The 144,179-nt window shown below is 41.6% G+C and overlaps 1 protein-coding gene, 1 long non-coding RNA gene and 1 pseudogene across 2 annotated transcripts; 2 read left to right on the top strand and 1 right to left on the bottom strand.

Moving 5' to 3' along the window:
• Positions 1 to 41,595: 41,595 nt before the first annotated feature.
• Positions 41,596 to 114,155, bottom strand: RALA (RAS like proto-oncogene A). Its single transcript, XM_070615461.1, has 5 exons — positions 113,106 to 114,155; positions 59,443 to 59,594; positions 57,086 to 57,294; positions 51,380 to 51,554; positions 41,596 to 43,559 (listed from the first exon to the last, which is right to left on the bottom strand). Exons 2-5 carry the CDS (start codon positions 59,554 to 59,556, stop codon positions 43,437 to 43,439), a joined length of 621 nt encoding a protein of 206 aa, XP_070471562.1. The 5' UTR covers positions 59,557 to 59,594; positions 113,106 to 114,155; the 3' UTR covers positions 41,596 to 43,436.
• Positions 78,988 to 81,422, top strand: LOC103563478 (cell division control protein 42 homolog; annotated as a pseudogene).
• Positions 113,666 to 127,441, top strand: LOC139082759 (uncharacterized). Its single transcript, XR_011538966.1, has 3 exons — positions 113,666 to 113,806; positions 116,868 to 118,771; positions 126,079 to 127,441. It is a non-coding gene; the product is annotated as an uncharacterized lncRNA (long non-coding RNA).
• The last annotated feature ends 16,738 nt before the right edge of the window (positions 127,442 to 144,179 follow it).

Here is a 144,179-nt window from a genome sequence, read left to right as displayed (position 1 = left end):
GCAGGAACCAAGGAGATTGCTTAGGTACCATATGACTTCCACCGACCTACTTGTCTATTGCACAGCATCCTTGTACTCACGTAGTTGTAATTTTGACCTTGTCATCACCAGCAAGGGATGTGGTCCACCTGAATAATCACTAAGTCAAGCACCCAGCAACAATTCTTCAAACTCATCTACCAGGAAACCTCAATTTTTCTTCCAGTTCATCAGCCTTCACTTCTTGATTTTTTTTTCTTAATCAGTTTAGATCCCATGCTTTTTCATTTCAATAGTTTTTTGCAAAAATGTTAAGTTCCTCGAATCTGTGATTCTTTTTCATTGCATCCACATCCTGGGAGGACAGGTCTGTCCACATTCTCCATACTTGCCTCCAAACTTTCAAGCATTTTGCAGAAGGAGATCCAACAAAGAAAATTCAACGTATTATAGATTTGTGATCACCAACCCCAAACAGAGCATTTATACTGCTCAGCAACCTTTCAACGAAACTTTGGTCAACCACTTCTTCCATTTTGAAACCATTGTCACTATAGTCAAATCTTCTAACTTATTCTCAGCTCATATGATTGACAACTATGTTGCTGAGAGTAAAACCCTTCAGTGAGACATCTTCAACTTCTCACTACCAAACACAAAAATATATGTCCACAAATACATCCACTAGTACGCGAGTGGAACCATTTCTCTTACTTTGAGGCCAATCCTCCCCCCAGTGCTTTGGATCTCACCTTATCCAGTCTTCTTAGGCACCTTATACTTTCCATTATCTCTTCCCTTCTTTGATCTTATTAACTGGATCCTTCACATCATCACTTAAACAACCCCTTCAGCTCCTACACGTCACTCTCCTTGAGAACCACATTTCTTAAAAAATTACATACACTTCTCACCATTTCCTGACTTCTCACTTTCTTCTTAGTTCATTTCAATTGGGCAACCAACCTCAATAGTTCTATGGAAGCCCTTTTCAATAAGATCCTTAATGACAAGCATGCTACACAATTCAGTGCTTATTTTTCAGACCTCATCTTACTTGGATTCTCAATGGTATCCAAGGTTGTTGCCCACTTCTATCTTTTCTTATGTGATTTATTTTTATTCCCAGAGCCAACACACTGTTGTTTCTTTCCCCTCCTTCTCTGGTTGTTTCCTTTTCATCTTGTTTGAAGATCCTTTTTCCTCCCTCTGGCCGTGAAAGTTAGGAGATCCTCAAGTCTCAACCAGAGTCATTCCTCTCTTTTCACACTATACTCTCTCTGCATGATTAAACCCACATTTTGCTTGGGCTTCAATTACTCTTATAAAATAACGTCTCAACCATTTATATAGTCAACTTTTATTCAACTGCCCATTTGATATTTTCACTTGAATATTTTAACAGCATCTCAGACTCAACAGAATCAAACCCAGGCTCATAATATTAACCACAAACATGGTTGTCTTCATTATTTCTCATCTCAGTTCATGGCAAATATATAATTAAAAATGCCAAAAATAACAAACAAAAACCAAACAAACAACGTTTCAACTTCTATATTACTATGTATTTCCTTTTCCCATAGCCAAATCCACCCATATAGCCTATTTTATTCTACATTTTGTGCCTATTTCTCTGTCTTCATTGACATCACTATATACTATACACCTACTATACCAACTCTCTAACTCTCATCACCACAGCCCTCCCAGCTCCCTCCCACCCTAAATCATTTGTAACATAACACACAGTGACAACACAATTCTGTTCATGCCATTTTCTGTTAAAGACCATTCCAACTGCTTCTCCTTTGACACAGGAGAAAGACCAAAATCTTAAAGGTAGCTTACAAGTTCTGACATGATTTCGTTTCTGCCATTATTCTCATTAAATAAATATACATTTGTGGATTGAATCAATGAGAGAAAATAACAGAACCGGAAAGAGAGCCGGTGGTGAAAAACTAGGAAAGAAGGCATAGCAAAATGTCCCAAGGTTATAGATGTCAACAAAGGCACTGAAAAATGAAGGGCATGACCGACATGTTATAGATTAGTCTAGGGCAAAGGATGCTAATTAGGACAGTCAATTTGGTCATTGAGGAATCTTGGTATTAGGAAATAGTTTAGTTAATTTGTGGGAATGAAAGCCAAATTAGAATGTTTTAATTAAGACACAGAAAACAGGAATACAAAAGCTGAAAATAGAGCCTTCTGGTCTGAGAGGTTTTGGGATGAAGTAAAAGAAAAAGAAAAGAGTAGAGTTAAAAGAAGTCACAGATCGCAAAAAGGAAATACGATCCTATTTTTAAACAGGAAAAATAAGTAAATGCAGGGGAAAGGATATGAAGACATAAAACACAGTGATGAAGGTTATTGATCAAAGACTCTTATTGACAAGGAAAATGTACAACTTTTCTTCTGACAAGAGGAAGAAAGGAAACTATAAGAGGAAAGCTACAAAAAGATGCATAAACAGAAAAGTTTAGTGATGAATTCGCTTCAAAAAGCACAGGGAATAATTTGGATGCCTGTGATATTCTTGGCCATCTGTGATATTCTTGGTCAGTCAAAGGTAAGGGTACCTGCTTGATGAGTGGCAGGTCAGGGGCGTAAATGGTATTCAACTGTTGGAACTGATGTGATGGAGACATCTGATAAAATCAACCAGAGATGAGATGTGGTAATATTCCAAGAATGTGCAGCAAAATTAAACTTAATTGATCTTAATCATCATTTTATTCATAACTTGAAGTCATTATTTACTTGTGTTGCTTTACCTTTTTCCAGAAAGAGAAGACAGAGAGTGAAGATAGTGGATAGACGAGAAGCACTGTGGTCAAGAATTGATGTAGCGAGGATTGTGGGCTCTCTGGATGGGCACTGTTGAAATGCTCTAGGAAAGCTCTGAATCGGTCTCACAAGACAGTGGAAGAGTCACAGGGTATAACGAAAGGGTGTATGTTCCAAATGCAAAGCAGGCTCATAAAACATTCTCTGAGAACCAATGAATTGCTATTTGACAGGTGGATAAAAGGTGGTGGATAGCGTCTCAGAAATAAAACTGAATAATTAATGAGCGTGCCACCCTAAGCGGGCTCACTTTCAAACTGGCTTCAAATATATGAAACATGCCATATGTTAGTACTAACACGGCGTGCTAGCATAAGTACTATTGCTGGTCATTACAAAACACAGTTAGTGATGAATAAGGAGAATTCTCTCAAAATACAACTTTCTGCATCGTGAGGTCACTTATACTAGGGAATCTTTTATCTAAACTAAAGAAAATAAATATTACATGTTTGATAAAACTGTGCATTCTGTATTTACATTATTATCTATATACTATACATATATAAAAACAGCGTTATGGGGAAACCCTTTGACTACCAAGGAAAACAGTAAAACTTAAACTTCATAACCCTTTCCATACTTAAATTGGCTCTTAACATGTTCACATATTATTTAAAGAGATTAATTGATGAAAATGCTTCTCCTTTGAAACATATCTTTCGAACTGAGACTAAAGTAGTTGATATTTAGTAATGTGATTCAAATTTATTCCACGCTGGTTTTCCAGAGGAGATTATTTTTGGACCAACTTTCCAATTAAGCCTTGAAGTACATGGTGGGCAATTTGTACATGGGGAAATCATGCCATGTGAAATCCGTGCTCTGAAAATGGCTATGCTAGTGTTGGCCTGTATAGTGACGGCACGGCCTTCAGCAGAGTGTCTGACAGACGTCGATGCAGTAGTTTATTTAATCAGTTGATCACAGGCATGTGGTTCTAACGACAAGCTCAACGTAGCCAACTGCACTCTACCATGGAGCACAGCTTCACTTTCTGTAAGAATTTTAATATTTCATATCATCTTGAACGACTTGGAAATGCCTCAATTTGGAGTCAAATTATAACTACTCAGTTATTTTTAAATGACTTTTTATTCACCAAAAGATAGCTATGTGTAAATTACGTGTCTGAAAAAAATTAATAATAAAAGAATATGGAGAGAATCACTGTTCAATTATATTGGTTCTAAAGTGGACTAATCCTTGTAAAAGAAAAATAAAATTACTAAGATATATCAGGAGCAATATTTAATCTTTTTTACAATTCTAATCTCTAAAGTTGAATTAAGACATTATTTAAGAATTGGACTTTCCAAACCCCAAAGAATCCATTGGAAAACACTTAGAAGTAATCAACAACTACAGCAAAGTTGCAGGGTATAAAATCAATTTGCATAAATCAGTAGCATTTCTATATTCTAATAACGAACTAACAGAAAAAGAACTCAAGAACACAATACCATTCACAATCGCAACAAAAAGAATAAAATACCTCGGGGTGAATTTAACTAAGGAAGTGAAGGACCTATACCATGAAAATTACAAGGCCTTTCTGAGAGAATTGGATGATGACATAAGGAGATGGACATTCCATGCACATGAATTGGAAGAATAAACATAGTTAAAATGTCCATTCTACCTAAAGCAATCTACAGATTCAATGCCATTCCAATCAGAATCCCAATGACATTCTTTACAGAAATAGAACAAAGAATCCTAAAATTCATATGGGGCAACAAAAGACCCCGAATTGCTAAAGCAATCCTGAGAAAAAAGAACAAAACAGGAGGCATCACAATCCCTGACTTCAAAACATACTACAAAGCTACAGTAATCAAAACAGCATGGCACTGGTACAAAAACAGGTGCATAGATCAATGGAACAGAATTGAAAGCCCAGAAATAAAACCACACATCTATGGACAGCTTATCTTCAACAAAGGAGCTGAGGGCATACAATGGAGAAAAGAAAGTCTCTTCAACAAATGGTGCTGGGAAAACTGGGAAGTCATATGTAAAAGAGTGAAAATTGACCATTCTTTTTCACCATTCACCAAAATAAACTCAAAATGGATCAAAGACCTAAAGGTGAGACCTGAAACCATAAGGCTTCTAGAAGAAAACATAGGCAGTACACTCTTTGACATCAGTATTAAAAGGATCTTTTCAGACACCATGTCTTCTCAAACAAAGGAAAACAATAGAAAGAATAAACAAATGGGACTTCATCATACTAAAGAGCTTCTTCAAGGCAAATGAAAACAGGATTGAAACAAAAAAACAACCCACTAACTGGGAAAAAATATTTGCAAGTCATATATCTGACAAAGGCTTAATATCCATAATATATAAAGAACTCTCACAACTCAACAACAAAAAATCAAACAACCCGATCAAAAAATGGGCTGGAGACATGAACAGACATTTCTCCAAAGAAGATATATGGATGGCCAATAGGCACATGAAAAGATATTCATCATCGCTGATCATCAGGGAAATGCAAATCAAAACTACACTAAGATATCACCTTACACCCATTAGAATGACAAAAATATCTAAAACTAATAGTAACAAATGTTGGAGAGGTTGTGGAGAAAAAGGAACCTTCATACACTGCTGGTGGGAATGCAAACTGGTGCAGCCACTATGGAAAACAGTATGGAGTATGCACAAAAAATTAAAAATAGAATTACCATACAATCCAGCCATTCCACTACTGGGTATCTATCCAAAGAGCTTGAAGCCAGCAATTCCAAAAGTCCTATGCACCCCCATGTTCATTGCAGCATTATTTACAATAGCCAAGACATGGAAGCAACCTAAGTGCCCATCAACAGATGAATGGATAAAGAAGATGTGGTATATATATACAATGGAATACTACTCAGCTGTAAAACAGAACAAAATCATTCCATTTGCAATAACATGGATGGACCTTGAGGGAATTATGTTAAGTGAAATAAGCCAGTTAGAGAAGGATAATCTCTGTATGACTCCACTCATATGAGGAATTTAAAAATGTGGACAAAGAGAACAGATTAGTGGCTACCAGGGGAAAGGTGGGGTCGGGGGTGGGCACAAAGGGTGAAATGGTGCACCTACAACACGAATGACAAACATTAATGTACAACTGAAATTTCACAAGATTGTAACCTATCATTAACTCAATAAAAAAAAAAAGAATTAGACTTTCTAGATTTAAGTTGCATAATGAAACCAAAGCAAGACAATTTGAAAGAATTCGGTTTTTAAAATACTTATTTAAGTAAAACAACGTTTGACTAAAAGAATGAGGAAAAGCTCTTTTGGTCTAATGCATAGCTTCCTTAGTCAATAATTGTGAACTGGGATAAACACAGTCTTAAATATCATACAGGTGACTCACAGCCTTATATTTAACTGTATGTTCACTATACATTTAGTCTTTAGCAAATGCTTTTGTTCACAGAACCCCAAATCATTTTAACCAATGTAGGAATAAGGCCAGAACAACCTAGTGTAGACTGATGTTGGTCTAAAATGAAACTGTGATTTATTAATTACATAAAATTCTTTTCAGCAAAGGCACTTGGCATCCTGCTTCATACATCTCCTATGGGATGTATCTCATAAAAGTTTACCAAATTTGAAAGATTAATAAGAGATTACTTAAAATAGATTTGAGAAAGTGAGTTTATACTGCAATATTTCTATAATTTGGAGCAAATATTATGAATATCTTACATTCCAAGTAATTATGAAATTACATCATTTTTCTTTCCCTTATATTTTGCAACTTTTCCATTCAGAAATATATACATATATTGAGTTGAAGGCAAAAGTCTATACATTAAGTAACTTGGCAGGAAGGAATCAAGTGTAAATATTTTGTGTTTAAAAGTCTTAAAACTTTTTTATGGCTGTTGATGATATTTCCAAGTTTTTACTCTAAAATACAGTTTTAAGAAATCTTTGACACTGACATCAAAACTAAGAATGGAAAATTGTTAGACTTACCTCTGTTATCCTCCCTCTGTTCAAATAAGTACAGACGGAGCTGAGGCGCCACTCCCACAAACATGCAAATGGGTGTGGCTGGAAGTGTGAATCACCTGGCCCAAGGGCCCACAGCGGCGCTAGAAGAAGATGCGAATGAGCAGTCAGTAACCCAACGGCTTTCTTCCTCTTTCTAAGTATTACCGTGATGCTCTGCTCCACATTTTCCTTTCTGCTCGAATGTTTTTATTCTTGTTAGGAGATAATATGAAAACAACATAGTGAGGCTGGCCCCGTGGCAAGTGGTTAAGTTCTCACGCACCGCTGCAGGCAGCCCAGTGTTTCGTTGGTTCGAATCCTGGGCGCGGAGCTGGGACTGCTCCTCAAACCACGCTGAGGCAGCGTCCCACATGCCACAACTAGAAGGACCCACAACGAAGAATATACGACTATGTACCGGGGGGCTTTGGGGAGAAAAAGGGAAAAAAAATCTTAAAAAAAAAGAAAACAGGGGCTGGCCCCGTGGCCGAGTGGTTAAGTTCACGCGCTCTGCTGCAAGCGGCCCAGTGTTTCGTTGGTTCGAATCCTGGGCGTGGACATGGCACTGCTCGTCAGACCATGCTGAGGCAGCGTCCCACATGCCACAACTAGAAGGACCCACAACGAAGAATATACAACTATGTACTGGGGGGCTTTGGGGAGAAAAAGGAAAAAATAAAATCTTTAAAAAAAAAAAAGAAAACAACATGGTTTATTCCATTGGTTTGTTTCAGGAGAAAGGTAGTCCAATTTAGATAATGAGTAAAATGATATGTCTCCCTCATTTCAATATTTTATATACTGTGTAAGTTTTTATGTTCTGAAAATTTATGAACTTACTCTTTACCTGAGGAAGTTTAGAAATTGAAAAGTATACCAAATTGTTTCCTCGAAACATTATACACATACACGTTCTATAAACACGCTTTGGATGAAATTGTGCTTGGACAGAGTCCATATTGTCATCAGAACACAATGGGAAACACGACCGACCTTTACAGTTGGTGAATAAAACAAATCTGAAACAAAATGCCAGCATTGTGCTTTCTATGAAAAATCATGCAATCATTATCTCTCTGCCCTTGGTTCCCTAAAATACTTTTCTCTCCCCTAAAATCTCCTTTCTCACCTGCTCCCAGTCCAACCAATGGAAAGGGTGTCAAATATTCACTCAATGAAATGCAAAATAATTATTGTAATTCTAAGTTGACTATGACCTTGCAGAAGTCCATAAACACGGTCAGCACCAAACACAGATGTCTGTGACTGAATTAATCACTGCATGTTCTACATCTGCTGGGCTCGCTGTCCTTTGCTGACCACAAATTAATTAAGCCTGAGATGGACTGTTGTTTCCTTAACAAACTCGTTTTTCTCACAAAGAACGTTAAAAATAATGTTATAAATTAGAGACATATTTTTTTTATAAAGGAAGATATCAAAAGGTAGCAATTGTTTCCCCATGGGTGATCAGACAGCACGTATACACATACATATATATATATTTTTTCTTTTTCATGAGGAAGATTTTGCCCAGAGTTAACATCCATTGCCAATCCTCCTCTTTTTTTGCTTGAGGAAGATTAGGCCTGAGCTAACATCTGTGTCAATCTTCCTCTATTTTGTATGCAGGATGCCTCCACAGCACGGCTGATGAGTGGAGCAGGTCCACACCCAGGATCCGAACCCACAGACCCCGGGCCACCAAAGCAGAGTGCACAGAACTTTAACCACTTGTCCATGGGGCTGGCCCCCAGCATATTTTTTTTTCTCTTCAAGCACCATATATTTTACTATATTTTTATAGTGCACATTTATTATTTACAGGATTAGAAAAGTAAAAAAACCACTCTGTTAAAATAGAAGTTAAATTTAAAGTCAATATTATTTTATATTTTCTCATCATTTTCTCCTCTTATATTCATTGTTACTTGCCAGCAAATATACACTTTTTTCCTATGTAGTAATTTTATACATATGTTTCTATTATGGAGTTTTATAATCAAATAATCAATCATTAACACTGTTGTCAAAGAAATTAATCCTTATAGACCAGACTATACACTTTATTTTTATTTTAAGACATTAAGGAGTTTTGTTAACTATATAGTGTCCCTGTATCATGGCCCTGCTTATAGAAGTACCTGAAAATTGACTACATAAACGGAGATGATAACGTGTTTCTCTGGACGAAAAGCACAGATGAAGTATGGTGTATATGCCATATGTCTATGTTAAGGGTATCTGTGAGCAATGAGACTTGTGTTTATTTTTTTCACATTCAAGTTTAGTCATTCTGAGATTCTGTATACAATATTTTCCCACAAGACATGAATTCAGTCCAGTTCTGTTAATGATAGGTTATGCCCGTCTTAAGTTTTGTAGATATTGATATTGGTAAAAAGAAAAGAAGTCACTAATAGCTCTTTTATATTTCAAATACAATTCATGTCCATCCAGAAGCCACGAATGTGACCTTATTTGAAAATAGGGTTTTTGCAGATGTAATCAGGTTAAGACAAAGTCATATTGGATTAGGGTGGGCCCTAGATTCAACTATTGGCGTCCTTATAAGGAGAGGGAAATTTGGAGACAGAGATACGAGACACTGACACAGAGACAAGAAGGGCATGTGACCTTGGAGGGGAGGTGGCAGTGGTGTAGCTGCAAGTGAGGAAGGCCAGGGATTGCCAGCAACCAGCAGAAGCCAGAAGAAGGAAGTGTTCTCCCGGACAGGTTTCAGAGGGAGCTGGCCCTGCCGACGTCTTGATTCCAGACTTGTGCCTCCAGAACTGGAAGAGAATAAACCGTTGTTCTAAGCACTAAGTTTATGGCACTTTGTTACTGTAGCCCTAGAAAACTAACACAGCATCTTGAAAAAGCTTCCATTGGAGAAAAGCCAGTGACACTAATTCTGAATAGCTCTTAGATATCTCTAGGCCTGAGGGTGTGTGTTGGCTGGAAACACGGCCCTGTGGCAGTGACCATTAATTAAAGGTGTCCGTTTTAAAAAGATAACAGCGAAAACCCATGCCACTTAAGTCAGGGAGGGCTCATAGGTATAAGCTGTGTTTTCTGACCCAGGCCATGGGCTGCCACCCCCTGGAGAGAGCCATTCTCCCCACACAATATCAGGAGGCCCCAGAGTGCGCCCTGACTGGGATGAGGTGACGGGGGCAGCGTGAGTGCTTCCCTGAATGCTGTGCCCAGGGCTTGGCCTGAGTGCACACCTGCCCCAGGGTGCTCACAAGTGTGCCCAAACAAAAAGACGTATTTGGAAACCATGCCAAAGATGCCCCAGATGAGGCTTCCCTGGTGGGCACACAGAATCTGCGTTTCATGACACTCCAGCTGACGCTGAGGAGGAACCAGGTGAGGGGGGAAGGAAGTCTGTCACAGCCAGGTCCAGAAATGTGACTCAAAATGTTTCTCTTTTGCCTTATACCTGCTTCATTCCTGTGGGTTTAACAAGCAAACACTCCAAGGAAAGTTAACACAGCGTCATACTTTGTAGCAGGAGAGTGTTGAGGATCTAGGGGCGAGGAGAAGTTGAAAAGGAGGAACAAATGCATTGAAGACTGAAGGATAAGAAGGTAAAAGAATGAATAAGATTCCATTTATATTAAATGTCCAGAGTAGGCAAATCCGTACAGACCAAAAGTAGATTAGTATTTGTCAGGGGTTGGGGAGAGAAGAGAATGGGGAGTGAGCACTTAATGGGTACAAGGTTTCCTTTTGAGGAGATGATAAAGTTCTGGAATCTTCAGTAGGTGAATGGATAAATAAACTGTGGTCCATCCAGACAATGGAATATTATTCAGCACTGAAGAGAAATGAGCTATCAAGCCATGAAAGGACATGAAGGAAGCTTAAATGCATATTACTGAGTGAAAGAAGCCAATCTGAAAAGGCGACATACTCGATAAGTCCAACAATATGACATTCTGCAAAAGGCAAAACTATGGAGACATTATAAAGATCAGAGGTTGCCAGGGGTTAGGGAGGAGAGAGAGATGAATGGGTGAAGCACAAAGGATTTTTAGGGCTATGAGGCTGCTCTGTATGATGATGGAATGGTGGATACACATCATTATAAATTTGCCCAAACTCATAGAATGTGCAACACCAAGAGCGAACCCTACTGTAAGTATGGACTAGGTGGGTCAAACGCCCTGGTAACCTATTAAACTAACCGAAACCAGAGTCAATGCACTGGAACCCCAGAAATGAAATTGAAGAACAAACAGCCAATCAGGCCATGCCAAATAAGGCAACCGCTCAAGCTGAAGCCAATCAAATAATTGCTTTGCTTTGCTTCTGCTTCATCTCTAGGAAAACTTTCTCCCAGCTCCTGTTGGTGGAGGCTGCGAAGTACTTTTGCTTTGGTACTGCCCAATGCAAACTGATGTTTGCTCAAATAAACCCTTCAAAATTTTAACATGCCTTTCTTTGGCTTTTAACAATCACCCTGTGCTGGGTGCGCACATCACAGTTGGGAGGTACAGCTCTAAGACATCCTCCAGTTCCAGGATGCCGTGAGGAAAGTGACCAGACAATCAACAGAAGGCTCAGAAGAAGTCCCAGGTTGTTAATTAGGTATCCTGAGCCCACAAACACTTTCTCAGCCAGCCCACTGAGAGGTGGCACTTTTTTTTTTTTTGCACTTGGTCGTCTTTTTTTCACTTTACAATTTATTTTAGAGAGATTTCCATATCAGCACATTCTTAATGACTGCATTACAGTCTTATAGCGGTACAGTTAGTTTGCTATAAATAATGTGAATTTGTTCCAGTGCAATTGACACATTAAAGACCGCTCTGAGCATAATGGGAGTTTCACATTTGCTCATGAGTGATTTCTTTGGCAGGAAATGCTGAGTGAACTCAGAAAACGGCACCCTGCTAAACTGAGCCATGGAAGGGATCCACAAACCTCACACAGGTACGCACCTCAAACCTCCTCCAGGGACCACGGCTGATTGCCGTGTCAGGAGCCACATCCCTGCAGGAGATGCGACACTTTTAAAGAAACGATTCCACTCCAGGAAGAAGAGCTCCACCCAATCTGCATCTCACTTTTGCAAACTAAATGCCTGAGCCGCTTTTTTGGGTGGCTCGTGCCAAAACACTGGAAGAGCAAAGTCACAGATAGTTAAGACATTTACAAAGACATTAAAGCTTCTCAAATTCAAGAGAATCGCATTTCCTCCTGCCATTGCAAAGATTCAGAACACTTACGTGGGAGGATCTGATTAACACAACGGGAGAAAAAGAGTGACGAAACTGTGTTGCCAGGAGGTGGCGCCTGGCGCGCAGCTGGGAACCTAGCAACCCAGAAGTAGTCTTCTGGAAAAGCGAGGCTGGTGAGACGTGGCCTTCCGGAGAAGTGAGGTTTCCCCCACGATGCTGGCAGCGGAGACCGAGGGCCAAGGGGAAGGGGGGAGGTCTTAGTGGCCCAACAGCAAACCAGAAAACTGAAGAATGACTTTTTTCCATCTCCCCATTCACTCCTCGACATAATTTAGTGGTTCTCAAACTCCTTGGGGTACACCAGAGTCACCCCAGAGGTGTTGAAAATGTAAATGCGACGACGGGCTCCAACCCAAAATTCAGATGTACAGTCTGCTTTATAAGAAGCATTCCAGGGGATCCTGAAGTGATGTGGTTCTGTCACAGCCATGATTATTCTAGGCGATGCAAGCACATTTTGCAACTCTAGGTTTGAGCACAATAATAACTGACGTTGACTCTCACCTCTCAGTTTACAAAGGGCTTTCGCATCTAAGGTCTTATTTGAGACTCGGAATTACCCCTTTGTAGAGTTGGAAACTGAGGAGTCAGGCCAGCCTGCAACCAGAGCATCCTGCTTCCAATCCCACGCCCTTTGCTCAGCCCTTGCATCCTCTCCAGGGCCCCAGGGCAAAGCGAGACCCGGCACGGGTTCCTTAGTGGTTCTCAGAACGTGAGAATCAGATCACCGGGGAAGCGTTACAAGTGCAATTTGGAAGCCCCACCACACACCTCTGGACTCAGAGATTCTGGAGTGGGGCCCAAGAATCTGTGTTTAGCAGGCCTCCCCAGGCGATGCTGAAGCTTGAGAACCACTGGGTTTCCTCAGCCAGACCCTAAAAGCTACTGGCGTCCTCAGTGTCCAGATCTCCACCCCGCTGAGCAGCCAGCAGTTGGAGAAATCCTGGAGGCTGGAGTTGGGTGGGGGGCGGGCAAGGGCAGGCCTGTTTCCAAACCTTTTCCTCTAGTCAAACATAAACCAGTGCCTCGGGGCCTGCCTGTTTTTTCCGCTTCTCCTCGTGGCCACCCTCTGTCCATATTTCCACCCTTCTTCCCAGGAAGTTTATCTGATAAAGCTCATCAGAGGCTGCCTGTTCTCAGCCCCACCCCATCCCTCCCGCAGGCCATCTGGATGCCGCTGACCTTCAGCCCCAGCTTCAGCTCAGGTCCTGGCACAAGCCAGGCCTCACCCAGAAGGCTGGAAGGAGCACCAGCCCCCACTCCAGCAACTACATCCTCTTTGTCTTGCCTGGGTCCTGCTGCTGGCTCCTGCAGACTTCTAATCTTGGCTCTTGAAAGCTGAGAACTCCCTGCCCACCCCATCCCCTCCAAACACGGAGATATCTGACACCTTGTCTTGCCTGCTGAGCCAGGCTCAAATAGCTCCTTTGTGACTGCTCTCCCAGTACCCACCCCACCCCCTTTCCAGGGAAAGTGAGCCAGCTCTTGCTCCGGGCACCTTGAACTTCCCTCAAGGGCTTTTCCTCACTGTATTACAGATCTGTTTACTGTCTTGAAATCTTTTCTGGATTCCCAGTGTCTGTCTGTTTCTGGCCCAAAGGAGGGCATCAGTAAACGTTCTGTAGATGGAGCGAGTTGTTTGATTTCCTCCTCACCACAGGCTGCCACCAGTGTTCCGTGCTTCAGGCATCTGGGCACCTCCGAGGTGGAACAGCAATGTGGGCGCTCAAAGAACGAGGGTGGCGGAGACATGGGGGTGAACAGAGCACAGATGCTCACCTCCTGGGTCCCTCCTGTATTAGGCTGAACAGTTTAGACCCTTCGCTCTCTACTCCTTTTCCCTTTGGGGACCATCACAGCATCCCTGGACCCTTGCTCTCCAACTCTAGGCTTGCAAGCCTTGCCCACTTGTTGAGGTAGCTGACCCCAGGCAGGTTCTCAATAAGGAGAACACATCATTTATTCTCCACATTGTGGCACGCTGCAGAGTGAAAGGGGCAGTATTAGCAATGACACCTTGATACTGGGCATAAATGGGGAGTGTAGTCACCCGTCTCTGAGCCCCATACTTGGCTGGGCCACTCAAGCTCAGGTGCTGGGTTGGCCAGGCTGGGCCCAGGTGGAAGCTGGACTGGGGGTGGGGAAAGGGGCCTCATGCGGAGGCAGACAGTATTTTCCCACGGAAACTAGTGCCGAATTTTGAACTGTGGGCAGCTCGGCTCTGAAAAAATTAAATTTCAAAGGTCTTGTTTGACCTCCAGCGGCCTCTACTTTCTCAATGGGCCACTCCTCAGCGCCCCTTATCTCCTGTTTCCCCAGATGCTCGGGGACCCCAGGATGTCCCCTGACCTAATTATAACCCCCACCCTGACTAACTCTTCAGTTGAAAAACATTTTCACACGCTTATCTCTTTTGGGCCACACAATGGCCTTCTGGGAGGGGAGCTCTTGGAATGACCGGGTGTCTGTCACAGGAACACAGGACACAGCAGAGTGTGAATAAAGGAATTCTGTGTGTATAAACATACCCTCTCCCCCACTGGGCGGTCTTGCACGTGATCAGCAGAATGCTCATCATTTACTATCCAACTGCATCAAACTAAAGGGTCAAGTTATTCCCACGACAAAAGGATTCCCCATATTTCAAAAGGGTTCTTTTAAGAAGCAGGTTCCCATGTGTATACTTACAGACAGTGAAATGCTTAACAGAGGCAGAAACCAAAAGCTGAAGTGTTCCAACTTGCTGCTTATTAGATCTAATTAAAAATTAAGATAAAGTTAATCTGCAGTTATGATGCTAAAAAAAAGTATTTTCATGTGTTGCATTTCATATGTTTATCTTTAAAAGGCCATTTCACCGGTAATGTGTTTGACTTTACTAGGTAGGAAGCTAAAACGCCAGATGCCCAGCTTAATATTGGACCCAGGGAGAGTCAGGGGACTGGCCCTCGTTCACACAGCTAGAAGGAGGCAGACCTGGGGTCCCACTCAGTCTCCCCAGGCCCACGGGGTCTTTCAGCTAGGGCTGCCCGACCACCCACCTCCAGCCTCCAGCCCATCATAGCCACGGCCACTGCAGCCAGAGCGGGAAGAGCACTCTCTCAGCAGGTGATCCTGCAGGCACTTCCCCACGCACGACTGGAGGCTCATCTCAGGGCACGCCCCTCACTCACTACATCGGGCCCGCTCATCTTTCCCTTCTCTGAATGCGCTAAGCGCCTTCCCACCGCAGAGCCTTTCCCCAAGTGGTTCCGCAGCCCCAGAAGTTCTTGCTCTTGCTGGATTATCTGCTCACTCTCTCTGTGTGTATATATATATATATATATATATATATACACACACATGCTTTTTAAGATTATCTGCCTGGCTTACGACTCTCCTCAGCGCTTAGTGGTACCTATGAAATGAGCCAGCCTTGAGGTGCTCTTCCCTGTCAGCCCGCAGAGAAACTTCTGCAGCGACTCCTGGACTGGGAAAGCTTCCAACACCACCATGCAATCTGGGATTTCTCCAGAATTCTGTCATCTTTGTACCACCATGAAATCAAAAGCCAAGGGTACACGTTACTAAGCAACGAAGAACATTCCAAACAATTGTTTACAAACAAAAGAGACAAGTATAATTTCTGCAAGATACTGACTTTCCAAACAGCTCATTTATTTCTTTTGCACAGTGTCATTTAAAGACTTCCTGGGAGAAGATCCTATTCACAAAAGGAACTGAAGATCTAAACTACCGAGGAAGAAACTTAAAAATAAATGTGCAAAAATGATATGAAGAAAACTATAAAACTTTGCCAAGAAACATAAAGATTGTAATAAATACTGAATGAGAATTCTCAAAATTAAGATATTAAATTAACCTACATGTTTTGCACTATCCTAATCAAAACACTAACATTAACTTTTCTGAGATTTTTACCAAATGATACTGAAGTACATCTATACATAAGAATAACATGTAAAGATAGCCCAAAGATTCTGAAAAGGAGAAATAATAAAGGGGGGACATGCCCCCTCCAAACATTAAAAGACATGCACAAGAATGGTCATTGTAGGATTGTTGATTATAGCCAAAAATTAGGTAAAATCTAAATGCCCATCAACTATAGAATGGATAAATAAATTGTTGTATATTCATAAAATGATCTATACAGCAATAAAGAATGAACTCCAATAGATAAAACAATGAGTGAAATAAGCCAGTCATCAAAGAGTGCATACTATATGACCTATTTACATACAAAATTCAAAAACAGGCAAAAAAAATCAAGGAAGATGGAAACCGGAAGAGAGGCTACCTTTGGGTGAAGTAATGACCGGTGGGCACACACAAGAGGCTTCTGGTGTGTTGGTTACATGTGAATGTTCACTTTTTAAAAATTCAATACCTATTAGAATTGCCTAAAAATGCACCAATGAAAATGAATGAGCTATCGCTATACTCAGCAGCATGATACGTTCACAAAGATAGTACTGAGTGAAAGAAATCAAACACAAATGAGTGCCCGCTGTATGATTGATTCCTTTTATGTAATGCTAAGAGACAGTCAAAATCAACCTATGAGGTCAAATGTCAGAAGAGTGGCCATGTCAGGAAACGTGACAGCAGTGAGGTTGGGAGGAGGCATGAGAGCGGTTCTGGGTGTTCCTATTTTTCTATTTTGTGATCCTCATGGTATTTACACAAGTGGGCTCCCTTTGTGATAGTTGGTCAAACTGTCCACTCATAATTTGCGCGCTTTCTGTGTATAAGATATACTTTAATCTAAAAGTCTGTTCTTTAAAAAAATACATGCATTCCCTTTAACTTTGTAGTTTCACTTTTAGGATTTTTTTTTTTCTAAGGAAACAATAATAAAAGCACCCAACGACGTACTGAAGCGCTGTTTATAATAAATAAAAATTAGAAATAACCTAAGTGTCTATGGAGAGGTTGCGGAGAAAAAGGAACCCTCATACACTGCTGGTGGGAATGCAAACTGGTGCAGCCACTATGGAAAACAGTATGGAGATTCCTCAAAAGATTAAAAATAGAACTACCATACGATCCAGCCATCCCACTACTGGGTATTTATCCAAAGAGCTTGAAGTCAGCAATCCCAAAAGTCCTATGCACCCCAATGTTTATTGCAGCACTGTTTACAATAGCCAAGACGTGGAAGCAACCTAAGTGTCCAGCAACAGACGAATGGATAAAGAAGATGTGGTACATATATACAATGGAATACTACTCAGCTGCAAAACAAAACAAAATCATTTCATTTGCAATAACATGGATGGACCTTGAGAGAATTATGTTAAGTGAAATAAGCCAGCAAGAGAAAGATAATCTGTGTATGACTCCACTCATATGAGGAATTTAAAACTATGGACCAAGAGCAGTTTAGTGGATACCAGGGGAAAGGTGGGGTGGGGGGTGGGCACAAAGGGTGAAGTGGTGCACCCACAACATGACTGACAAACATTAATGTACAATTGAAATTTCACAAGATTGTAACCTATCAATAACTCAATAAAAAAAAAAGAAATAACCTAAGTGTCTAATGATAGGGGAACAGATGAATAACTTAGGAGACGAACATACACTGAGACACCATCCAGCCAACTGTGGATGATCTCGATCATAAATCCATCTAGATTTACGGACCTGGAAGGCTCAGAGGACAAAAGAAGGTTAAATACATTGATGTTTTCAAATATAACACCAACATGTTTTCTATAGTAACTTTGGATGGGAGATTCCATATGATTGTTTTTCTCTTTGCTTCTATATATTTTCCAACTTGTCTATAAAACCCATATCTTTCCATACATTTAGTCATTTTATTCCCATTAAGACAGCCCAGCTATTGGGAAACAGAAGAATTGCCTCTCCTAAGAACTTATACTCTGTGGACAGACCCAGAATGCTGTTCCAGCCCCCATGACACAGCAGCCATGTTACTCTGGAGGTGTTACCTCAATTTAAGAGCTTCCTTTTCCAGACCAAAAAAATGAAGATAATTAACATTTAGAGGATTTAAATGATTCAACATATGTAAAGCATTGATCATTGACTAACACACAAAAAACACCAATAAATGTCACTGCTCAGCTTTTGATATGTTCAGGGAACTTAATTTCAGAATTTGGATTTCAGATATAACAAATCCTTGCAAAAGATGCCCAGTGTTCCAGAGGATTAGAAAATAGCCTACAGTCTCTCTTGTTCTCATGAAATATTTGTTTTTCCTTGTGTCAGTTGCTTTTGACCAAAATTCTTGACAGTTCCTAGGCCTTTTTCCTTCCGGGGGACAAAAGAAATGGCATTGCTGGGGGAGAGCAGAAGATTCTCGTCTAACCCTGTCAGCAGGTGGAGCAGGTGCATTTGTGCTCCGAGTTTGACGTCTGAAGGGTCCACACGCCAAGGGGCTCAGGAGACGCTCTGGTGATACAGCAGCCCTGACTCCAGAATCCCTGGAGAGCAGCAGGAGGGCGTCTTTGCTGTCTTCTATTCAGGATAGATAACCTCACACAGACAGGGCAGGCCACGCCCAACTGCCCCTGTCCTAAGTTTCAGCCTCCGAAGTGTCCTTTTTCCAATGAGCTAAACCAGGAGGATGGGCCATAAGTATAAGCACAGCATTTGGTTGGTACAGAGAGACCTGGGGTCCCCCTAAACGTCACTCTATGCCCCAACATGTTAAGACGTGCCTTCCCCAACATGACAAGTGCTAGTTCAAACCGCCATGTCTTGCTGACGTTCCAAAGGAGGAAAATGCAATGATCAGAAGTTTGACAGAACGTGAGCACGTTAGCACATGAGAACTACATAACTTACGAAACAGAAGTTCACTTGTCCTGTGACAGTGTAAACGCTGCAATTTTTTAAATTAAGATAGGAACTAAAAACAAAGTAAACTGTGAACACCTTCATATGAAGAGACCACACTGGCGGGAGAAGATGTGTGTGAAAACTCTTGCTATTTTATCCACTGAAACAGCCACCCCACTTCCTCTCCTCTCCAAGCAACAGCAGTAACTGCTAAGACACAGCACTTAGTCACCCTTCGCACACAGTAACTCCCATCACTCCTTATGGGGCTGGTAGCATTTTTATCACCAATTTTCAGATGAGGAAACTGAGGTTGCCAACCAATCAGACTGGGCAGCGCAAGCATTGCTGGTCCTCTTCGTCATCATCCGGCTCTTTCAGTGGCTTTTGTGGTCTGCCGAAGGACCAGTCTCCCCTGTGCAGGCCTCTTGGTGATGAGATCAGGGCTGCCAGACTTTGATCCACCCCAGAGACGGCTTCCTGCCACCAGTCGAGATTGGTGGTGTTGGGGTATCTGTAGTTGTCTAGGGCTGCTGTCACTGAGATTGCTGTCAACACTGCCAGTCAGATTGCCAATCCAGGTGATGTGCGACCCAGGTGGAGACTCACTTCATTGTGCCCTGAGGCTACTCCCGCCAGCCTGCTAGGAGGCGACACTGATGATGCTCGACTTCAGATCTAACAATGATTCTCAACTTTGGCTGCAGTTGGCATCCTTGGGGAACTTTATTTTATGTTATTTATTTTATTGATGTCGTATCAGTTTATAACATTGTGTAATTTCAGGTGTACATTAATATAAGTGTCTTATGGATTTCCTCATGCTCACCACCAATAGTCTAGTTTTTATCTCTCACCATATATATGTGCCCCTTTACCCCTTTGGCGCACTCTCCCCTTCCCCTCTGGTAACCACTAGTCTCTTCTCTTCATCTGTGTGTTTATTTATCTTCCACATATGAGTGAAATCATACAGCATTTGTCTTTCTCTCTCTGGCTTATTTTGCTTAACTCAATACCCTCAAGGTCCATCCATGTTGCAAATGGGACGATTTTATCTTTTTTATGGCTGAGTAGTATTCCGTTGTGTGTATATATCACATCTTCTTTGTCCATTCCTCTGTTGATGGGCACTTGGGTTGCTTCCATGTCTTGGCTATTGTGAATAATGCTGCAGTGAACATACGGGTATGTAGATCTCTTTGTATTATTGATTTCATGTTCTTTGGATAAATATCTAGTAGTGGAATAGCTGGAGTATATGGTATTTCTATTTTTAACTTTTTGAGAAATCTCCATGCTGCTCTCCATAGTGGCTGCACCAGTCAGCATTCTCATCAACAGTGTATGAACATTCCCTTTTCTCCACATCTTCTCCAACACTTATTATCTCTCATCTTGTTAATTAAAGCCATTCTGAGGAGTGTGAGGTGACACCTCATTGTAGTCTTGATGTGCATTTCACTGTTATTAGTGACGCTGAACATTTTTTCTTATGCCTGTTGGCCATCTGTATATCTTCTTTGGAAAAAAATCTGTTCATATCCTCTGCCCATGTTTTGATCGGGCTGTTTGTCATTTTGTTGTTGAGTTGTATAAGTTCTCTATATATTTTGGAGATTAATCCATTGTCGGATATATGATATGTAAATGTTTTCTCCCAGTTGGTGAGTTGTCTTTTTGTTTTGTTTATGATTTACTTTGCCTTGCAACCTCAGTTTCCTTACCTGAAAATCGGTGATAAAAATACTACCAGCCTCATAAGGAGTGATGGGAGTTACTGTATATGAAGGGTTACTAAGTGGTATATGTTAGCAGTTACTGTTGTTGCTTGGAGAGGAGAGGAAATGGGGTGGCTGTTTCAGTGGATAAAATAGCAAGAGTTTGCATACACATCTTCTCCTGCCAGTGTGGTGTGGCCTCTTCATATGAAAGTGTTCACAGTTTACTTTTAGTTCCTATCTTAATTTAAAAAATTGCAATGTTTACACTGTCACAAGACAAATGAACTTCTGTTTCGTAAGTTATGTAGTTCTCATGTACTAACGTGCTCACTTTCTGGCAAACTTCTGGCATTTTCCTCCTTTGGAACGTCGGCAAGACGTGGCAGTTTAAACTAGCACTTGTCATGTTGAATACTGTGAGAAGGATAGGTATTAAATCTTCATTGAATGTTTGGTAGAATTCTCCAGAGAAGTCATCTGGTCCCAGACTTTTGATTTTTAGGAGGTTTTGATTACTGTTTCAATCTCTTTACTTGTAATTGGTCTATTCAGATTCTCTGCTGCTTCTTGATTCAGTTTTGGGAGGTTATATGAGTCTAAGGATTTATCCGTTCCTTCCAGGTTATCCAATTTGTTGGCGTATGGTTTTTCATAGTATTCTCTTATAATTCTTTGTATTTCTGTGGTATTCATTGTAATCGCTCCTCTTTCATTTTTAATTTTATTTATTTGAGGCTCCTCTCTCTTTTTTTGTAGTGAGTTTGGCTAAGGATTTGTCAATTTGTTTATCTTCTCAAAGAACCGGCTCTTAGTTTCATTGATCATTTCTACTGTTTTTTGGTTTGTTTGTTTTCTATTTCATTTATTTCTGCTCTAATTTTTATTATCTCCCTCCTTCTGCTGACTTTGGGCTTTGTTTGTTCTTCTTTTTCTAGTCCTGTTAGGTGTAGTTTAAGATTGCTCTTTGAGATTTTTCTTGTTTGTTAAGGTGGTCCTGTATTGCTATGAATTTCCCTCTTAGGATAGCTTTTGCTGCATCCCATGGGAGTTGGTACAATGTATTTTCATTTTCATTTGTCTCCAGATATTTATTGCTTTCTCCTTTAATTTCTTCATTGATTCAATGGTTGTTCAGTAGCATATTGTTTAGTCTTCCAGCTATTTTCCTGGAGTTGGTTTCTAGTTTCATGGTGTTATGGTCAGAAAAGATGCTTAATACGATTTCAATCTTCCTAAACTTATCCAGGCTTGCATTGTTTCCCAACATATGCTCTGTCTTTGAGAATGTTCCACGTGTACTTGAGAAGAATGCGTATTCTGCTGTTTTGGGATGGAGTGTTCTATATATATCTATTAAGTTCATCTGGCCTAGTTTTTCACTTAATTCCACTATTTCCTTTTGACTTTCTCTCTGGATGATCTATCCATTGATATGAGTGGGGTGTTGAGGTCATCTACTATTATTGTGTTGCTGTCAGTTTCTCCGTTTAGGTCTGTTAATAGTTGCTTTATGTACTTTGGTGCTCCTGTGTTAGGTGCATATATATTTATAAGTGTTATATCCTCTTGGTGGAATATCCTTTTTATCATTATATACTGACCCTATTTGTCTCTCATTGCTTTTTTTATCTTGAAGTCTACTTTGTCTGATATAAGTAAGGCAACTCCTGCTTTATTTTGCTTGCCATTTGTGTGGAGTATTGTATTCCATCCCTTCACTCCCAGCCTGTGTTTGTCTTTAGAGCTGAGATGTGTTTCCTGGAGGCAGCATATTGTGGGGTCTCGTTTTTAAACCCTGCCAGACACTGTGTGTCTTTTGATTGGAGAATTCAATCCATTTACATTTAGAGTGATTATTGATATATGAGGGCTTAATGCTGCCATTTTATCTCTTGTTTTAATCATCTGCTCTGATTTTTTGTTTAGTGGTTACCATAAGGTTTGTATAAAAGGTCTCATAGATAATATAGTCCATTTTCTGATAGCCTCTTATTTCCATTAGCATAAGTAGGTTCTATGTCTTTCCTTTTCCCCTTCTGAGTTATTGTTGTCACAAATTGTTCTTTTCTGTGTTGTGACTAAATTGAAGTGTTTATAGTTATTTTTGATGCTTTTCTTTCCTTTGTCTTTTATCTTATAATTAAGCATTTACTGACCTATTCTGATAAAGAGCTGCAATTTTCTGATTCTGTCTGTCTGTTTATGTCCTTGCTCAAGGTTTTGTGAACCTTTGCATTTTCATTTCAGATGGGAGGGCTCCTTTCAATGTTTCTTGTAGGGCCAGTCTAGTGGTGACAAACTCCCTCAGCTTTTGTTTATCTGGGAAAGCTTTTATTTCTCCATTGTATCTGAAGGATAGCTTTGCCGGTTAGAGTATTCTTGGCTGGAATTTTTTGTCTTTCAGTATTTTGAGTATATCATTCTATTCTCTCCTAGTCTGTAAGGTTTGTGCTGAGAAATCCACTGAAAGCTTTGTAGGACCTCCTTTGTAGATTATTTTCTTCTGCCTTGCTCAGTGGATACTATTTAATTTTCTTTGTCATTGACTTTTGCCAGTTTTAGTAGTATATGCCTTGGAGAGGGTCTTTTTGTGTTGATATAATTAGTTCTATTGGCTTCATGTACTTGTAAGTCCAGTTCTTGCCTGAGGTTTAGGAAGTTGTCAGCTATTATTTCTTTGAACAAGCTCTCTACTCCTTTCTCCTTCTCTTCTCCCTCTTGAGTACCTATAATCCTTCTGTTGCTTTTCCTAATTGAGTCAGATATTTCTTGAAGAATTTCTTCATTTTTAAAAAAATCTTAGTTCTCTATCCTCCTCCATCTTAAGCATGTCTATATGTCTATCCTCTAAATCACTAATTCTGTCCTCTATAATGTCAGCTCTATTTTTTATGGATTCTACATTATCCTTTTATCTCATTAATTGTGTTCTTCATATCCAGATTTCTGTTTGGTTTTTCTTTTCAGAATTTCAATCTCTTTGGTGAAGTATTCCTTCTGTCCATTCTCTTTATTCCTGAGCTCATTGAACTGTCTTTCTGAGTTTCCTTGTAATTTGTTGAGTTTCTTTATGACAACTATTTTGAATTCTCTGTCATTTAGATTGCAAATTTCTGTGACTTCAGGATTGGTTTCGGAGACTTGTCATTCTCCTTCTTCTCTGAAGTGTTAATGTAGTTCTTCATGGTGATTGATGAATCCATCCTTTGCTGGCACATTTGTGGGAGTATCAGGTCACAGAGCCCACCTGCTAGCACTGGGGGATGGGCAGGAGCTGTGTTTTCTGATCCCACCCCATCTGCTGGAAGTTGCGCAGGTGGGGCTGCTCTGAATTTGCCCAGGCTAGCCACAGCCACTCTGCACTCTGCACTCACATGTGCAGGGCCTCTGTGCTGAGTGGGCAGGTGGCTTGGGCACCAGAGGTTGAGTCTCTGTGTTCAGCAGGGGACCTGCTTAGCTGCTGTGTGCTAGGTGGGAGGGGTGCCTATGCAAAGGCTGACCCAACTGCTACTTGGTGGGTCCCGTGGGCTGCTGTGCTCTGTGGCGGGGGCACCTTCTAAGTGGGTAGGGTCCCTTCTCAACTGTGCTGTGCTAAGGTGGGGGTGCCCACACAGGGGCTGAGCCACTGTCATTTGGTGTAGTGCATTTCCATAGGTGGGGCCTTGGTGGCAATTTGAGTGCTTCTGTAGGCCAGACTGCAACTCCGAAAGCATTCACGCAGGCCGGGCTGTCCCCACCTCCTCTTACAGTCATGCATGGCTGCTGTGTGAGGATCCCTGAACTGGCTCACTACTGCCAGGGAGAGAGAAGGGTGTGCTTGCTTAGTTCCACTGCCTCCTGGGGATCCAGTCCACCCGCCTTTTGATGTATAGCTGTGTGGATCTCTCAGAAGTCCTGTTACACTGTGCAGGGAATCCTCTGCTGGTTAATGTATGTCCATTTAGTTATAACTTAAAGGGGAGAGACAGAGGGAATGATTCAGTCCACCACGATACTGATGTCACTTTCACCTCGGGAACTTATAAGACTCCATTGCCAAGGCCACACCCTGGACCAATTGCATCAGAATCTCTGGGGGTGGGGCCCAGGCATCAGTATTTTTAAAACTCCCAGCTGAGGTAAGGTTGAGAACCACTCTTAGCTGTCTGTCATTGGAAATGGGGTCTTCATGGAAACAGTCTTTAAACTGAACAGTTAGCAAACCCAACACCGGGCTATGATCTGGCCTTACTTCCTTTCAGTTTGTTAATTAAAAGTCTAAAACTTCTAAATGGACTGGATTCTATTTTCTTGTTACAGAGATCAGAAAGACAAGCATTCTGTAATAAACATATGGTTTGCGTTACTCCTTCAAACTAGGAGGGCCTGAATAAAAGATAATGCTGTCTGCTAGGTAGTCATTACCAGAAAGAGCAGTCACAGATTGACTACTTTTTATTTAACAAATATTTATTGAGCATCTATTCTATACTTGATCCTGGGGAAGACAGACAGACAGACAGTTATAGTTCAGCATGATTTCTATGATGGAGAGGAATTCTGTGGAAACCATAGAAGCAATTCTTGCCAAAGACAAAATCTGGACAAGTAAGGAGACTAATTTTATTCAGTCTATTGCACTAGGGAAAGCCTCTCGGATCTGAAGATTGGACTGTCTGGGCATGGCGGTTTTGCTTTAGGCATTTATAGGGAGGAGTAGATAGGCTACAGGTGTGGGAGATCTACATTTGGGATTGTTTTTCAACCAGAGAAGTCTCAGTCAGTCAGCTGAACAGGAAATGTTTATCTCTGTGTCTAGGTAGTTTCAAGGGTATGAACAGTCCTAATCTTAGCTAATCACTCACGAGACAAAGAACAGGGCTTTAGCCAGAGTGGAAGGGTCTGTGTCTGGCTTGTCACTCCTCAGCAAGATTTTGTGTATATGTACAAGTGCTTTCCCTTTCTATTTTAAATTTCTAAAATTTGGAGGCCCACCATGTTGATTAAGTTCACACACTCTAATTCAGCAGCCTGGGGTTCGAAGGTTTAGATCCTGGGTGTGGACCTACACACTACTCACCATAAAGCCATGCTATGTTGGCATCCCACATACAAAATAGAGGAAGATTGGCACAAATGTTAGCTCAGGGACAATCTTCCTCGAGCAAAAAGAGAAAGATTGACAACAGATGTTAGCTCAGGGCCAATCTTTTTCACCAAAAATATAATAATAATAAAATGAAATAAAAAATAAATGGGTAAAATTTCAAATATATGCAAAAGTAGAGAGAATAGTATAATGAATCCTCATACAACAATCCTCCAATTTAAATAGTATCAAAATTTGGCCAGTTGACAATTTACCCTTCTTTTCTTTTTTTTTTTTTAAAGATTTTATTTTTTCCTTTTTCTCCCCAAACCCCCCTGGTACATAGTTGTATATTCTTCGTTGTGGGTTCTTCTAGTTGTGGCATGTGGGATGCTGCCTCAGTGTGGTTTGATGAGCAGTGCCATGTCTGCACCCAGGAACTGAACCAACGAAACACTGCGCTGCCTGCCGCAGAGCGCGCGAACTTAACCGCTCGGACACGGGGCCAGCCCCTATCCTTCTTTTCTTTTTTTCTTTCAAGTATTTTGTTTTATTTTTTTATTTTTATTTTATTTTTTTGAGGAAGATTAGCCCTGAGCTAACGTCTGCTGCCAATCCTCCTCTTTTTGCTGAGGAAGACTGGCCCTGAGCTAACATCTGTGCCCATCCTCCTCTACTTTATTTGTGGGACGCCTACCACAGCATGGTTTGCCAATCAGTGCCATGTCCACACCGAGGATCTGAACCAGTGAACCCTGGGCCACCAAAGCAGAATGTGCGCACTGAACTGCTGCGTCACGGGGCTGGTCCCTCTTTCAAGTATTTTAAAACAAATCTTAGACATTGTGTTGCTTCACTCCTACATCCTTTGATATGCATCTGTAAATAACACTTAGCCAGTTCTTGAGGTTCAGGAAGATTTCCTAGAGGAAGCGATGTCTAAGCTGAGATCAGAAGGACGGACAGCAAATAACCTGGTGAAAACATCAGCAGCAGGGTTGGAACAGGAGCAGGGCATGTTCTAGACAGAGGGAAGAGCATGTGCAAAGGCTTCAAGGTACATTTTGAGGAGAAAGCTATCCATGAGAGAGGAGTGGGAAGACACAACCTGCGGCCCTTTCATAAAAGCTTTTGTGAGCCTGGGGTTCCAGAAGACCTAAATTAACTAGAGAAGTGAGAAAGGAGAAAACAGCATATCAAAAACTTTCTCTAGCCCACCCATGTGGACTCCTCTTGGACCAAGCCTTCACTGCTCTGGGGTTCACTTTCAGTTCTTCCCTGAGGTGGAACATAGAGTCTAGTGGGTCTCAAGGTCTCATCAGAACAAGCAAAATGTATATTTCAGGGGCTGGGTTCTCTCACAGAGCAACCTCCATTCCTGCTGGCAGGGGTAGGCTGGTTCCTGCCTGGTCCAGCCCCTCCACCCCCAGGCTGTTAGATCAGAAGCAGGAGCTTGTCTTTCACTGGTTTATTCCTTCTGAGACCTACTCAGAGAAGTGGAGAGATCCACATTCTTGAATGAAAGATGAAGACATTACACAATACACAGCTGAATGCACAGGTCAGGAGAGATCTGAGCTGGCAACAAAGATTTGGGAACGATCTGCAGAGATGGCACTTGAGGTGAGAAGTGAGCCAGTACCCAAAGGGATGCCAAGATTTAAGTGCCTGGCAGAGGAGTCATGTTGCATCTTGATATTATTTCCCTAAGCTCCATAATTGCCCCTGGGTCCTTATTAGTTTTTTTTTGCACTAAACTGTGTTCCTATAGTAAAAACTACTAAACTCTTAATTCTGGCAAAGTTTTGTGCCCTTGTCTTGGCGGATAGTGAGGACAGGAGGAAACTAGGAGAGAAGGTCCCATTCTAGAGCAGGTTGGGGTACAGAGCTCAAGGAGGGGATAGTGAAGTAACAATGATGAGAGAGAAGCTAGGTGAGTCCCTGGGAATTACAGAAAGGGGGAAGGGAAGGGGAGAAGTGCAGAGGAAGCCAGACAGGCCAAAGGGGGAAACAGAACAAGCATGGGGACCCAACACAGAACACACATTTAATAAGAATTCATTTTCTTTATCAAAAATTAATTAAAGACATTATAATGATCTTTTATTAAGTGCTAGGCAGTTGGAACCCTTGCTGTTTTTTCACCTAGGGACACCCCACTGAAGAGGGGTCCAGAGTGTTCCGTCTACAAATGAGGAAATTGAGGCTCTGAAAGAGCACTTGATGTCTTGCTGGTTAGACGCGCTGGAAGTGATCTATGTTCTGACTTGGCCACTTCCTAACTGTGGGACCTGGGGCAGCTCCCTTCATCTTGAGTCCCTCAAAGACACCTGGCAGTTGAGAGACCCTAGGCTTGGAACCACAGGCCCAAAGGGGCTCTAATGCCCCTGGAATCCTGCTCCCGCGTTCCAAGTCTCAACATCCATATTTTACAGTTCAGGAAACTGAGGCCAGAGGCAAGGCCAGATCTAGAATCCAGGCTCCTGGTTAAGAACCTGTTACCGAACCCTAGGTTCATTTTTGCCCACTGAACAGAAAGACGGCGAAAGCCAAACAGCAAGACGGCGAGACTGCAGCAGAGAGAGGGTTTAATCACAAGGCAGCCAAGCGAGGAAGTGAGAGAGTGTCTCAAATCCACTTCCCCGAAAACAGGGACTCAGGGATATTTATGGGGTAGAGGGGCAAGACGGTCTGAAATGCGGAGATAGATGATTGGAGGTGAGGTAACTGATCTGCCCAAGCCTAGTCAGAGTCCACGCCTCTTCAAAGGATGCACGTTCACAAGATGGCGTGTTAGCATGATCTGAGGGTGGAGTTTTTAGCTTCTTGACATCAAAAGGTCACTTATCCGACATCTGCGTGGGCCCAGTGGATGGGCCGGTGGTCTCCACCGGCCTAAAGTGCACAAGGGGTTCTAACTCCTGAAGAACAGCTCACACACCCGTTACCATGATGACCCAGGCTCCAGGGAGAAGTTATCTACAGGAGCCTAGTGGGCTAAACAGCACAGTTAACAATGGGTGGGTAAACAGCTAAAAGCTATAATCAGTAACTGCAAAAAGGAAAAACCTTTAGTTCCTAATTACTTAATCATCACCGGCTAACTGCCAGTTTCAAACGTCTCATTCTGAAGCTAAGCTGCTTGCGGAGTATCGCGGACAGCGCTTTCTCTCCAGTTCTACATTAAAAACAAAAGGAAAAAAACAAAAAGACCCGCAGAGGAGAGACTAATCCAAGTCCATGATGCAAAAAACAAAGCTAGATGCCACCAGATTCGCAGTTCTGATGGAGGCTGAGCGCCGGCCTCCCCTCTGGCCGCTGCTGTGGGGCGAGTCGGGAGCAGAGACAACCCGGTTTCCGGTTTCCAGGCACAACGGATGCAGCCGCCTGTGCCCTGGGGGATCCCCTCTCCTAGAGCAGGCCGGAGGAGGCCCACGGGCGCCCCCACTTCAGCTAGCTTGCAGTCGCCAAGGAAACCGCCTCCCTGGTCTCCAGGGACCGCAGCTCTCCCTTCTTCCTACGCAAGGGCGGGAGCAAATGCCCACCAATGAGATAGCGGGAATCCCGTGACGTCGACAGTATCTGGGCGGGGCTCGAGGACGTGGCAGAGAGCGGGGAGCCACGCCAGGAGCCTCCGGGCCTGGGCTGGGAAGCAGGGTGCCGGGAGGGGAGCAAGCTGGGGACCGGAGACACAGCTTCCTCCCCTCCTGGGTACCCCACAGGCACTCCGTCTCATGTTCTCCCCAAATTCACCTCTCCCCCGACCCCCACCTGCTTCTCCTGAATTCGGATTCAACGCCAGCAGCAGCGTCTGCCCCGGGAGTGGGCCCGTTGGGTGGGGGAGGGCGGAAAGGGAGCGGGCTGTCAGGGAGGCCTCGCCAGGAGCCTGGCGCTGACTTTTGATTCTGCTTGGAGAGGCTGAGGGGTTCGGGCAGCGATGGGAGGTAAGGGCGAGAGGACTTTTCCTGATGGAGCGGGGAGGGGGAGAGAAATGACACCCTGGAGTGTACTCCACTGAGGTGTGCGTCGGGGAGGGCAGGCTGGTTAGAGCCCAGGCGTAGGGAGCCTGACTCCAGCCCGACTCCACTTCCTCCTGCTGGAGATGGCCAGCAACAGAGGCCAGGCTGGACGTTCCTACCTGGCAGGCATCTGCTCGCTGGCGTTTGTGGATGGGGAGTGTCTTTGTCAAGGATTCTTTGGGCCCAGATGGCCCAAGTGTTTTTGCTCGGACAGCGATAGAACCTGGCTCAGGCTCTCAGCTCCGCTTGGGGAGGCTCCCTGGGAGGAAGTCATTCCTCCTTCCTTTCCTTCCCTTTCCTTTCCTTTCCTTTCCTTTCCCAGTACGTATTAAGGGCTGACTCTGAGCCAGGCCCTGTTCGGAGCGCTGGGGATACGGTACAGAATAAGACAAGGTTCCAGCCCTCAAGGCGATTGTGGTCTAGGAAGGAGTCGAACCCGAATTCTAGACTCTGCACCCCAGCCTCTGCTTTGCATGTGCTGAGTTCTGCTGATCGCACTGAACAGATCACGACCAGACATGGCCCTAAAAGAAGGTTATCCTTTTCTTAAAAAAAAATTCAGCTTTATTGAGGCGTAATCGACATATAAAATTGTATTATATTTAAAGCGTCTATCGTGATGATTTGATATATGTATACATGTGAAAGGATTCCCCCTATCGGGGTAACACATCCATCACCTCACCTATTTATTTATTTTTTTTTGGTAAGGACATTTAAGTTCTACTCTCTCAGCAAATTTCACTTATACGATACAGTATGATCAGCTCTAGTCACCATGTTTTACATTAGAAACTCAGACATTATTCATCTTATAGCTGAACGTTTGTACCCTTTTACCAACCTCTCCCTATTCCTCCACTCCCCAGGCCCTGGCAACCACTTTTCTACTCTCTGCTTCTATGAGTTTGACTTTTTTTTTTTTTAAAGCTTCTACATATAAGTGATATAATACAGTAGTTTTCTTTCTCCGTCTGGCTTATTTCACTAAGAGGGTATCCTTTCTTGATGCCACCTGACCGTATCCTGAACACTGCCCTTCCTCAGTGTGAGGGCTGAGCCCCAGGGCTGCCTCGCCAGGTCCCCGGTGGTGCCTGTCCCACCCCTTCTCTCAGTGTGTTCTCTCTCCTTCGCTCTCCATCAGAGGTTTCGCCCAGGAACAGCAGGGCTGGGTTCAAAGGGGTTCCTCAGCTTGGGCCCCAGGCAGGAGTAAGTGGGGCGTGGGACAGGGACGTGGTATCCAGGTTCCCAGGATCTGAGGGCTGGTCAAGGAAAAAGATATGACCACAAGAGCTGGTAGCACACAAACCTAGCAAGGTTGTGCTTGAACAAGATTGCACGGGAGGGGAAGTCCCTTATAGCAGAAGACCATCAGAGAGTTGGCCACCCTCTAGAAGGGGAGGAGGGCAAGGGAAATCCTGGGGGATGTGGGACTCTGAGAGGTGGCTCCCACACTCTAGGTGGTGGTGCTCAGCAGAGCGGGGCGGCGGGGGGTGTCTGGGTTAAAGGGCAGCTTGGGGTCTTGTAACTACCAGGTTCTGTCTCACTGGTGGCCGGCAGATGGGAGGTGAGCCGCTTCTCACAGGGTCTGGAGAGCAGGCAGGCTCTAAATGGCCAAACATCTGCTCATTTGGGCTATCTTTAAAATAATTGGAAGTGTAAAAATTTGAGTTTCTTGCTGGTGGGCTTTTGCACTAATGGGTCTCAGCCCACAGTGAAGAAAGAAATAACTGAGGGACCAATACAGAGAGGCTATTTTGGCTCATTTATGTAACATGTGAACTGAAGGAGGATAGAAAGTTCTGCTGCTGGCCTTCTCTCCAGGCGTGAACTCGACCCAGGGTCCTCTCCGAGGGCATCTCATTACGGGTCATTTCCACCCTCAGAGGACCCCTAAGCCTGCCATTCAGTGTCCTTCAGGATCTGGCCCCTGCTGGCTCCTGTCCCCGTGCTCAGTGTTGTAATGGCGTAATGGGTGGACAGTCTCCTTAGAGGACAACTTTCCTTATGTCGTTATCCCACTTGAAAACCTTAATGGCTCCCTATGGTTCACTTTGTCCCACAAACTGGGGAGCTGAATACAACAGGAATTTGTTGTCTTGCAGTTCTGGAGGTTAGAAGTCTGAGATCAAGGGGTCTCAGGACTATTCTCTCTTAAGGCTCGAGGGGAGGAATCCTGTCTTGCATCTTCTGGCTTCTGATGTTTGCAGACAATCCTTGAGTCCCTTGGCTTGGAGGGGTGTCGCTCCAGTCTCTGCCTCCCCTGCCACATGGCTGTCTTCTCCCTCTCAGTGCCTGTGTCTCTTCTCTTCTTACAAGGGCACTTGTCATATTGGATTGGGGCCCACCCTTAATGACCTCACCTTAACCTGATTACATCTGCAAAGATCTTATTTCCCAATCAGGTCACATTCACATGGATGGGGATTAGGACTCCAACATGTCTTACTGAGAGACACAATGGAACCCCTGATACCAGATGACCAACTTCTGGGTAAACGAATGTGATGGAAATATGCGGGGGCTTCCATAGACCTTTCTCAGGGAACCACATGTGGGTTTGCTTTGCTCTTTCTCTGTCCTTTCCTCCATCCTGCTGCCCAGAACTGGAACTCTGAGGTTGAGGCCACACGAGGTAACAAAACCATATAGAGGAGCCTGGGTTTTTCACAGTGTGGAGACCATTTCCAGCCCTGGACAGCCAAGCTGGACTTTTACTTTAAAGAGAAATGCATTTCTAAGTGTATCAATTGCTTATTGTAGAGTTTCTATCACTTGCAGTTGTAACCAGTGCATTTTGTGCCGTCCTCGACTTGAGGCTTCTCCACGAGGTTCCGTTTCTCCTTGGAGTCGTCAAGGGGAAGCGAGCAGGTGTCCTCGTGCTTTTAGATCTTCACACTAATTTGGGGATTCTGTCATTGACTCTCCTTCTCAGGGACACTCACCAGGGCCTAATCTCTCTCTTCTCCTCTGACTTTTTTCTCCCTTCCTCAATTCAGAAGGTCTCAATCTCTCCTAAGGCATGAAAAAAATTATTCTCTTACCTTCATCCAAATCTGTGATTTCTGCCATAAACCACCTGCCCTGAGTTCCTTGGGGCTTTGAGTTTTGAAACTCAAAACCTTGATCTCTCATTCTGTTGTCTCAGAGATGGAGTTTGAGAGTCAGAAATCCAGAATGGACACTTTCGTCTTTCTGTGCTCCCTGTTCTCTGGGGCTGTGAGCCCAGAATGCCATGGCCGATGCCTGAATAAGGGAAAGGTCACAAGGGACCAGGAATGATCAGGAATGAAGACATGTTGGCTAATTTGTCAGGTACGACCCTGCCACATGAGCATTCACCTAGATGTAGTATCAGAAAATGCCGCTATTAGAAGAAGTCTTTAAGAATCTCCCCCAAAAGAAGTATTCTCTGTTCAAGCAAGTTTGAGCAGCATTCAGGGCTTTGACTATGCTAATGTGCACTGTGAGTAGATAGAGTGCAGTATATCCTAAATTAATTTTTCTCCCAAGAACCATTTACAAACCAAAGCACATGAGGGTTCTGTGTTCTAAAATGCCTCTGCATGAGTATACACGTATGTGTTGTTGCAGAGATGGCGTCCAGGAGGAAGCATGAACTGGCACAAATGGTGGCGTCTGGGGAGGTGGGTGGGACGTAGATTTCCTTTACACTGTACAACTTTTGGTATTTTGGGCTTTTGTTTACTATGTGCATGTCTTAAAATAGATGCAATAAATTGGTGGAAGCCTGAGTGAGCCCAAAGCTGGATATCCGGTTGACATCACTTTTAACTGAAGCCTATTTAGGAATGATAGCTGCCACCCTCTACTGAGGGTTATCATAGGAAATATCCCTCAGAAACTCATCATTGCGCCTGATGTAAGAATGACATTGAGGATGCCATAAATAGGGAAGCAACGAAGACAAAAACAAAAAACTGATTTGACTGCTTTGGTGTGGAACTGGATCGACCAAATTTTTTAAAGCTCTGATGTGCAACCAGAGTTGAAACCCACTGGGATTGAGAGGGATCTCCAGGAGGTCCTCCTTCAAGAGCCCTTTCCCTTATGTTGGGCAAGGTGCTAGGCGGGAAATTCAAAAGTGAGTAAGACTCAGTCTCTCTCTTCAGATGGCTCCTGCAGCTGGAAGTTGCTCTATTTCTTATCAAAGATTTGTCCCGAAAGAACCTCTTTCTTCCCCGGCTCCCACCCCAGCTTCATTGTGTACCTGCGGGGGCTGGGGCTAGGTTTGCCCAGAGAGAGGTGAACTGAGTTTATCGAGTCAGCCTTAGAAGATAAAGAGCTTTGAGTCACCTGGAGCCCTGAGGGCAGGCTGGCCCTTCCAGGCACTTCTGGGAGACCCCACATTCCAGACCACACTCTCAGGTCTAGGAGATACAGGAGGGGTCCTCCGGCTTGTACAGCAGCAAGTCCAGATTTTGCCCCAGAAAAGCCTTCCAGGGACCAGCCCTCTAACCACATTTGTTTTTCAGCATCCCAGATATAGTCACCCAGCCTTTATTTTAAACTCCAACAGTGGAGAAACCATCATTTCATGGGAGAGGGCGTTCTAATTTTGGGCAATTCCAATCTTATTTTACCCGAAAAGTTTTCTTTTGAAATAATCACAGGCTCACAGGAAACTACAAAACTAATGCAAGAAGTCGCGTATAACCTTTGCCTACCTTCCTGCAATAGTGACATCTCATATGGGTGCAGTACAATATCCAAACCAGGGAACTGACCTTGGCACGTTCATGTTCCAGACATACAGGCCTCATTCAGTTTTCACCCCTTTTAAAAAAAACCTGCCTTCATTTGTGTGTCTGTATATTCTGTGAAACGTGATCCCGTGTAGAAATTCCTGTAACCACCACTTCAATTAAGACACAGGACTGCTTCATCACTGAAAAAGAGCTCTTCTGTTCTCTCTTTGTATTCACACCCACCTCTTCGTACCCCTCCCCTCTCTGGAAACCACTAATCTGTTCTTCATCTCTACTTAGAGAATGTTGTATAAATGGAATTATATAGTAGGGAATCTTCATTTTAAATATAATAGCTTGATTCATATATAATTCATTTACCATACAACCCAGCCATTTAAAGTGTACGGTTCACTGGTTTTTAATATATTAAAAGAGTTGTGCAGCTATTACCGTAGTCAATTTTAGAACCATTTCATCACTCTGAAAAGAAACCTCATGGGGCCGGCCCGGTGTCATAGTGATTAAGTTCGCACACTCCGCTTTGGTGGCCTGGGGTTCACAGGTTCGGATCCCAGGCATGGACATATACACTGCTCATCAAGCCATGCTGTGGCGGTGTCCTGCATACAAAATAGAGGAAGATTGGCACAGATGTTAGCTCAAGGACAATCTTCCTCAAGCAAAAAGAGGAAGATTGGCAACAGATTTTAGCTCAGGGCTAGTCTTCCTCACCAAAAAAAAAAAAATAAATAAACCAGGAAGAAACCTTATACCTGTTAGCAGCCAGTCACTCCCTATTTCTCCCAAACCCTAGCCCTAGGCAACCACTAATCTACATTCCACTTCTTTCTTCTCACAGGACTTTTTCACACCTTGATAGCACTTCCTAGCTTATTTGACACTGCTCGCAGAACTTTTCTCTCTTCTTTCTGGTCTGAAGGCTCCTTGCGGCTGTTTTATCTCTGTATCAACCCTATTCACTCCAACAAATATTTGTTGAGCAACAATTTGTATCAGGCCCTGTGCTGCTGGGGGGACATGATGATGAGTAAAAGCAGACATGGTTGCTAACTCATTGAACTTATAGTCCAGGGGGCCAAAAATATTAAGTAACTGTGGCAGTAAGCATACAGGTGCTACTCAGTGTTATGTAGGAGAGATACACGCAGATAATAGACAGGGATTTGATCTGTGGGGAAGCTCAGGCAGGCCTCCCCAAGAAAGTAGCATTTAAGCTTCAGTCTGAAGGATGAGAGGGAATTAACCATGTGTATCAGTTAGGATGCTTTTGGCTACAAATAACGGAAACCCGAATTCAAGGGACTCAATATAAGGAAAATGTATCATGCCATGTAAGATGCCCAGAAATAAGGAAACTTCCATATTGATCGACTCAGCATCTCAACAATGCCGTCAAGAGCCCAGGTTCCCTTCGTTTTCCTCCTTGCTGTCATCGGTGTGTCAGCTTGTCTCCCCTCATTGTGAGATGGCTGTCACAGTTCCAGATGTTATGTGCAGATACAAACACGGCCAACAGAAAGGAGCCATTACTCCCTGTGCATCTATTTTTGGCAGAAAACTTTTCCCTGAAGTCTTGAAGTGGGCATCTCTTCAAGCCTCAGTGGCTAGAATCGCACGGTGCCTAATCCAGTCAATGACAAGGGGAATGGAACCACACATACTGTTTGCTAGGGCCAATCAAAAGATTCACTCCCTGGAGCTAGGATTGAGACAAGAGAGTGGATTCCTGAACCAAACTGGGCTCTGCCAGAAAGAAAGAGGGGTGGTGGAGGGTTGGACTGGGATAGGAAACCAATGGTGTTTGCTGTGTAGCCAAAGAGCAAAGAGGAGGAGCTCTCATGGCAGCGGGACAAGCACGTGCAAAGGCCCTGAAGTAGGAAAGGCTAAAAGACACCAGTGTGGCTGAAACGTGGAGTGCCAGGGGGAAGGAGCACGGCGTACGATGGGGAGACTTGTCGGGACTGGACCCCGTGGGACTTAGTAAGCTTGGTGCATTCGTTCCCTTTTGCTGCTCTAACACATTACCACAGATTTAGTCTCTTAATACAAATTTATTATATTACAGTTCTGGAGGTCAGAGTCCAAATGGGTTTTTTGGGGCTAAAATCAAGGTGTCAGCAGAGCTGGGTTCCTTTGGGCCCTAGGAGAGAATCCGCTCTTTGTGTTTTCCCACGTCTAGAGGCTGCCTGCATTCCTGGGGGCGTGGCACTGCGTCACTTAGCCCTCTGTTTCTGTTGTCCTGTCTCCTCCTCTGGCTCTAATCTCACCTTTCTGCTTCCCTTTTTCAGGGCTGTTGTGATTACATTGGGTCCACTAAGATAAGCTGGGATGATCCCCAATTTTATCACATCTGCAAAGTCTCTTTTGCCATGTCAGGTAATAATGCATTCACAGGTTCTGGGGTTAGGACATAGACATCTTTGAAGGGGCATTTTCCAGCCTACCACAGCATTTTTGGAGTCCTGTGTTTATCCTAAAAAGCATGGGAAGTTATTGAGATGGTTTAAGCAAAAGGAGGACATGGTCAGGTCTGCAGTTCGCTCTGGCTGCTGTATCAGGATGGATTGGGTGTGGAGAACAGGTGCAAGCGTGGGTGTGGTGTGAGAAACCAGGAGGCCACGGGAGCCGCTCAGGTGAGGTCAGTCAGCTTGGATCAGAACGGAGGTAGTAAAGATGGAGAAAAATTAAGAATTAAGTTTGATGAATGAATGAATGAGTGAAGGAACTTGCTCCCCAGCTTAGCCATTTCCACTCTAGAAGCATGTGCGCCACCGCCCTGCTGAGGAGCTCAGACCCTGACCATCACAGGCTGGGCTCCCAGGGCCCACTTGGTATGGTGACCTCTCAGAAGGTCCCTGCCTTCTCTCCTAGGACATGGTTGTCTTGGACATCAGGACAGTGCCACAGCTGAAGCCTTTCCCAGCAGAGGAGCAAACTCACAAAGCAATTGCTGATTGTCTTGAACTGAATGTTTCCGTCTCCACCTGGCAGGTACACGGTGGGGCAGGGGGTCAGGGAGAGAACCTGAATGTGCTGCTGGCTGGGGCAGGCCTTTCCACAAAGGCCAGCGCATCATTTTCCTGTTTTGCTTTCTTTTTTTTTTTTAATCCTGTGTTGATACAAGCTCATGAATGTTACTCTGTCTCAGAATAAATACAACTGCCATTGAGGTCTCACAATTAGATGATTTCATCATGTATCATTTTCATTTACTATCCCTTTTCTGAGACTTATCATATTTTCCTGGTGGGATTTCAGGAGCATTATATGCTGGATGCAGGATAAGAGACAGGCAAGATATGATGCGTGTACGTAGGTGTACGTGCCATTCCACCCCCACACTGCACTCGTCCTATTGGCCACTCAAGAAGGTTGCCTTTTTGATGCAAGTCACCCCCAAAAAGAAGAAGGCAGGCTGGTCTACTTTTGTGGTTTCAGTCAGCAAAATACCCCATAGCTCCCCAAATGCGACTTCACTCACGTCCTGTGTGATGAGGTAGGTTAGTCAAGCCCCACAAGCTCTTAGACCTGGTACCTTGGGTTGCTCTAAAAATATTGTTTGGGAATGAAATTCTTCGGCACTTCTCAACCATGTGCTCCCTGCAAACCACGAGTCAAAGCACTGAGTGACTGGATCACTCCTGTCTCCCAGTCAATGAGGACAGTGTATGGAAGGCCTCCTAGAGGATGAAGCATTCCTATCAGGAACCAGAGAGTCTTCATGCCCACATTAAGGATCCCCGGGTTGGCCCCTCCCTGTGTGCTGCAGGCCTCCAGGGAGGCTGGGAGGACCCTGTAGCTGTGCCTCTGACCTCGCCTTCCCTCCAGGGTCCTCCACCTTTGAAGGGTCCCCCTTTCCTCACTGGCAGGAATTCCTGATTTTCATGAGCTGCTACAGTAGGATAGAAAGAACATGAAGCGGGACTCAGCCAGCAGTGCTGGATTAAGTCCTGATGCTGCCCCTCCAGCTGTGACCTTGCACAGGCCACCTGATCTCTGCAGACGTCACTTCCTGTCCCTGTGACTTGTCATCTGAGGGTCCTTTCAGTGCTAAGCTTCAGTGCGTACAGAGGTGAGGGGACCTGTATCTCGAGCTCCTTTAACCAGAGTCTCCTGGTTCCTTTTCCTCACATGCCGACATAAAATATATGGACTCAGGAGGTATCTGCATGGTTTGCTCAATGCCAAACAGAATGTCACACAGAAACTTTTTATTGAGAACAGGGGGCTAGGCGTGGTTAAAACTTTTCTCTGCATTTAGAAAATATACGCCCTGTAATAAACTAGCTTAATCTCTGTGCGATCCTCACAATAATCCTGGGAGGTAGACAGGAATGCGTGCTTTTCAGTCAAGCACCTGAGGTTTGGGGAAGTTCCCCAAGGCCAGTGAGAAGGGATGGAGGCCGAATTTGATTCAGGCTCTGGGAATCCTGTCTCTATTGTGCTGTCTCCATTCAAAGCCCCGCCCCCCAGCCCCCAGCCCCCAGCCCCCAGCCCCGCCTCGGAACTCGGAAGGGTGAATGGGAAGAGCTGGAATTAGAAGACGGAAGACCTGCATTCTAATTCTGGTTCGTTCATTACTCGTGTGTCTCGTGCAAGCTATTTCTCTCTTCTGGCCTGAAAACGAAGGGAACAGCTTCTAAGGTCCCTTCTAAGGCAACATCCAGGATTATAGGAAAGCCATCTAATATCTTTCTACCAAATCTGTCATCCCTTACAAAGACCAGTCCATAAACAGGCAAACAGTTGGCAAGTAATGAAGCAATTCCAGGGGCTGCAGCCTGGAATTCCTTGCACTTTCTCCACGTGAGTCCCGTTCCGCTGAGGCCCAGGAGAAGCTGGCTCTCAGACCTGCTCCTTTCTCTCCTGATTCAACCAGGCTTGACTCCGATTTTTTGGCTGTTTGAAACACTCTGCCCTGAGGAGCATCTTCTCACTGCTAGGCGCCTGCAGGCACCTCCACACTCTGGCTGTTTTCCTCAGGCTTTTGATGAAAGCAATCTTGTCCTTTCAGATTAGCCCTGCGGGTTTTCACAGCTCTCAGAGCCCTTGGGAACAGATGTTAAATGGCCCCACCCCCCCCCCCTCCATCCCCAGAAATGGTGCTTCTGTAAGGACTGAGAACACAGAAGGCCAAACCTTCTGCCTTGCCCTCTCCAGGCCTCTCTAGGCAGTCGTTCCGCAGGGCTGCTAGAGCAAAGGGCTGGGGAATCAGTCCAGTTAAAAAAATAGGGAAGAGGGCTTCTGGCCTGCCAGAGGAATGCTGCCTCTTCACCGGTGTGATGGAGAAAGCACTGAGGCCGGAGCCCACAGCTGAGCTCTGCAGTTTTCCCTCTCTGCACTTGCACTTCCTCTTGGCAACCACGCTGTAAGCACAAGGCCTCATCTCCATCCACAGCACCCCTGGGAGCCATCTCAGGACAAACATCGACTAGGTGGTGCAACTGTGGGGAAGCTCCCCACCTTAGTCCAGGCTACTGCATGATTAATTCGAGTCTCCACTCCGCTTCTCCTTCACTGCGCAATGACCAACAGCGTGGCCTTGGGAGCCAGACTACAGTGCTTCCAATCCAAGTAAATAATTAATAGCCTGGTGGCCCTGGGCAAGTTATTCAACTGCTCTGTGCCTGTTTCTCCATCTGCAAAACAGGGGTTAATGAGTGCACCTACCTCATAGGGTTAATATTAATTGAAATACATATATGGATAGAGTATCTTGCATACAGGATACACTATGTGTTTGCTGCTATTATTATTATAAGGATTGTTATAAAAATTGACAAGCATAAGAAATAGGGGGGCCTGGGCCGGCCTGGTGGCGCAGCGGTTAAGTGCACATGTTCTGCTTTGGCAGCCTGGGCTCTGCCAGTTTGGATCCCGGGTGCAGACATGGCACTGCTTGACGAGCCATGCTGTGGTAGGCATCCCACGTATAAAGTAGAGGAAGATGGGCACGGATGTCAGCTCAGGGCCAGTCTTCCTCAGCAAAAAGAGGAGGATTGGCAGCAGTTAGCTCAGGGCTAATCTTCCTCAAAAAAGAAAAGAAAAGAAAAAGAAATAGGGGCCCTACCCAGAGTAAGGAGACCTGGACTTAATCTCGACTCTTTTTAAAACCACCTTTCCTCCTTTCGCGTGGAACACAGACATCCTTGCCTCAGGGCGCATCTCCGAACCGCCCTCACTCACACAGGTCCTTCCCCTGGGGCATTCCCAGCAGGGCCCACGGTGGGCAGTCCGGAAACATCTGAAGCCAAAAGCGTGAATGAAGACCTCTATGGACCTGCCACTCTCGACTTCCAAAGTAATTTGCTGAAGGGAGACTTCTAACACTGGATTAAATAAAATGTACTCCTTTGAAAACTTGACGGGAACTTTTGGTAAATGCTTGTAGTTTTACTCTGAAGGTAGGAATATAAGGTTGCCAAATTTTAAGTTCTACATACTTGTCACAAAGTTTTGAGACATGACATTCTGCTCCACTGGAAAACTAGAACTTCACCTAACTTCCACTTGGTACATAATTTTTCACATCATACTCCATTGGTGTTAAAAATGGTCCATACATTGAGGTTAAAATTTTGCCAATTATAACCTAAACGTGTGAATTTGGGCACCGCTGAGTAAAAAATTAAAATACACTCGATTTTGAAAGGTTATGCTCAATGTTGGGACAGACTGTTCCTGCCCCCCAGGCTGTCTGCCAGTTTAATAGGCCATTCTTTCCCACCAGACACCAAAGGTGAAAGAGAATGGCCTGCAGCTTGGTGAAATGCTATCTGGGTGGTTACTCCTGCCACAATTTGGAAATTAAATCGTCTCTGGGGATCATTCTGGTTAGATGAATATAAAGCTGTCACCTATTCATTCTAGAGTTTAGTAGTATTCTAAAAGTAGAGTACACATTTGTGACTGTCATGACAGCTTAAGAGTATCTTTTATGTAACCGTGCATACAGCACTCTTCCATTTCTGAGCCTTGATTAAACCTGGGCCTGACAATACTGTTACTTAGGAAATCTGGCATTACGCAAAAGAAGTCCCCAAGTGTCAGCTGTTTTTAAATCTCTGGTTAAGATGCCAGGTTGATAAATCTGAATTTTACATGTTCTATTGTAAACATCAAGTAACACCACAAACATTTTAAAAAAGGAAGTTTATTGGTCTTTAAATGGCTCAAATTGCAAATAAACCAATCGGGTAGTGGCATCAGCCAAAGACATGTGATGCATCGTTGTCAGCTGGCTTCATAGCACCTCAGTACCCAGGAGAGGAAAGGTCTACAGCAAAGTCACAATGTCAGTGGTTAGGCCCCCTGGTTCAGTAAGACTGCAGCGAGCACACACGGAGGGCGCGGGCCCGCGGGACATCGGGAACTTTAATTCCGCACATGGCGTAGCCTATGAAAATACAGAATGAAAGATGTACACCTCAAACCCTTTAAGGACAAATATTTAACGTGACAAGCCAGATGTAATATCTAAAGAGTTGAGTTCCTAAAAAGCCTATTTTTGTCAACTTTACATACACATCTGTTACCTGGAAAGCCTGAACACATCTTTGACTTGTTGAAATTAGGACTGGGTGAAAAGAAAGGAAAACTTTGTTGAATCAACTGCCCCAGCCCCATTCCAAAGGAGAAAAGAAAAATCTGACAGTGGTATATTTCCCATCGAAATTATGTTCCAAATAGCGTGCACACCACACAGCGGCGCCACAGGCCTAATCTTCGGTCTGTGCACGCCAAACACGCTTCCTGACTCTACTTGGGTTTGATTGCTTGATGCTGACTTTAGGAAAATGTAGCTGCAGTGTTCTTTACTGTGAACACAGACAGACTACAGATACTCCTAAGACCTCCCATAGAGCCGACTCATGAATACAGATTTAGAAATGAACAGGTGGAAAGCATGGATATTTTCCTGAAGTGTTCTAGTGCAAAATGCATTAGCACTGTTGACATCTTTCCTGGGCCCTGCTCCGAAGAGATCAAAAACTTAACACAGGCTCACCACTTGCAGAAAGGATTTCCAGGGACCAGCATCTTAAAGAAACAGAGGGTTCCTGAAACATAACTGGTGCTGAATGCTCACAGTCAAGAATTAGCTTACAGAGAGATGCTGGCCCCTCGCTTTAAACTACCGTACAGTTAACTAGAAGCAATCACGGAGCTCTGGAACCTTACTTGCAAGAACCAGAGTATGGCACACATTTTAAATTTGATACACTCCCAGCAGACAGTTATTTCTCAAGAACCTTCTATACAAAAGTTGTACTCCATACTAGGCATATATTGTCTCACCAGGACACATGGGACAAGGGGCCCACAGCGCCAGTGAGGACACACCCAGAACGATGTAACCAGGTATTTTTCAGTTTCTAAATTAAGGCATAGTCAAAAGTTTCCATGTACAAGTTACACCACTTTTCTAATTGATCACCAGGTAATTAATGCAGGTTCACAGATGAATCACTCTCAATTTAACTATATGCAACAATCATGCCAATAACTTTTTCTTCTACATTTTGCATAACAATGGTTAAAAAAAGTGGTACAGTTTAACTATCATGTTCACAATTGTCATTTTCCAAGGCAAGAGAAGACCCCGACATTTTAAAATGATAGAAATTTAAGCTTTATAATCAACTGGAGGAAGCAGCCTCCCCCCCTCCCCCCCACCATCTCGCCTCTTCATCAGTTCAAGAAGGACCGCCCACGACACACGAGCTCACACACGACATCCAGGACCGGAATAAATGTAGGCAATTATGAAATAAGGTGAACTTTGCTTCTCGATGAAGCCACATTAATTTCTTTTTTAAGTGAATTTGACTTTCAGCGCAGTTCCAATTCATGCTTTTAGAGATACATAACAATTTCCAAAATGTTAAAGTAATTTCAGTCAATTGAGCCTTCAGTGGCGATGCTTATAAATTATATTTATTAGTATGGTCAAGATAAGAAAGGAGTTTGGGCTTTGATTATAAAATGCAACATCTTTCTCTGATTCTCTTGGCTAAACTTTTCCTCTTCTTTTTTCCATTCTTTTCTTTGCTGTCTTCCATCTTTCTGGCTCGAATTTCCCTCATTAAATCAAAAAATACCTAGAAAAAAGAAAATAGGGTAAATAAAACAAATACATAATATGAGCTTGGTACTTCTCTGAATCACAGCATAAATCTTGGGAATCATGTAGTAATAAACATTTAAGAGCTCTTATTTGGGGGGCTGGCCCCGTGGCCGAGTGGTTAAGTTCGCACGCTCTGCTGCAGGCGGCCCAGTGTTTCGTTGGTTCGAATCCTGGGCGCGGACATGGCACTGCTCATCAAACCACGCTGAGGCAGCACCCCACATGCCACAACTAGAAGGACCCACAATGAAGAATATACAACTATGTACTGGGGGGCTTTGGGGAGAAAAAGGAAAAAAATAAAATCTTTAAAAAAAGAAAGAGCTCTTATTTGGGGATTATAAGGGGAGGAAAGCTCAAAACTAAAGTCTGCTTCTCCAAGTATACTGAGAAAGTGGGAAAATGGGGAAATTTTCTGATTTGACTTTTTGGTAAAGATGTTCACATAATAAACCTGATCTTTCTGTCCCAATTTTCAAGATAAAAATGAAAAAAGCACAAGTGATGACAGCTCCAAAGATAAAACAATGGATTACATTTGAGTAATTTATTATTAGTAAATGTATTTTGTCAATTCATACTTTAAAGTAGTTAATGTTTAATAAAATTTATATTTAATAACTCATTTTTCTTCAGCTCCATTTCAGAAAGAGAGCTGAGGAAAATGAGTACTTCCTTTACCGTTTTCATACCAGGCATTAAAAAACAATTTTGTTTCTTGCACCATATTTGAGAATTTATCAATTTTTGTCTGATGTCTAGAAAGTGGCAAGTAATGAGAAATATTAGCACAATAATTTAAAAACTACTTGCGTAACAATTCCAAAGTTAAATATCAGTAATAAATGCGTGGGTGCACGCAGAGAAGGGCGTGAAGGAGGGGACCCGCCCTGTACACAAACAGTTATGGGTGAGTATATGATAAAGAGAGGAATCACTGTTATGGCTCACACTCTTGCATTTGGGATTAAAGAAAATTTCAGTTATTATTTTTGTAATAAAAAAACTCACTAAGATTAAAAACAAATATAAAGGAGCTAAAGAAGGCTGTAAGTAAATAAACGTATGCCATGTAATGACATGACATGCATGACGCAGGCAGAGCCCCTGCGTGTGCGCAGGACGGGAGTTACAGGTATTTGCTTGCATTTGAAACAGAAACAATGCAATGATAAACCAAACACTAATAAACAATTTTCTTTTCAGGAGGAAGGGAAAAGGGTAGAGGGAATAGTGAGGCATCTCTGAATATACCTTACTATATAATTTCTACTTTGGAAATGTAAATGTTTTACATATTCAAAAAGGAAATTAAAAAATTACACAAAAGCAGTTGCTAAAAACTGAAAAGCAAATTAAAACAAGTATGACTAACTATATGTCAAGTTGATAACATAATCATACAGAGAAAAGAATTATTTCAAGAGACTTTAAAACACAGATATGGTATATCTTACAATAGACGCTAAGAATAAAAATAAAAACAAAACCTCAACAAATTAAAAACAAAACACAACAAATCTTAAACTTCACTCTGTAGTTTAGGTGTTAGTGGTAACAGTGGTATGCGCTTTTGGAATGATTTATATATATATATAAATCTATATATATAGCAGGGTATATATATATATATATATATATATAGCAGGGTAATGCAAGTAAGTAATTATGTTCAAGTAGGTTAGGAACCAAGACTTTCAGTGTAAGAGAGAAGATATAAATACAGAACCAAAGAGATAAAAGTTCTGAATGCTAAAACTAAACTGGAAAGAACAGTATAATCTCATGATTTTTTTTCTTTTAATAATACATATTTCCTGGCACTATTCACTGAAAGGCCATGAAACAATGACAACTCACTAGCAACAAGCAAATTAGTCCCCAGGTTGTGGCTGCTAAATACCATTGCTCCCAGTGGAACCAGGGATCCCTAGAAGAATGGCTGATTCCTGGTCTGGAGCAAGAAATAGTAAGGCAGAAAGCAAGGAAGTGATCAGAGCTTAAAGGGCTGAGTCAAGTGGACAGAGGGCCAACACAAAGGGGAATGAACGGTTAAAGAAGGAAAAAACTGAGCAGAGAAACCCCGCAGAGAATTCAACAGACGGGAACACACGGCTCATAAAGCCCCGAGTTCCTGCCCTCCTGCTGCAGTCTGACTCCCCAGAGAGTGGAGATCCCGGAACGCCTCTGCCTCAAGTCCACAGCTGACCAGCCGGGCAGGAAGCTTCGAGCTGCCCACGTGGGATTATTAGGGTACCCCTAGCACTGCCTTCTGACGCAGATGCACCACTACAGAATGGACACCAGAAGGCTTAATGTCTAATTTTAGATGAGTACCTGCAATAAACTTCAAATAAATCCCTATTAGAAACCGCCAAGGTCATCTTAACTAGCAAACGCAGTGGCAAACTTGTAAAGTCTGCATCAGCTAATGCAATGAATTAACGCTGAAGGAAGCCCTGTTTCAAGTGCCAAGTGGAAGGAAATGAGCAAGGAGGGATACAAATAAAGAACCGGTTTTGATGAACTCAGATAAATGAGAATGCCCAAAGCACAGGGCTTCTTCAAACCTCTTTTAATACAGACACTTTCAAAATTACTTTTCTCCCTCATTTCCTCCCACCTTCTTCTTCTCCTCCTGTCTCCCTCTTTCTTTTTTCCCATTTGAGGACAACCCGGTATGTACAAAATTTGGCTCTTCTAATTTTAGACTAGAGATCACGGTAAATCCCTCTTCTTCTCACAAAAATCGAGGTAAGACAAAACTAAACAAACACACACACAGCCTCAGAATGCTTAGCTTAGAACATTTACAGTTAAAAACATATAACAATTCTTAGACATGACCAACATCTCTCTTAAAAGCATCACGGGGCCACTGGCTTAAATCTAAACCTTTGCCTTCACCAGTTTCTTCATTTTAAGTACTTAGCAGCCCCTAGCTCACATCACAGACAATATCAAAATTTCAAATGGATTAGGGATCTACTATGAAAGCCAACACAAAAAGAAAGCACAAAATTATAGAAAAGTTTTTTTAAGTTCAGGATGGGAGAGAGCTTTTCAAAGGAAGCCACAAAACCCAGAAGCCCCAAAGGAAAACACTGACAAATCTGGCAGCATCATCTCGAATGTCTTTCCACAGCAAAAGACAAAAAGAAGCAAAATTAAAGACATGGTACAGATTAGGAGACAACACTCAGAACAGCTGTCAATGGACAAAGGGCGAGTGTCCTTAATATAAAGTGGGCTGACGAATCACACAGAGAAACAACCCATTAGATCAATGAGCAGAAGAAAAATAATCTCAGAGTTCACAGAAGATAGACAACTGGCCCATGAGTCACCTGCAAGATGCCCGGCCTCATTAGTGTCAGGAAACACAGATTAGAACAGTGATGTACCCATCTTGCTGGCGACTTCCAAAGGCTGCTTTAAGCAGCGCTGGCAGGCAGTGGAGAGGGTCCTCATGCTGCTGGAGAGACCAAGGACAGCCCTCCGCAGGACACTTGTCACCACAATGTAAACACGCCCCTGCTTTACCCTTGCACGGGCGCACAGACAGAAAGTTCTCCGCAGTGCTGTGCGTAATAGACAAAACTGCAGACAATCTAAATGCCAATACTAGGAAAGTGGCTGAATTATGAAAAAGCCTGACTATGGAACACTTTGCAGATTTTAAAAAGAACGTGGTACATCTCTATGCAATGACATGGAAAGAACTACAAGATCTATTTGTTATAAAATTTAAAAAGCAAACCACAGAAATTGTCTATCTATCTATCTACACAGAAACACTACATATATAGGACATGCATATACACTATAAAGTCCTATTTGCACGGGAACAGCAAGCAGACACAAGCTTCCCCCGCCCGTAAATGCAGGTGAACGTCTGGAAAGACCCCTCGAGTCAGCACGCTACCTACAGCAGGGGAGTGGGATTTGGGTGAGGGGACTCAATCTTTCCTCCTTATAGTTTTTCCTTTGTATCATGAAATTTTTTTTACACAACATGCAAGTGTTCATGGATTAGCTATACAAAAAAAAAAAAAAAAAACCCCAAATAATAAGTAAATGCAGTACGTTTCTACTAAAATTCTTTCCCCAACAAAACAGTGGCTCTCTTGACATAAGAAATCAAACTCCCCTTTTTGATATCTACTCGTTCAACTGCTTCCCATTCCTCCAAGACGTTCCTTAAAATTAAGAGGAAGCTTGGAGCTAACGATTTAAAGGGCCAGAGCACTCAGCTAGAAGGGTCCTAACAGGGCAGATGCACCGGGCCCCCAGTGAGCACACGCGCAGGCGTGCCTGATGGTCCTCCAGCCTCTGGGCGATGCCTGTGCGGCAGGCCTGGCCTCCTGAGACAGGCTAGGCCCCAGTTCCACATTCTGACGGCCAGGAAGCTTCTTCACGGGTAGACTTAAAGTCTGCCTCTTTGGAACTTCTACCCAATGATCTATTTGGAATCCAGAGAAGGATGAGCCCGTAAGATCTTGTAGGGACCTGCTATTTGTTTTCTGTGAGAACTCATGGTACTTTCCAATTTAACAGAAGGAGACAAATGAACACTTGCTACCCCAGAAAATCTGTATCACGCTTCTAGTAGCGGACGACATACAAGATGGGAGATACCACACGTATTCCAACCATTGTTTTGAGAAAAACAGTGAGGAAAGACCAGGGTAGCAGTTGGCCAGACCCAGAGGCAGCAGACGCCACCACCAACCCTGTGAACTTGAGTCAAGCCTGGAATCTCCCCACACCTCAGTGTCCTCATCTAAAAAAGCGAGCCTGATGACATGGTTAGTGCCCGCCACAGTGCCCGGTTCTCATAAGCACAAATGAGTATGAGCTCTTGTAACCATTACATTATTTGCTCAGCAAAAAACCAAATATAACCTAATTCTAGAAACTGAATAGTTGCTGCAAGTTCCTTTTATTCAGCCCCTGAGGTGCTTTATCTCGTGGCCGGTCTTCAGGATGCAGCGGGACGTGAAATCATAGTTCTCAGTATGAGCTTGTACCTCAGTTTACAGCAGTGGCACTTAATGTAATTCTGCTTTGGGGACGAGACCAGTGACTGCAGACTGTATTTTCCAAAAGTGACCACAGCAGTACTTCCTCCGTGCTTTTCCAGAATCTTCCACTGTCCATCAAGAGGTGGAGTCTACTCCCCTCCCTCCTGAACCTGGGGGGACTTTGTGACTACCTTGACCGATAAAACGAGGTGGAAATAATGCCGGGTAACTTCCCAGGCTGGGTGTCATAAAAGGCAATATGGCATCTGCCGGGTTCTTGTTCTCTTGTGACACTTGCCCTTGGAACTCTGCCACCCTGCTGTGAGAAAGTCTAAACCAGCGCACACGGAAAAGGTCCCATGGAGAGGGACAGAGGCATTCCTGGACAAGAGCCATCGTCACCTGGCTGACGCAGCCCTGTGGGGACGAGCCTTTAGACCTTAAGTTCAGATGCTGCCAGTGCCCAGACTTCAAGCTTTTCAGCCGAGACATCCGACACTGGAGCAGAGATAAGCCGCGTCCCCTGTGCGCTGTCCAGTTCTCGGCCCACAGACTCCATGAGCGCAATAAAGAACTGTTTCACCCTTTAAACTTCTGGAGCGTTTGATATACAGCCGCAGAAACCAAAATAGCTCTATATCTTTTACTTTTCTCTTTTGAAAAGTAATACATGCCCATAGCAAAAAATTCAAACAGAAGTCCTAACAGGTATTTACAGTGAAAAAAGCACATACCTGTGACTGAGCTCTCTGGTGGCACCACGGGTACTAGATTCCACACACCCTCTGAAGCGCACACACGTGTGTGTATGAGTGAGTATTTAACACACAGATGGCAGCAAACTGGAGACACGGTTCTGCACTGTGTTTTCACTGACTTTATGTAGAAGATCCTTCCACATCAGCACACTGAGCTCCATCTTCCTTTCTGGCTAAGGTCGCAGAGCCCTCCGTTACGGGACGCACCATAATCTACCCGAGTCCGTTACTGGACACTCGGCCACTTGCAGACTTTTGATTCTACAAACCATGCTTCAGTGACTACCACTGAAGAGACATTTATGCGAGGATGCATGATTCTTATCTGTATAACATATTTTTAAAACTTGAATTGTTGGGGTCACAATTTTGATAGAAAACTGTCAAACTGCCCTTGCAAGAACATACGAGTGTTCCTGTTTTTCTACACTCCTGTCAACAGTATAGTATCAACCTTGTTGCTTTTTTCCAATGTGACAGGTAAAAAACTCTATGTCATTATATTTTTCAATTGCACTTCCCTTTTTATAAGTGAGACTAACCCTCTTTTCAAGTTTAAAAGCGATTTGCATTTCTTTTCTGTGACACGCCTTTTGCGGTTTTTCACCTTTTTCCTTGGGTTGTTGGTCTGCCTCTCACTGTCCTGTGACAGCTCTGATAACGCACACTACCACTGTCCCAGGGCCTCTGACGCCAGCAGAAGACACCACAGGACTGTCACAACAGCAGCTTCATAGCTTGGACGGTTCCTGTCCGCCTCTCCTCCCCACCCCCCTCAGCTGGAGCAGAGTTTAGTGTGTGTTCCACAAGCTGCTCAAGACATCAAACAGGAAGAAACAAAGGATATATATGCTGTGACAAAGTTCAATGTTGCCTTTCAAAACTTTCCAACACAACGAACCTTCAAACATTTTCATTAGTACTTTAAAAAACGTTTGCCATAACTTTAGAGGAAACTGCTATACTGAGTACAAATCTTGTAGCATTCATATCGTTCAGGTATCTTGGACTTAGAGGAATCTGGCCATGTGACTAAAAAAAAAATTAATCAGCTTAAGATAGTAATGACACTGAAAAAAATCTCTAATTTTTTTTTTAACCTAATGATTTCTGGATCAGAGTTATAAATCTACAGGCACAAGCAGACCAGGTCACTGAAACTTGACGCCGCCTGGAGCAGTGTTGCTCAAAGTGCATTCCACCCATCCACCGTCTGCACCCCCTGGGAGCTTGCTACAAACGCAAATTCTCAGGTCCCACCCTAGACCAAATGAATCAAAAACTCTGGGCGTAAGATCCAGGAATCTGTGTTTATCAGACTCCACAGGCAAGTCTTCTGCAGGTCAGACTCTGAGAGGCACTTCCTAGAGCCGATACTTGGGGCTGAAAAAGGGCCGACCTGGAGGCTCGAAGACTCGGCCTGAGCCCCAGGCAGCCTGCCCAAACCCTCGGGCGGGTGGCAGACGAAGCGCCGTGGGAAGGCTCCTCCAAACCAGGTAAGGTGCTCCTCGCCTGGTCTCTGAAGCGCTGATCTGAAAACAGTGGGAAGACGGGAAGAGGGCAGAGGATTCCCTTTCCACCGAGGGAAAAGCAGAGGCTGGGGGGAATGTGGTTGTGGGAATGGAGGTTTTAAAATCCTCTTATGTGCGGGCTCCTTCATTGTGGGAAGCACTTTCACTTTTGAGAACTTAAATGGGCTGGGCAGGTGTCAGGTCGGAGGACTTAAATTCCTCCTAAATTATCCAGCCAATCAGGATATGGAAAAAAAAGAGGCAGGATTCAGGTCAAGAGTCCTGTCAGTGCTAACAAAAAAAAAAGTGCATTGAGCGACGGCATCTCCTGTGTCACCGTCTCACTCAGGAACCTAGGGACACAGTCAAATGAGAAATTCCCAACACCCTGTACTAGAGCACACGGGGCTGGTGGGATCAACACGCATGAATCTCTATCTGAGAGTCTCAGGATTTCGACAAGACGGCCGAGGGAGAGCCGAGTGCCGCCGGCCTCCTCACCTTGTCCACGTTGGCTCGCGTCTTAGCCGATGTCTCCACGTAGTTGACGTTCCACTGATCGGCTCTGGCCTTTGCCTCTTCCACAGAAACCTGCCTTTTATCTTCTAAGTCTGATTTGTTACCAACCAGCAGAAACGGAACATTCTCATCTTCTTTTACTCTTAAAATCTGCTCCCTGCATAACAGAAAATGAGAAAGAAACACTAACATTACCTCTAGATGCTAAAATAACAAATACCACCTGACATCAGCACTTATTTATAGGTTTCTACACAGTGACAATGAGCTGAGTCCTTACACGGTTGGAAAGAAGCAGCTTCCTCCCTGTTTCACATCATTCGAGCTACACGTCCACTTCACTGATGAAGGAAAAATACCCCGACGCAGAGTATAAACACGGCTGTACAGGCACGAAATCAGTGCCAAATGCAACTTCCCCCTAAACAGTTTTCTTAAATTTTTTACATTAGAAGGGTTTCAGGTTTGTATAAAAGCTGTAGACAGTACAGAGTTCCCGTATACCCTGCACCCAGCTCCCCCCACTGTTAACATCTTTCGTTAGTGTGGGATGTTTATCACAACGAACGAATGAATACTGACACATCATTGTTAGCTAAGTCCAAACTTTATTCAGATGTTCTTCCTTTTTCTGTTCCAGCGTCCCATCCAAGACACCACGTGACATTTCGTCATCATATCTCCTGAGAGTCCACGTGGCTGTGACAGTTCTCAGACCTTCCTTGTTTCTGACGACCTTGACAGTTTGAAGAGCGCTGGTCAGGTAATCTGTAGGACATCCCTCAATTGGGATTTGTCTGATGTTCTTCTCACAATTAAATTGGGGTCATGGGTTTTGGGAGGAGGCTCACAGAAGGAGAGAGTGCCATTTTTATCATATTATATCAAGAGTCCCACTAAATGTTGTTACAGCCCCACACATGCCAGAAATATCTGAAGTCAGCTCTTGAGTAGAGATTTTGCATTTAGAGAAAAGTCATACAATGTGAAAGTGTCACCAGTAGTAAAGGCATCTTGACTCTGCCCCTCCTCCTCATGTGACTGAGCAAAGTACTTCTCTGCCTCAGTTTCCTCATCTGTAAAATGGAGCGAACAATAATACCCTTCTTATATGGCTGCTATGAGGATTAAAGGTAAAGTGCTTAGCATTGTGCACATAGTAAATATGCACTAAATGTTAGCTGTTCTTCACGACTATTATTAATCTACTGGAGAAAGAAGTTCTCTTGTAAAATCAACAGACAAAAGAAATCTGTAAGACTAAGGTTTACTATCTTGCTATCTTACAGATGCCTCAGCTCTGAAATTATTAAGAGATGTTGAAACTAGAGGAACATAAATATTTTAGACTATGAGAAAATGAGAAAATCGAAGGGACTATTAGAATGATAGATGAGCAAAGCACACTGATTTGCAGGGTTCTCAGAGGGAGGTTTGAGACTGCGTGTAAATCTCTGTGATGGCTTATTTTCAGATGAGTCTATTTTGTGCTTCTTAGACAACGTCTCCAGAATACCACCTCACCTTCATTCCTGCTAACACCTTACTGAGTGCTCACAACGTGCCATGCACTGTTTTAAGTGTTTTACATACGTTATTTTAACCCTCATTCCTTACTACAGATAAGGAAACTGAGGCACAGAGAACTGACATAACTCATTCCGAGTCACAGTTAAGTGGAACTGAGATGTGAATGTGAGAAATCTAACTCGAGAGCACAGAACAACCTCGACACTAACTAGCATGGGGACTCCCCATAACGGAATATCTAAGGGAACAAACTGTCCCAGAAGGTTTCGTTCCCCCAACTTCTTCATCACGAGAGACCCCTACCTCCGAATGGAGTGAACACAAGGTGTCTACCGGGCGACAGGGTGAGGTTCTCCACGTTACATGACGTTTCCCCTGCATGGCAAAGTTACAGACTGACAGAGGGAAACTTCGTTCTTATGTCTAGCGATCGGATCAAACCTGTGGGAGAAGATGGGGTACAAGAAAGGTGGAAGGAAGGAGTGGATCATATAAAAACTATTTTACTTTTCTGGAAAAATGTATTCAATTAGTTGTTTCATTTGAGGGTTAAAATTGATACTAACAAAGTAACTAGTGGGGGCCAGCCCTGTGGCCGAGCGGTTAAGTTTATGCACTCCGCTTTGGTGGCCCGGGGTTTCACCGGTTCTGATCCTGGGCGCGGACATGGCACCACTCATCAGGCCACGCTGAGGTGGCGTCCCACATGTCACAACTAGAAGGACCCACAACTAAAATATACAACTATGTACCGGGGGGCTTTGGGGAGAGAAAGAAAAAGAATAAAGAAAAAAAAAAAAAGTAACAGTGATATTATAATGTGATGTCACAGAATAATTACATAATTTTAAAACAATGCCCTAAGTAAACATGCTTAATACATTAAAACAAATATACGGTAGGGAAAAGGGCTATATTAAAAAGGAAATTTACCATATTTAACATGAATTTCGTTTAACAACATGAAACGTGGTGGCCATATGTTGTTATAAAAGAGCCATGACTCGTTTAACGAGAGCCAGTGCAGCAGGGCTGTTGAAGGAAGAAGATGGAGGCAGAGCTCCTGGATTCCCACTCTCTGCCATCCCCAACTGCATGGCCAGGGGCAGGTCACGGAACCCCCCCGTGCTTCAGCTTCGTCATTTATCAATTTGGTACTTTTTTAAAAAAAATCACATTTAGGAAGAAGTCACTAACTGTGAGCATTATTTTATGCATCACTAAGAAAAAGTGCTGCCAATTTTAACTGTAACATGTCATACTGTAAGACACAGCTCTGATTTTAAGAGATGACAAAATGTAAAACAATTTGTCTTCGAATCTATGAAATACGGTAGCATCTACCTCGTCTGTGTTAATGCTTAGAACAGTGTGTGGTATGTGTTAAGTACTGCGTGAGCATTAGGTGGTGGTGGTATTTGTCCTATTACTTCATTCCCCTGATTACTGATGCAGCAGCCCAGCAGCCAACAGTCCAACAGACTCAGTGCTTGCAGGAAGTTCTCTAGACCTGAATTGTTCATTTTTCTAACATGAATAAGCTATGGCCCACTCTACAGTCACTTCCATCCTTCACTGATTTGTACTGGCCTTAAACATCCTCTTGGAAAGCAGAAGTGTTCCTCGAGCCCGGACCTGGGTGACACGTGCTGAGCTGTACAGCACTGCCGAGTGCCCACGTGTTTCCTACCACTCACACGATCTCGCAAAAAGCTTGCCAACACTCACCGTTATTGCTATTAAATTTACGATGTATTTGTGAATAGGATTTTGGCCCATCGCAATCTTTTCCCAGTGCTGATAACAACAAATTTGCTGTTACTTTCTTAGCCTACTTCCTTTGTGATCAATAGCCTGAACTAAGATGTTAATAACAACTAACTTACCACTCAGTCTCACTAACCACCAGGAATGCCAGACTGACTCAGGTGTTTGTGACCTCAGAACTTCTGGTCATACGTACGTATAGTCATTAATTTACTTCTTGATAAACACCTATTCAGCCACTCTGAGTCACATGCTTCAGGAAGACCGATACTGAAATTGCAGTGTGATTAATGCTATCAGAAACATGGCCATGGAAACTTGGACCTACTGGGTTCAGAGGTGAGAAGAAGATGTTCTTTAGAGTTAATAAGTTGGTTTTATTAGCTACTTTCCTGGATGTCAGAGAAAGAGAATGCTGTCTATAGCCTTCAGACACGCTTTGCTTAATATGAAGCTCCCTTTAAACAGAGTTTTAGAGGCTATTATAGAATTTTAGAATAGGAAACTGGTCCAACTTCTTCATTTTTGACATAAGGAAAGTGACAACCAAAAAAGCTAAAAGAGTTTTCTAACACTTCTATCAAACATTTACTAATAAGCATGTCCTATATATTATACGGTAGCAACTGTGACAAGTACGAGCACTATGGATACTGAGGTGGATAAGAAGTGGGACTTGCTCTCAGGAATTTCTACCTTATCAGGAAAAGCACATATAAATCACGCTCAGTGTAAAAGTGTGGTAAGTGTGCTACTGGAGCTGGCGCAAGTACATTGCACACACAGAGGAGGAAAGCACGGAGTCTGCCTTGGTGAGGGGTGGACCAGGAAGACTGAAGAGGAGCTGACATTCGTGCTACACTTTGCAGGTTAGACCACATGGTCTAACAGGGAGTGCCTACTGTAACCATTCAGACTGTCTCAAAATGCCTTTCCTACTGCTGGTCAGGCACAAGAACCATTTTTATTGATGGGAGAGGCAACACATTGGATGTAAAACAGACGAGTAATGAATGATTCACTTATTTTCTGTAACAGCACGAGCCCCAGATTCTTTCTCTTGGCATAAAATACCTTATTCCCTTGAGATACCACTTTGGCTTTGGTGACTATGGTGACAAAATTTATTCCATCACCCAGAACAGGTCCTGCTACCTAATAAGCACTCAAAGATTTGCTGAATGAATGAATAAGCACTGACGTTTACGTAACTTCAACATGTCTCCCAGGATTACAAACCACCAGCATCTGCCGCCCTTTGCACTTTAGCACATACAAATCTCCTTCCTTAAAGAAACCAACAAACCTAATTTTACAAATAAATCTATATTTTAACAGTTTCTCAATGACATGCTTTTCTGCAAAGAATGTTCTCTTAGAATCCTTTAAGTTCTTGAGACTTTCAAGTGTATATAAAAAAGAATGCTTTGTATATAAGCTTGAGTTTTTCGCTTAACCACCTGGAATGACTTCTTTCCTCACTTGTGGAAATCCTTCCGGCTCATCCGTTTCCTGAAGACCTCCCAGCTTTTCTCCCCTCCTGGATCCCCTGTAATGGTCACTGTCCATGTCTCCTACTTTGTCACTGGCTTGCTCTTAGTTTCAAGCCTTATTCAACCAGGCTGTGTGAATCTTGAAAATACAGGGTACACATTACATGCCTCTTTCATGTCCCCGATACCAAAGCAAATAACAGAGAAATAAAAGAACATATCAAGAATATTTTTGATTATGCGTGTAGTATTTAAGAACGACTCAAGAACTTACGTGAGCCATATTTCTCTGACAAATGGAGAGAATCCCTCTCCTCCTCACCATAACCTCCCTGCTCAAACACAATGGTTTTGATTTTGCAAAAACTTTTTGATTAAGCAAACAGTAAATAAGATGTAAAAATACTGTGTAACACAACGTAGTGTGCCAATGTGTGGTATTATTTCTATTAAAAAACTTCAGTCCATGCTGTCAGGGCATCTATAATGTGAGGAGGATGCCAATGCGCCTGCTGAGCATCACAGAGGTGCTGAGAAACCAGTGACGAACAGAGAAAGACTTAAAATCTGGGTCAGAGCCACAGGTTGTGATCAAGTGTCAACTATCGTGGCAGCAGTAGTACAGTACTCCAAATAGAAATGCTTCAGTAATGCACAGACTCTGGGTACTGAGGCTCCGATCCAGCTGGCACTGGGATGGCTAAGATGATGCAAGGTGTGCTGAGTATCTGAGTGTCAGCACACAGGGGACAGAGCTATCTACTGCCATCCAAGAGGGAATCCACACAATTAGACAGAGTGAAAGACCAGCACAGAAGAACCTCTAGTGGTCCCCTGGTCTCTGGGGAATAAAGGGTTATGCAGCATGTCGAAGCAGCAGCACGACTCCCTGACGCACCTGAAGTCAGCCGTGGCTGCGAAGGATTCCATTTCTGTGATGGAGAAGACGCAGAGGAAGCCCTCCCCGCTCCGGAAGTAGTTGTCTCTGATGGCCGCGTAGTCCTCCTGCCCGGCGGTGTCCAAGATGTCAATCTGCACCTCCTCGCCGTCCAGCACCACCTTCTTCCGATAGCTGTCCGCCTTGGTGGGCTCGTAGTCTTCCACAAACTGGGAGAGAGCAAGAACGCGGCCATTTTTAAATCATCTGTACTTTTCAAAACTTCCTACTTCGAAATACAGATTCAAATAAAGTCGCCACAAGCGTACAGAGAAGTCCCCTGTACTACTCTTCAGGCAGTCCTCCCCAGTGGTAGAAACTACATTAATTGAAACTTTCATTTTGGGAAATTTAGCAGCTTCCTCATTGGCCAAAAGCGAGGGTTGAATTATTAGCTCTGGGGTGTCTACGACTTGAAAACTGTGCCTTTTTTCTTCCTTAAAACAGTATACCTGCAAAAACTGTTACACATACATTTTATTGAACGTACAAGAACTCCTGTCTACATGACTCTAAGCATAAATTTTCACGTCAGAATTGTGGAAAAAACTTGAAAGTCAGTCAATGTTTAGGTAAGCATTGAAAGTGCTGTTCAATTTTTTCTTTCTCCAAAATGAACCAAGTCAATGCAGTGGCTTATACTACTCAGTAAATGTTAAATCTTGAACTTTGAGATTTCTCCCCAAACTTCTGACTTTTTTTAAATAGTACAATTAAATAACTTTACATTGCCACTTCTATCTTGAATACCATAAATCTGACCTTGATATTTTTGCTCAGTGTATCATACACATACTTTTTGTGTCTTTTTTAAATTAGTTTCTAAAAGTATTTTCATTATCTGATATTTTCTTATATATGTGCTCAATGTCTATATCCCCCTCCTAGAATTTAACTCCTGGGAGCTGGGACCCTGACTCTCCTACTCATTACTGTATCTCCAAAGTGCAGGACAGCGCTGGGTACATGGTAGATGCTCAATAAATAATTATTTTTAAAAATAAACATGGTGTATCTGTAACTGTAAAAGCTACAGAACATTCTATGATATTTACATGCTAATATTTTATAAATATTTATGATAAATATAAATATTCAGATATATCAGATAATATGAATATTAAATGAATAGTGCATATTTATGAATATTAAATGAAAGCTTAACAATTCATCAAATGTCAGGCATGTGAATATTCTTACTTTTGACCTCCTTATTGTCAAGAAAGGGACTGATTTAAGGATTAGTTTGGAAGAAGACTAGCCAGTAAAATCAATATGGAAATGAGTATGGAAAACAGAATTGAATAGATAAATGAGTAATATCATTTAAAGCACCATTTCATCTCCTCTTGCCACAAATTTTTTATCACACTCATCAACAGGACAACTGATGGATTTAAGAGTTTTTTGTGTGTGAAAGAAATGCTGATGAGCAGGCAACAGAAAGAGACATGGAGTGGTAAAAATCTGCAGTATTTTTTGTCAGAGACCAGGCTTAACACTTGGTTGCTCAACAGAGATCACTCCTCTTGGGCGGGTTGGTTAACCTCTCTGAGGTTCTGTTTGTTTTCTCCTGTGTAAAATGAGGATATCATCACCTACCATGCAGGACTGTTACTGAGGATTAAAAGAAAGAGTAACCATAAAACCATGCTCCTATTGGGAGGAAGAAGAATTGAGGAGAAATGCTTAAACTGGATTACCAACTCTTAAATCACTTAGACTTGCTAATAGTCCTCCAGGGAAAGAACATATTGCTGTAAATAGCCTGAGACCTTAACTCTGGGCAGTCAAGTCTAATATAATTACGTGCACACAAATCTGTATCCTGTCTAGTAATTATATTTAGGGACACAGCCTTTCCTTATTTAATGGGGACTGCGGCGACACGCCAAGCACACAATAACTGACTGACTTTTTCACTGAAGTTATTAAAGGACATCTTATGTATGTTAACCTCAGGTCTCAAATAGGTAATATATCCACCAATTAGGTTCTATTAATTTAAGGTGGGAATCTCTACTAAACACTAAAAATAAAAAAGCCAAAGTTAGATTGCTCAAAAATAGGTACTGTTTCCAGTCTTGCTCTGTTTTTTAAAGCATAAGGTTTTTAAGAACCTTGAGTTCTTCCTTGTTAAATTGAATTATGTACAAATGTTGGCTCTAAATTTAAAAATGGAAAAAAAAAAAGATTATTAGCTTTCAAGGAATCCATCCAAAATAGCACCAAAACTAAGCTAGAGAAATACTCTCTGAAAGCCCAAACTTTGATATCCATCATCAAAATGGATAGCCATATCCAAAATCAGCACTTACCTCATCATACATGAACTGAAGAGTCAGGGCCGACTTGCCCACACCACCACTGCCCACCATGATGACTTTGTGTAAGGCCAAAGAATTCTGACCCTTGGGCTTATTTGCGGCCATCTTGTGTCACAGAGTTTTCACCAAAGGTTAAGAAGAATCTGAGAAGAATGAAAACATAAGTAATGTTCAGTACGTTCTTCTTCAGAATTCCAGTGTAGGAAAGAGATAGATGTCCTTAGGCTTCAAGATACTAGTTTTCATTCTTTGGAGATTTTAAACAGATGGCAAATGAGTGTGCTCCTTTCGAGGAAGAACCACTTATCAGAGAACATCATGGCAATAAAACAAGTATATGACTCAAGGGCATACCTCTTTCTTCTCTCTTTTTAATTGAAGTATAATTGACATACAATTTCCTAGAGTGTCAGGTGTATATCATAGTGATTTGATATTTGTATACATCACAAAATGATCACCATGGTAAGTTTGGTGACCGTGTGTCACCATACAAAGTTATTACAATGTTATTGACTGTATTTCTCATGCTGTTCACTACATTCCCATGACTTATTTATTTTATAACTGGAAGTTTGAGCAAAGGGCTGAGGACATTTTCTCTTATAAAAGTTAGTTTTCAGTAATGAGCTGTGACTATGAGTGAAAATTTCCCAGTGCAACCACATGCTGACAATAATGGAGTATTAGCTGTATCAGAATACAATCACGCAGATTATGAAAACAGGCTAAATCATCACTTTGTTTTCATATTAACCTATATTAGCAATAATCAAAGAGATGTTTTTTCTAATTCTAGTAATAAACAACTGACCAAAAGAAACACTGCCAATTAAAAGGTGTACTTACTGCCGGTTTACAAAAGAAACCTCATCCCAACAATCTGGGAGCAGAATTGTAAACAGAATCCAATACTGTATACCCCAGCTTCCAAACAGCATGTTAGCCGACTGTGTGTGGATCCTGGGGTGGATGGCCATTCTAACTTCAACACCTGGATCTAGCGTGCCCTGACCTTCTTCAGAACGTGCCTTTGTTTACTACATTTATGTGCTCAGCGTGGAAACACCAGATTCCTCCAGAAGCTGTACTGGTGATGTCCACTAATGGCACCAGTTACCTTTGGCCCTGGTCCCAGGCCTTAGAAAAAGAGGTGGTGAGGTCACAACAAACAAGGAGTCTGTGTGGAAGCCCCAGCAAGGAGACTGTGTCACTAGAGGCTCGAAGGGGTTGCATCCCTCCTCCTCAGCATCTCTGACTCATTCCAGTCACAGTAAGGCTTCCCCAAGGTGCAGCTCACAGGACCACACGCCATCCTGCCCACCTGTCAGTCTTGTGCCAACCTCCCACAGTGCAGCTACATCAGACCCGCACTGGTCTCCTTCAGCGCTTCCCACACTCTTCTCTGCCTTGGCCTTGGCCATGCAGTTTCCTCCGTTTGGCATCTTCTTCTCCTATCTGGCTAAATCTTCTCAGTTTTTGGGTCTCAGCCTTACCTGAAACTCTCAACCTAAACTAAGGCTCTCCCCTGCTCTGTGCTCTCACATAGGATCTGATTCTTTTCCTTCATAACCGTTATCACAGTTGAAGTTGCCTGAGTATGTTAATTGTTTAATATGGGTCTTCTTCCCTGTTACACCAGAAGCAACTCGAGTGCAGGGGCCATGTCTATTTGGTTTACTTTACACTTCACGTCACTAACCTGGCTTGGTAAAATCAGCCATTAGGTACCTATGTGTTGAATGCACAAAGAAACAAATGTTTGCAGTCTGACTTAACCTTGGGGGGTGCCTTAGGCTGTACTGACATAAAGTAGCTGTTGCTATTAGAGATTCGATCACAAGTCTGGGAAGGACAGTCTGCCGTGCATCTGTGCCTCACACACTGGCTGTACAGGCCACCCAAGAGCTGGGCACTGCCCAGGCCACCCCCAGAAATCATGCCCATGTGCCTGTTTGCCCAATACAGAAAAGTCTTCAGAAAGTAAAATCCAATACTCTCGCTATCCATTTAACAGCACGAACACGTTAAACTTCCTTTAAGACTGCTTTCAATCAACATGGAGTGTAACTGAGGTCAGACCCTACATGCGATTTCTGATCCTGTTCTTATTTGATATCATAAACATTTTCGCAGAAGCAGCTTGGACTGTGAAGCGTATGGTAAAGAATCCACACTTGGAGGCTGGAAGTTCAATTCAACTTAATATCAAGGATTGAGTCCTTCTTTTTCCTGGGTACCAAGGAGATGATCGTTAGATTCTGAATGACTATCACTGCTCCAGCAAAAGCGAAAATTAATAGTATACTTCAGATAAGTAACTAAAAGTCTGAAAGATACCAAGTCTAAGCAAGTTTATGGAGCATGCTGTTGCTGGTGTTCATAAATAAATCAGGAAATGGCTTCTTTCTCACTATTATGATCCTTACTTGCCGGCAGTTGTAATCATTTCACGGCTACATAACTACTGTTTTATTTTTAAAACAGTCAGCACCACATGAACTCAGGGTGTTACCAGATCAATTAATACCCTAAGAGCTGTGTGCATGTTTTTAAAGCAAGACATTTAGCAGTTACACTGACTGGGTTAAAACACTCTTTCTTCCAGAACAGCTTAAAATGTAGTCAGTGACTTAGAAATGGAAAAGGCAGAGATTCCCAAAGACATTTTTCCAAACTGCAAACATTCCCTAATAAATATGGGCTGCACATCCATACTTCGAGGGGGCTATCCAGGAAAAGAGGCTCCCACCAAGAAGACACTCTTCTGCCCCCATTTAAAAAATTGGGCATTCCACAACTTAGCTCCCAATTCCTGGTCTAGACGTTGGACCTTCAGACACACACATACGTAAAGAAAATTCCATCGGCACTCAGGACAATGAAGACAATAAGGGGCACTGAGATAGACAGTGGGGGGAGGGGCTCCTTTAGCAGGACGGCTGAGGATGACTCCTTTGGGGAGGCAGCATTAGGGCTGAGACTGGGATTTTATGAAGGAACCAGACAGCTCTGAGGGAAGAGCATTCCACACACAGGCAACAAGTACAGAGACCTAAGATGGGAGAGGGTCTGGCACCTTCTAGGGACCAAAGAAGGCCCGAGTGGGTGGAGCCTAGCGAGGAACAGGGAGCGTACAGAAGGTGAGACTGAGGCAGGAGAGGCCAAAGCACAAAAAGTATGGAAGGCCAGGAAAGGGGTCTGAATTTTAGTATAACTGTAATGGGAAGCCTCTGGAGAGTTTTTAAGCAGCATGGTGACATAATGCCATTTATGTCTTTGAAAAGATTCCCCTGGCTGGTGTGTGAAGAATGGACAGTTAGAGGTGCAATGGTTGAAAGGAGTCTATTCCACAGTCTATGAAGGGAGGACAGAGGCTTGGGCTACAGAGCAGCAGCACACATGGCAAGAATACCAGATCGCCCACTATAACCAGTACTGGTGTCACTACTAATACCACCCATCCCAGGGACAACAACAACAAAGCTTTACTGAGCACTCACGGAGCACCTATGCATATTAACTTAGTTGGGATCCACATTTCATGTTCGAACAATCCTATGAGGTATGTACTATCCTAACTTCATTTAAACAATGAGAAATCTGGGTCACAGAAATTGACTTGCTCAAGGCTGAGCCAGGACTCAAACTGAGGCAGCCCAGCTCTCCTAACCAACTACATGCTACTTGGGATACTTTTGGACAAACAGCTGACAGGACTCTCTGATCGACTGGATGGGAGAAAACCAGGGTAACTTCTAAAAAATATCTGAATGTGTGGTGGTCCCACTACCTACAATGGAGAGCGACGAGCAGGCAGGGGTCTGGGAAAGAACCCCTAAGCGCTGCCTGGGTGTTGGGTAACTGAGCAATGGGAGTTGCGGAAGAGGAAAGTGGATGTTCTAGTCTAGAGCTCTGGGGTGAGGGGAGAGATGGAGACAAAAATTTGAATGTCAGTTTACAGATGTATTTAAAGTCACAAAACTGGATGAGCTCACTTGGAGATAAGATGGGGATGGATAAGAGAAGGCAGCAGAGGACAGATCCCCAGACAACTCAACAGTCTAGTTAAGGAGGAGGCGTGGCCACTTAGGAGGAAATCCAGTGACTGTACAGTCACAGAAGCTAGTTAACTGTCAAATCCTGCTGAAAGACCGAGATGAGACATGATAAGAGACCAAGAGAGAACTGATTGCTAGATTTGGCAAGACGGAGGCTGCTAGCGATCTTGGGAAGACATCTCACCAGTGAGGTAGGAACCACAGCCTGGATGGGTGGGTCAAGGAGAACACAGGAGGTACAGAAAAGGACTTTTACTCTGAAGACGAGTGGAGAAATGGGGCCACAGATGGACAAGGCTTTTTGTTTGGTTGCTTTTTAGTTATTATGAAGGGGTGTTTATACAATAATCGTCTAACAGCAGAAATTAACGATGAAGAGAGGGCACTTCCAGGAGTAGAGCAGAGGAGTTGAGACCAGGGCACACAGGAGTGAGGACGTCTCTTTCTTCGTAATAGGAGGTGAGGTAAACCAAAGAACAGGGGTACAGGTGCAGGCTGCAGACAGATGGGCTATTGCTTATTTAACTGAATCTATATTTCCTCAATGAAGTACCATCACTCAGCAATTCAGTGAGGGAGCTGGAATTCAGAAGCAAGCCTGTCTAGATAGATCAACGGGACAGAATATACAGAACATACGGGAACATACAGAACAGAAACAGATCCAAATACATACTATAGTTTAGTGTGTAATAAAGGTGGCATTTTAAATGGGGGGCCATGGAGGGTAATTTAATAAATGCTATTGGGACAACTGGCCATCTGGGAAAAAATTAAGTTGGCTCCATTCTCCTCACACCAATATAAATTTTAAGTGGGTCAAACATTTAAATGATAAAATGAAATCATGAAAGCACTAGGAAAAAAAAACTCACAAAAAATTGTTTTATAATTTTAGATAAAAAAAGGCATAAAGTATTAAATAAAATTGAAGCCATAAAATAACTCTGATAAATTTTACTGCTCAAAACACTTTCTACAGGACACAATCACCTATAAGCAAAGTAAAAAGATAAAGACAAAACTGAGGAAAATATTTGCAATTCATGTCAAAGATAAGAGATAATTTCTCTCTATAAAAAGTTACTATAAACAAGATCAACAACCATAAGAAAATGGGCAAAAAATATGAATAGTCACAGAAAAGGAAATATAAATAGTTCTAATATGCTCAACCTTGCTGATAAGAGAAATACAAAAAATATTATATTGGGACACCACTGTGGTACCCATCAGATTGATAACACTATGTTTGCGATGGTCAGCAAACTACAGCCCCTGGTCTGCTTTATGTGTGGCCTGTGAGCTAAGAATGGTCTTCGGTCTCTTAAGGGTTGCAAACAAAACCAAGAAGCATATGCACCAGAGAACCCCGGGCCGCCGAAGCAGAATGTGCGCACTTAACAACTGTGCCACCTGGCCGGCCCCTAAATTGTTTATTTCTTGTACTCACTTGGCAAAATGTGAAATTAACTACCTTCTTGGCACTCTCTACAAACTAGGATTTGGAGGAATGAATCTGAACTTTAATTAAAATATAACTTCTCCATGTGTGTGCACAAATTCATGTTTTCCCCCGTCAAGTAATGTGGTAGGGATCCTTGAATTTCAAATTGTTTGGTTTATTTGGTTCCTTCATTATTTTCTAACTTTTATGGTTCAATTTTTTAAAGTGATGTCCTACAATAATACTACAGAATCGATCTGGTTATGGGTGGGCTTCAAGTTTTCAACCTTACTGTTTTTCTCTGCTTCATCCAGAGACTAGACACCTACACCATGCTGGCAATGTTCATTTAAATTATGAACGACCTGATTTTTTTCTCCCTCCCTTCCTCTTCTTTCTCTCCCACCTTCAAAAAACACATTGAGTGCCTACCTTGTTATGAAAGGCCCTGTTCTAGGTGCTGTGGACACGGCGCTGAACTCCAGAGGCCTAAGTCCCTGCCCTCATATTTAGTTAATGGGTACCCATACTGTATTAGTTTCACGTTGCCTCTGTAAGAAATTATCACAAATTTATAGTGGCTTAAAACACCACAAATTTATCATCTTCTAGTTCTGGTTGCCAGAAGTCCAAAATGAGCCTTAAGGGGCTAAAATCAAGGTGTCGGCAGGGTGGGTTCCCTCTGGAGGCTCTGGGGGAGAATCTGTGCCTTGCCTCTTCCACTCTACAGACTGGCTTTCCTTGGCCTCTGGCTGCATCCTTACAATCTGTGCTTCTGCAGTCTATTGCTTTCTCTGCTGTAGTCAAAGCTCCCTCTATCAGGAAAAAAAAAAAAAAAAAGATAGGGGCCGGCTCCGTGGCCAAGTGGTTAAGTTGGCGTGCTCCGCTGCGGCGGCCCAGGGTTCAGATCCTGGGCGTGGACATGGCACCGCTTGTCAGGCCACGTTCAGGCGGTGTCCCATGCGCCACAACTAGAAGGACCTGTAACTAAGATACACAACTATTTACTGGGGGGTTTGGGGACATAAAGCAGGAAAAAAAAAAAAAGCTCCCTCTACCTCTCTCTTATGAGGACACTTGTGATTATATTCAAGGCCCACCAGGATAGTCCAGAATAATCTTCCCAACTCAAGATACTTAACTTCGCCGCACCTGCAAAGTCCCTTTCCACAGAAGGCAACAGTCACAGATTCTGGGGATCAGGACAAGAGGATCTGGTCGGAGACATCTCGTTCAGAGTACCACACACGGGAAGTGGGTAAAGGCACTTCAGAACACAAATCTCCAATCCAAATTCTAAATAAGCTCTCCATTTCAAACTTTAATAAGTTTTCTAACAATCAATCTAGTTCTCAATACCCAATAAGGAATACTTTACTAAGTAAGATTTCAAACACTCCTTGCCCACCAAAATAAAAAAAACAATGATTTTTATATTTCCAGTGTTCATTTTCTCTTTTTAGATTTTCACAATAAAGATGCTTATTATTAGGCTTTAGTCTAACAAAAATATTAGCTGGTAAAAGTCCTTGCTGAGAGATTCTTGTTAATAAAGAGATCAAAGGAAGCATTTCCCTCCTTACTAATCTGAAGAGTGCGTTAGAGTCTTACCATTACTAAAGCTGAGTTCCTATCCAGTCAGCACAAACCATTACTCATCACAAGTAGGCAGAGGCCAAATCAGTGACTCCCTCGCAAAATGCAAGTATTTCACACAAACAACTCACACATGACACTCCCTGTGCACTTAAGAACATGTGCTCAATGCAAAAACCCAGGAATTCAGGATAAAACGAACAATTTTAGAAGAGTTAGAAGATACTCAACCAAGCAAACAAGATATACAATTTTATTTTGAAAGGGATTTAAAACTATTTAGGTTTATTACCAGGCACAGATAATATCACTTGTGTATTTTTCCAACTATTTAAAGAACGGATATTATCAATACTATTTCATGTTCTAGAGCATAGACAAAGCTTCCTAATTCTTTTTAGAGAGCTGGTCTAACATTGATGCAAAGTCCCAAGAAAGAGACTAAAGGAAAGGTAGACGGACTGACCTATTGTGTGAATATGGTGTAAAAATTCTAAATAGCAAATATTACCAGATAGAATCCAGCACCGTAAAAGAATAAACCAGAATGACCAGGTGGAATTCAACCAGATATGCAAGAATAGCTTTATATTTTAGGACGTAAATATAATTCCATATTAACAGATGAGAAAAATCATATGATTATCTCTACAGGACCTGGAACGATATTTGATAAAATTTGAAGTTCACTGCTTACACAAACCCTTAATAAAGTAGAAATTTACTGGTGTTCCCTTTATACAGAAACTGGCTATCTTAAAGCCAAAACCATAAAAATATCATCATGCTTAAGGATAAAATAAAAGCATTTCCATTAATGTCAGGAATAAGATAAGAATGCCCACTATCATCACTCTTACATGTTCTGGAAGTAGTATCTGAGGACATGAGAAAGAGAGAGAAGAAGGCAAATGATCATTATTAACTGATAATATGACTGCATACTTCGGCCAAAGGAATCAACTGAAAAATTGCCATAAACAAGAGATTTCAAAGGTAAATTGTTATATGATCGATGTATTAGATAAAAAATAAATTTCTTTTTAAAACAATCAGTTGGAATATACAATGGAAGAAAAGACACAATTTACAACAGCACTCACAAAGAGCACACAACTAAGAATAAAATTAATACAAACTGTATAAAATATAAATGAAGACAATTTAATAACGATACTCAGGTAACATAAAGGGTAACTTGAATAAATGAAGACAGATCTTGTTCTTGGGACGATAAGATTGTATACTGGTAAAGACACAAAACCCTAATAATAAAAAGATTATAAATTTTTAATATATAAAATTTCTTTATGACAAAAAAAAATGCCATGGAGTTAGAAGACAAAGGACCTGACTTAGGGGTCATCTGATCTCTCTCTCCGAGTTTTATTTACCCTTAAATTTGTGAAATAATTTCTGGTGCTGAAAATTGGCTTTAACCTTTTCTTTAAAGGTAGGTGGATTTATATACAATAAAATCCTCCTTTTAATGAGTTTTGATAAATGTACACAGTCATGTAAGCACATAATCAAGATACAGAACGATTTCCATCGCCCCTCAAGGTTTCCTCTTGCCCCTCTGTGGTCAGCCTCCTTCCACCACTCCACTCCCTCGAAGCCACCGAGCTGATTTTAATTCCTATTGTTTTGCCTTTTCCAGAATGTTATCTAAATGGATCATAATGTATGCAGCCTTCTGTGCCTGGTTTCTTTTACTTAACTAAGGCTTTTGAGATACATCCATGCATGCACCTTTTTTACTGTTAGATAGTATTCCATCTAACAGTATCCTGAATAAATATCCTGAATAAAACAGGATACGTAAAATGTCTAATACACATAGTAAGAATGGTCATGCAAACATTTAGGCATCTTTCTAGAAGTCCCTACCTCTATATGTAGCATGTATTCAGCCCCCAGTCAGAGTAAAACTATTAGCAGCAGCACAAAGGCATAAAGTCCTCTCCCAAGCGAACCTGGGGTAATGGTGAGAGAGTTTCTCTTATTGATGTATTTATGAACTTGATATTGTCTACGAAAGCTTTGATAATTTAAAAAATGCAACCAGAAAAAATAGTTGAATTAACCATGCCTTAGTGATCCAAGCTAAAATGAATAGGGCATTTGGTTAACTGAGTACGACTTAGATCAAACCACCTATTAGAAGAAATATTGACAAAAAGTTTAACAGGAAACAGTCATTAGCAAACGAAATATTTTAAAAGAATCTAAGTATAGTCTCTGGTTTACACGGAGACATCTGTTAAATCCCACTTTTCAATATATGTTTTGTTATTAAGTTAGCTCTTTCTATGCACAGTGGCTTCTCTGAGCTTTGGACTTGCTTTTTGGATTTCCTTTGTTTCCTTTTCCTATGCCCATATATTTGAGTCAACATATATTTACTGAGAGTCAGATACTGTGCTAGGCATTGGGAGGGGGTGGTGGGTGGGAACACAGATGAGCAAGCCAGAGTCCCTGATTTCAAGGATCTTACAGTCAAGTACAGAGATGTGGGGCGAGAGGATTATTAACTTGTAATACTCAAGTTTGTCTTCCACATCCATTTCCACTTAAGTCACACCTGCTTTTCTATGCTGTTGACTTCACAGCTGCAATTTTTAACGGCTATCTGCTATTTCTTCCTGTAGATGTAGAGCAGTTTACTTACCGAATACTACAAGACATTACAGCTATTTAGAATTATTCACTATTATAATGGATGACCATCTATTTCTACATTTAAAATGCTTTTCATGAGGTAGGTTCTGAGAAATGGAAACGAATGAAAGGATTGTTTAAGGTTCATTAGGCATATTGTCCAAGTGATTTTCAAAAGTGCTACACAGCTATTCGCAGCATTGCTCTTAGCAATGGGTATTCTTTCAAAAAATCTGCTAATTATATACTGGGGGAAAAGATCTCATTATTTCTAATTACATCTTTATTACATGAAGAGGGTGAACATTTTTCCCATGTATTAATTTATTTTGTGAATTAATTCATAGCCTTTATTAATCTGGCAATAGTATCTTGTATTACATTTTACATAATTGCATGTCACCATGGCAAGGCTTCCTTTCCTCTTACATCCCCCATCCACTGTAGCAGGTTTGCCCTGTTGCTGGGTGGCCCTGCCTCCCCTAACAGATCAGGAGAGGCAGCAGACTCTCTGGTCATTGGCATTTTCACGGACATGCTTCACGTCAGGGTTCAAGGCCAAAAAATAGGTTGACAGGTTGGATCTTTCTCCAAATATCAAAACAAGGAGAGTTTACCCTGGGTCACCCTTTCATTAGAACTCCTGGTCCTCCTTAGGCTGAGAGTTTAAAAAGAAAATTCTTTTGTAAGTAGATTTCTAAAACTAGCATGGGAACCAAGGCTGGTGCAAACTCTGTATGGGGTGGGTGTTGATGAGGATTTTAGGCTGGTTACTTTTAAAAACTGCAGATGAGAAGGAGGCTCCCAGGAGTGGAATTTGCTTGCCCTTTGATGAGAGACATTTGCATTTGTGAAGGAAGTCTCCATCTGTGGGGGCTGTTTCTCTCTGCACCAGGAGGAAGGGGGGATGGCCTTATCTCTGGAAACTCTTAAGGGGGAAGGCAAGAACTTAAGTTGTTTACTGTCCGGCAACCTCATGTAACTGACCCCCCAACATCTTCCTTTGTTTTTAGCAGAAGATAATATTTAAGGTGGTGGCTTCTGCCATTTACTTAATCTGGTTTGATTCTTATCTAAAAGTTATAGGACTACCCAATAACCAGACCCTACCGGCACTGATACCATTTTAACAACTCTTTTTACATATTCTTTCCTTTGTCTTGTAAAAAGATAACTCACATACCTATGCCTTAAATTTAGCCTTACTCTCCACCCATGTGCGCAGCAGCAGCAGCGGCAGCACCAGCTCTGCCTGCCCATGGGTCCTGTCCCATGCTATTCCACACTATTCTCTAAATAAAAGAGCACTATTGCCAGAGCTTGAGAGTCCAAGAAATCTTTCTTTCGACTTCTCGGCTCACCAACCCCGCATCAGGTGTGTGGGTGGGCTTCCAGTTAGCTCTTAATAAATCTTCCTTTAATTAGTACCACGTCCTATTACCTCTTCTGCTCTCTGTTCCTACGGACTCCAGCCTGAAGTGTCTTCAGCACTCTGGGAGGGAAGAACACACTCTACTTACAGCTTCCCTCAGGGGTATGCTGGGTTCGTGCTTCCTCCACCCTAATTCATCCATCAACGCCATCTGTTTTCTGTCTTCTGGAACCTGGAAAGTCTCTGCTTTGCTGATGGTCACTCCATCTGTTCCCACTCCTAGTGCTGTTATGGATTTACAAATTTCTGTCTGTAAATTTTTTTTTTGTCTGTCATTTTACAGGGAGTTGGGGCTACAGAGGAGTAGGACACGTGAATTTAGTCTATTGGCTTTCACTGTAAATAAGTTTAAATTCTGAGCTGACTTGATTTGGAATCCCCAAATGTTTCAAATTTAGAAACTATGAAAATCTCAGTTAAAGACATCTAATTAATACTAGTCTGAGTTTTTTAAAGAATACAATTATTCAGTATCAGTTTTAAGAATAAATCAGTTTTCTGATATGGGTGACCAAAGAATCATAAAGAAAAAAACTATTAGGCAATATCTGGCATAAAAAGGAGAGGGCAGGGCACAAAGGGGAGAGAGGAGAAAGGAGAGCCAGTGGTGTTCACCACTACAGAGAAGGGTTGAAATGGTTTTTTTTAATGTTTTCTTTACAGCACTGGGACAGGTAAGGTAAAATTAAAAATTTATAAGGCCAGATATTGATCAGTCATAGCCCTGCAAATTAAGTGCTGAAAATATTTTTACAAACCAGGAATTTAAAGCTAAAAATTAACTCTACAGCAAGAAAGGAAAATTCCTTTTGCCAACTAACAGCTCTTTTACAGACCACCTGCTGGGTGTCTACTTAGTGGAACTGTGGTTGAATAGACAATTCTTTTTAAGGAAATACAGGAAGCTGCTCAAAAAACAGAAAAAAAGAAAATCTAAACTAGTAACCTCTGAAATTCTGACTTGCTATGCATGGTATCACGCATCCATCCAGTCAGGTTAACCTCTTGTTATGTACTATAAGATGCTTACTGTCTAGTATGTGACAAATAGAAATGGCAAGCAATGGGATATATTGGAGTATATGAGGAAGCCATTTGGTGTAAACCTAATTCGGCCTGACTTTGTTTTTCCAAAAGGGCCTGACATGGCCATCTAGGATGCACTGTATATCTGCTTTAACCATTTAGGATGGCAAGAACAAATGGCCTTAAGATAAAGGCGCAACTTCCCCCAGACAGCGGCATTTCCTTAAGGATAAGAATCTTTCCTCAGGCTAGGAACTGATTGCTGTGCTCACCTGTGACCACCCAGGTCAAGACAACAGACCTGCCACCCTACTGTGTCCACCAAGACAGCAGACCTAACTGCTGTGTCCATCAATCACTGTGCCAACAGAGCAGTCTCGAGACTATCGTAAAAGGGACATTTCAATCATATATGAAACATCCTCTTTGGGGGTATATAACCCCTCTGTACACCCCACTTCTTTGGTGCCCTTTCTTCCTTCGGGAAGAAAGGCCCTGGGCCATGGTCCTCACATTTTAGCTCAGAATAAACTCTCCCAAATTTTCATTTATAGATTGGTTATGGATTATTTTAGTCAACATAGGACACAGCAAATGTACAGGAAATATTGCTTTTGTTTTTTTCCTTGGTGAGGAAGATTAGCCCTGAGTCAACATCTATTGTCAATCTTCTTCTTTTTGCTTGAGTAAGACTGTCCCTGAGCTAACATCTATGCCAATCTTCCTCTGTTTTGTATGTGGGACGCTGCCTCAGGATGGCTTGATTAGCAGTGCACAGGTCCACGCCCAGGATCTCACCCCTGAACCCTGGGCCACTGAAGCAGAGTGCACGAACTTTACTATGCCACTGGGCTGACCCTGGAAATACCAGTTTTTAATTAAACACTTCTTCTGACACAATAAATGCAGGATCTGAACTTACGTTTAATGACAACTTGAGTATTATTAATGAAATTCTCCACTGCAAATTTGTTCGTCAGACTCATTTCCAAGGGCTATCTTGAATGCCGTTGATTACTCTTAATTTATCGTCAATGTTAATCACGCCCCTCCCTACACACACACGCACACATGTGCGTACAGGACTTGAGCTCCTTCTTCCCTCCACAATTTTCATGATTATAAAAGTAACGTGTGCTCATCATATATAACTCGGAAAGTAAACGGCAGATGGGAAAAGTGACCTGTGTGGTCCTATCAGCCAGTGTGAATATTTTTGAATTTCTGTATTCTTCCAGAACTGTCTTATACAAAGCATTCAACCAATCATATGGCTCAAGAAGCTGGAAGAGGAATTCCAAGGAAAGCAAGAAAAAAGCAGGTGATTATGAAAATCATAATACTTGGAGATAGGACAATAATATTGGAGGAAAATAAATATTATTTTCATTTAGTGTCTCATTCAGTATTTACTGTATGTCAGACATTTTCTCAACTAGTACTTGATAATCTCATGAAACTCTCAAAAGACATTTTAACTATTATCCACATTTTACAGGTAAGGAAATTGAGCCATACACAGCTTTTAAAAAATGCTCCACAATAAAATGGGCATAGAAGGAAAGTACCTTAACATGATAAAGGCCATATATGACAAACCCACAGCCAACGTTATACTCAACGGGGAAAAACTGAAAGCAATCCCTCTGAGAACAGGAACAAGACAAGGGTGCCCACTCTCGCCACTCTTATTCAACACAGTACTGGAGGTTTTGGCCAGAAAAATTAAGCAAGAAAAAGAAATAAAAGGAATCCAAATAGGCAATGAAGAAGTGAATCTTTGGCTGTTTGCAGATGACATGATTTTATACACAGAGAACCCTAAAAAATCCATCAGAAAGCTACTAGAAATAATCAACAATTACAGCAAAGTTGCAGGGTACAAAATCAACTTACAAAAATCAGCTGCATTTCTATACTCTAACAGACAGAGAACTCAGGAACACAATCCCATCCACAATCACAACAAAAACAATAAAATATCTTGGAATAAATTTAACCAAGGAAGTCAAAGACCTAAACAATGAAGACTATAAGATTTTCCTGAAAGAAACTGATGATGACGTAAAGAGAAAGACATTCTATGCACATGGATTGGAAGAATAACATAGTCAAAATGTCCATACCACCTAAAGCAATCTACAGATTCAATGCAATCCCAGTCAGAATCCCAATGACATTCTTCATGGAAATAGAACAAAGAATCCTAAAATTCATATGGGGCAACAAAAGAGCCCGAATTGAGCAATCTTGAGAAAACAGAACAAAGCTGGAGGCATCACAATCCCTGACTTCAAAATATACTATACAAAGCTATAGTAATCAAAACAGCACGGTACTGGTACAAAAACAGGCACAGAGATCAATGGAACAGAATCGAAAGCCCAGAAATAAAACCACACAACTACAGAAAGCTAATCTTCGACAAAGGAGCCGAGAACATACAATGGAGAAAAGAAAGTCTCTTCAACAAATGGTGTTGGGAAAACTGAACAGTCACATGCAAAAGAATGAAAGTAGACCATTCTCTTGTGCCATTCACAAAAATAAACTCAAAATGGACCAAAGACTTAAAGGTTAAGACCTGAAACCATAAGATTTCTAGAAGAAAATACAGGTAGTACACTCTTTGACATCAGTCTTAAAAGGATCTTTTCCAAGACCATGTCTTCTCGGACAAGGGAAACAATAGAAAGAATAAACAAGTGGGACTTCATCAGACTAAGGAGCTTCTACAAGGCAATGGAAAACAGGATTGAAATGAAAAGACAATCCACCAACTGGGAAAAAATATTTGCAAATCATATATCTGACAAAGGGTTACTCTCCATAATGTATAAAGAACTCATACAACTTAACGACAAAAAATCAAACAACCTGATCAAAAAATGGTCAGGGGATATGAACAGACATTTCTCCAAAGACATACAAACGGCCAATACGCATATGAAAAGATGCTCAACATTACTGATCATCAGGGAAATGCAAATCAAAACTACACTAAGATATCACCTTACACCTGTTAGAATGGCTATAATAACCAAGACAAAAAATAACAAATGTTGCGGAAGTTGTGGAGAAAAAGGAACCCTCACACACTGCTGGTGGGAATGCAAACTGGTGCAGCCACTATGGACAACAGTACGGAGATTTCTCAAAAAATTAAAAATAGAAATACCACATGACCCAGCCATCCCACTACTGGGTATCTATCCAAAGAACGTGAAATCAGCAATTCAAAGAGACTTATGCACCCATGTGTTATTGCAGCATTATTCACAATAGCCAAGACATGGAAGCAACCTAAGTGTCCACTGACTGATGACTGATAAAGAAGATGTGGTATATATACAATGGAATACTACTCAGCCATAAAAAAATGACAAAATCGTCCCACTCACAACGCACGGATGGACCTAGAGGGTACTATGTTAAGCGAAATAAGCCAGATAGAAGAAGACAAACTCTGTATTATTCCACTTATTATGTGGAAGATAAACAAACACATGGACAAAGATAGCAGGTTAGTTGTTACCAAGGGGAAGGAGGGTGGAGGGTGGGCAGAAAGGGTGAAGGGATGCACCTATAAGATGACTGACAGGGGCCGGTCCCGCGGCCGAGTGGTTAAGTTTGCATGCTCCACTTCAGCGGCCCAGGGTTTCACCGGTTCGAATCCTGGGCACGGACATGGCACCGCTCGTCAGGCCATGCTGAGGCGTCGTCCCACATGCCACAACTAGAAGGACCCACAACTAAGAATATACAACCATGTACCGGGGGGCTTTGGGGAGAAAAAGAAAAAATAAAATCTTAAAAAAAAAAAATGACTGAAATAGTAATGTACAACTGAAATTTCACAATGTTGTAAACTATCATAACTTCAATAAAACATAATAAAAAAATAAAAATAAATAAATAAAAATTTAACAAAAATGCCCCAAATCACTGTTGGTGTGGAGCCAGGATTAAAAAAAAAATCCAGATCCCAAGTGGTTACCACCTAAACTTTACTACCACTATGAGAGAAACTGGTAAGAATGATCTTTCTACAAGGCTTGAGGCCCAGACAGTTTTAGAGGCAATTTCTTATAAACATAAAAAGATAATTCTCATGGGTAGCACAGAAAAGCTACCCAAATCATTTCATTTGGGTAATAAAGTCAGTGGTACCAAAATAGCAATAATCATAGCAAAAAAAAAAAAAAGCCATATTACAATTTCATTTATTAAAACAGAAATTTCATAAAATACAATAATAGCTTAATGTTAAGAAAGCTATAATATAATATAATCACATAAATCAGCCCAATGAGAAAAGCCACATATTTGACACAAGAGAAAAGAAAAAAGGCATTGGATGAAATTCAGTATTCCTTCCTGATAAAAATTTTTCTGCATTAAACACCAAAAGCTGCCCATTGTTAGTGTGTATATGTATTACTAAAGAAATGCTTCACATATTTGAGTCATTTTTGTACAGGAGACACACTAAACTCTCTATTTTAAAAAAAGTATATATGCCACTAAAGCAAGCACATTTCATTCTGAAGGAATGCAAATTAGAGAACGTGATAATGAGAGTCAGGAAAAAGTTCAGAAAACTCTTTTCTGAGTTTTAATGTTCTTCTCTACAGTTGCCAACGAACCAAGAGAAAACTTCGCTCATAACTGTGTGCTTATCTAGAGCCCACTTACCCAGAGATTTAAAAACATTGGTTAATAATAAGAGCACAACACACAAATTAGCCCCAGTGAAGGGAGACAGCCACTGTTCAAAGAAACTCCCTCCACTTTCCCTTGGCTACATTGAAATTATGACTCATGAAGGCAAACTGCACTGCGAGCCATGGCGAACTGATAGTGAACCGTGGCCTGCTTAGTACTGTTCACTCTCTTTTTCACGAAAAGGCAAAGGTGTATTCGAAAAGCGCAAAATCCTAAGTTTAAGTTATGTGAGAGATAACGTGAAATTACAAAATAGGGAAAAGAAAGACTCGGAAATTCCTTGAAAATAATGAAAACATCTTGTAGCACCTAGATTTTCCTTTCCAACATTGGCTACTGATAAATCTTAGTTTGAGATTTGATCACATCTTAAAGTTGAAAATGACAGTAATTTGTGGAGTCACAAAACTAAAGTTTCAGTTCATGACCAGACAGCTGACTATTTAAAAAACATACAGCGGGGCCAGCCCGGTGGCGCAGCGGTTAGGTGCGCATGTTCGGCTTTGGCGGCCCGGGGTTCACCAGTTCGGATCCTGGGTGTGGACATGGTACCGCTTGTCCAGCCATGCTGTGGTAGTTGTCCCACATATAAAGTAGAGGAAGATGGGCACGGATGTTAGCTCAGCGCCAGTCTTCCTCGGCAAAAAGAGGAGGATTGGCAGCAGATGTTGGCTCACGGCTAATCTTCCTCAAAAAAAAAAAAAAATACAGGTCTAAAAGAACTTTTACATTAAAAGAAAAATACCCTGAAGGGCAGATTCTTTCACAGGTGTTTTTTTTAAGAGTTTATTTTTCCTTTCTCTCCCAAAGCCCTCCAGTACATAGTTGTATATTTTTAATTGTGGGTCCTTCTACTTGTGGCATGTGGGACGCTGCCTCAGCATGGCCCGATGAGTGGTGCCATGTCCGCACCCAGGATTCGAACTGGTGAAACTTAACCACTCAGCCACGGGGCCGGCCCCCCTCAGGTGTTTTTAAGCAGGAGTATGAATTAGAACCACCTGGGGAGCTTTTTCAAAGTGCATTTACCGAGGACTCATGCATGAAGATCCTGATTCACTGGTCTAGGACGGGGACAGTGTATATATCTTTTATAAAAAGCTGCCTAGATAATTCTAATTTGCATTCTGGTTAAGAGCCATCACTCCATACATCTATAAGGTTGAACCATATGGAATTGCCAACATGAGTTTTTTTTACATATAAGAACAGCAATTTCATATGATTCATCTAATAAAAAGCAGCCAAAGATTAAAAACTGCTAACATTTACCAAACATACTACTTTGTACCAGGCACTAAGTTCTTTACACTCATTGTTAAAAGTCTGATAACATTAGGCAAGAGGTGGGCAAAGGTATACCTAGACTTTCTATGGGGAGATAAGAGGATCAGAGAGGCAGCTGAGAAAGAGGACCTGAGTCAGGGCCGATACCACGGGCAGATCATTGCGATGTTTGGGATAAAGACCACTGGGGTCACAGACGGATTGACGGTGGCAGAAGAACAGACCGCAGAACGTTAATTTAAAACAAATCCCACACTTAGCAACTGTCTATGTGCTCAAGGAAGGGACAACCCTCCTCAGTCATTTTCAACATGTGTAACAGCAAGAACATGGCCTAGAATGCATGTCCTATACTCTAAGGGAGAGAAAGGAGGAGGAGGATGCGTGTGGTGAGGAGCGGGGAGCAATCAAGAGAGTGCTCTAAGGGGCGTCCTGGGCACAGCCATGGCTCCTCAGGAATGGTGGGGAATCAGAGGCTGGGCAGCAGGGCCACATACAAGTCAACCTCCAATCTGTTCCGACCGTATCACTAAAAGTCAATCATACATTTAAAATTAAAACATTAAACATGGTCAGCTAAATTCAAACTAGTGGTCAGAAGCAAAGTGTAGCATCTCATTACCATTTAAGGCCTACAGGCTTCAACTAATGTAGAGGACAATCTGATGATCAAAGAGGTAACACTGGGAAGGTCCAGGCCTCACGGAAAGCAAGATTTTTCCTGGGGACCGCACCCAATACAATATCCTTCAGTATACTAGTCTACTTCTTCCAGTTTTACATGTGATATGATTTTAACAAGTTACTTTCATTTTTACCTAGACGTTTCACTGCAAGATGTTTTTTCAGCAAATATAATGCAACTGAAGAATCACAGAAAGAAGTCTTAAAACAGTCTAATCCTCTCATTTTTTCATATGAGCAAATAAGAGCCTGAGAATAGTTAAGTCACTTGCAAGAAATTCCAGATAATGTTGTGGTAGAGTTAAAACTGGATCTGACCCAGGATGCTATGATCCAGCAGATTCTATGTATCTGTGCCAGTGTGGTTAGATCAGATGTGAAATCACTGTGTATTCACAAGTGACTTTTTGAAGCCAATATTCCTTATCCTTCTTTTGCTCTATCCCCAAACCCAGGGTTCAGTTCAAGGGACGGGCTGACTACGTTTGTTTTCCTCAGTAACTGGTACCCACTTACAGGCTTCTACATTCACCAATCCATCATACTGGAGGACTGAGTTTAACTAACCTCCTGAGGGACTGGCCTCAACGTAATCTACCAGTTTCATGTTATGCGCCATGTTCGGTCTCAGTTACACAGTGCCAGGTGCTGTATGAAGACAGAGACTTGTTACAATAGATTCTTTGTAACAACAAAACATTCTGGTTGCCAGATAATTGGCTGCCGCTCATAAACCACCTCTTTTCCTTTCTGGGTTCTTGCTGTCATCAAGCATCAGCAGTGCCTTCACAGAGAATCATAACTAATCCCAATTTAGTGAACCTTGACTACGGGTTTGAAAGGAAGAAAAAATATCAAAGCTCTTACAAGCTATTTTACAAGATTTCATATTGAGAAACAGCAAGCATGAATAGATGAGGCCTGCATTTAATTCCAGAAGGCTAAATTCTTAGGCCTAAATAAAGCTGTCATTCTCATAAACCCAAGAAACAGTTAGAAGCAAGTAAATTCAGGTAGGTCTCAATTTTGAATTGCTGGTTTTATTTCAGCTGACAAGATGCAACTATAATGTACAAAGCACGTGAACAAATTTAAGATAGCAGAATAGGGCTTTTGACTCTGCCACCCCAAAAACTATACATTAACTAAAATACTGAAGGGTCTGATAGAAAGCCCCTTATTATTGCCTGCCCTTTTACGTAAGTGCAACCTATCACCATAAAAAGTGAAATCACTTTGACATGGCTTACAGAAAATTCTTCAAAGACGCTGTATTGCTCTTAGGTTAAAATCTAAATTCCTTAACACTGTCTCCCTATGTTATCTGCCCCTGCTCATTTCCTTTTTCACTCTTCTCCCTTTAAACCTTATATCCTTGATCCCTATAACCTTGATCCAGACGCATTTTTCAACTTCCACTAATGAAATATTGGTAGACAATTTAGGGAAGTTTGGGTTAAATGATTACAAGTAGATCTGCAGGTAGCTGAACAATGGTACCAAGGAAGGTTAAGAGGCCGTGTAGGAACTGGCAGGCCAGAACGACCTGAATAAAGAAACAGAAGGTACACTTGAAGTGAGTTACTATGATCACATTTTCCGAATGCTACGTTCAGAGCCACACACCATTTTTTAATAGGAATAATAAATGGAGTTACAGTATGAAGAAAAGATTAATGAGTGGGAAAAGAAAAAAGTTTCTGGCTATCAAAAGTTCACTGAGTTATTCTATGTAATTTTTTAGAATTTAATTTGTAACAGCTTTATTGAGATATGAAATATAATAAACTGCATATATTTATAAGTTTGCCCCATTGTAATCCCCCCCTTCCACACATTGATCTGCTTTCTGTAACTATAGATCAGTTTGCATTTTCCAGAGTTTCTAAAATTATGCACTATGTACTCTGACTTCTTTTGCTCAGCGTAATTCTGAGATGCATCCAGGTTGCTGCTTGTATCAATAGCTCATTTCTTTTTATTGCTGCACGGTATTCCATGGCATGGATATACAATTCATTTACCCATTCACTTCCTGATGGCCATGTAGGTTGTTTACAGTTTTTGACACCTGTTGACAAAGGTGCAAAAGGCAATGCAGTAAAGAAAGGAGAGTATTTTCAACAATGATACTGGAACAATTAGATATCCACTTGCAAAAAAATGAACTTGATTCATATCTTGCACCATGGACAAAAATTAAGTCAAAATGGACCATTCCTAAATGTAAAACCTAAAACAACAAAACTTCTAGGAGAAAGCAGAGGGTCAGGCAATGATTTCTTAGACATAATACCAAAAGCATAATCCATAAAAGAACAAATTGATATATTGGACTACATCAAAATTAAAATTTTCTGTTCTTTAAAAGACAGTTAAGAAAATGAAAGGAGAGAAATGCCCCGGTGGAGGAGCTGAGGTCAACATCGAACCTGAAATATTTAAGGTGGATACAAAACTGTCTCAGTAACACAGACAAGTAATAATGTTGCTGTGGGAGATGGTGCTGTTGGTAAACCTGCCTCCTGATATCCTACACAACAAATTTCCACGCAAAGACGTACCGACTGTCTTCAACAACTATGCAGTCATAGTTATGATCAGTGGAGAGCCAGACTCTTGGGCTTCTTGATACTGCAGGGCAAGAAGATTATGACCACTGAGTTTTCCAAAGACAGAAGTATTTCCACTGTTTGTCAGTGTTCAGTCTGTCCTCATTCAAAAACACGAAAGAAAAGCAGCCACCAGAGATAACTCACCACTGTGCCAAGCGTTTCTCGCTTGTGGGACCCAAATTGGTCCCAAAGATGACTCCTCTACTACTGAGAAACTTGCCAAGAATGAAGAGAAGCCACCAGACTGCCTGGAGGCTGTCGAGCATGTGGAGTGCTCTGCACTCACAGAGGGACTAAAACGTGTGTCTGATGAAGCGGTATCGGCTGCTCTGCGGCCTCCAGAGCGGAGGAGGAGCGCAGGTGTGCGCCCGGTGGACGTCTCTCCAGAGCCCTTTCTACACGGCTGGTGTCGGCATCAGACTACAAGCAATGTCTAAATCAAACTAAAGATTAAAAATTAAAATTTGTTTTTGCAATAAAGTAGCACCCCCCTTATCCACAGGGAATACTTTGCAAGACCCCCAGTGGATGCCTGCAACTGTGGATAGTACCAAACCCTCTATATACTATGGTTTTTCCTATACAAACACACCCAAGATCGTTTAATTTATAAACTAGGCACACTAAGAGATTAACAACAATAACTAATAATAAAATAGAACAATTATAAAATATACTGTAAAAAAAGTTACCATACATCTTAGCAACCTCAGCATATGATGTTTTCTTTCCTTATTAAGTAGAGAACTTGCACCTTTTCACTTAAAGGAAGCACTTTACGGCTTCTCTCTGGCATATCCGAATTGTCAGCATCACTACTCCTGGCTTTGGGGCCATTATTAAGTAAAATAAAGGGCTACTTGAACACAAGCACTGCGATACCACGACGGTTGATCTGATAACCAAGACGGCTACTAAAGGACTAACAACGGGCAGGTGGCTCCACATTTCATCACGCTACTCAGAATGGTGCGCAATTTAAAACTTATGAATTGTTTATTTCCAGAATTTTCCATTTAACAGTTTCAGACCGTGGTTGGCAATGGGTAATGAAACGGTGGAAAGCGAAACCACAAGTAAGTGGGGACTACTGCAATGACAAACGCCCTGCACCTACCACTCGCACTCATGTGAGACAAGGTCCACAGGTACGGGCCCCCTTCCCTCTCCCAATACGAGTTAATTTTGAGTAACTGTGTTTGTCAGAAAAGTGATTAGTACTAGCTTTTGTTCCATTTCAAGAAATTTTTTCTGTTTGTTTACAAGCAACGCATGCTTGTGACGACTGTAACAGATTAATTCAGATTGCTGAAGCTCTTCCGCGCTCATGAGTAATCTGAGACATCTTAGTGGGTTTTTGTTTCTTTTGGGGGGGGTTGTTTTTATTTAGTCTTTGTAACAGTTCATTAGCCAGGAGACAGTCCTTAAGAGGAAGAGGACAGACTGATTCCATATTCCACTTCCTAGATGGAGTTTAGAAAACAGGTTCCTAGCCGGTGCTCTTCAAGGAGTACAGTAAACGCCTCATCTAGCATCGCACTCCTTTTGAAGGCTGCCTTTTCTCTGCACCATTGAGTAGGTCCGTTATTTGATGAAAGTGGGTGGAACCTGACTTGTCCCTCCTCCATTCTAGGGTGCACTCTATATGTGACTGTGACTTTCAAGGAAATTTGTTTGCCATTTGCTGACTTTTTTAAAGTTTAAATTTCTAACTTCTTTCACTCCTGAATGAAAAAAAGAATTGCACCTTGTGAAATACATCAAATGGATTGAGTTAATAATAAAAAACAAATTCCCTGTCAAAAGGAAAATGAAAGGATAAGCCACAGACTGGGACAAAATTTTTGGAATTTAAAACTAAAATTACTGAGAAAAAGAGAAAGAAAGGCAGATTTTGGCTCACCGGCAGGATCTTTCTGTTATTATAGTAAAAAATGGAATGAACTATCTGTAAGCTCCATCAAAGAATTCAAACAGGGGGCTGGCACGGTGGCGTAGTGGTTAAGTTCCCACTTTCTGCTTCGGTGGCCCCGGGTTCACCAGTTTGGATCCCGGGTGCGGACATGGCACTGCTTGGAAGCCATGCTGTGGCAGGCGTCCCACATATAAAGTGGAAGAAGATGGGCATGGATGTTAGCTCAGGGCCAGTCTTCCTCAGCAAAAAGAGGAGGATTGGCAGCAGTTAGCTCAGGGCTAATCTTCCTCAAAAAAAAAAAAAAAAAGAATTCAAACAGAACGAAAAGGAGCTGGTGGAGACTGAGCTGATTAAATTTAAATTCCTTCTTACTCTATAAATACACATTTTAGCTATTTCTAAGATGAACAATTCAAGGCATATTTGATACCATATTAAATCAATGGTGGAAGAAGTTACTGATCCATATAACTTGATCAAAACATTTTCAATTAAAACATTTTTGCCTAATAGGGTGATGTGAATGTGTACGGAAAGGTAAAGAAAGCTGTTTAAACAGAACCTCTTCTGTGAAGCATTCCCAGCCTTCGGAATGCTCTCCAGGCCTGAGTGTCTAATTCCTTGGTGGTTCCAGAGCATTCTAGACATACTTCTCCCAGTGCTTCTCACCATATTAATTATTAGGAGCTTTTCAACAGTGTCAAAACTGACTATAGTGGTGCCATTTTAAAATGGAGTCAGAGCTGCCTTTCCAGAAAAACTGCCTTGCTATCTCGAACCTTGGACTGAGCCAAAACGGCAACTGTTTTATAAGCAACTGTTCGAGAAGTCAGCAGGAGAACGGACATCCTGGTCACAAGGACTGAGGATTACGACTCTCTGAAGGTCGAATCAACAGTCAATGTTTAGCAAGTCTAGCTCTCTGCCTCCAGCTGCAATGAAGTCTTTGTAATAAACCTCCCCTCTTTGCCTTTAAAAGCCCCTGACTTTTACTTCCTAGTGGGACATTATATGCATTTGTACCTGAATCTGTGCTCCTTGAATTGCAATTCTTTGATTCCAAATAAACATTTTGCCTCTTACACTGGTTTCTGTTTTTGTAGGTTGACATATGGGGTCAGAAAGCAGGACCTGAAGCGATCTCACCTTTGAGGACCAGTGTCCCCCGGAAATAGGATCATATCCAACATGAACCCTTTGTGTGCTCAGCCGCTTGCGCGGACAGCTGACTCCTCTGATCGGGGGGCGGCGGGGGGGGGGCCTCTTCGGCTCAGACGTCCCTCCCTCTGGTTGAAGCCAGTGCCCTCCTTTGGATCGGTGCGGCGGCTTTCATGCTCGCAGGTGAGGTTTCTCTCAAGCAGGCAGGGGATTCCCTGGTTACTCGACCTACAGGGCTGTTGCTGAGGGGAATCTCTTGGTAGAAATTTCTGCTTAGACAAACTCTGCTGTGGGTTAATATGCACATGAGGTAAAAGCTACTGCTAAGGGACATCTGTGAAGCCAAGGCCATAAAACTGATGGGCATGGGTGGGGCATTTAAGAGCCATTAGGGTGCTCAAGACCTCAAGAAGTCTCCTGTGATAGGATGAGTTGGTCATGGAAAAGCTTAGACGAGAATGGGTTCCATTGACACTAGATCGCTTGTCAACCTCAAGAAAACTGCCATGCAAGGAGATACACTGTAAAACCATCACACAGTCCCCAACCGCAGGCACATCCCTCTTAGGTATTAGTTTGGTTTGAAGAGACCAGGGCTTAGCTAACCCTGTTAACGTGCATACAAAAAAAATGCTATTGTCATGCTAGGTGGGTGATTTTCTTTCTTTCTTTCTTTTTTTAAGGAAGACTGGCCCTGAGCTAACATCCAAGCCCATCTTCCTCTACTTTATATGTGGGATGCCTGCCACAGCATGGCTTGCCAAGAAGTGCCATGTCCGCACCCAGAATCCAAACTGGCAATCCCGGACTGCTGAAGCAGAACGTGCGCACTTAGCCGCTGCACCATGGGGCTGGCCCCATGGGTGATTTTCTTTACCATGGGACTTTCATTTTCTAATGTTTCCCCGAGAACTTCCTCCCTCAGGAACTCCAGCAGGTTTTACGTTTAAGAATTATGGCCCTCCCTCTTGGAAGGAAATGTCTATCTCAGTGGACCCATAAGGCCAAAGATGACTTAAAATTACAGTGGGCACTTTGGGGCTCTTCTCACTTTACAAAACTGGTCTTTTTGGACACTAGATTTGAGAACTGAGGACCAGACAAATTGAATTCAATCTTTAATTCCTGAGGAATGAAATGCACCCCCTTCTGGCATACCTGCTTAAAAACTATGGCCCCAGAAGCTACAAATATTTACGAAGAACAGCAAAATCTTACTGAGATTGTTTCCTGTCCTAAGAGCTTGGCTTGGTAACTGTCAGGTTGGGAGCCCAAAATACGGACAGACAGAAATGTGGGTTGCACCCCATTTGCGGCCAAATACGGCTGGGCAGAAATGGGGGTTAGGGTACATTCGTGGCTAGGGTGCTACCAAACTGCTACCAACCCTCGGGGAAATAACAACGGTTATTAGAAGGAATGTTCCAATTAGATAAGATCATTTAGGAAGGACACTTAAAAGCAAAGGCTTCCAAATTCCCAAACAGCCTTAGTGAAAGTTTCATTGCAAAAACGCTCATGAAAAAAAGATATGAGAGGTACCTTAAAAGACTATACAAAAGTTCACTCAGTTAATGGCTTTACAGCCTTATATCTACCTTCAAAGGAAGGGCTTGTACGGGTCCCTCCAGAGTTAACAAGACAATGAGAGATTTTCTGGTAAACTGCTACATTATTCCCTTAAGCAGCCAAGAGGAAACTAAAACGAAGAATTAATGGAGTTGTTTAATACTGCTAGAAATATTTACTGTTCATCTCAGCTGAAACCTGACAAGATATTTGAAAGGATTTAGTAACTTACAATCAGAAATTTAGCCAAATTGGAAGCTGACAGTGAGAGCCTGACAGGCTTTCCCCACCACTAAGCTAAAATAAAATTTTGTACTTTGAGGGAAAGAAATAAATGAAGGATAATGTAATTGGACAGGTATGTCAGGCCTTGATAAGCAACTAACTTCCCGTTTATGCCCAAAAGCTTGCAACCTCTCTGGGAGCTGTTATCGAGACCACTGTCAACTCCTAGTGATGAGGATTTTAGGCTGGTTAATTTTAAAACTGCAGATGAGAAGCAGGCTCCGAGGAGCAGAGTTTGCTTGCCCTTTGTTGGGAAACATTTACATTTGTAAGGGAAACCTCTATCTGTAGAGATGCCTCATCTCTGTGCCAGAAAGAAGGGGGATGGCCTTATCTCTAGAAACTCTTAATCAATGCCAAAGGCAAGAACTTAAGTTGGTTACTGTCTGGCAACCTCAGGTAACCGATTTAGGGTGGTGGCTTCTGGCCTTTACTTAATCCGATTTGATTCTTATCTAAAAGTTGTGGGACCACCCAATGGCCAGACCCCATCTGCACTGATACCATTTTAAATTTTTTACATGTTCTTTCCTTTGTCTTCTAAAGAGATGGCTGACATACCTATGCCTTAAATTTAGCCTTACTCTCCACCCATGTTGGCAGCAGTAGCGGCGGCAGCGGCAGCAGCAGCAGCAGCACCTCCCCATGCCAGCAACAGCTCTGACTGCCCGTGGGTCCTATTCCCATGCCAGCAGCAGCACCTCCTCCTGCCCATGGGTCCTGTCCACGTGCTTTTCCACACTATTCTCTAAATAAAAGAGCACTACTACCAGATCTTGTGAGTCCAAGAAATCTTTCTTTTGACTCCTTGGCTCACCGACCCTGCATCACTAAGACTGAAGGAAAAAAAAGGGGGTAAAGAAGCTTTTGTGGACATAGCAGACTGCTATGGAGGCACCCTTGCTGGAAAATCTAAAAACAGAGGTTATAAGACATTTGTCTGCATGGGTGTGCCTATATATGCATGTTATAAATATGTAATCTTTTTCTACCTCTGGATGGTATTACAGACTAGTTTATAAGAGAGCTCTATTTAATTGGCTTAAAAACAAACAAGCGCTATATAAATTGGCATACTCTCAAAAGAAATACGACTGAAAGTAACCCAAATGCTTTTCAAGTTAACGTGATAGACAATAATCTTTGGAAAATAAAAGCTATTTTAAGTTTGTTGGGTTAATTAAAATGGGCATGTCTTTAGAGTTACCATAATTAAATATAAAACTTTAGTTCTACCTAGGTTTACCAAAAGTTAAACAGTTTCATGTTATCTCTGTTATAAAAGTTGGCAGCAAAAAAAATGATGGCTTACTTTGTCTAATGTCTCATGAAGTTTCTGTAGGTAATCTAAATATAATTACTGGGAACGAGTAAACTAAATAGATGTAAGTAAGACAAGAAGTCTTTGGGTGAACTTTTTAACAGTAATTATGTGTTATGGTAATGTATTTTAAAAAAATAACTCCAAGACCTTTTGGCAACTTGAAACCTTAGAGTTTTGCAAATAAGTAAAATGATAAAAATTTATTGAGTATCTAGATCATTTCCAAGTAGGATAAAATATTAGACATTATTTACTAAACATAGGTTCATTTAGATTCATCTACCTTGGGCTTATTACAGAGAAACTAAAAGATGTTTAAGTCTATTAATGGACATGCCTTGTGCCACATTAAAAAAAAATTTTATGCTACAAGAAAATGTATGTGTTCAGTGAAGAAGGTACAAGGAATGGAGATATTTTTGTTTCTTTTGTTAAAAAAGTAAATTTGTCCTAAGGAATAAGTGGTCATGGGAAAGAGGAAAGTAATTTTTGCTCTAAGAAGAGGCTAAGAAGGAGGGAAGGCATGGGACAAATTTTGAATGTAAAAAAGAAAATTACAGAAGATTTGTGCAAGAGGAACCCTGAGAAGAGTTTTGTGCATGGGCAAGTTGGCTAAAATTGAAATGAATTTAACTAAGTGAATGAGTTTTAACATCAAAAAGTAAGCTGGTGAAAGTTAGAATTCGGTTTTCTTTCTCCTGAAAGGACAGTTTTCTTGGACTCTCAGTCTGCTCTTGGTAAAGAGATTATGAAAGATTTTTCTTTACTTTTGAGTAAGTCTACCTAAATGGCAGGGATTCCGCATGTTGTCAAAATAATTTCCTATGTTCGAAAAGCTGAGGTCTCTCTATTAAGAGAGCTAAGGGTTTGTTTCTTTTAAACTGTTTAACTCCTGTGTTTGCCGTTAACATCTTCCGTTGTCACTTTGGTTAAATGGATAACTAAGTATTGTTTCACAGTGACCTATGATCAATTTTAAAACCTTTTGATATCTGTAACAAACTTCCCAAAATTCAAATTCTAAAGTATTTTTTTTACCTGAAAGTAACTGAGAATTTCCAGAGAATTTGTTCTCTCCTCCTATGAAAAGGGAAATATTAAAATAATTAAAATAATATTAATTAAATATTATAATTATATATATATATAATTTATATATATAATATATATATATAATTTAATTATAAAATAATTTAAAAAATATTAAAATAATTAGGCTTATTTGGGATGTTAAACTGTATGAGAAGCATTATCAAATAAGTGATGTGAAGACTCCTTTATGGATATCCTTGTATGCATATGTTATTAATATTAATATTATAAAAATTCTATGAAATTCCTAAAAATCTGATATGTCCTTGTGTAATGTTATTTGTCATAGTTCTAGTTACCTTAAAATGTTATATGTCACAGAAATAACCAAATTTCCTTGTCAACTGCATTGTAATCAAATGTTTACCCATGTAACTTTAAGTCTTTTGTCATTTACAGACAGTTATTGTTCTACTCTGATGCTTTCGCAAATATGCTTCATACTCAGAGAGTTTCATGGAAAGGACTCTGACACTCTAGAATACAGGCTTCTGATAAACTTTCAGATCATAATACTGAACTGGGTAAGAAATTAAAGAGTTCTCACAGGGAGGCTGATGGCTTCATAAAACTGCTAGCAAAAGATCAGGAACAAATACTAATTACGTGGGACGACATGAACCGAGGAGAAGGCTCTAATGTGCTGTTTTTCCAGATTTAAAGAAATCTTTTCTCTTAAGCTAGCAACAATTTGCTAAGATATATCTTTGTGAACAAAGATGAAAGATTTACTTTTTCCTCCCTACCTGATCTAGAATTCAGGTAGAATTCAGAAACGTTAAGCATAATTTTCATTTAACCAGGCCAAGTTTTTGAATATAAACAAATTAGTTTTCCTGTGATTATCTTAGGTAAGAAAAGAAAATTGAGGGTAATTGTGGAGAGAAAAATCACGTTTGCACCTTTGTAGACATTGGATTCCAGTCTTATGCTGACGACCGGCTACTGTGAGTCTCTAACGTCTTACACTCAAGCCCATCATCAACAGGCTAAGGAAGGGTTCTTGGCTTCCAATTTAAAGGATCCTGCTGGTCACAGTCTAGAGCCTGATGACTGAGCATTCTGGAAGCATCATCAGAGGAAGACAGCCCTCGAGCCCCACCAGAAAGGATCTTACCAAGTGCTCCTAACCATTGACACAGCTGCACAACTCGAAGGCAATTCATCTTGGACACCTATCTCACAGCTAAAGAAGGCTCCACCTGACATCTGGTCCTGTACACACGCTGGAGGCCTCCAAAGCAAATTAACTAGGACGAGAACCAACCAACACCGGAGACAGCCAGCTTCTCCCAGATGGCCAGACCAGGCCTGTATACGTTTTACTTGCTGCTGCTGCTTACATCTTATTTTCTCCCCCTCTTCCTTGGAAATCTTTCTGACTGTTGGGTTTGTCATCAGAAGCCTTGTTCTGTACGTGAATCTAGAGATCCTTTAGTACATTTAATTACTAATCTCTCTGCCACTTCTCCCTTAAATCCTTGTGCTATGTGTCTAGAATTCCTTGGCTAACACATCAAATCCTTGCTTTAGTCGATTTCATTATAATGACTCCGTGATTTGTGCTCCCTTAGGGTATACTGTCACTTGTACTTGGAACAATGACCTATGGGGAACACACTGTTTAAATCCCTATCAAACTAGAGGTCACTATGCAATTGGATTATTGGTTACACCTATTTGTGACATGATCAATCAGAAACTCAGCACTGGGCATCACCTTTGAATCTACCTCACAGACTAAAATATGAAACTAGTTGCACACATAGTCAAGTGTTCAAAGGGTGGCAACATGAACCCCAGCGAAGCTACCAGTTTTGGAAAAAAACTTTTCCCTTGGGTAGGCACTGCCAGGAATGAATATATGATCAAAAATTTATCTAAAACCCTGGGGAATATTGCTAAATCTGCCGCTGAAACAATAGCTGCCCAAGATCAATCTTTGGATTCCCTTGCATGAGTCATATTAGATAACAGAACTGCTCTTGATTACCTCCTGGCTGAACAAGGTGGGGCTTGTTCTGTGATAAGCATCTCTTGTTGTACTTGGGTAAACACCGCTGGCAAAGTAAAAACGGAACTAGACAAAATCTGAGCACAGGCCAAATGGTCAACTGCTGTGCCCACTGACAGCCCATGATTCTCCGATCTCTTTAGCTGGCTACCCTCAGGAATGGCCTCCTGGTTCAGATCTATTGTCCAATTTGGACTTAGCGTTTCATTCATTATTATAGGAATTCTTGCTGTTGTAAAACTTTGTCTCTTCTGCATGGCTCAATGTTCTAAAAACACCACTTGGATAATGGTCGCTCAGAGTTTTAAATGATTGCTAAGGCTTATGAGCCTTCACCTGAGAAATTTCCAGGTACTACAGAAAATGTTTGTCCTTAAGGGAATCTGACAGTCAGGCTTTGCTCTGCTCTGGCACTCTTGTTGCTCAAATGTGGCCTAAGGCTCCTAAGAAAGCCACTTTCCCTCCTACATGGGACACGATACACTGGAAATGAGCATTCCTAGCCACAAGGGACCAAGAATGCTTTGATGGCTGATCAGCAATGCTTTCCAATAGTCAATTAGCAATGCTTTCAAATGGTTGATCAGTGATGCTTTCAAAGAACAATCTCGATCAAAATGGAGAAATGTCAAAATTGACTATAGTGGAGCCATTTTGAAATAGAGTCAGAGCTACCTTTCCAGAGAAACTGCCTTGCTGTCTTGAATCTTAACTGGGCCAAAATGGCAACTATTTCATAAGCAATTGTTTGAGAGGTCAGCAGGAGAACTGACATCCTGATCACAAACATTGAGGATTATGAACTCTCTGAAGATAGAATCAACAGTCAATCAATGTTTAGCCAAGTCTAGCCCTGCCTCCAACTGCAATGAAAATTCTTTGTAATAAACCTCCCCTCTTTGCCTTTAAAAGCCCCTGACTTTTACTCCCTAGTGGGACACTATTCGGATTTCTACCTGAATCTGTGCTTCCCAAACTGCAATTCTTTCTTTGATCCCAAATAAATACTCTGCCTCTTAAACTGGTTTCTGTTTTTGTAGGTTGACACACAGCGAGCTTTTTTTAGTTCCGTAATCCCAGCATCTAGTACAATATCTAGCAAATAACTAGTACATACACATTTGAAAAAGAAATTAAACTCCACAAAATGACTTTGGAGAACAGGTAATCAGTATTGGTAAAATTCCGAGACAGTCCCCCAGGAAGCATAGGAACCCCAGATAAGAACTGCTGATCAAAGGGATGGGCAGGGAATGGAGAACCAGCACAGGAGACAGGGGGACTGCTCCCATGTCTGACAACGCTATGTTGTATGATTGCCTGGAATTACCATGCATTAGGCATTATGGACAAATTGAACACTCGTCTCAGAAGCTAAGTTAGCTTTTACAAGCCTAATGTTCAAAAAAACCCCCTGAAAAAAATAAAATGGAATTGTCAGAGATAATTGTGCTAAGCTGAGCTGATGACTTCACGCAATTTTCTTAATAAATTAATACAACCATGTCAATGTTATATGACATTTGACTAGAAAGAAATCCAATCTTCTGATAATAAGTCATTTACTAAAATCATTATAGCAAGTGGCAAATCTCTGCAAAACTTCTTCTTCTTCTTGCCTTATGTATGTATTACAAGGTTTAGGAGATTGAGGGACATTAGATGTGCTATCTTCTTATACTCAACCCAAGAGGTTTATTTAAGATATGTTTATAGTGACTGAAATATTTTTGCCAATTAACTGAGAACATGAATATCCCAGTCGCCTTTGAGAACCCGATCAAGTCAATGGACCCTCAACATAGAAGCCCCACCATGGTCCTAGTTAAAAACTAACATAAATGTTACAAAATTTATACTTATAGTTATTGCTTTTCTTGAACTGCATGTGAATTATTAGTAAGAATTGATATTAGTAAAAAAAAAAAAAGACTATCATAATCATAGTTGTGATCAGAGAATTAACAACAAGGATATGTACTGTAACATTATTCATAATAATAAAAAAATAAGGATTAAATTATGGATAGCCATATCATGGAATTATAATACAATTATTAAAAAAACGAGACCAAGTACTGAATGACAGTAAAAAATATTCACAAAATATGTGAAAGCAGCTTACAAATAGCATTTATGTATGAACTTTTTACACAGATATATGTTAATAAACAGGAAAAACATTAGATAGCAAAAAAATATTTCAGTAAGAATAACCTAAAAAGAGGAACATGAAGAATGTTCAGATGCCAGGGTTTTTTGCCTATCTGTACTCCAGTTTTCTACCATGAATGTCACTTCTGTAATCAGAAGAAAAAGCTTAGAAAACGGAAAAAATACTTAAAACAGTGTTTGTGGCTGGGCTTTAACATAACCAAACTGCCACAAGTAGTTGCTGTGGAGCAATTATGAAAACACTGGTCACAGGGCAAAGCTGGAAGTACACAACAAAAGTAATGCACCGAATTTCGTAGACAGTCAAGCAGGCCTGTGGTAGCCAGCCTCAGAGATGGCTCCCAACAGCCCACCTCCCGCTGTTTGGAGCCTTAGGCAGTCTCTTCCTGTCCGTGCCAGCCTCGACCTGTGGGACCAACGCAACATAGCAGAAGTGAAGGAATGTCACTTCCAGGATTAGGGTATAAAGGGCTGGGCACTCGTGCTCATCACTCTCTCCAGGGGAAACCATGCTGTGAGGAGTCCTACGTGAGAAGCCCACACAGCAAGGAACCGAAGCCTCCTGCCAACACCCACGTGAGCGATAGGAAGTAGACCCTCTGGACCCAGACGACGGCAGTCCTGGCTGACACCCTGAGGCAGCCTCACGAGAGACTGCACCAAAACCCTACGGCTAAGCTGCTTCCGAATCCTGATGCACAGAAACTGACAATAAACGTCTGTTGTTTTAAACCGCTAAGATGGGGCTAATCTGTAATGCAGCAACAGCTGACAATACAGTTTACTCACAGTTTTGCAGACTAGGGCTCTTCCAAGAAGTCACCTTAGGAAAAAGCACTTAGGCTGTGAATCATTTGCTCTAAATTCAAGGTTCTGATTTCCTATCTGGTCTGACCCAAACCAGAAAAGATATTTCAATACCTTTCCAAAATGTTCAGTTTCCTAGACTTGCCTTCTACTTCTTACCTTCTCCCACTCATATTTCAAATGTAGGGTCGGCAAACTCCTTCTGTAAAGAGCCAGACAGTAAATATTTTAGGCTTCTCTGTAGCAACTACTCAAGTCTGCTGCTGCAGTTTGAAAGCAGCCATAGACGATATCTAAATAAATGGGTGTGGCTGTATTCCAGTAAAACTTTATTTCAAAGACAGGAGGCAGGCTGCATTTGGCCCCCGAACTGTGGCTTGCTAACCCCTGCTATGAATGACTGATCAAGCTCCTAGGAAGACCAATGCTTCCACTCAGCACTACATCCCGTTCCCTCTCGCCAACTCAACAGATCCTGCTCTGGAAATGCCCCGCCCCCAGCTGCATCAACTTGTCCCTCTCTACTGGAAGCAAACATGTTATTTCTTCTATCTTAAAAAACAAAACAAAAACTCTCAGCCCTGTTTCCATTTCTTGAACTCACTGTCTAATTCTGCTCCCCTCTTCCTCTCCTGAATCCACTCTTATCAGGCTTTTGTTAAGGTCGTGAAAGATCTTCACAAGTCATCACTTCCTCAACTGGATTCTAAATCCAATCACCAATTCTGAGTCTTCATTCTACTTCACTTAGCAGCAGCAGCTGACCCAGATCACTCCTTGCTTCTTAAAGTACATTCTTTGCTTGATTTCCAGGATACCACAATCACTTTGTCTTCTTCAAATCTTTATGGCTGCTCCTTTTCCATCCGTCTCATTTTAAGTGTTGGTGGATCTCAGGCTTCAGCTTGGACCTCTTTTTTTCTGTCTAGACTCATTCCCTTCATGATCTCACTCAGTACACTTCCATATGGGATGACACCAAAATTTACACCTCCAGATTTCACCTCTCCCCTGAACACCAGACTCACATTCCAATGGCCTACTCAACATCTTCAACTGGCTATCTACTAGGTACTCCAAACTTAACTTTCCAAACGCCAAAATGTCCAGATCGCAACTCCTACTTTCACCCATCTCAACCTGCCTCTCTCTCAGCCTTCCCTTCACCAGTAAATGGCAACCCCATCCCTCAAGTCACTCAGGCCAAAACCCTTGCAGTCGTTCTTGATTCTTCTTTCACAGCCCACCTCTGATTTGCTAGCAAATTTGTAAGCTCTACTTTAAAAATATATCCACTCCTAAGAAGATTTCTCATGTTACTTGGAATAAAACCCTTACAATGATCTATAAGGTCCGAAATTATCTTGCCATTCCTTCTACTGGAAGATTAACACACGGCTCACTCTCTCACATCCTTTAGGACTTCCCTCTACAGAATATAAGATCCGTGAGGGCAGGGAATTTTTCTTTGTTTACTGTTATATCTCCATTATCTTAGATAGTGCATGACACATAGTAGGTCCTTAAGAAATATTTGTTGAATGAATGAGTTAACTGTGAAAAGAGACAAAAAATACTAAGTTGATGGAAAATTTATTGGCAAAACAAATCGTGTATATTAACTTTCTTCATTTCCCATTTTCATAGTGTTTTTTAAACATAATCAAAGCCCCTGATAATTTATAGCTGACAGAAGACTAGAGTATGAGTCAATGGACCTAATTTCTGCCACATACTAGCCTCTAAGGACTTTAGTTTTTCTGACACTTACCAACCTCTAATGACCAGGGTTTTCATATCTGTAAACTGAGGAGTGAACCAGCAGGCTTGGACCCTTTTAAAATCTACAAATTTCCAAAATTTTGCATATGGCTTCAGAGGCTTACTCAATGACAGATGCTCCCAAAACCCACAAGGATCTGACCACAGCCCTTATAAAGGTGTGTTGATAGGGAAGTACAAGTCTGACTTCCTGGAAAAAAATATCATGCTGTATAGGAGAAGTGTCATACCAGCTGACAAACTGGTGACACAGAAGTGAAACAGATACTTATTTAAAGGCTTAGAATGTCCAAGGCTTTATGTTAGATATTGAAAAAACTATCTTCTGGTCTTCAACAAAATCACTGGAAGGTAGGTAGGAGTTTTCACTCTTTGTTTCAAACAAGATTTTTCTAAGAGACCATGTAAATGAGCTCGCAAAAGTTATATAACATGTCCAAGGTCATACAGCTAATAAAAGGCTGAGCAGGAATTCAAATACAGGTCTATGAAACTCCAAACCTACATTATTTCCAATGTATTCTATGCCAGAAGTTTTAGTTACAAGGACACAACATATATGAGACAGCCACAGATACGGAAGGAATCTTTTGATCAGAGAAACAACTAGCTAGACTCTATGTCTAGTATATTTACAAAAATCATCTTCATAGCTGACTCACAGGTCATTATGAAGGATAGTTCCAGAATTCACAGAATAAGTCCCATAAGGACAGAGGCTATGTAGATTTCCTACGAGAAAGAATCTGCTCATATGCTCAGTTATATTTCTTAATACAAACTAATAGATAGTCCTCCTTATTTTTAAAAGAAAAGAAGCTGAAATTTGTGGATGAATGCCTACTGTGTTCTAATCTTTTACAGTATTTATTTATCAAAATGACCCTACAAGGCAAGTATCAGAGAGATGGAAAAAACAAAGACCCATAGGTCTGTGCAAGGGATTATGCATCTTCAATATTAATAATCAGCTGAGTGGAGATGTGAACAGAGTCCATCTGTTTCCAACCACTGCTCAGATCTACCTGGATATTCAGACAACTCAAACTCAAAATGATTAAAACAACCTGCTCTTGGGGGCCAGCTCCGTGGCCGAGTGGTTAAGTTCACACGCTTCACTTTGGCAGCCCGGGGTTTCGCCGGTTCGGTTCTTGGGCGTGGACACGGCACTGCTCATCAGGTCATGCTGAGGCAGTGTCCCACACAGCACAGACAGCGTATTTTAGTTTACATTATCCAGGTAGGTAGACTTATAAATATTATCTAAGTTTTACCTAAAATATCCTACAAAGTAGACAATTTAGTAAGATTCCTAAAAAGAAATCATGAATTGAAGAGATTCATGAAAGCACAGGTGAGCAACAAGGCAACAGCAGAGCTTTAACTTATTTTCACTAAGTTCAACAATAGCAAAGTAATCAGATCTGAGAAGCAGGCCACACTGAAAAGGAAGACTGTGTGTAATATGCATTTACATATCTCATCCTGTATTAGTTAGGTTTAGGTCTGGCTGCTAATGACAGAAAACCCAAAACAACAGTTAAAAAATAGAAGTGAGGGGGCTGGCCCCGTGGCCGAGTGGTTAAGTTCGCGTGCTCCGCTGTAGGCGGCCCAGTGTTTCGCTGGTTCAAATCCTGGGCACGGGCATGGCACTGCTCATCAAACCACGCTAAAGCAGCATCCCACATGCCACAACTAGAAGGACCCACAACGAAGAATATACAACTATGTACTGGTGGGCTTTGGGGAGAAAAGGGAATAAAAATAAAATCTTAAAAAAAAACCAGAAGTGAATTTCCCCAATGATACAAGTATATGGAGACAGGCAATCCAGGGCTGATACTGTGGCTCCAAAATTATCAAGTGCCCAGCATGCTTCCAGTTCTTTAGGGGGTAGTATGTGCAAGGTATGCAACCCTCCTCTACTTGAAGAGCCCTTTCTGGAAGCTCCACAAATCATTTCTACTTGATCTCACTGGCCAGAAGCGAGTCACCTGGCCAGAGTTAACTGTGAGGGAGAGTGGGATATGCGGTCTCTATCCTAAGCACTCGGATGCCCTGCCAATAGCTGGGAGCTCCTTTTACAAAAGAAGGGGAACACTGGGACCGGCCATCCCCAACATATGTCGTAAACAATAAATCTCACTGCTGTTCCTTACACTGTTACTCCATAGCGAATCACAATATCAAAATATACAAAAAGCTACAAATTGAAGTTTTTCCCACGTAAATTTGGTGCAAACACATTTGAGGCAAAACCTGACCTGAGTAGACAGGAGACTATTTGCATTATTTATTTATCCCACTTAGTATGAACAGTTACATATTTTGCTGCAGAAATACTATTATTTGCTTAAAGAGTACTGCACTAAATTATGTAATATTTAGTGTATGCATGAAATTACCTTTCTTAAATTCTAAGAATTCTGAATCCTAAAATATATCAGGCCCAGGAGGCTTTACATAAAGGATTATGGAACTGCAGTATGAAACAATCAGAATTATTAAGGTATTTAAACACTAAGTATTCGGAACAAGAAAACGTCGACAGTTTTTAGTCACCTTTAAAGTACTAATGGAATACTGAATCAAAACCTCATACAATTTCTCTGAACTTACTAAGTATTCAGGAGCACCTACCGAGGCTTCTTACTTAATAATAAAATGCACATTACACTCCATTAACATTTGCTCTTCCTGCCATGGTAAAAATGGCTAAAATAACATGCAGAAAATAAAGGCAAAATTAAAATGCAGTACATATAGGTTTTAAGCAACAAGAACAAGATTCTTATACAGGTAGATGAAAGTACAAATGTTTCTAACATGCGTCAGCTAAAATATTCTCTGGATTCTAGAATAATATAATGTACAAGAATTGCTTTTTATTCATTGAAAAGAAAGAGGTACCAGAAAAGATACTCTTCAAAGTAAATTACTTCTTTCATAAAAACAATGTGCTACATGGAAAAACTACATAAATATATCAATGATGGAGCTATCTGAATGAAGAAAAGAAGGACTCTAGGGTAAGCACATAGAGACATACCACATTTGAAATTTATTCTCTGCATAATTCACAGCTATCATGACAAAACTGAAACCGGAAATACACAAAATATGATGATGTCATTATGGTTCAATCTATAAAAATAAGACCTTTAAAATACAGAAGTGAAGCAAAAGAAGGACCACATCCCCACTCATTTTGTGACAGAACATAATCTTGATATGAAAACCTGAAAACCACCAAGAAATAAAATTACAGGCCAATCTCAAATGAACATAGATGTAAAAACATTAAAATATCGGCAGACCACACTCAATAATCTATTAAAAAAAGTTAATACATCGTGATCCAACTGGATTTATTTGAAGAATACAGGTTGGTTTGCACATTCACAAGTCAATGTAATTCACAAAAAGGGAGAAATCATATGATCATTTCAAGAGATGTAAAAAAATGCATCTGATAAAATTTAACACTAACTCACGAGAAAATTCTCAGGAACTAGAAATAGAAGGAAACTTCTATTGCAATTTATTTTTAAATTGCTAAATAATATTTACAAAAACTTTACTGATGAAATAGTAAAATTTTTCCCCATAAGATAAGGGCTAAGACAAGAATGTTCACTATCATCACTTCCAGTCAATAATGTCCTAGAGGTTCTAGTCAGTGCAACAAAGCAAGAGCAAGAAATAAAAGGTAAAATATCGGATAGGAAACAGCAAAACTGAGATTACTCACAGGCAACATCCCAACAGAATCAAATTATCAATAATAACAAGTGAATTTAGCAAAATTACTAGAAATAAGGTCCTAATTGAAAACATTATATTTCTATACATAAAAAGGAATCACTGAATCAAGAACCTAAATGTAAGACCTAAAACAACAAAACTCTTAGAAAAAAACATAGGACAGAAGTTCACGACACTGGATTTGGCAATAATCTCTTGGATCTGACGCCCAAGGCCCAGGTAATAAAAGAAAAAAATGGAGAAACTGGACTTCACGAAAATTAGAAAATTCCGTGTATCAAAAGACACTATCAACAGAGTAAAAAGGAAATCCACAGAATGGAAGAAAATATTTTCAAATAATGTATCTGATAAGGGATTAATATCCAGAATATATATATAACTCCTAAAACTCAACAACAAAAAAACCACCAAGTTTAAAAATAGGCAAAGGACTTGAATAGACACTTCTACAAAGAAAATAACTGAATGGCCGACAAGCACATGAAAAACCGCTCAACATCACTAACCATTAGGGAAATGCAAACCAACACTACAATGAGATACCACATCACACCCATTAGGATAGCTACTATCAAAAAAACAGAAAATAAGTGTTGGCAAGGATGCCGAGAGATTGGAACCCTTGTGACACTTGGAAGGAATGTAAAATGGTACAACCACCGTGGAAAACAGTATGACCGTTCCTCCAAAAATTAAAAATAGAATTACCGTAAGATCCAACAATTCCACTTCTAGGTACACACCCAAAAGAACTGAAAGCAGGGTCCGGAAGAGAGATTTGTACACTCACGTTCCGAGCAGCATTGTTCACAATAGTTATAGCACGGAAGGGGCCAAAGCGTCTGTGGATGGATGAATGGGTAAGCAAAATGTGGAATATACATACAATAGAATATTATTTAGCCTTAAAAAGCAAGGAAATTCTGCAATGTGCTACAACAGGGATGAACCTTGAGCACACTATGCTAAGTGAAATAAGCCAGTCACAAAGAGATAAATACTATAAGATTCCACTTATTTGAGGTACTTAGTCAATCATAAAGACAGAATAAATCATAAAGACAGAAAATATAATGGTGGTTACCAAGGGGGTAAGGGGCGGGGAGAATGGGGAATTATTGTTTAATGAGTACAGAGTTTCAGTTTTACAAGATGAAAAGAGTTACAGGGAAGGATGGTGGTGATGGTTGCACAACAACATGAATGTATTTAATATTACTAAACTGTACACTTAAAAATGGTTAAAATGGTAAATGTTACCAAAAAGGCAGAAACAAACAAAAAAAGTAATTATGTAGAATTAGAAAATAAAAACTTAATGAAATATACATACGACTGTATTAGCCATTAACTGCCACATAACAAATTACCCTAAAACTTATCGGCTTAAAACAACAAACACGATCTCAGTTTGAGCAGCTCAGCGAGGTGGCCCCAGCTCGGGGACTCCCCTGAGGGTGCGGTCTAGATGCTGGCAGACTGCAGCCATCTGAGGGCTTACACAGCACTGGAGGATCTGCTTCCAAGATGGCTCCCTCACGTGGCTGCGGTGGCAGGAGGCCTCAGAGCTCCTCACGTGGCTGCGGTGGCAGGAGGCCTCAGAGTCCCTCACGTGGCTGCGGTGGCAGGAGGCCTCAGAGTCCCTCACGTGGCTGCGGTGGCAGGAGGCCTCAGAGTCCCTCACGTGGCTGCGGTGGCAGGAGGCCTCAGAGTCCCTCACGTGGCTGCGGTGGCAGGAGGCCTCAGAGTCCCTCACGTGGCTGCGGTGGCAGGAGGCCTCAGAGTCCCTCACGTGGCTGCGGTGGCAGGAGGCCTCAGAGCTCCTCACCGCATGGGCCTCTGCACCGGGCTTCCCCCAGATGAGTGATCCAAGAGAGCAAGGCAGAAGCTGCACTGTCTTTTATGACCCAGTCTTGGAAGTCACACAATGCCACCAGATCAGCCCTATTCAATGTGTAAAGGAACCGAACGATATACAAGTGTCTGAAGACCAGGAAGCAAAGACCTGTGGTGGGCATTTTGGAGCATGGTGACCACAGAGAAGCTTACATAGAAAACTGTAAAACTGCTGAGAAAATTTAAAGACGATCTAAATAATGTTTTAGGTCATGTTTACAGAGTGGAACAGTCATTACTGGAAAAATGTCAATCCTCCCCAAATTTATCTATAGAGTCAATGCAATCCCAGTAAAAATCCCAGCAGGACTTTCTGAGGAAATTGATAAACTGATTTTAAAATTTGTATGGAAATGCTAATGCCAAGAACATTCAAGACAATTTTGAAACACAGCATCAGAGGGCAGGGGTTGGGAAAACTAGGCTGCCTGGATTTTTTTCCTGTAATAAATTGATTTTATCTACTTTTAACGATACATTATTTTTAATGTTGAAACAATCTCAAATTTATAGAAAAGTTGCAAGTACAATACAAAAAAGCTTTTTCCCTGAGCCATTGAGAGTAAGTTACTGACATGACGCTCCACTTCACCTGAATACCTTTGTGTTTATTTTCAACAAATACAGACAATCTCCTACAGACCATAATACAGCTATCACCAACAAGAAATAAACATTAACACATTCCTACCACGGAATCCTCAAACCCTTTCCAAGAGTCTGCACTGAGTTAGAATCATGTGTTGCATTTTGCTGTCCCATCTCTTTGGTCTCCTTCAGTCTGAAACAAGTCCTCACACTTTCTTTGACTTTCATGAAGTTGACAATTTTGAAGATTATTGGCAATTATTTTGTAGACAGTCTCTTAATTGGGCTTTGTCTGATGATTAGATTTAAATTATGCATCTTTGGCAAGAACAGCACAAAAGAGATGCTAGAGACTTTATGTAAAGCAGTTTTAGGTTTACAGCAAAATGTCTCGTTTTGTAAATAAAGTTTTATTGGGACACAGCCACTCCCATTTGTTTACCTATTACCTATGGCTGCTTTCTACTTAGAACAGCCGAGATAAGCAATAGTAACAGAGACCATATGGCCTGCCAAGCCTGCAAAACAACATTTAATATTTGTCCCTTTAAGAAAATGTTTGCTGATTCCCATTCTATTGACTATCAAGACTTCTTATAAAGCTACAGTAACTAAGATGGTGTGCTATTAGCAAACGAATTGATCAGGAGATGGCAAGCTTTCACTGTTATAAATGTAAATGTGTAAAATGTGCTCACTGTAAAAGATAATCTCACTGGAATACCAACTTGAAAATTAATTTCTAATCTGTTTAAATCTACAGTTTCAGTGGATTTTGAAAACATTTCTTAAAAACACAAAAAAGGGAATACATTTTGATGAGTTTGCAAGAAATGACTGACATCAGGGAAAACGAAAATTAGCAAGACAAATTTCATTAAAAATCTGCCCTTAATTGTTGGATAAAATGGAAAAACTAAGCACTACTATTAAGGAAATACAACGAACAACGCAACTCTCCCATCTTGATCTATGTGTCTTTACGAGGCACCTGATTCACATATGACAGCCATTAAGACAGACACAGCACAGACCGAAGCTACAAGCAGGGCTTCAAATCACCACATCACAAAACGTTGCTAACAGCCCCCAGAATGACGGCTCCGTGTGAGCAGCAACTTTTGTGTACTGTTTCGTCTACTGTATCCCCAGCACTTGGAAGAGGGCCTAGATAACTATTATTTATTTTTTCCAGCTTTATTGCGATATAACTGACAAAGAGAAATTGTATATATTTAAGGTGTACAATGTGATGATTTAACATACTAATTATTTGTTGTATGGATGAACCAAGACTTTCAAAAGTTAGGATAAAGTGCATTTAGCTACACTGCTCTCATTAAACAATGTCCTAGTGCAAACAAAGTATTTTTATACTATTAAAAATAAAATTTAAAAATTTAAAATAGCTTACATAACCTCTCATTATTTTCTAATTTATATTTTATGACTTATAACAGACACTGTTTACCCGCACAGCAGTACATGTGCATGATTGAAAAGTAAATATACACAGGAGAGTTTCTGGAATTCTGTACTGAGGGGAACATGATCAAAAAGACACCCCTGCAGCTGAGGGACTCAAAGCATTAGCCAGGTCATGACCGGGAAGGAGCAAATCTGAGAGTAGACGTTGAGAAACTTATAGAGGAATCTGACAGAGTCACTTTAGTCTGTCCAATCTAATTTTTTAAGTGGGCTTATTTTCTGTCTTTTTAAAATTTCCTTTTTCTAGTAATTCATTTTTATTGTATTTTACAAAAGTATCAGTCTGCTAAATATTGAAAATTTAAAAAACAGTCCTTCACCAGAGATTCTTTCAGAAGCACTGCTGTAGAGAAGGGTCAAAGGCCAACCAGATCAGAAGGCCTCCTAAATTTTTTCGATGGCTCCCCAAGGCCTGAGATGACGGGCTTCAGGATGTGCCGGCCCCCCCACTTCCTCTCAGGCTCTGCTCGCCTTCCGCCCCCTTCCCTCAGGAATACACCACACTCACTCTGAATTCAGGGCATGACCTTTGTTCCCTGGTCCTGAACACTCAACGAACAACTCAACCTGATGCATCTCCTTCACCAAACTCCTACTTATCCACCTTGTGAGCACTTCTGGAAAGCTCTTCCCGATCCTTTAGCCTAGGTTACATGCCTGTCCCTTGTACGTGTCTAGCACAGTGCCTGGCACACAACAGGTGCTTATTCACCCAACAAACATTTTACTAAACAGAATCTATGCTCATCTCACCGCCCCAGACTGTCTCCCACAATGTTCTATACTTTTATTCCAAGCTGTACACCCTACTGACAACAAATGGATGTCTATCAGCTTCAAATATTAAAGAAAAAACAAGCTATAATTTCTAAAGGTAAAAAAAAAAACAATCAATTACTATCATTCTTCCCTTTCTCATTTCATTTACAAGATTGTTACTGCCAACACGTCCCAGTTTTGGAATGAAGAAAACACACATTAGTAACAACTTTGATCTCAAAATTGCTTTCATATGACACCCTTAAAAGGGAATGCCTCTTTCTGACCCCTTCCGCCCCACCACCACACTGTGACACAGATTTAAAACACAGGTTTATTGGCTAATATAACAAAAATAAGCTACAAAAAGAAAATCTGCTGCTGTTTACCCTTGGTCCAAGCATTTTGATGTATGTGATAATATTTTACACCGACATTAAAAGTTGAAAAAAAGAGCCCTGAGTTCTGAACTCAAATGATGTTACAACTATAATCTCAATACTTTAAACCAAAGAGCACTCAACATTTTTAAGGTTTAGGGAAGTCATCAAAAAGTCTGGATGTATAATACTTCTTAATCTATCTATGTAAGGAAACAGCAAAAAAGTAATTTATAAGTAGAAAATGGGTTTCCTGTATTTTGCACAAATCTCTTAGGTGATAACATGCATTCTATACTGCATGACAAAGCTGTTCTTAATATGAAGTTACTAAAATTTCACTGAAAATATAGATAAGCTTACTATTTCACAGTTCTCAATGGCAATAATGCTCTGACAAGGACTACTGCTAGGTTTCAAACAACCAAAAAAAGACTCCATAAATATTCTGGCACTACATTTTAACTAATCTTTTTTGGTTGAAAAACAAATTGTCAATATTTGTATCAAAGATTTAAAGATGTAATAAAATTAGATGCAGTTTAAACTCATAAGAATAAAGGGCAGTTGCTCTTTGACTACTTACAGCAGAACAGCAACCAAATGAACGGCTGGGTTTGGAGGAAACTAAGATGAAGGATGAAACCTAAAGCATTTCTGGAATAACACAATCTTCTTTTATTTCCTAATCTAAAAGAAAGCAACTGTTAACTAGATAATTTAAAAAGTATTCACATACCTTGTTATATGAAAATTTAAACTATGTTTCACTTAGCCTAATAACAGCATTCTCTAAATATTTAACAACTGATAGCAGCGGACACGGAGCAGAATGTGCTACAAGACAAAGGGAAGTCAAGTTGTGATAAACCTTAACAAATACAAGACGGGAAAACCATGGTGATTCAGCCAAGGTTAGAAGAAATGATAAATTCTAACTGCATAGACTACCTCCCAAAATCAATCATGAGTGAGTGAATACCTATTATTTACTGAGTACCTTATTACACTTAATGCGTAACACAGACACATTAAAAAATAAATAATCATGGAAATCTTCCAACAAGACGATAATCAATGAGAAACAAGCCACCAGATGCAGTATCCAGGTAGGATAGTATTTTAATTTTCAAGTTGTATTCAACAAAGATTTTGAGTTCAGAATTTTAAGGGTCTCACAAATTCCTCAACTTAACTGAATAATTTTTCTAAAAATTTCTTGATAATCCAGACTCATGAGGATCAACTATTATCCTATTCTCAGAGGCTATCATGAAGTCAGGGCCCTTTCCCCTGGATTCAACAGCCCTAGAATGTGGAACTCTGAATTCTTCTATTGTCCTTTTACAGTCTTTCTGTCTCTTGCCTTGCTTTCACAGTTGTCCCTCACTGATGACCACTGCCTACGTGTGGCCCTCAGCAGCATCCCTTTACCCCTAAAAAACTGTCCGGGAGCAAATTACCAGGCTTATTGTAATTAGAAATAAGGAGTAAGTAGGTTCTGCAGCGTGGCCTAATTATTCTCTTGAGCATCAGATGCAAAATAGCTCTAGGATCTTGCATTTCTACTCTGGACGCTCAAAGGTATGTTGTTTTTTCTTGTTTGTTTTTAAACTTTACTTCCTAATTCTTAATGGTGCAGCCTTACGTTTCCTCATCTACCTCATAAGGTTGTATGTGGGTGATTAAACAGAGATAATGAATCTGAAATTGCCTAGGTCAGGGCCTGGCCACAGAATGAAATCTACAGATTCTCCTCCCTCTTTAAGTGTGTTTCTTATTTTAAGTTGAAAAATTTGGCCTCCAAATAAGTGAAGGTTACTGTATTATTTTTAGAAGCTTGTGCTCAGGATGGTTGGAAACTAACTCAAGAAATGAGGGATGTACGGCCTGAACGGGCAGAGACCTGGGCAGCTGGCAAGGGAGCTGTATGACTGCCATCTTCAATTACTGAAGAAAGATATATGTAAAATGACTATTCTCAGTTCTGTCAACGGACACACTGTTTAACAAGGGCTCAAAAATATATTTGTGTACTAACTGCTTCTCCAGAGAGCAAACCAGGAACAAAGACAAGTCACAGGATAACCGAATTCAGTTCAAAACAACAACGGACTTTTAAATTAAAATACCCAAAAATGATGGAGATTTCCACAATATCACCACAACTGTTTAAGCAAAGGCTAGAGGGTAGGTAGTTTTGAGGGTATTTTCACAAAGGGTGGAAGAATATACTAGATGACCTCTGAAGGCCCATTCTAACATTTTATGTCCGAAACCATAAATTCTCATTTCTGCATTTAATTTTCACACTGAAAATAAATCCTGAGGACTAATGGAAAAGTAGAGAAGCAAAAGGGCCACACAGCATCCAAAGTTATTTGTTCAACTTCATGATAATATTTACATATCAGTTATTTCTGTCTTTAAGAGTGTAGATGATCAACATTTCAAGTGATAAGAATGATTCCCTTTTTTGGGGAGAAAAATCACAACTGCATCAACAGCATCGTCACCATCACCACACACATCATACACCCGATGTCATGAAAAAGAACTGGGAACTAACCTTACTTTTTAAAAAAAATCGCTTCAAAGATGAATCATGTAACATATGCACACTGACAGAGCTTGAGAATCCAAGTAAATGAAAGAGGAGACGAAGGAAACTAATTATAAAAAATTGATTTCAGCAATCTGTAGGAATGTAGGAATTCCAAGACAGTTGGATATAACCCACACTCAGGGAGCTAAAGAAAACTACATAAAAGAACGCTCAAGAGAAGCGCAGAAACGTCAGCCATAATTATCAAGTTGTCATCATTGTTAAAGGTAGGTCGTCTCCTCACCTCCATGGGAGGTGGGAAGAGATATGTGGAATGCTTCGGCTGAAACCAAATATCATGTTGGTTTAAACAAGAAAAAGTGCTACCAGTAAAGGCTAATTTAGAGCTAAAATTAATCAGGTGACAAGCGTAATTTTTGCCAATACTCTAGATATTAACCTTCTATTCATTACTTTTGATTTAATTTTATAAAAGTGGACAAAAAAAGACATGAAGCCCCTAAAGAGGCAGATACGTGACCTGTCTGCCCAGCACCCCTTCCTCTAGCAGGAGCCCCCCTCTCCTTAATGCATTACAACAGGGCTGTAAATGAGGATGCTCCACCTCCCTCACGAGCGGGACAAGAGACCAGACCAGTCAGAGAATGACAGTCCTTGGACTTTTCTGGTAGGGCTAGTGAGGAAGACTGGCTCTTTTGGCTGAGCTGGGAAGTGAATCTAGAGGTGAAGGTGGCCACCACGTGAAGAGAGTCTGCTAGTAGAATGAAACAAGAAGCAGAACCAAGGAAGGGAGAGAAAAACACAAAACTCTATTTTGCTTAAGGTAGCCTAAACTGGCTTTCTGGCTCTTGCAACTCAAAGAGCTCTCTTACCTACAGTACCTCTATCTGCTTCTAGTGGTTCCGAAGGAAGTTTCTCATGAAGATGAACGTGACTACCACCGTCTTTTAATTACCGACTCTGCTTCAGTACTAGCCATGTGGAAGAACTAAGAACAGAAGATGTAGCTTTTATTCCAACCCTCCAAAAAGAGTCTCACAGCAAATTAGGAAATTAAGGCTCATGGTTAACATCATTACAAAAACCAGCACTCTCTGGGAGAAAATCTTTGCAAATCACATATCCGATAAAGGACTTATATCTGGAACACACAAAGAACTCTTACAACTCAATAATGAGAAGATAAACAACCCAATTAAAAAAAAAGAGCAAAAGATTTCAGTAGGCATTTCACCAAAGAAAATATATCAATGGCTAATAAGCACATGAAAAGATGCTCAACATCACTAGCCATTAGGGAAATGCAAATTAAAACCACAATGAGATACCATTTTATACCCACTAGAATGGCTATAATAATTTTTTTTCTAAAAAAAAGGACTATAACTAGGTCTTTATAAATGAATTCTGGAGAAAGAATTGCCTCAAAGGCAGATGATCCAGGCCTTACAAACTTGTCTAGAACCACCCGCACCTGTGTACTCTAGGCCACTGCCGTGGATGAACTCAGCTGCTTACAAACCTGCCTTACTACATGACCTACAAACCCAAGGACCCAGGCCACAACTCCTTCAATACAAGGTGAGCCTCATTCATCTGCAAAGCACAGAAACCACTAAGACTGTGAAAGCCATGGATTTTCATAGACGTATGGCAGCTCTAGCCTAGACGCCACCCTGTGGCATCCATGACTGGCTGAGTGAAGACCACAGTGACGCTGGGAAGAATTACGTGGAGAAGCAGGAAAAAAACTCAGGATGGGCTGTATAAAGTGGGAAACCACAGAGCAGTCCTCACCATGCTTATCACTGTACTCCGCTGCCTTTAACCGACAAAGTTCGGGAACTTTTGATTAAGGCCGGTGAAGGCTTTTAAGAGTGTATGTGGGGGGGCCGGCCTGGTGGCACAGCGGTTAAGTCCACACGTTCTGCTTGGGCAGCGTGGGCTCCGCCAGTTCGGATCCCGGGTGCAGACATGGCACCGCTCATCAAGCCATGCTGTGGCAGGCGTCCCACATATAAAGTAAAGGAAGATGGGCACGGATGTCAGCTCAGGGCTAGTCTTCCTCAGCAAAAAGAGGAAGATTGGCAGATGTTAGCTTAGGGCTGATCTTCCTCAAAAAAAAAAAAGAGTGTATGTGTACATGTAGTTATGAGGTTACTGCGGACTGTGGGCAACAAAACTTACAAAAGGCTAAGGAAGGCACTGCCCATAGCGTAGTAAGTGCTGTGACAGATTTTATGGCAGCATAGAAGAGAGGCAACTAGCCCAGCCTTGAAAGTTTTCTGGGGTTTTTTTTGAGGGATGGGGTCCAGAGAAAGAATCTAATCAAGACACAATTTTTGGAGAGGTATGACCTAAGCTGAGTTCTGAAGGACCCCGTAGGAGTATACTAGATTGGGGGAAGGAGTGGCAGCTAGAATTCCACAAGGAGTGGGGGACTGAGAAGACGCTAGGACTCCAGAAGTTTGGTACTGCTGGGACTGAGTACCACGGAAGAAAAGAGATGAGGCTAGAGAGTTAGGTAAGGAGTAGATCTTGAGGTTCTGTATATGAGATTAAGGATAAAAGGAGCTTGGATTTTATCAATGGGCAAGAAGGAGCAGAGAAAGGGTTTTAATGAGGGGAGCATCATGACTGCCCTAATCAAGTGTGGAGACAAGATTAGAGGGGGGGCCAACCACAGGTAAAAGGCTGCTGCAGTCATCCAGAACGGACCCCGACAGAGCAGCTGAACTGAGCATCTGCAATCACTCTGTAGCTGGCACCTCCATTTTCAATGGATTACTATGTAGCTACTCAACTGCATAAGAAAGGAGAGACCCTGCAGCTTAGACCACCACAGTCACGATCTCTGTAGAAAGCGGGGAACTTCACTCCACCTTCACAGAGCATCTGGGAGTAGAAGTCATTTCATAATCTTGCTGTGTTTTAGTCTCCAAGATGACATTGTCAAACCCTGACATTTAGTTTCAACAAGTGAATTCAGCAATGAAATTGGATCCCCGACCTCAAGGAGATTGTATTGAGCGTCATGGCTACTGCATCTAATACACACCTCTGGCTGGGAAGGCCTTTAAGCACAGTATCATACTATCTTAGGGAAGCCTGCTGTTTCGCTTGTACATTCTTGACGTTGAGGAATTAAGCCTTTGCCTTCAGGTATAGTTAAATCTAAGATGCAAATTTTCTTCTAAAATTTACTTACATGTCTTTTAAAAACCCACAGGGCTTCAATTTAATATTTTTCTATATTGTACCAAATGCTTATGAGTGCAATAAGGTCATAAAGGAAGGTGTCTTAGAGCTAAACAAAAAACAAAGAATACTTCTTACTAATGGGGGCTAGAGAATGAGCTGTTTTTCACTTAGAGCTACACGCTTTTTTTTTAAACCAAGAGATCAACACACCCTTCAAAGTAAGCACATTGAAAAGTGCTTTTTTTAAAAAAAGACTTCACAGGCTCGGAAACAGTGAAGAGCATTCTACTAGCACTGAATGGCAATCAGACCCTCATGAGAGTTCTGTCACCTTTCAGCCTTCATACAAAACTCAAAGAGAAAAAGATATATGGTCCAAAATGGTTAAAAACAGACCCAGAACACCTTTGCTTCTTTTACCATTCTTCCCATTCCCCCAAAACCTCTCCCCCATCTCCTTAGTAAAACAAAGAACTAAAAAACAATATGATTTCAAGGAAAGGTCACTACAAACAGGTTTCCGATAGTCCTCTCAAAACGCAATTACTTCAGAGGTAAAAAGCAGTAATCAAACACCAGAGTTGAGTTCCTAATGCTCTACTCTTCCAGGACACTCACAGGTACATGTCCAACCACCTTCTCATCATGGCATACATAGGAGGTGACAACGCTGTATTTGTAGGTATACTGGAGATAAACAGAAGAGTGCCTATTGCCCAAGGCCATCTGGCCAGGGTTGCTGGTAACTTCACGCCCCACTTGATGGCCAGGAGTGCTAGGAGATCAGTATCTTAATTTTCCCGAAGCTCAGCTCAACTTTCTTCGGCCTTTTAGGATTAAGTGCAATACCCAAAGCTCTCAGAAATCATTACTTTCAAATCCAGACTCTACTACACTCCACTTAAGCTTACTAACGTATGGAAAACCTACCTGTCTTGCAGAGATATCGGGGAGATTAGAAATAACATACGTAAAGCTCTTATCACAGTGCTTGGCAGGCAATCAATGTATGAGGGCTGTTATTACCAAGAGAGTTGTTAAATTAAAAAAGAGAACTCTGTACGGAGGTAATTTCACTTAAATAAGAAATTGCGGGTTTCCCTTTCCTCAGTGTCTAAGAATTAAAATATTTTATAAAACAATGAAAATCATAAACTGTCTCCCTACTTCTTCAAAAATCCTAATCTTTTTCCTCATTAATATTCACAGCCTCTGCTCCTGGTATTTGAAAAGTGACTGTCCTTGACACCCATCTACTAAGGATTACAGGTGCACCATTACACTGATCCACACATATACAAGAGATACTGGCACATGTATCTATGTTCTGAGCTTGGAAAAGCAGTGCAGGGCCACCACCAGACAGTTGGAGAGGAAAGAATATATCAGCTTTTTATGTGGACCTCCCTGAAGTGAAGATAACCCAACAATCTATAGACACAAATTATCCCCCCACACAAATGGTAGATGAGATTCTTTCCTATAATTAGCCCCTTTCTTCCTGAAAGCCCTGTGAAGAAACTGCTGTATGAAGAACTACTTCAAAATAAATGATACAGATAACAGCACACTCAGCAGACACACTAGAGAACAGCATCTGGATCTCCGAAAAGAAATGTGAAAGTGGCCACTGGTAAACGATGCCAAGGTCATCTAAGGATGTCAGAGCACTTCATGCACTCCTGGGAAAAATGAGCCAACTATACGCAATTCTGTGAGGTACCATGTCTTCCAAACAATGGGAACTCCCAATTTCCTCTTTTTGATTAAGATAGGTTATGGTTATCAACTGCAAACATAAACTCACCATCACCAGGAAATCGCTTCTTGATAACCTGGACAAACGTGTTCAGGCAGCAAAACATCTAACACTGGAATACAAATATAACGCCCAATCACAATACCCCAGACATAATTTTAACCTTTTCAGAGGAGTACAGAATTTTGGAAGGAGGGCAAAGAACTCTTCCTGAATTGTCCTTTGACCACACTAAAGAACAGAAAGACACAGCATGTATGTGCCAAGAAACTGGAACAAAAACACAAGCAAAAAACCCTAGCCCAACAAAACAAATGACTCCTGGAAGGGAACGGTGAGATCACCTACACATTCACTCATCAGAGAAGAAATGCAGGAATGACTTGTATGTTCTGCGCACACCACATGGAAACACAGACATGAGTAAGACATGGCTCCTGCCTTGAAGAAATTCAAAGTCTAAAAATAATGTTTTCAGAGTCACAAGAGTAATTTTATAGTAATATTTTATTAATGGAGACAGAAAAACGCAAACCAGTAAGATATATTTAAATATATTAATAAACATCAGCTAAAAAGAATGTCTTCGGCTGTGAGTTTACTAATGACATTGATTATCCGATTTTTGAAACATGATTAAAGTTGTAATTTACTTTCAAGACAAGAATTAACTTATGACACACGTTTTACAAAGGTTTCCCACACACACACCATCACAATTTGTAAATTAGGTGCTCTTCAGCTTGACACTTAGGGCGTGGCAAGGGAGTTCTCACACAATCTCAATGACACTTGGATGAGCTCTTACAAGTCTGGACATTCAGGTTTCCAGGAAAGGCCAGTCAACTCCCTAATTCTCCTCAAACCTTGAAACAACACTGCCACCTCTCTGCGCCGTCACCCCTGCCCACTTTCATATACCCAGGCTAAAGCATACCAATCACATCTTCCACACCTGGAAAACCTTTAGGAACGAACCACGGAGGAAAAACCCCCTCACTCAAAATATCTATATACTCTCTTCCTCCTTTTAGTGGCTGGATTACCCGAATATGGGCTAAACCTGTGCTACAGCATAGGACCAGCTATTCAGCGCGGAGCATCTAAATGACTTGAGTCCGAAAAAACCATTCCTTTAACTGGCACAACACCCTGGAGGAGATGCTTAAAAAGCAACTGCTCTAGTACAGGCAAGGACTCGAGGAAAGGGAAGAAGGGGAGAGGGGCGCAGTGAGGCGCGGGGACTGCGGCGACGGGTCCCCCCAGGTCGCGGGCACCGCCCAGGCGGGGACCTCGGCGCGGCGGGCCAGAGATGCGAGGTGACCTTCCGACGAGGCCAACTCGAGGGGGTGCCCGGCGCGGGGGACCTCGCCGCTGCCGCCCGCTCTCTCGGCGGTGCACTCGCCCGCACAGCGGCGAGCACGGCGCCCCGGATGCCAGCCCGGGCTCGTTCCCGGGCCGAACGCGGGATGTGCAATCTCGGCGTCCGGGCCCTGCGCCTGGGCCTCGGCCCGCCGCCGCCCGGACACACCCCCGCCGCCGCCCGGGCGGCCCCAACCCCCGCCGCGGGGCGGCCCGGCCGGGCATCGCTCACCTGCACCGCAAGCCGGTCCGCCGCCCGCGGGCTCCGGAAGCCGCGGCTGAGCTGGTTCCCGCCGGCGAGCGCTCGGCCCTTGTCTGGGCGGCTCCGCGCCGGAGCGGCAGGAGGAGGAGTCCGACGGGCGGCGGCGGAGCCTGGGCGGCAGGAGGAGGAGGACCAGGGACGCTCGGCTCTCCGGAGATACACCCTCCTCCTGGCCGCTCTGCAGCAGCCGCCGCAGATCACTTCCGGGGCGCTGCGAGCGGGGCGGGGCCGGCTGGGGAGCAACTTCCTGTCCGCGGCGGAGAGGAGGGCGCCGGGGGCCGGGGCTGGAGAACAATGGCCGGGAGGGCGCGGGCTCCCGGCGTCTGCCCTCTGCGTGCCGAGGGCGGGCCGCGCTGCCTTGCGGCTGGCCCCACCCCTGGCCCTCTGCGCCTGGCGAGGTGAAGTCACCTCCCGGGGGCTCGGGAGTGGCCGCGGGCTTCGCGGAGGATCCCGGATCTCGGCGTCGGCGCCGCGACGTCCTTGTCTCCCTTCTGGGGACCGGGAGGGGGTTCTTGGGAGAAGAAGGGGAGGGCGGAGGCCGCCATCTTGCTTCCAGGGGGCAGCCCCTTGTCCCAGGCGTCCTAGGATGGAGGCCGCTCCGTCCTGTGGCTGGGGTTCTCCAGAGTGGCGCCGGCGACGTGGCTGATCGCGGGCCGAATCCGCGGAGATGGGTCAGTCGTCCGCCCTGGCTGGAGGGTCTCGGTGGCTGCCCTGGGCCTCGTTTCTAACTGCTGGTCCCTGGAGGGCTGGCCTCCGCGGATGGTGTGGGGTCCTTTTCCGAGGGGGCTCAGCGCCCTACGACACGGCAGGTCTGGTGCCTCGTGTGGCGCTGAACTCATCCTGCGGCCCCATCCTCTGATTTGATAGCTTAAATTACAAGTAGTTCCACAAATCGGTTGCTTTATTGAATCCACAGGTTCGAAATAGATCGTTTGCCTGCCGTCCGATAGCAGCTACAGAGTTTTATCTCTTGACATTTATTCATTCCCTATTCCCCCCCGCCCCCCGCCGCCCCCCGTTGAGTACCAGCTCCGTGCTTGGCACAACCCATTCAAGAAATGCCCAGCCTAATGGGCAGACATGAAAGCAAATACTAGTGATTGGAAGTATGGTATATTAAGGTATACAGAGGAAAGAGCGGATGACCTTACAAACTGCGTTAGATTTTAAAGATAAATTAAGGATTTTTTTCGGCAGAAAAATAGGTGGGATGGCAAATCCAGACCCTAACAAAAAGGACATGCAGCACAGGGACGAAAAATGGGTGTTGGGAGTTGTGAATAGTAATTACAGGGTTTAAAATTTCAACCCTGGGTTGCTGAAAAAGATGAATCTGGAGAAGCAGACAGGAGCCAGGTCATGAACTATCTTTCCTGCGTCGGTGAGGCGGTGACTAGAGGAATGACCCTGGGCGGGTTTGCAATTTAAGCTGTTGGTGGAGGACAGATTAGTTAAGGGGAGGAGCAGGGCCTCAGCTTGTAGACAACGGGCCGCCGTTACGGAAAGCCAGAAGGAAAAGGATAAGGACCTTTATGTGATTGGCAGTGGGCATCCGAAGAAGCTAGAATCCTAAAGTATTCAGGATGCCAAATCAGCTGATTGTGAGAATTGATTACTGGGAACAGGTACTGGGGAGGAGAATGGAAATGGCAATAATGATGCTCTGTTTTGCTTTTTGAGGAGGATAAAGGTATATTTTACCAAATGAGAGAAGGAAGGGTTGGGATGGCATGGGGGAGGGGATGCAGAAAATTTTGGACCTGGTGAGTTTGGAGTACCAGTGGTGTTGTCTAATGGCAGTTGCTAGGTGGGTCTAGAGCTCTGGGGAGGATCTGGGCTGAAGTTGGAAACACCGCGGGCTTGTATTACCGCCTCTAAGCCAACGGTAGTCTCACTTCATTGAGCACATTTTCAAAACCACTTCTCCTTTCTCCCTCCCTTTTCTTGGGAAAATTGCCGAAATATTAAATTTTAAAAATTCCCATGTGGTGATATATGCCCATCTACAGGCTAATACTCAAATGCTAGTGGCCGCCTAAGGGCTGTAAAGGTCAGGCTTACAAGAAACTGAATGTGACAGTGGTAACTAGTAGAGCATCATAAACTTGTAAAATGAAATATTATATTATTTTAATTTAAAAATTTAATCATTGACAGTAGACAGCTTCGTTTAAACTGGCCACAGACGAAGGACTGAGGATGATAAATTGCACAAATATCTGTTGAATGAGAACTAGAAGGAGGATGACTTCAAGAAAAGTGAGCAATGCCAGCACGATGAAAGACAACCTCAGCTCCTTAGTCCGCCTGTCTCGTCTGCTGCTTGGTGGTTCACAGCTATGCTAACTTAGCTTAAAGCAGTCAGAGAGAGTGGATCATTTTGAGCAGAGGCTTCAGAAAGCCACAAATAGCAAAAGCCCTATAAATAATAGCTACAGCTGCCAACCAAAGACTAGTTATTAGTTTTTATTCTATCTTCCTGTATAGCAGCGTTTTTGAACACAAAACATGAGGGACTCCCACTTGCCTTTAGTTCTTAGATTATTCAAATACATTATTCTCAATTTTCCTAGAATTGAAATACATTGAAGTGTATTAAACAACCATATAATAAATAATATACTGAACTAGAAATGAGAACAATGATCTTGAGTCCCTGTTTTGTTCTTTATTCACGGTATGACCCTGGCAAAGTCACTTAACCTCTCCGTGCCCTAGTTTCTTTGCCTGTAAAATAGAGATAATAATAACTTTCTACCAGGCCGCCCCTCAGAGATGTTCTAAGAAATAGCAAATTAATCTTTTAAAAGCTCTTTGAGGTACTTGGATGAAAGGGCATAATGGTAAGTGCGTATTATTAATAATTAGCACTAAGATCCGGTAGAACTCGTAAGCATTCGTAAATTTGCTGCCTGGGGAACTCGAGCAACGTGAAGGATTCTGTTTTAAAATAACGCTTAGGTTTCTTGACTTGTGAGTTTAATTTTTATTATTTATGATCCAACTGTATGTATCAACAAATATAGTATGAGCAAAAAGTAAAAGGAGAGAGGTTTTAGTAACTACAATTCTTACCTCTGCTGCTACTTAAGCTAATAGATGCTTTTAGGGCAAGTCTGAGGTAGGCATGCTTTTGTCAAAATCATGTTTTAGAATTAATGATTCGTCTCCTGCAGTCATTTAACTGGAATTTTCTATTAAAGCATTACTCATGTGTCTGTAGAATAATAATTTTACCTGCAATTACATGTTTGTCTGAAACATGAAAGTGAGCATTCCTGTGAATGTTCTGTCATTCCCATCATTGTTTAATCAGAAACAGAATAAAATATGTAATCCTGTGAGTTTTTATCCAATGTCTATTCCTAAAGTAGATGAAATTTTGCCCGTTAGCTTGGTGGCTTCAATGTTTCTTTTTTGAAAGATGTATGCACATATAAACACATACATTTAACTATATTCATGGCTATATAATATGCATATTTTATACACATGCTTATTATACACCAATTCATAAAAATATGAATGTACATTAACTACATATAGTAACGACTGGTGACAACAAAAGTCTCAGGTGTATCGGGGGTCAGATTAGAAAGTAGTTGGTTATTAGCGATTTATCACTATTGGTGGAAAAACAACTCAAAATACATGTTATTAGTACAGTTAGAAACATTGTCTGTAATACTCATGACACTTTAACATTTGTATTATTTCACTTTGTTTTCACAGCAACTTTGTGAGACTTGAGATGTTCAAAAATATAAGCTCAGAGAAGTTCAAGACTTGCTACGAATCGTCAAGGAGCAGAGGCAAACTTGAACTCAAGCTTTATGTTGAGACTCTCAAATGCTCTGTTCCTCGTAAGACTTTATCCCGTGGTTACTAGCTTGATATGACACTTACGCCAGAATATATTTATAATATGGACATTTCTGGCTTATCATTGATTGCCTGCAGAATCTCTAAAATTCAGCCAAACTTAAGTTTTTCAAACTTGAACTGCAATTGTGTTTATGGCTATGTCTTTACTGCCTTGAAGACAGGCACTTTGTTTTATTCATCTTTGTATCCTTCATGGTGTCAGGCGTGAGTACTCAAAATATTTTAGGGATGAAAATAAGAAGTATATTACGATGACTAGTTGATGCCTTTAAGGCAAAAAATCCAAATAATCACCTCGGAAACTTTTAGGTGTGTGTGCGCATTTTCTGCAAATTCAGGTAAAGATCATTTGTTTTATAATCTGAATTAGTGAGACCATTGCCTCAGTTTCCTGCTTCACTTTTATTCGTCTCAGGCCTTGGAGGGGTAGGTCTGTAGATGACAGTCACTTGTATGATAACTTTCCTAACGGTTCTGTTTGGACTTAGATCTTCTAGATGTCATTTTGGCTGTGGCCCCTATTGTGAGAATGCACAAAGAATGGAGGTCTGACAGTTTAGGCCTTTATAATTCTCCCCTTCATGTCCATCCTTGTGGACCACGTGTTTGCATGCTTTTTCTGTCAGGCAATTGGAGGATAAGACTGTTAGATCAATGGTTCCCAAGTGTCACTGCTCATCCGAAGCGCCTGTATCTCTCTTTTTTATTTAAAGATGGGCACCTGAGCTAACATCTGTTGCCAATCTTCTTTTTCTTTTTCTTTTTCTCCCCAAAGCCCTCCCAGTAAATAGTTGTATATTCTAGTTGTAGGTCCTTGTGGTTCTGTCATGTAGGATGCCACCTCAGCATGGCTTGATGAGTGGTGCCAGGTCCGCGCCCAGGACCCGAACTGGTGAAACCCCAGGCTGCCGAAGCGGAGTGCGCGAACTTAACCACTCGGCCACAGGGCCAGCCCTGTCACCTGTATATCTTTAAAGGAAATTCAGATTCTCCAAGTCCCACTCTAAACAAAGTCAATTAGAAAGTCTTGGGTGAAACCTTATATATATTGTCATATAAAAATATAAAGTTATATATATAGTTATATAAAAATAGAACAACTATAAGTAGTTGTATTTGTAATTATAACACCCTCCTTCGAATTCGGATCATCAGGCAGGTTTGGGAAGTTCTGGTTTCGGTAACTTAACCAAGGTCACACAGAACCCTAAATAGAGTCTGAAACTAACTCAGATCTTAGGAGTCCAAGTTAAATATCTTTTCACTGGACTTTACTGTTCTTTTACTGACTACATATGATGGGGTAGGATGGAAAGATGAAAAGTAACAATTTTAATTTTTTAATTATTCTTTTACCATATTCTATTACATAGTTTTAAGATTAAATGAGTTAATATCTGCAGCATGCCTAGAACAGTATCTGGCATGTGGCAAGTACATGTAAGTCTTAAATGAAGAAGTCTGTTGTCTAATTACATGATTCACTTAGCCCAGGGTTAAATTAGGTAAAATTGTAGTAGATATAAACATTTTCTATATAGAAAAAAATGTATGTAAACAATGGAATCTTCAGCAAAAATCCTTTTTGTCATGGAATCCCTGAAATTGTATAGCTGAAAATACTTTTATATTGTTTCTTTTAATCTTTTCTGATATATTAAGAGAAATGTTAATAATACACTTATTAGATAAAGTTTTGGATTTGCAGCTGTGTAGTCTTTTTATATTCTTTTATTTAAGATATAGTTAAGGTAGGATCCAATTCCAAGATGGCGCCGTGAGTAGTCCTCTTTGTCTCTCGCCCTTCGAGTCTACAATTATTTGGACACTTATCGCTTGACAAAGGATATCCAGACAGCATCTCAGGACGTCTGAGACACCCACGCGACTATACATCGGAAGGCGGACGGACTTTCCTCCGGGAGGATGTGGAAATAGGTGAAAACTCTCCGACCCCGACGGGCAGCCTAGTACCCGCAAGCGGCTTTCTTCCAACGGACGCCCCCAGAGGATCCACACACATCTAGGGCAGGAGCGAGAACACAACAGAGGAGCGACGGTGGAAACAGGTGACCAGAACCCTACTTAAACCCCCCGCAATTACTCCTAAACGCAGAGGGAAACTTTGGAGTTGCACACCTGAGCCCGCGGGGAGAGTCTCCCCCCGCCATTGGCGGGGAGACCCGGCCTGGTGCTCGGGGCGCCCGGAGGGTCCCAGAGAGACGCCCGCCCCGGGGGACTAGGGATTGCCGGAGATCTCGGAGAGGACCGGGGCGGGGGAACTTTCAAAGGCGGGTCCGGCGACCCGGAGGGGAAGTGCCGGAGCTCCCCCAGGCAGCAGACAAAACTCTCTGTCTGCCGGTAGCAGAGGGGCCACGCTGAGCACTCAGGGCTCCCGGCAGAGGCCCGGAGAGAAGCCCAGAGGGCGGGGCGACCCCCAGCTGCCGTTGCCCGCCCCGGGGGACTAGGGATTGCCGGAGATCTCGGAGAGAACCGGGGCGGGGGAACTTTCAAAGGCCGGATCGGCGACCCGGAGGGGAAGCGCCGGAGCTCCGCCAGGCAGCAGACAAAACTCTCTGTCTGCCGGTAGCAGAGGGGCCACGCTGAGCACTCAGGGCTCCCGGCAGAGGCCCGGACAGAAGCCCAGAGGGCGGGGCGACCCCCAGCTGCCGTTGCCCGCCCCGTGGGACTAGGGATTGCCGGAGATCTCGGAGAGGACCGGGGCGGGGGAACTTTCAAAGGCCGGATCAGCGACCCGGAGGGGAAGTGCCGGAGCTCCCCCAGGCAGCAGACAAAACTCTCTGTCTCCCGGTAGCAGAGGGGCCACGCTGAGCACTCAGGGCTCCCGGCAGAGGCCCGGAGAGAAGCCCAGAGGGCGGGGCGACCCCCAGCTGCCGTTGCCCGCCCCGTGGGACTAGGGATTGTCGGAGATCTTGGAGAGGACCGGGGCGGGGGAACTTTCAAAGGCGGGTCCGGCGACCCGGTGGAGAAGCGCTGGAGCTCCGCCCGGGCAGCAGACAAAACTCTCTGTCTGCCATTAGCAGAGGGGCCACGCCCAGCATTCAGGGCTCCCGGCAGAGGCTCGAACAGAAGCCCAGAGGGCGGGGCGTCCCCCAGCTGCCGTTGCCCGCCCCGTGGGACTAGGGATTGCCGGAGATCTCGGAGAGGACCGGGGCGGGGGAACTTCCAAAGGCGGGTCCGGCGACCCGGAGGGGAAGCGCCGGAGCTCCGCCAGGCAGCAGACAAAACTCTCTGTCTGCCGGTAGCAGAGGGGCCACGCTGAGCATTCAGAGCTCCCGGCAGAGGCCCGGAGAGAAGCCCAGAGGGCGGGGCGACCCCCAGCTGCCGTTGCCCACCCGGTGAGGCTAGGGATTGCCGGAGATCTCGGAGAGGACTGGGGCTGGAGAGAGTTCCAGAGACCCAGCTTAGTAGCCTAGGGGGAAACCCTACAGGCTCACAGAAGCCTTAGGGAAAGCCTCTGCACAGCATCAGTAGAAGGCACCCAGCCGCCAGCCACAAGGCTGGAAGACCCCAGGGCAAAAGCAGCATAGCTAGGTGTACTAACCACAGACTGTAGAAGATGCCAATAGCTCTCCTGCGACCCATAGAGGACAAGTGAGATTTGGTGGGTGCCGACAGCAACCGAGCGACAAATAAAAGTGATCCCACCCCTGGCCGCTGGAAAAGCCCATAACACCGTTGCAGACCCCAAGGAGAGAGCGCATCTAGGTGGGCAACAACAGTAGGCACCTGCAGCCTGAAGCCCCCCGGGACGGCCCCCACGGCAGAGGAGGGAATCCAAAGGGCCACTGTGGCTACGAAGAGGGGCCCAGGCCCAGTTAGCAACTATGGACAGGGTTCCTGGTTGGTGAAGTATAAACAGCTGCTCCCCCCACCGCAGCAGCTGAAACAAGTGAAAGGAGCAACTAAACTCTATCTCCATGCGGAGGCACAAATCAACATCATCAAGCAATATGAAAAAATACATTAAATCTCCAGAACAGAAAGAAAGTAACAAATACACAGAAATCAATCCCAAAGAAAATGAGATATATAACCTAAATGATGATGACTTCAAAACAGCCATCATTAAAATACTCACTGAGTTAAGAGAGAATTCTGACCGACAACTCAACGAGTTCAGGAGCTATGTCACAAAAGAGTTTGATACGATAAAGAAGAACCAAACAGAAATACTGGAAATGAAGAACACAATAGAGGAGATTAAGAAAAATCTAGATGCTCTGAACAGTAGGGCCGATAATATGGAGGAAAGAATTAGCAATTTGGAAGATGGCAATATAGAATTGTTGCAGGCAGAGGAGGAGAGAGAAGCAAGACTTAAAAGAAATGAAGAAACTCTCCGAGAATTATCAGACACAATTAGGAGATGCAACGTAAGGATTATAGGTATACCAGAGGGAGAAGAGAAGGAGAAAGGGGCAGAAAACCTATTCAAAGAAATAATGGCTGAGAACTTCCCAAATCTGGTGAGGGAGATGGATCTTCAGGTGACAGAAGCCAATAGATCTCCAAACTTTATCAATGCAAGAAGACCAACTCCACGGCATATAGTAGTGAAGCTAGCAAAAGTCAACGACAAGGAGAAAATATTAAGGACAGCCAGGCAAAAGAAACTAACCTACAAAGGAACCCCCATCAGGCTATCAGCAGATTTCTCAGCAGAAACTTTACAGGCTAGAAGAGAGTGGAATGATATATTCAAAAATCTGAAGGACAAAAACCTACAGCCGAGAATTCTCTACCCAGTGAAAATATCCTTCAAATACGATGGAGAAATAAAAACTTTCCCAGATAAACAAAAATTAAGGGAGTTCATTGCCACAAAACCTCCTCTCCAGGAAATCCTCAGGAAAACCCTCATTCCTGAAAAACCCAAAAAAGGAAAGGGGCTACAAAACCAAGAGCAGAGGAGATAAGTAGAAGGACAACAACAGAGAGTAGCAGCTCTACATCAGAACAGATTAAACCATGGGACGAGAAACAAAGGAAACTGAAGAAAACCGGAAAACAAGACACAAAATGGTAGTGGTAGGCCCCCACGTCTCAATAATCACTCTAAATGTAAACGGATTGAACTCCCCAATCAAAAGACACAGAGTGGCAGGATGGATCAAAGAACAAGATCCAACAATATGCTGCCTCCAGGAAACACACCTCAGCCCCAAAGACAAACACAGACTCAGAGTGAAGGGATGGAGAACAATACTCCAAGCTAATAATGAACAAAAGAAAGCAGGTGTCGCTATACTAATATCAGACAAGGTAGATTTCAAAGCAAAACAGATAAAGAAAGACAAAGAGGGACAGTATATAATGATAAAAGGGACTCTCCACCAAGAAGACATAACACTTATAAATATATACGCACCCAACACAGGAGCACCAAAATTTGTAAAGCAACTCTTAATAGAACTAAAAGAAGACATCAACAACAATACAATAATAGTAGGGGACCTCAACACACCATTAACACCAATGGACAGAACATCCAGACAGAAAATCAACAAGGAAATAATAGAATTAAATGAAAAATTAGACCAGATGGACTTAATAGATATATATAGAACACTTCATCCAAAAACAGCAGGTTACACATTCTTCTCAAGTGCACATGGAACATTCTCAAGGATTGACCATATTTTGGGAACCAAAGCAAACATCAATAAATACAAGAGAGTTGAAATAATATCAAGCATCTTTTCTGATCATAACGCTATTAAACTAGAAATCAACTACAAGAAAAAAGCAGAGAAAGGTGCAAAAATGTGGAGACTAAACAACACGCTTCTCAACAAACAATGGATCATTGAAGAAATTAAAGAAGAAATCAAATATTATCTGGAAACAAATGAAAATGAGAACACGACATACCAAATCATTTGGGATGCAGCAAAAGCAGTCCTAAGAGGGAAATTCATCGCAATACAGGCTCACCTCACTAAACAAGAAAAAGCTCACATAAGCAACCTCAAACGACACCTAACAGAACTAGAAAAAGAAGAACAAACAAGGCCCAGAGTCAGTAGAAGGAGGGAAATAATAAAAATAAGAGCAGAAATAAACGATATTGAAACAAAAAAGACAATAGAAAGGATCAATGAAACAAAGAGTTGGTTCTTCGAAAGAATTAACAAAATTGACAAACCCCTAGCCAGACTCACCAAGAAAAGAAGAGAGAAATCGCAAATTAATAAAATCAGGAATGACAGAGGAGAAATCACAACAGATACCAAGGAAATACAAGAGATCATAAGAGAATACTATGAAAAACTATATGCCAACAAATTGAACAACCTGGAAGAAATGGACAAATTCCTAGACTCCTACAATCTCCCCAAACTGAATCAGGAAGAAATGGAGAATCTGAATAGACCAATCACAAGTAAGGAAATAGAAACGGTAATCAAAAACCTCCCCAAAAACAAGAGTCCAGGACCAGACGGCTTCTCTGGAGAATTCTACCAAACATTCAAAGAAGACTTAATACCTATTCTCCTCAAACTGTTCCAGAAAATTGAGAAAGATGGAGAACTCCCTAACACATTCTATGAAGCCAACATCACTCTGATCCCCAAACCTGACAAGGACAACACAAAGAAGGAGAACTACAGGCCGATATCACTGATGAACATAGATGCAAAAATCCTCAACAAAATTTTGGCTAACCGATTACAGCAATACATCAAAAAGATTATACACCATGATCAAGTGGGATTTATACCAGGGACACAGGGATGGTTCAACATCCGCAAGTCAATCAACGTGATACACTACATTAACAAAATGAAAACCAAAAACCACATGATCATCTCAATAGATGCAGAGAAAGCATTCGACAAGATCCAACACCCATTTATGATAAAAACCCTCAGTAAAATGGGTATAGAAGGAAAGTACCTCAACATAATAAAGGCCATATATGATAGACCCACAGCCAACATCATACTCAATGGACAAAAGCTGAAAGCCATCCCTCTGAGGACAGGAACAAGACAAGGGTGCCCACTTTCACCACTCCTATTCAACATAGTTCTGGAGGTGCTGGCCAGAGCAATTCGGCAGGAAAAAGAAATAAAAGGAATCCAAATAGGTAACGAAGAAGTAAAACTCTCGTTGTTTGCAGACGACATGATCTTATACATAGAAAACCCCAAAGAATCCACAGAAAAACTATTAGAAATAATCAACAACTACAGCAAAGTAGCAGGGTATAAAATTAACGTGCACAAATCAGTAGCATTTCTATACACTAACAATAAACTAACAGAAGAAGAACTCAAGAACTCTATCCCATTCACAATCGCAACGAAAAGAATAAAATACCTTGGGATAAACTTAACCAAGGAAGTGAAGGATCTATACAATGAAAACTACAAGACTTTCTTGAAAGAAATAGGCGATGACATAAAGAGATGGAAAGACATCCCTTGCACATGGATTGGAAGAATAAACATAGTTAAAATGTCCATACTACCTAAAGCAATATACAGATTCAATGCTATCCCAATCAGAATCCCAAGAACATTTTTCACAGAAATTGAACAAACAATCCTAAAATTCATATGGGGCAACAAAAGACCGCGAATTGCTAAAGCAATCCTGAGCAAGAAAAACAAAGCCGGCGGAATCACAATCCCCGATTTCAAAACATACTACAAAGCTACAGTGATCAAAACAGCATGGTACTGGTACAAAAACAGGTCCACAGATCAATGGAACAGAATTGAAAGCCCAGAGATAAAACCACACATCTATGGACAGCTAATCTTCGACAAAGGAGCAGAGGGCCTACAATGGAGAAAAGAAAGTCTCTTCAACAAATGGTGCTGGGAAAACTGGACAGCCACATGCAAAAGATTGAAAATTGACCATTCTTTTTCACCACACACCAAAATAAACTCAAAATGGATCAAAGACCTAAAGATTAGGCCTGAGACAATAAGTCTTTTGGAAGAGAATATAGGCAGTACACTCTTTGACATCAGTTTCAAAAGAATCTTTTCGGACACTGCAACTCCTCAGTTGAGGGAAACAATAGAAAGAATAAACAAATGGGACTTCATCAGACTAAAGAGCTTCTTCAAGGCAAGGGAAAACAGGATTGAAACAAAAAAACAGCTCACTAATTGGGAAAAAATATTTACAAGCCACTTATCCGACAAAGGGTTAATCTCCATAATATACAAAGAACTCACACTGCTTAACAACAAAAAAACAAACAACCCGATCAAAAAATGGGCAGAGGACATGAACAGACATTTCTCAAAAGAAGATATGAATATGGCCAATAGACACATGAAAAGATGTTCATCATCGCTAATCATCAGGGAAATGCAAATCAAAACTACACTAAGATATCACCTTACCCCCATTAGATTGGCAAAAACATCCAAAACCAAGAACGACAAATGTTGGAGAGGGTGTGGAGAAAGAGGAACCCTCATACACTGTTGGTGGGAATGCAAACTGGTACAGCCACTATGGAAAACAGTATGGAGATTTCTCAAAAAGTTAAAAATAGAAATACCCTATGACCCAGCCATCCCATTACTGGGTATCTATCCTAAGAACCTGATATCAGATATCTCAAGAGTCCGTTGCACCCCTATGTTCATTGCAGCATTATTTACAATAGCCAAGACGTGGAACCAGCCTACATGCCCAGAAACTAATGATTGGATAAAGAAGATGTGGTATATATACACAATGGAATACTACTCAGCCATAAAAAAAGACGAAATTGGCCCATTCACAACAATGTGGATGGACCTCGAGGGTATTATGTTAAGCGAAATAAGTCAGTCAGAGAAAGACGAACTCTATATGACTCCACTCATAGGTGGAAATTAGTATATTGAGAAGGAGATCTGATTGGTGGTTACCAGGGAAAAGGGGGGGTGGGGGGAGGGTACGGAGGGGGAAGTGGTGTACCCACAACATGACTAACAAAAATGTACAACTGAAATCTCACAAGGTTGTAATCTATCATAACATTAATAAAAAAAAAAAAAAAAAAAAAAAAGATATAGTTAAGGTACATGGGATGAGATATTTTACATTGTCCTCCTATCACTGAACTAATTCCAAAATTGGTTCTTCCTGTTAGGTAATCAAGTATTCATGTTTCAGAAGCTATTGTCTGCCTGGATTGATTTTCTAAAAGAAATATTTCCCTGGAACGAGATAAGAGATATGCTTGGTTCCATTTAATTTCCCTACTTCTCTAAAGGTTTCTTCATAGTGTTTCAACCTTGAGCAAGTGTTTATACTTGTTACTAATAAATAAATAAATAAATACTTGTTAATATAAATGAAATTGTGCATTTTCATCACTAGTAAATGAAGACCCCAATGTGATATTTTTAAGGTCTCTTTGATACATTTTGACAAAGTCTGAAAATATGCCTCTGTTCGGCATCCGTCACTATGAAAATTGATACCCATTTTAGTTTTTGTTCGGTTTTGTAAATTGTATTATTTTTCAGAGGAATTACCACATACCTAGCATCAGTTTCTAGTAGCTCCTATATTCTTGTGTGTGTGTGTGCCCATATACAGAATACCTTCATATCTTCATGCAAAATAGGAATTTAGTCTTTAATATACTTCATTAAAATGAATTATGCTATCATAAACTAATTGATTTGTCCTGGAAAAGGGTAGAGGTACAGATAAACCAGAACAGAAGGTATTTGTAGTCAGCAGGGATCTGGTAGGTAAAGAGGATTACACCAGAAGGTACAGATCTGAGAAGCCAGAAGGAAGAATTAGATGCCCTCAGTCGTGAACCAGCTGCCTATTTGAGTCCAGAGTCTGCCAAGGAAAGGGAATTAAATTAGCATTTATTGAATATTTACTATATTCCAGAGATTGTATCAGGCACCTTACAAAAGAAGGAATGTCTGGTTTGGTCCTATATATCTAAGTGGTTTAAGACTTGGGGGTCAGAGAAAATAGTATTAATAAGCAGGACATTTGAACAAGTTCTATTACTCTCTTTTTTAATACTTTTACTGTTTATTATAAGAATTAAAAATTACATGTGGAGCCAGCCCAGTGGTACAGCAGTTAAGTTCCATGTTCTGCTTCGGCAGCCAAGCGTTTGCCAGTTCGGATCCTGGGTGCTGACTTACACCCCACTTGTCAAGCCATGTTGTGGCTGACATCCCACATATAAAGTAGAGGAAAATGGGTACAGATGTTAGGGCCAGTCTTCCTAAGCAAAAAGAGGAAGATTGGCGGCAGTTGTTAGCTCAGGGCTCATCTTCCTCAAAAGAAAGAAAAAAAGAAAAAGAAAAAAGTTAAAAAATTTCCTGAGATAGTGCATGTTAGTTCTTATAATCAAACCTGCAACTTCTGCAACTGAACTATACCCATCCTTTTCTTTATTCTTTTCCCAATACAGGGCCATCATTCTGTCTATTCTGGATTTCAGCTCCTCCTGTCTACTTGAGGACCCTTCTCCGTCAATTATTCTCTTTTTGTTGTATCTTCAACCTCTCACTCTGCTGGTTTCTTGCCATTAGCGTTCTCATTTGTTTAAAGTGTCTCCCTCATACATATCCTGTCTTCCTCTAGCTTCTACCCAAATTCTCCTTCCTTTCACTAAAGGAAATTTTTGAGAAAATTTTGTGTGCTTGCTGTCTCTACTTCCTCACCTCCAAGTTATTCCTCAATCATTTGTAATCAGGCTTTCATTCCCAATGCTGCTCTGAAAATACTCTTGATTAAAATAAAATTAAAATAAAGTCACCAATATCATCCCTATTACATGAAATCTCTTAGTTCCTAATGTTTCAACAGCATTTGAAGATCTTGACCATTCCTTCCTTTTTGAAACAATCTCTTAGCTTCTCTAATACCACACTTCATTGTTTGTTTCCTTTCTGGACACTCATCATTGTCCTTTGGACACTTCTGTCTTTGCTTAAATATTGCCGTTCCAAGGAATTCTAAGTTTTGATCACTCTAGTCTAGTCTACACATTCTTCTTGGATGATCTCATCCATGTGCGTGGTTTTACTTCCTATATGTTGATGACTTCTAGACGTGAGCTCACTCCTAAGCTTGAAACCCATATATTCAATTCCCTATTTGATATCTTTCAGGTGTTTTATAGGAGCCCGACTCACACACAGCCTGTCCAAACTGAATGGATGCCATCAGCCACCGAAATGCCCAAAGCCAGAAATCTAAATGTCTACTTTGAATTTTCTACTCTATCACCAGGCTCTGTTAAACCTTCCTTCTTCCTATGTTTCAAAATCACCCATCCCACTCCATTTCTACTGCCACCTCCCTAATCCAAGCCTTTATCACCTGCTTACTATTACTACAATATAAATTCAATAGGTTTACTTGTTTCCTCCCCTAAATCCACTCTTCACACTGCAACCATCATGATCTTCTGAAGGCAGATAGGATCATGTACAGTAGCCCCTCCCCTTTAATCTTGGGGGATATGCTCCAAAACTCCCAGTGGATGCCTGAATGGAACCCTATATATACTATGTTATTTCCTATACATACATACTTATGATAAAGTCCAAGTTATAAATTAGGCACAATAAGAGATTAACAACAATAATAAAATAGGACAATTATGACAATATACTATAATAAAAGTTATGTGAATGTGGTCCCTCAAAATATCTAATTATACTGTGTTTTTGGACTGCAGTTGACCACGGGTAATGGCCATCATGGAAAGCTAAACCACAGATAAGGGGCTACTGTAGCTCCTCTGCCTAAACTCCTTGGTACTGCCATTAATCTCAGGATTGTCTGAACTCCTTTGTGGATCTTATGCAGGCTTGCACTATCTAATGTCTGCTTAACTCTCTAGTCTCATCTCTAGTTACTTACCGTTTCCCTCGCTACAGATACACAAACACAGATCTAGCTCCGAGATTATAAGTAGTTGCTTGGTTTTGTACATACTGCAGTTCAAAAAAAAGTATGAAAGGTAAATGAGCAAAAGATATGGGATGTACCAGTTTTTTAATATTATAAGTATTGTAAAATTCCCAATTATTGTATAAAGGTTTTCATTTTTAACCCCTGCCGTATGTATACACATATATTTAAAACATAGATTAAACATTAAATATGATAAATTAATTTCTTAACTCACATTCTCATTCTCTCACTCATTTGTGGCGATATTTAGTAGACAAAATTTATTTTCATGTTGGAAAGAAGTTGATGATGTAGATTTTGCGAAGTATTGATGCCATTTTTGTTAATGTCTTATGAACTTTGAAAAATTACTGAGAGAAATTTGAATTCCAGCTTTCTCTTATTAACAGATTCTTTAGCAAGTTGCATCCCTATTCCCATTGATACCATGTTCTTTCTTTCTTTGAATCATTAGAATATTTATGGGTGGTAATTATCAATCCATAATATTAACAGCCTCTCCATTTCCTTTGTCACTGAATTGTGTTTTAGACACAATTGTCAAGGATAAATTTCCAGTATTTCCTAAATGTGCTATAATATAGTTCTTTTCTTTCACATTTGAACTCACAGACAATCCACTTCAAGTCCAGTGAGCATCTGATTTAGGCTAAAGATTCACAACTGTAGGCAAATCTAATGATTGTTTTGGCCTTTGTCTCAATTATTCTGTTGTTAACAGCCGCACTTTCATTTTTTCCTTGATTTTTATAAAATATCAAGTTCAAATGCGGTAAAATATTCAAATAATTGCACAAACACTGCTGTACAAAGATGGCATTACTCTGAAGGTAAGCAGTGAGTTGGCAATTAACACCACTACATAACAGCTTCCCATTTTTATCAGTGGGTATGTTGCGATCCCACTTCAGCCTAGAAAGAGTAGAGGGTGGGGTGGAGGGGGTTAATGTGTAAAGCGGGATACCGCCTCTCTCTGTGTTCTTACCCCTGCTGTTTCTGTGCCTGGAGAAAATCTCTCCACCCCTCCCCCTCCGACCTCCTACTTCCCCTTCACACATCTTTCACGTCGCATCACAACTTCCACATCAACCACTCATCACTACTCGCTTCTAATCTTTGACATCACACCCTAGGTGTCACTCATCTAGGAAGCCTTTCCACATCTTCCCTGACTACACAGGCGTGTGCTCCCTTTGTGTCCTGCATGTTAGTTGGCACATACCACACAATATTGGAATTGCTTGTTTGTCTTTCTTATTCACTAGATAAGGCAGGAATTCTGTCTATTTCGTGTACTGTTATATCCCTATATTAGATCAATAGCAATTTTTTAAATGAATGAATCACGGAAAAAATTATGAAGATGAGTGCCTTCTGTGTTAATCAAGATAAGCTAGGTTATACTGCAGTAACAGAAAACTTCAAAATCTCGGTGGCACAACATCACAAAGGCTTATTGCTTGTTCATGCTCCACGTGCAGTGCCAGTTTGCTGGGAGTCTCTGCTCCTCACTGTCACTCAGGAACTCAGCTGTTGGATACAGCTGGTGACATGTGTTTCCACAGTCACTGCAGGCACAGAGAAGCTGGCAAATCTTGCACTGGCTCTGAAAATGACATATTTCCGCTGATAATTCATTGACAAACGAAGTCACATAGTCACACCTATTCAGAGCAGTTAATCCCACCATACACCCAGAGAAGAGGGAAACATGAGCATTTGCGTACAGCCCAATGACATCATACCCTCTGTCTTAATCAAGACTCTTGGTTGCACGTGACATAAATCTAGCTCACTCCAGCTCAGGAAAAAAGGGAATGCTAAGAGAGTAGATCATACAGTTGAAAAAAATTCAACCACTAAAAATTGACAATTGGAACTCTTTGTCCAGATCTTGTCTATTTCTTTCCATTGGTTGACTTCAGTCTCTTCCAGCACCAAAAGACTGACTGTTCATAAGGCCACTGATATCTTCCAATCCTCACACCTCATGGCTCTCACCAAGCCAGAGAGGGCAAAAGTTGTTTTTCCAGTTTCCTTAGGAAGTCCTGGGTAAGGCCTCTGAATGGTCTGGTGGGAGTCATGGGTCCACTCTTGAACCAGGCGTCTGTGAGCAGAAGTCACAGAGCACAAACATGGTGCCTGCCACCTACCGCTCAGGAATTGGGGGCTGTGATGGTTAATTTTATGCGTCGACTTGGCTAGGTTACAGTAACCAGTTATTTAATTAAAGCCTATGAAGGCATTTTGTAGATGTGGTTAACATCTTCAATGAGTTCATTTTAAGTAAAAGAGGTGACTCTCAATAATGTGGGTGGGCTTCATCCAATCAGTTAAAGGCCTGAAGAGCAAAACCTGAGGTTTCCTAGAAAAGAGGAAATTCTGTCTCAAGACTGCAATGTCAACTCCTAAGTTTCCAGCCTGCTGGCCTGCCCTGCAGATTTCAAACTCAAGACTATGGCATCAACTCCTGCCTGAGTTTCCAGGCTGCCTGAGGAATCTATGGATTTTGGACGTGCAGCCCCCACAGTCATGTAGGCCAATTCATTTAAATAAGTCTCTCTGTACTTAATTGGCTCTGTTTCTCTGGAGAACCCTGACTGATACAGGGAGCATTCCAGGATATGATAGAATCACTGGACTGGGAGCCAGGCAGCTATCCCAACGGTGTATCAGTGACAGGAAGAAAGAAGATAGCAGAGGAATGGGAAGGAAAAAGTGGGAGGGATAACGAAAAGTACACATGGTAGAGAATATTAGAATGTGGCTAAGCATTGGCTCACGTATGACTAGCCTTAAGTTACCTAACCTCATCCTAATGCATAAGAAGTAATCACAGGGCTGGCTCCGTGGCCGAGTGGTTAAGTTTGTGCGCTCTGCCGCGGCGGCCCAGGGTTCGGATCCTGGGCGCGGACATAGCACTGCTCGTCAGGCCACGTTGAGGCGGCGTCCCACATCCCACAACTGGAAGGACCTGCAACTAAGATATACAACCGTGTACGGGGGGGTTTGGGGAGATAAAGCAGGAAAAAAAGAAAAAAAAACGGATTGGCAACAGTTGTTAGCCCAGGTGCCAATCTTTAAAAAAAAATGTAATCACATAATCGTATATTAAAATTATCAACTCTTTTTTAATTCCGATAAATTTATTCTTTCATTTTGAACTACCTTTGTCAGTAGATGGCAAGTTCTCTATAATTCATGTCTGAGCATGTTTTACCTTACATCTTTTTTTCTAAATAAATGTACTAATTTCCTATTGCTGCTGAAGCAGATTACCATACATTTAGTGGCTTAAAACAAAAACAAATTTATTATTTTACGGTTCTGGAGGTTGGAAATCTAACATGGGTTGGCGGGGCTGTGTTCCTGCTGGAGGCTTCAGGGGAGAATCCTATTCTTTGCCTTTTCCAGCTTCTGGAGGTTCCTCACATTCCTTGGCTCCTGGCCTGCTTCCATCTTCAAAGCAAGCCATCACATCACTCCAGCCTCTACTGCTATCATCACATCTTTCTGGCTCTGCCCCTCCTGCTTCCCTCTTACAAGGACTTTTATGATTACATTGGGTTTACCAGGAAATCCAGGATAATTTCCTAATCTCAAGATCTTTAGGGGCTGGCCTGGTGGTGTAGTTGTTAAATTTGCGCCCTCCACTTTGGCAGCCCAGGGTTTGTGGGTTTGGATCCTGGGTGTGGACCTAGCACCACTCATCAAGCCATGCTGTAGCAGTGTCCCACATAAAATAGAGGGAGGTTGGCACAGCTGTTAGCTCAGGGCCAATCTTCCTCACACACACACAAAAAACCCAAAACAAGATCCTTAAATTAATCACATCTGCCAACTTTTTTTGCCATGTGAAGTAGCATATTCACAGGTTCCCAGGATTTAGGACACGAGCATGTTTGAGTGGGAGCATTATTCAGCCTACCACAATAAATAATTACCAAACTGACACAGACAAATAAAAATCAAATAATACTGAAACTCCCTCTCTCCAAGGCTAGTGTTTTTAGCTTTTGTATCCGTTTCTTTTAGTATTTATCTTCATTTTTCTCAATAATGGGCCTACACTGTCGTTTCTTGTTTTTTCAACTACAGACATTATCTGCTGACTTACAATTTGATAGATAAAGATATGGCTCTATAAAACACCTGCCTGCCAACTTTCTCCATCCTCCCAGTTGGGTAACATCATCATTTTTGATAAACCAACAGTGAATGTTTATATCATGTTGATGATGTAAATATCATTTACCATAGAATCAAATAGAGAAGTATGGTGGCATTTTCTTTTCTAAACACTTGTTTGTCTTTGGATATTTGCCTTGTCGTTTCACCTGTGTAATTTGATGTCCAAGTGTTCTTAATGCTTTCAAAATGTTCATCATATTATCTATCAGATCTCCTTTTTCCTGGAGCCCTTCCTCCTGGGGCCTTCAATCCTCTTGATCTCTCAGGTTACTCAGCTTACTCTCAGGTCTGTGGCAGAGCTCTCATCCTGTGATTACTCTTCTTCGCTTCCTTGGTAATTTGCATTGAAAAAAGGCAGAGAGTGAGTAGAAAAGGTGACAACTTTTCTGAAAGTTAGATTTCTGACATGTTGGACTGACTATTGTCTATATCTTCTACAGTGATGAGAAGGACTTTAAAATCTGACTTAATCATAAATCATAAATCAGGGTTGAATTTCATATAAAATAAATCCTGATTCAGTATTTCTTTTTTTTTTTTTTTTTAAAGATTGGCCCTGAGCTAACATCTGTGGCCAATCTTTGTTTTTCTTCTTCTTCTCCCCAAAGCCCCCCGGTACATAGCTGTATATTCTAGTTGTAGGTCCTTCCGGTTCTGCTGTGTGGGATGCTGCCTCAGCATGGCCTGATGAGCGGTGCTAGGGCTGCACCCAGGATCTGAACCGGTGAAACCCTGGAGTGCTGAAGCAGAGCACGTGAACTTAACCACTCAGCCATGGGGCCGGCCCCCTGACTCAGTATTTCTGACAACCAAGTAATGTTCAGAATGAGTATTGGTTGCGTTTTTTTTTTTCCCAGCTTTATTGAAATATAATTGACTTAAAACATTGTATAAGTTTAAGGTGATTACATAATGATTTAATATATGTATACATTGCAAAATGATTACCACAATAACACATCAGTTAACACATCCATCAGATCACATAGTTATAATTTTTGTGTGTGTGGTGAGAACTTTTAAGTTCTACTCTCTTAGCAACTTTCAAATATACAATACAGTGTTGTTAACTTTATTTTATTTTATTTTGCTGAGGAAGATTTGCCTTGAGCTAACATACATTGCCAATCTTTCCTCTTCTTTTTGCTTGAGGAAGATTAGCCCTGAGCTAACAACTGTGCCAATCTTCCTCTATTTTGTATGTGGGGCGCTGCCACAGCATAGCTGACAAGTGATATAGGTCTGAACCTGGGATCCAAACCTGCCAACCTGGGCCACCAAAGTGGAGCGTGCTGAACTTAACCACTATGCCACACATAGTGGGCCCAGCCCCACGGTATTGTTAACTTTAGTTGCCGTTCTGTACATTACATCCTCAGGACTTATTCATTGTATAACTGGAAGTTTGTACCCTTTGACTGCCTTCCTTTATTCCCATTTAACCCCTAGACCCCTGCCCACAACCACCAATCTGCCCTCTGTTTCTATGAGTTCAGGTTTTCAGATTCTACATATGTGAGATCATACAGTATTTATCTTTCTCTGTCTGACTTATTTCACTTAGCATAATGTCCTAAAGCTGCATCCATGTTGTCACAAACAACAGGATTTCCTTCTTTTTTGTAGGCTGAATAATATTCCATTGTACATATTTATACCACATTTTCTTTATCCATTCATCCTTCAGTGGACTCTTAGGTTGCTCCCATGTCTTGGCTATCATAAATATAATGCTGCAGTGAACATGGGGGTGCAATTAGCTCTTCAAGATAGTGATTCCATTTCCTTAAGATATATACTCGGAAGTGGAATGCTGGATCATATGGTAGTTCTATTTTTTCTCCAGTTACAAGCCCCTAAGTCTTATATAATGAATGAAAGAATTGTTAGAAGTATTTATTTACATTCTGAATCTGATCGCTTTCTGAAGATTGGGTAGATTCCTTACCAGTAGATACTGCGAATTAGTAAAAAATTATTAAAGTCCTGTAATATGAAATGAAATTCTAGAAAATGTTAAATTTTAATTAGACTTTAATCATGTCTAAGATGTATGTTAAATAGCGTTAACCTCTTCTTGGCTTTTCACTGAGAAGGAATCACAGTATACAAGTCAGTTCTTCGGTAAATATTTGTTGGGTATTATTCATGGTCAAGACACCAAGACTCTCAGGAGTCCTTATTTTTGCCACATGCTCCTCCTTTCTTTGTTTTCTGTCTTTCACTTTTTATCCATTTAAAAAATCATCCGTCTATTTCTCATTTCCTGTCTCTCCATCTCTGCCTCTTCTCCTCTCGGCTGACATTTGCCCAACATGGGTGTCTTCCATGTATTCCCAAGGACTTTGCCATATGTATAATCTCAATTTTTATCTTATCTACAAGGCCGTGCTCAATATTTTATAGCCATTCAAGAAATTACTGGCTACTGAAAGATTTTAGAAGTATTGGCAAATGGTATTTCACTTATATGCTTGCTTCTAAGGTCATTTTTAAAAACTGCATACCTTTATACCTTTATAACAGCAGGCATCTTTGTTGACTTCAGGATTATTCAGTAGTTTCATTAACTAAATTAATTTTTCTGACAGAAAGAAAGAAGATCAGGAAGGGTGAATAGGTACTATGATCTTTGGATTTGGCCTGAAGGTTATTCAGGATTTCAATGGGAACGGAATCCGTGCAGAGGAAAGGCCAAAAACAAGACAACACAAAGGTATTAGTTTTCCATTGCTGCTATGAGAAGTTCTCACAAACTTAATGGCTTAAAACAACACAAATTTATTATCTTACAGTTCAGAAGTCCTACACGGATTTCACTAGGCTAAGATCAAGGCATCAGCAGGATCATTCTAGAGGCTGCCTGATTTCCTTGGCTCATGCCCTCCTTCCTCCACCTTCAAAATGAGCTCCATCATATTGCCATCTCTCTGTTTCTCACTTCCAATTCCTTCTTCCACTTTTAAGGACTCTTGTGATACATTGAGCCCATCCGGATAATGGAGGATAGCTTCCCTATCTTAAAATCAGCTGATTAGCTGATTAATTCCATTTGCAACCTTAATGCCCCTTGCTGTGTAACCTAAGATATTCAGAGGTTCCAGGGATCAGGACATAGACATCTTTGAGGGGATGGGTATTATTCTCTCTGCCATAGTGAACAGAGGAGAGGATCCAGGTAGTTCTAAAAAAGGGAAAAATTTTGGCATTAAGTAAACACCATAATTTGCAGGAGTGGATGGAAACAAAGCAGCGCTGAAGACAAGCACCAAAGTCAATTTGTATTGGTAAAAATATTAAAATTTCGGAAAAGAATAAAAAAGTGTACTGCATCTCTTGAAAGACTCAAACTTAAAATAATGACAGTAGGCAACTTTATGCAAATCACCCTGGGACAAACTATATTTCTCTTAAGTTCAATAAAAGTTGCAAAAGGATTAAATTTCACAACTGTACAATTTGATGAACTTGGGATTGTAAATTGCTAAACAGTTTTATATGGCTTCTCATAACTACAGTGCAATGCTGTCTTGGATTTTAATTTTTTTAGTGCTATTGTGGTATTATGTCTGGGATTTTCTACTTTGTCTCTAAACCTAGAAAGAAAATACTGGGCACACCCTTGTGTATGCACAAATATAGCAACTGGGGTTTTATCTGTATCCCACCATTCACCCGGGTCTACCTCCGTGCTCAGAAAAAGTCACCAGGGTGGAGTACATTCATGCTGCTATGCATATATATATATTTATGCTGCTATGCATATATATGTGTATATATATATATATATATTTATGCTGTTATATCAGCTTCACTTTTCCTTTTATTCTTGCTTGGAGCCACAAACTAATCATTGTCAAAGAGAGTGAGATTAAAAATCTCTGTTCCTGTTGAATTTGCCTGAGGTTTCTTAACGTTAATATAAAAATTTAATTACATGTGGATATTTAATGCACTAGCATTCTTTTAGTTGCTAAAAATTTACTAAAAGAAATATGAAGTTTAAATTCCAAATGTCTCTATATTTTTGAAACTGCTGTCTTGAAATACAATCTATAGCTCTCTTCTCTCTTTTCTACTTCTGATTCATTGTGCTTAAATTTTCTCTTTTCTGAGCACAAAAAAGGAAAGCTAAAAGTCTTGCCCAAATATTATGGAAGCAATAAATTAATATAGTAATGGAATTTTAATGTTGTAGGAGACTTTTGAAGTGAGAGAGAATTTCTCTCTTCAGAGACCAATTTCTCAAAAATTGTTTTACTGTGACCCCTGAAGGAAGGGCAAAATATCTTGTAGCCCACCTGTTTCCATTTTCTCATGAAAAGAGCTAAGTGATGGTGAATGGATCAACAAAAATTGGAGTAGAACCAGAATTGTAGTCATCCTCAAACCAGAAATAAGTAAAAAGAATAATTTATAGAACATGAATCGCTCCCCTGTAAGAACTGAAGAATGGACTTGCTTTGGGAAAAGTTCTCAGCTCATGTATGTCAGGGTTCTCCAGAGACACAGAACCAATAGGATATTTAAATATATATATCAATCTATCTATTTCAGAAATTGGCTCATGCAATATGGAGGCTTAGCAGTCCCAAGATCTGTAGTCAGCAAGCTGGGGACCCAGGAGAGCCAATGATATAGTGCCAGTCCAAGTTCAAAGGCCTGAGAACCAGGAGAGCTGTGATGGATGTTCCAGTTAGAAAGCCAGCAGGCTGGAGCCTCAAGAAGAGCTAATGTTTCAGTTTGATCCTGAAGGCAGAAAAAAAGCTGATGTCCCAGTTCGAAGGCAGTCAGACAGGAGGAGTACCATCTTACTTGCAGGAGGGTCAGCCTTTTTGTTCTATTTAGGTCTTCAACTGATTGGATGAGGCCCACCCACATTAGGGAGAGCAATCTGCTTTACTTGGTCTACTGATGGAAAGGTTAATCTCATCTAAAAACACTCTTACAGACACACTCAGAATGTTTGACCAAAAATCTGGACACCCTGTGGTCCAGTTAACACCCAATATTGACCATCACAACCCATGAGGTAGGGAGACAGCGCACAGTAGGTTGCACACCATTTTACCAAGTCACTTTGACTTGCTCTGGTTTCCCAAGAATCTGTCAGTATCGTCGCTGCTGGATGGCCATGTTATAGTGACACCTGAAGGGCGTCTTGCTGTAATTCTAGCCATTTGTCCTACTTCTGTGAAACTTCTTAAAATAAGTCTATATTCTACATACTAGCTTTTCAAATAAATTGACTCCTCTTATATCCTCCCAAGTGTTTTTTTCTAAGTTAAATATCCCCAGCTTCTTTTTCTAATCCTTATAGTATACGATTGCTTTGATGCACTCTAATTTTGTCAGTTTTCATAAAATGTAATCCCTTAAACTGAATACATTATTCCAAATGTGTTCTAACTCCTTTATACTGAAAAAAAAAAACCCAAAACTTTGAGTCTCCATTTGTGTTCTTCACATAAAACAAAAGGAACTTTTTGTTGAGAGAACCACTGAAACCATAATTTATAACTATAATACGATCATGTGTCACTTAATGACAGGGCTATGTTCTGAGAAATGCATCGTTAGATGATTTCATCATTGTGTGAACATCACAGAGTATATTTGCACAAACCTAGATGGTATAGCCTACTACACACCTAGTCTATATGGTGCTAACCTTATGGGACCACTGTCATACATGTGGTTTGTTGTTGACTGAAAGGTTGTTATGTGGCTCATGACTGTACTAATAATCAAATTAACCTTAATATAAGTTGTCCAAGTACTTTACATTAATGATCCCCCAAACTATATATATACATCACACATCCTGCAATGTATCATTTTCCTCGAGATTCGAATGTCTGTGGAGGTTACACTGTATACCTAACAATCCGGATTTTCTTAGGTATCACCCATCCCCTGGTGACTCTGGTGAAGGTGACTCCTCCCCAGCCCAGGGGTCAATCCTGATTGGTCTAAGCCAGTTAGGGTATTCCCAAATGGGAGCAATCCCCCTTGCCAGGAGGTTGGTTTAATAGCAGGCACGTGATACAGCTCTGGCCTATTAGACAGGTAGGAAAGTCTGCTGGAGTTGCTTCTTGTAAAAACGTCCTCATTCATAAAAAAGACATCTCAAGAAATGGCCTCTTTCCTCTCTCTGGAATATGGATATATCTCCATATTAAATATGATGTATTGACAGGAACCGCTATAGCCATTTTGCTATCAGCTGGAAATGTCAGAATGAAGATGTTGAAAGAACCCAAGTCCGTGATGTCAACCAACCCCTCCTCCATATTTTTTGCCCTTCCTCTATACTTCCTATTGTTACTGCCCACAAACACAGATTCTTCACCTGCCACACAAGAGAGAGACCACAATAAAAACTGGAATGCCAGGCTTATGGCAAGAGAAGAGTTTCCTCCAAAGGCAGCCAGAAGAGGAAACGGGAGGTAGAACTCAAATCTACCCCCTCGAAGGGAAAAAGGTAGTGGTTTTTTATCTGGGGTTTTAGGTAGGGGAGGGGGAGCATGTGGCTGTGCTGGTTGACATCTTCCCACGAGCCTGTGTTTGGTCCTGAAGACTGAATTTCTTTTCCCTTGACTGTCTGGACTTTCATGGTTAGTTTTCATCTTCAACCTGTGTTTGGCCTTACGAGGCTGCTTGCAGAGTGGGAGATGGTGAGATAAAGGAATCTGCAGGCAGATATCCTTGGTTGTTGGCCTCCGTGATGGATGATGGCTTCTGGTGCCAGGAAGCTGAGGAGTTGGGGGTCTAGGAAGCTTCAGCTTCTTAATATCCTCTGGATATCAGTTTCCCTGTAACAAACCTTGAGAACCCATAATTAGACAAAACTTCAGTGTGACCCCAGAGGGAGGCCACCTGGGCTTTTAACAATTTGTAACTTCTATTTGTGTTGTGTTGGGGGCAGTGGGGGTGGGGTGGGATACAAAGGTTAAAGGAACCAATATTTACATATGAATGTAAATAGAGAAGCAGGGAAAGCGGATGAGTGCTTTTAGTTTTAACCCCGTATGTCCCTGTATGTGCTGGGTTTAATGTAGGTGAACAGATAATCAGGGCCGGTATCACTGTTATATGAGATAATGAACTCCCTTATTGTTTAAATCAAATTGAAGTAGGGTTTTCTGTTACTTGCAGCCAAAGTCATTTTAATTGATAAATTCTGCCCTTGAACATTTCAAAAACTGAATTAACCTTCCTCTTACAGTTGCTGGGAAATCTAATATCCTTCTATTATGCCTTTGAATTTCCTCAGGCTGATATGCTCTTGAGTCCAGCTTTTTGATTCTATTGAACTCTTGATCTCTCATCTCATCTCCTTTGGCAAAGCATTTACTTACACACTGTGTTGATCCTAGCCATAGGTGATGACTTCTTTTCCGCAATATAAAAAAAATCCATTCACATCAGATGCACAAAGCTCTGTGTGTGTGTGTGTGCGTGTGTGTGCATGCGTGCAAATGTGCCAAACTTTATTGAAAGTTTAGGGTAAGGGAATAGAGTTTACATTATTTCAGTAAAACATCTTAAAATGAGTTATTAGATAGCCTTGTTTTTAAACATCCTCAGCAATTCTATCGGAATTCTTCCACAGTTAGTAGTCTCTAATTTCATTCTTCAGACTAATCTCTTCAGGAAGGAGCACTTCATCACAATTCTCAGAACTCGTTTTCAAATCCACTTAGTTTTCCACCTACTTAGGGAGTCTGGTTTACTTTTGCATATCAAAACTCATTACATGCTCTGCTAAATTAAGAACCATCTACTTTGGGTCTTATTTTTGGGGGGCATAGAAAAATTGGCAGATACTTTGGAGTTACAGTCTCTCCTTTTCTCTCGACCAGCCTCTGCAAAAGGAAGGAAGCAACATAGAGAGTACGTTTTCCACTGATATAAATTCTGCCACTCCACCTTAGAAGATAAAAGCAGATATCGTCACTCTGAGTTTTGAATAACAGCTTTTTTCCTGTGATACACAAGAATGCTAATATAATGAGTAATTGTGCTGGAATATTTGCAAAGTGAATCATTTCAGAAACTCTAAATCTTTTTGTGCTGCTAAAGAGCTCTGCAACATGGAAATTCCTCATTTCATCACCAGTTTCTATTCCTGTAAGACTTTCAATAAAATCAAATTCTCCTTTAAAAAAATCTTGGAAATGTATTGTCTAACCAGCTCTGCAAATCTCTTAAGTATCGAGGGAGCCAAGCTATGTCACTATTTTTGCTTCAGTGGTCTGTTGCCTGGATTGAGCTGGAATGTGATGCCTTTCTGGCATTAGCAGATTGGTGAATTTTCAGGGAGAGGCTGTAAAGTCTCATCAGTGCTAAATTTAATCGTGCATCTCTAACCAGATAGTCTCTTAGTCCTCTTACATCCTTTCTGACTGGCTCTCTCTTTGAGACCCTCTAGGCTGCTTCTAAAAAAGATGGAGGTGGCAAACATGATCCCAGGACAATTTCTACTCCACAAAAATTCCTGTTAATTACAGTCATGTGCCAGCTAATGACCTTTCAGTCAACAATGGACCACACATACAATGATGGTCCCATGAAATGAGTACTCTATAGCCTGGGTGTGTAGTAGGCTATACCATCTAGGTGTGTAGATACTTTAGGGGAGGAAGAAATTTTCCTCCACCCTTCAAGGTTCTTTGGCTGTTATAAGAATTATATAGACATGAGATAGATTAATAGGAGAAAAACAAACAAAAGTTTAATAACATGTATACATGGGAGAAACGCAGGAAAATCAAGTAACTTGCCAAAATGATCTAAGCTCTCACTTTAAATACCATCCTCAGCTGAAGACAAAAGAAGATGTTTAGCGGGGAGAATCAGGGACCTCAAAGAGAAGGAAGGCAATTCACAGGTAGGTGAGAGGAGTAAACACTTGGAAAACAAGTTTGGCCACAGAAACAGAAGAACACAGAGGGAAGACCAAAGAACAGGCTTTTCTAGGTTCCTCCCTGTCTACCACCTCGTTCATGTTACGCTAAGGTGTTAGCTCACTTCCTGAGACAGGATTTTCTTTTTAGTCTGAATTCTTTTAGGCAGTGAAGGGGGAGGTAACAAGAAAAACTTTCTGAGTCTTTCGTTTCTTAAAAATAATTAGCCTAAAATAATCCTCATGTTAAGGAGACGCATTTTGGGGTGACAAATTTTGTTCCCTTTCAGGACACTCTATGATGTTCGCACAACGACAGGACCACCTAACGACATTTTCAGAACGTATCCCCATCATTGAGCAGCGCATGACTATACTCCTCTGTGGGTCGGTTTTCAAAAGTAATTTACTCTCTAAATCCTTTCATTTAATATTTATTGAGTGTCCTCTATATGCAGCTACTTACTGGGTACTCTTCATCATTATTCTCCTTAAAGTTAAAATATTTATGAAAATACTTCAAACTCTTCTCATTTCCTATCAATGTCAAATCTATACAATGCTCCCCCTAAGTGCCTGCTTAATTTAAATTGGATTCAATGCAGCAAAGACCAGTGAAGTCAAGGAAGATGGATTGTACTTTATAGTTTATGATTATGCTTATTGTCAGTCATCTTTGAGAATTCAGAATAACTACTCCCATAAGCAGAAGATTTGTTTACTAGTGTCACTTGGCCCTGTAAACCTTTTAGAGTGTTTTTGTAAAAGTATTAAAGGTGATTACAGAACTTCAAGTGAGTAAAATTAAACAATGAGAATTATTCTGTTGCTGATTTCAGCCTGCTTATTGTATCTACCAACTTAATCAGATGTCATGCAGAAATTAAGTATGCTCCTGGCATAAAACTTAGGAATATGATGACAATTCCAAAAAACTTATTTAGATAACATTTTAGAATCGTGGCTACCCAAAAAGCGATTTCATTTTGCACTTGACTATGTTTGGTTTGAATAATGCTTGCTTATAGAAAGTAATACTAACTAAAGCTTCTCTTTCAGGATAGATTCAAACCACCAAAAACTATACTTACATATTAGCCTTTAAAGCTATTTTAAAGATGATGATGCAACTAGCTTACTGAATTAGTTTCCCGACGCGGCGGTAACAAAATTCCACAATCTGGGCGGCTTAAACAATGGAAATTTGTTGTTTCACAGTTCTGGAGGCTAGAAGTCCAAGATCAAGGTGTGGGCAGGGTTGGTTCCTTCTGAGGGCTGTGAGAAAGAGTCTGTTCCATGCCTCTCCCCTGGCTTCTGGGGGTTTCCTGGCAATCTTTGGTGCTCCTTGGCTTGTAGATGCATCGCCCCAATATCTGCCTTCATCTTCACATGGCGTTCTCCCTGGCTTATGTCTGTCCTCAGATTTCTCCTTTAAATGAGGACACCGGTAATACTGGATTAGGGGCCTATGCTTCTCCCGTATGACCTCATCTTAATTACATCTGCACCCCTCTGTTTCCAAGAAGCTCACGTTCTGAGGTACTGGGTGTTAGGACTTCGACATATGAATTTGCGTGGGACACAATTCAACCTGTAATACTTGTAATTAAAATGATGTTTTAAATAATTATTCTGGGGCCATTCCTTTGGCCAAGTGGTTAAGTTCGCGCACTCTGCTGCGGTGGCCCAGGGTTTTGCCCATTTGGATCCTGGGCGCAAACCTAGTACCACTCATCAAGCCATGCTGAGGTGGTGTCCCACACAGCAGAACTAGAAGGGCCTACAACTAGAATATACAGCTATGTACTGGGGGGCTTTGGGGAGAAGGAGAAAAAAAATAAAGACGAAGATTGGGAACAGATGTTAGCTCAGGGCTAATCTTAAAAAAAAAAAGAAAAATTATTCTTCTATTCCTTCAACAAATATTTGTGGTCTATGTACCAAACACTATGGTAGGTACTGGGAATACAATAGTAAATAAGGTACAGTCTTTACGCTCAAGAAACTTCAGTCCATGGATTCATGCCTCTTCATCTATAGCCTTTTCACTTTCAAGGAAATGAAATAAAAAGGGACCATAAATGATTAAAGACCATGTGGCAGGAGAGTTAAAAACA

Source organism: Equus przewalskii, chromosome 4 (assembly GCF_037783145.1).
Source record: "Equus przewalskii isolate Varuska chromosome 4, EquPr2, whole genome shotgun sequence".
Classification (NCBI taxonomy): Eukaryota; Metazoa; Chordata; class Mammalia; order Perissodactyla; family Equidae; genus Equus; species Equus przewalskii.
Note: the sequence above shows the minus strand (reverse complement) of the source record. Positions and strands in the feature narration are given on the sequence as shown.

Coding starts and splice junctions, on each gene's coding strand:
- RALA (XM_070615461.1), bottom strand. CDS start 59,556: ATGGCCGCAAATAAGCCCAAGGGTCAGAATTCTTTGGCCTTACACAAA. Junction 51,555..57,085: donor GCAGCCACGGCTGACTTCAG/GTGCGTCAGGGA, acceptor TCTGTTATGCAG/GGAGCAGATTTTAAGAGTAA. Junction 43,560..51,379: donor CGCGAGCCAACGTGGACAAG/GTGAGGAGGCCG, acceptor TCTTTTTTCTAG/GTATTTTTTGATTTAATGAG.